The 144,179-nt window shown below is 39.4% G+C and overlaps 1 protein-coding gene across 1 annotated transcript; it reads left to right on the top strand.

Annotated features, from left to right (window-relative positions):
* The first annotated feature begins 24,659 nt into the window (after positions 1-24,659).
* Positions 24,660-136,038, top strand: KLHL14 (kelch like family member 14). The gene is made up of 9 exons (XM_049901257.1): positions 24,660-24,904; positions 26,909-27,892; positions 59,753-59,874; positions 115,436-115,525; positions 123,634-123,712; positions 130,439-130,629; positions 130,711-130,869; positions 131,581-131,738; positions 133,817-136,038. Exons 2-9 carry the CDS (start codon positions 26,952-26,954, stop codon positions 133,955-133,957), a joined length of 1,881 nt encoding a protein of 626 aa, XP_049757214.1. The 5' UTR covers positions 24,660-24,904; positions 26,909-26,951; the 3' UTR covers positions 133,958-136,038.
* The last annotated feature ends 8,141 nt before the right edge of the window (positions 136,039-144,179 follow it).

The following is a 144,179-nucleotide window of genomic DNA, read 5'->3' as shown; positions in this document are numbered from 1 at the left end:
CAGTATTAAAAAAAAAAATCATGCATTAATAGCACCACCAATACCATTAGAAAAGTGTTTAATTCAAGTTAATAGTGGAGAATACAGATTTTCTAAAATTCTATGTCTCACCTGAAAACTCAAATTTTATCATGGACAATAAATACTATCAGTTGTTTTCCTTGAAGTGTCAAGTTCACTTCACACATTGTCCGGAAAAATTCTGCCGAATATTCAACTCTGAATAATGTCAGTCAGTCATTTTTTCAAGTAAAATGATGTTCTATGAAAAAATGGCTAGGTTAGCTTGCAACTCAGACAACTACACTAGTGCTTTCTCCAAGACAACTATTATACTTTAGTATACACAAAGAACTCCCCATTTTGTCATAAAAAGTATTAAATAGATATGTATTCCAGGTTATTATTTAATAAAAATTAACACTTTTATTGCTTCATCAAAGACTTTCTTAAGTGATATTGGATTTTTTTTTTTTTTTTTAACAGATTGCATAGCACTAAAAATACAACGACTACTACTTCAGTTTGGTGCCATTGTTTTGATTCGGGCTAAGGCACCAGCAATTTTATCCATCATTTCTTTTTCATCATCGGTGCAAATCAGAGCTTCAAACCAGTTCTTCCTGGTTTAGTCATGGCCAAGGAAGTGAAACAGGAACAGACCCAAAATTTTTAAAGTTTGAGTGAACTCAGATAATAACCAGAACAGGAAAAATTACAGGTCAAAACCCTGCGAGAAACTTAATCTCACTTAGAAAGCAAGGGCAGCGAACATGTTGCACAGCAACCAAATCTCTTGCCCATCGGATTTTGAGCAGAGAAACAGTGGTGCCCCGTTCAAAGATGATGGCTGACCTCGCCATTTTGAATGTGCTTTGCTGTCCACAGTCCCACCAATAATTCAGTCTCATGCATCAGGCTCCTGGAAGGTCTCGTTACACCTTTCAATTCTCCCATTCTGAGGCTTCACCCTGCAATTTTTCCTGCTCCAATTATCCTTCCAGATCACCCAAATTGTAACAATTTGAGTCTGTTTCTGGTTTCACTTTGTCAGCCATGATTGAACCAGGAAGAACCAGTTCGAAGCCCTGGTACAAATGTCAACACAGTAAAAAAGGCAAATAAAATTTTTGTATTATTATGAAACTTACTTTGACTTCAGGGATCCCCTGAAAGGACTTTGAGCATCCCCAGGCGTTAGTGGACCACATCTAAAGAATCACTATCTTACATAAATAATTTCTTGTGCTTATATCTGTGTGAAAATTGAATACTTTATAGCCATTAGAACTTCTGAATTCTTGCCTTTAAATCTCTGATGGGTTTATCTGTGATATTGTTTAGATGATGTGCAATACTGTGTAGGGTCAGCCCTCTGCATCTATGAGTTCCACACCCACAGATTCAGCCAGCTGTGGATTGTAAATTTTGTGGGGGGGGGGAGGGGGAAGAAACTTCCAAAAAGCAAAACTTGAATTTTCCAAGCACTGAGCATTACACTGAATCCGTATGAATGAAGTGGTGTGTAGGCATACCCGGCTATAGTTAGGGCTATGATGGTTGTGCCTGTACTGAACAGGTACAGACTTTTTTTCCTTATCATTATTCCCTAAATAATACAGTATAACAACTATTTACATATCATTTACACTTTATTAGGTGTCACAAGTAATTTAGAGATGATTTAAAATATATGAGAGGAGCATGTAGGTTATATGCAAATACTACTCCATTTTATATAAGAGACTTGGGCATCCTCAGATTTTAGTCTCCACCGGGGGTCATGGAACCAATACCCTGAGGATACCCAGGAATGACTTTTATATGTTTTCATGAAAGTTCTTCAAGGTGAACATGCTTTAATTAGAGCTTTGCCTGTTGGCTATTTTACTTGCCTGATTTTAGCTTATATTCAACAATTACTCTAGTTCTTAAGATGTCTGTCCTTCTCTTATATCTTGCATATTTGGATTGCTGAACTTTTCCAAAGCAGACACTGTGTCTTATTCATCTTCATCTTTAAAATCCCAGCATGTGACACTTAGTAAGTACTCAGGAAAGGTTAAATTAAAGGATTAAAGGTAATTGTCTTCCAGGATGATACTGGTTTAGCCTTATTTTATTATTATTGCTCCTTTAGGGTAAATGGTAGATAGTGATGGGAAATTATTCAAGAACCTAAAGCAGGATCATTTTTGGATACCATCACCCGCTTTCTTTGTCATCTGTATTTTTCTTTTAAAAAACTCAGTGCCACATTCATGTTGCTAAAGCACATGCAGGCTATCTAAATATGCTTTTCTAATTCCTTGCCTTTTAGGATACACAAATTCAACAGCAGCGTTTATTTTTAACTGCTAGGGGACTGTGTTGGTAGAAGACCTTGATATTTTCTCAGATTTTGTGTGAGTCTTCAGCTGTACTAACTGAATAAAGTCATGTAATCAAATTGGTTTGAGTGACAACCCAACTAATGTTTCGCTTTGTTTCTGGCAAAAACTAATATATCGATCAACATTTATGTAGCCCTTTTACTTTACAAAGTATTGCATGTAGATTCTTATTTTTCATATTAAGAGATCTTATGTATTGGGAGATCTGGTGGTGCAGAGGTTAAGAGCTCAGGCTGCTAACCAAAAGGTTAGCAGTTTGAATCCACCAGCCCCTCCTTGGAAACCCTATGGGGCAATACTACTCTGTCCTATATGGTTGCTATGAGTCAGAATCAGCTCAATTGCAATGGGTTTGGTTTTGGTATTGTGTTTTGAGGATTTTCTATCTGCCAGTCACAAGGTGTCTTAGTTATCTAGTGCTGCTATAATAGAAATACCACAAGTGGATGGCTTTAACAAAGAGAAATTTATTCTTTCACAGCCTAGGAGGCTAGAATTTCATATTCAGGGTGCCAGCTCCAGGGGAAGTTTCTCTCTCTCTGTCGGCTCTAGGGGAAGATCCTTGCCATCAATCTTTCCCTGATCTAGGAGCTTCTCAGTGCAGGGACCCAGTGTCCAAAGAATGTGCTATGCTCCCAGTGCTTCTTCTTGGTGGTATGAAGTCCCTCTCCTCTCTGCTTGATTCTCTTTTTTATATCTCAAAAGAGATTGGCTCAAGATACAACGAATCTTGTAGATTGAGTCCTGCCTCATGACATAACTGCTTCTAACCCTGTCTCATTAACAGCATAGAGGTTAGGATTTATAACACATAGGATAATCACATCAGATCATGAAATGGGGGACAGCTACACAATACTAGGAATATGGCCTAGCTAAGTTGGCACATTTTGGGGGAACACGATTCAGCCTATAACACTAGGATAGACAATCAACAGACATAGTTTCAGTAGGATGCTAACAAAATCTCTGTGATGCAATTATTATCACACCCAATTTACAGGTGAGGAAACTGAGATTTATGGGATAAATAACTTGGCCTTATGGCTAGTAAATTACAGAGGTAGAACCTGAACCCAGCTTTCAAATTCCAAAGCATCAATCTTTTCCACTAAAGCACACTCAAGGAAATTTAATTTTAAGTTATTCTCATTAAAAGTCCTCCAAATTGTTTATCAGAAGTTTGCCTCAAAACACTGTAGTTTGGAATTTGCTGTTTTTGGAGGGCTTACTAAAAGATTAAGAGTCTTAGGATTGAGGTTATTTTTTACAAGTCTCAGAGCTAAGAGAAAATATTATCAAACTCTAAAATATTTGGGCAGAATGTTAATCCTGTAATATTAGTAAAATTACTTGGGTAATGCCCCTAAAAAAAACTTAGCACTTAGCTAGGTGCTAATGTTTTTAGAGATCTTGGCTTTATTTTTTCCCATCTTGTAATACTACTTTTCATTTTTGTTTTTAATATAAATTTTTTAAAATACTGTTTAAGCTATATTTAGTAAAGTAATGGAGCATAATGTTCTAGTTTATATTATAGGTATAAAAATGGATTTAAATCAGTTCCTATATGAGATAGATATATATTTATGTACATATATACACACATACACGCACACATATATTTCTTGCACTTAATCATACACACATATATTATTATCTCATATATTAATAATAATACAAATAAAATATTGGCCTCAACAGTATGACAAAATAGCTATCTCATACTCATATTTTCTGTTCAGATAAAGTCAATATATCAATCTCTGCAGTGAATCTCTAAGTCAGTGAATATTAACCTCTTTTTCAAAGGTCTTGGTGTCAAATTATAGTTAGAAAATGGAAACATTTTTTCATAAAGTTCTCTCTCCCTGTACATGGGTTTGGCCTAAAACTCCATATATGCCCTGCCCAATTCATTAGCAAATCACACTTAAATATCATTCATTTAGGTGTTTATTCATTCAAGTTTATTTTACCAAGTAAAGTTTTAATTCCAGAACTCCAGCAGTATCAGAGACAAAGAAAAGGATAAGACATGGCCTTGCCAAAAAAAATTGTGTTTATTATTCCTTTCCTGCAATTAAAATGTACTGATTCAGATAGTATATTTGAATCAGTTGCATAATCAAATGAGATATTAAATGCATCAACACTTTAATGACTAAAAAAATGCTGCAAAATTTTAGGTATTGTTATTATTGCTACTTGAGCACAAGTAATCTTATTGCCTGGCCCAGTTTTCTGTAGACTGAAGATAGATGAGATAAAAGCAATGTAATTAAACATTCAATAGCCAGCATGTACAAGCCTCTTCAATATTTCAATTGTGTGGGAACATTAGAAATATTAACCTTTAAGCATTCTAAGTGAATCTATTTGAAGATATGACTAGACTTACTGCAGAACAGTGGTTCTCAGTTTGAGTGGGCATCAGATTCACCTGCAAGTCTTGTTAAAATACAAATTGCTGGACTCTATCTCCAAAGTATCTGATTCAGTAGTTCTGGGGTTGGGTCCAACAATTTGCATTTCTAATAAGTTCAGCTTGAATTACACCTTCACATAAAGAAAATAAAAATCCCCACAACTGGAATAATAAGCAACATCATGATACATGGAGAAAAGACTGATGTTGTCAAGAATTTCATTTTACTTGGATCCACAATCAACTCCCACCAAAGCAGCAGTCAGGAAATCAAACAACATATTGCTTTGGGCAAAACCACTACAAAGACCTCTTTAAAATGTTCAAAATCAAGGATGTCACCTTAAGGACTAAGTTGTGCATGACCCAAGCCATGGTATTTTCAATCGCCTCATATGCATGCTAAAACTGGACTATGAAACAGGAAGATCAAAGAAAAATTGATGTGTTTGAATTACGGTGTTGGTGAAGAATATCAAATATACCATAGACTGCCAGAAGAACAAAAAGATCTGCCTTGAAAAAGTACATCACACTACTTAGAAGCAAGGATGGTGAGACTTCATCTCACATACTTTGGCCATGTTATCAGGAGGGATCAGTCCCTGGAGAAGGACATCATGCTGGTAAAGTAGAGGGCCAGCGAAAAAGAGGAAGACCCTCAACAAGATGGACTGACACAGTGGCTGCAACAATGGGCTCAAGCATAACAATGATTGTGAGGATGGCAAAGGACCGGGCAGTGTTTCGTTCTGTTGTACATAGGGTCACTATGAGTTGTAACCACACCTCACAACAACAAGTTCTCAGAGATGCTGATGCTGCTGGTCGATAGACCACATTTTGAGAACCACTTTTCTGATATAAACAGGGTAACACTAGATGTTGGATTGTGAAATTTAATAACAAATTATTTGTGCAAGTAAATCAGTCATCATCCCACTAATCAATGTACCAGTAAAGGTAACTGTGGTAAAGTTTGTAACTGCATTGATCACAGAAGGAAGGAGAAAAGAGAAGAGGTAAAACGCCCCTAATTAATGACTTCAATGATTGAGCAAGTATCAGTGAAGGAAATGGAGACTATCCCTGTGCTTACTGTATTTGCACATCATCTTAAGAGTCATGACAGTAAGAGTTGGAGATCTTATCTCTACACAAAGACAATAACTTGACGGCATCAGATATGGAAAGAGAAGAAATAAAAACAGTAATGGAAGAAAAAGAATACAATTTTTTCTTCCTAAGGTAAATGGAGCACTTTGAGTAAGCTTTGAATATCTTTAAGACACTGCATTTCATCCACATGTAACAGTCCTAGCCTTAAGCCTGATAAAGGTTAACTTCATGGACCATGGAGGACGCCACTAAATGATCAATTGCTCTAACAGGCAATCTAGATTCTTGCATGCACAGCTGTCCTTAGGGCTGCCCCCCTCCCTGGAACCCTCTTGGCCAGTGGGCCACTGCAAAACTATTTTTTTTTTTTTTGTGGACAACAGCCAGAGGCACACATGTGTTTCTGAGATTCTAAGCAAGACCAGAAGTACCCCCATAACACCTGAGCCCACAGGAAATCAACAAAATCACGACTTTCATCCTCACCGTCAGTCGTAACACTCAGGGAAAGCTGAGGTCATCTGAAGTGTGAGGATTTAGCATGAAGTTAAAATATTCACCTTTCTCCTGAATTGAGTCTCTACCAGTTTTTAATCTCATTCAGCTGTGAATTTGAGTGACTCTTCACTCCACTCCCAGTAGTGGATTAAACACACAAGGTTTTATTCTCTCGTGTAAAAAAAAAAAACGTCCAGACGTAGGCAGTCCAGAACCAGTATGGTGGTTTCATGAAATCACCAGGGCCTCAGGCACCCTCAAGCTCTCTGATGCACCAGTCTCAGGTATCAGTATTGTCCTCACGGCCCAGGATATACTACTGGAGCACCAGCTAACATAGGCACATTCTAGGCAGCAGGATGCAGAATGACCCACACTTTAAGGAAGACATTGTAGTCCCAACACATCTATCTCAAAGGGAGGCTGGGAAATGTTAACTGGGCAGCAAGAAGCTCAGGTAAAAATTAGGCTCCATTACAAAAGAGAAAGAGGAATGCTGCTATTGGGTAAACAAAAGGTTATTTCCTGCCATGAGACCCAAGAAAATTAAAATTCCAGCATAGAAAGTGAAAGGGGTAGCACATTAAAACACACCAACCTTACAGCTGAGGGCCTCACACTTCTGGGTACATAAAAACTCCCTGGAGATCTTGTCAAAGTTCGGAATCTGGTACCCATTCCCAAGATTCGAACTTAGCATTCTCAGGTGGTTATTGTGATCAGGTGGTGTCAAGGACCACACTTTGAGAAATACTACTCTACACCTCCATTACTGTTTGTCAGCCATCTGTCTGCTGCTGCTTTGGATATTACTGATCATCCTGTGATAACAAAGGTCGGTGGTTCGAATTCACCAGGCGCTCCTTGGAAACTCTATGGGGCAGTTCTACTCTGTCCTATAGGGTCGCTGTAAGTTGGAATCCACTCAACAGCAAGGGGTTTTTGTTGTTGTTGTTTTTGGTTTTGGATACCAAATTCTACTCTGTTCCTCTTTAGCTTTTTTATTCTTCTTAATTATATTTTGCAAAGAAGTTGGACATATTCCTCAAATGTTTGTTCCATCCGTACGGCAATGTTGGAACAATAATGAAAGATGGGTTAAACAATGTAATAAACCCCTCCTTAATTTTTTTTTTTTTAAAGGCAGGCATGGAGCCCTGGTGGCACAGTTGTTAAAGCGTTTGGCTGCTAAATGAAAGGTCATCAGTTTGAACCCACCAGTGACATCATGGGAGAAAGATGTGGCAGTTGGCTACTGTAAAGATTTACAGCCTTGGAAACCTTGTGGGGGCAGTTCTATTCTGTCATATAGGGTCACTGTGAGTCAGAATTGACTCAGTGGCAATGGGGTTGGTTTGGGGGTTAAAGGCAGGCAGTGGAATGCTTCCCCGGGAGGAGTTAACCTGGGTTCTAGGTGGAGCAGCAGGTCTAGGTGACTCTGATGGCCAGAAGCAGCCAGAGTCAGGCAGCAGTCAACCTAACAGTTAGTGATTAATAGCCAAGGGAATCTCTGGTGCTTTATTCCCCAGCCTCCGTTCTGCCTCCTCTTTAACACTCAGGTAAATATCGAAAATGGACCTAGGGATTATAGCTGACAAGGGGTAAATGCCTTCAAGTTGTCCTCCAAAGGTTAAGGTTTCCCAGACTCAGTTGGAAGTCCCAATCTCCAATAACCATTAATCCACTCTACACTGGTAGGAGTGAGCATATTTATGACTGCAGTCACTAAAGGGTGAAATAAAGATTAGTTTTTAGTTAGGAACGCAAAGCTTTTGAGATCAATACAAACTCACTGCTGAAATCAATCTAAAGTTTGGAATTTTTAAGTAAAGATTTACTGGGCTTCCTTGTACAGTTAATTTTCCAAAGGGAAAATAAACTCAGAAATGCAACATAGTAATCAAATTGAATAAACACTAGTCAGTTTATAAACTGACCTTAGTTATGCACATAGCAAACGAGTGTGTAAAGCAATAAAAATGCCCATAATGTGGATTGTAAATTCACCACTAAACAGGTAAACCCAAAACACACGTATAGATTTACATGATAAAAATATCAGTGGCTACATTTGCTTATTTGAAAACATAAATAATCAATAGACATTAATAATGAAATTATTCATGCATTTCCCTATTACTGTGCATGGTAAGCGTTTCAATTATTTCTACTTAGTTTGATAGATAAATGTATACCCATATTTTATGAAAGCCTTCAAAAAGGGTATAGAATTGTTTTTGAAAATAAAAGCTACTGTTTGGATGAAAGAGCAAGTGGACTGGAAATACAGAGCTTGTTATACTCCTCTGCTGTTCGTGTTTGATGCATGTATACAATTTATTATGCAATTTCTTGAGATTTGACGAAGTAATTGTCTGGCAAACCATAGCTTTAATGATTTTTTTTTTCCCGTTTCATAAGAGAAAACTGTAGGTATTTGGGGAAAATGGTTTAATACATCAGTGTCTATCAGTGCCCTTGCTTGTTCTCCATCTGCATGTTGTGGAGACACAGGGATATTTTCTGAGGAGTGTGATTCCATGTGGCAAATTCATTTTCTTCAGCAGAGTCAGTGCGTGAAAGCTTACAGTAAGTTTATAACTTCGGAACTTATTTAAGCTGCCCGTGGGCCCTTGTAGCAGAGCCGCATATCTTCTCATGGGGTGGGAGAGAAAGTCCCTCCAAGATATAGGGGATGCTGGAAAACAGGCACAGCCTCTGGTTTACTTCTGACTAGACTGTTGTGACAGTGGGTTGGTATTAGATGCAGTGGGTACCCATTGCTATGGAGGTGATTCCATGTAGACCCCACATGTTGCAGAGTAGAACTGGGCTCCATAGGGCTCTCTCGGCTGTAAACCTTAGGGAAGAAGATCACCAGGGCTTTCTTTTGCGGTGCCACTCAGTGAGTTTAAACCGCCAATCTTTCGGTTAATAACCAAGAGCAAACCATTTGTGCCACCCAGGGACCTTAGGAAAATGCTTTAAGCAAATGGGTTTTAGGAACCCATCTCTGGCACCCAGGTAGCAAAGAGTGCCAAATGAATCTGAGCTGCTGAGAATTATCAAGTAACCTCTAGCTAACTGTGCAACCCAGATACCCATTTGCTTAAATACTCCTACCGTTCACTCCACCATTCCGGGTAGGGCTGTATAGGAATTTGGATTCTCAGGATGGGTGTTATCCCGTTTGTAATATTTACAAGGCAGAACAAAATTTTTTAAGTTGCTTAAAATTGCCATCTACCACCTGGTGCCACAGTCTTGGGAAATACGTAAAGAGCCACTGAGCAAACATCTGTATATATTCTTGAGTAGTAAAATCCACATGGATCATAGCAGAGAGGTAATATTTCTTACTCCACTAAAGTTATTACACATGTCCTAAAATAATATTTTGACAGTTCTTACCCTCCAGCGGTAAATTAATTCTTAAGTTTTACAAATAGCACATATACAGTAATTATATATACTATATATGTATTTTTTTATATATATATGTACAGGAAACACTGGTGGCGTAGCGATTAAGTGTTACAGCTGCTAACTAAAAAGTCGGCAGTTCAAATCCACCAGGCGCTCCTTGGAAACTCTATGGGGCAGTTCTACTCTGTCCTATAGGGTCGCTATGAGTTGGAATCAACTCGACGGCAGTGAGTTTTTTTTTTTAATATATATACAAATACATACACATATGTAGATATGTGTGCATGTAAATATGTGTGTACATATGTGGATATGCACACACTTGCACACACATATACATAAATAAATTACCTTGTCTCTATGAAGGGATAAAGATCTTTATCACCTAAATTATTTTTCAGATGTTTTGACCAACAATACATTATTTTCCAAAATAATTTCGCTGTTTTAAAATTATTTTAATAAATTGCAGTGTTAGGAGATACATTTAGCAGATTTACTCAAGGTCTGCCTCAGATTCTGAAATGTGGCTGTTGTAATGAAACTCTTTGGGATGGGGATTGTTGAGTTACTATCATGAATCTGGATGACTTCAAGAAGAGCCAGTTTGGAAGTTATGAAACTGGAAGTTGCCAGGTTTCTTCAGGTTTCAGAATATATTGATAAGTGACAGAGTACCTATATGATCAAATCTTCCAGCAATGCCTGTTCTTCCATTGCACAAAACTCAAAATATTTATTGTAAAAATCGACATATGAGCATAGAAGCCATTTTACATATAATGTTAAATATTTATTGAATGAATGATGAATGCATAGTGAAATCTGTCTTATGTAGACACACGTGGAACAAGCAAGTTCAAGTCTCCTACTCACAGTCGTAATAAGCTAAATCCCTAGGTGGCTTCTAAGTAATAAGTTGGGCCCTTGGGAGCCACAAGATTCTTCTATTTCAGTCTGAGAGGCGTCTGTACAAACAGAATAAAAAACCCACTGCCATCGAGTCAATTCCAACTCATAGCAACCTTATAGGACAGAATAGAACTGCCCCATAGAGTTTCCAAGGAGCACCTAGTGGATTTGAACTGCTGACCTTTTGGTTAGCAGCTGTAGTACTTAACCAATACAGAACCAGAGTTTCCTTACAAACAGAAGGAAGTTCTAATAGCCCAGGACTGTTAGAAGGAGAAGAACTCTAATAACATGACTCTAAGAGCCTTAAATGCTTATTTCACGAGACAGGATTCCTGAAATACAAAGGATCTAAAAGAAACTCCATATTCACTCCTGCATCTTTTTGAATCACAGAAAGCCAGTTACTTGTTACAGGCTTGGGAGGATTCTCAGAGAAGCAAAAGTGGGGAAGATACATGGACAGATACAAGTTCTGTAGGTCCCCAAATTACAAATTCTAAAAAGCTGGTATATACCACAAGCCTCACAAAATCTAGGAAAACAACAATTTTAACTGCTCAACTGCCTGGAACACTTCTATGATACTCTTTTGCCTAAATTTCTTGGCTTCGTACTCTTCAACTGCCTAGTAGCGAAGACCATTTCCTAGAGAAAAAAGTAGAGATTGGTTAGTCTTTCTTCTAACATGATTGATCAAGTGTTTTTTTTTTTTTTAATCAAATTTGAAAAAATCTTTATGTTTCTTTCATATATAAGCTGTAAGACTTGAAGTTCTCCTGTAGAGTGAACAACCTTAAATACCCCCATATACTTCAAGGACTGTTGAAATAGTGCACATTCATATCACAATACAGCTTCCAATCTTACACTTTCATGTTTCCATGCTGGGAGAGTCAACACAATGGGAAGTAAGAATGTTCCTGGAAGTCAATGCCTGCATCAGGACAGCTAGGCACACTCAACTAGACATGGAAGTAATGGTAAACCACTGGGCACTGAACTATTAGCTGGACTATAACTCTAACCACCGCTGTCATAGGAACTTCCATTGGTCATCAGCACAGTGGTCTACTGAAGAAAGATCAAGCTAGACTTAGATGCGTCTTTATAGCCTCCTCCCAGTAAGTCTGTGTTTGAGGTATCCTGCCATGGTTACAACATCATTCCTATTCTATTGAAAAGATTTTGGATTTCAGCTGCGAAGTATCCATTGTCCACATGTTAAAAGGGTTTGGAGTATAAACCTATTAAATAGTGATTCTGAAAAATCTTACTAAAGAATGCATTTTATTTCTTCACTAGATTACTCCTTTACATCCCGTCAAGAGCTCCATATAGCCTAGGGTCTCATCAACCCCAAAGTTTTGCTGTTCTTCCTTCCTCTAATGTGTCACTCACGCAAATTTGTTAAGTTAAAAATGAACTTGGCTGGTAATAGATTAGAGTTGGAGACATCAGCATGAACTCATGTATATCTTAATATAGATACAGGTGGTTACATATAGAAATATGCATAGATATACATAAATCAGTATACACAAATATATTTTTTTGCTCTGCCAGCTAAGAGGGCTTAATAGAAATGACACCACAGTATCAGTAAACACAACTAATGCCCAAACCTTTGCTTCCTACCCAGGAGAAATGGCTGATTCTAAGGCTGGGGTAGGAAATATACAAGATGAATCTGGAGTATCTTATAATGCCAGGGAGTAAGGAACCAGAAAACATACACACACGCACACACAGAGAAAATGATGAGAGTAGGTCAAAAAGGTACAGGTGTCAGCTGAAGGAGTTCCCAGTGGCCAAAGTGGGAACATGGAACAGTTTGAGCAGCAAAGTAAATAAAATAGTATTGGATTATAACTCAAAGTACAAAACATGTACCCATAAGTGCATACTGATACAAATAAATTTTTGAATACATAAATAAATGGCAGAGGGATTGCAGAGATTACTGCCACTATCAATGACTTTATCAATGACTTGAAGGATGCAGGGGTGGGGTGGTGATTCCCACTACATTCTCATTCAACTCACCTATTTGGCCTGTGCAAAAAAGAGACGGATCTTGGAGAATGGCAGTGGATTATCATAAACTTAACCAGGTTGTGACTCCAACTGCAGCTGCTGTTCCAGATGTGGTTTCATCGCTTGAGCAAATTAATATATCTCCTGGCACCTTTTTACCTGGTGTGCAGCTATTGATTTGGCCAATGACTTTTACTAGATTCTGGTTTTGAAGGAACAATAGAATCAGTTTGCTTTTAGTTTGCAAGCGTAGCAATACACCTTCACTGATCTACCTCAGGGGTATATCAGTTCTCCAGCCCTATGTCATAATTTAGTCTACGGGGAACTTGATCGCCTTTCCTTTCCATAAGATGTCACACTGGTCCATTACCTTGATGGAGATTATGTTGATTGGACCTAGTAAAGAAGAAATGTCAAAGACTCTGGACTTACTGATAAAACATTTGCTTGCTAGAAATGGGAAATTAATCTGACAAGTACTCAGGCACCTTCTACCTCATTGAAATTTCTAGGAGTCCAGTGGTGTGGGGTACGTCAAGTTATTCCTTCTAAAGTGAGGGATGAGTTGTTACATCAGGCCCCTCCTACAACTACAAAGGAGGTACAATGCCTGGTGGGTCTCTTTGGATCTTAAAGGCAACATATCTCTCATTTGGTTATGTTACTCCAGTCTCTTTATCAAGTGACTCAAAAATCTGCTAGCTTTGAGTGGGGGCCAGAGCAAGAGAAGTCTCAGTAACAGGTTCAGGCTGCCATGCAAGCCATTCTGTCACTTGGATCATATAATTCAGCTGATCCAGTGTTGCTTGAAGTGCCACTGGCAGATAGAGACACTGTGTGGAGTCTTTGGCAGTCCCCTCTTGGTGAATCATAGCACAGACCCTTAGGATTTGGGAACAAAGCCCTGCCATCCTCTACAGATAACTACTCTCCTTTTGAGAAACAATTTTTGGCTCATTACTGGGCCTTAGTAGAGGCTGAATGCTTAACCATAAGCCTACAAGTCACTATGCCACCTGAATTGTCCATTATGAACTGGATGTTTTCTGACCCACAGAGCCATAAAGTCAGATATGCATAGCAGCACTCCATCATTAAATGGAAGTGGAATATACAAGATTGGGTCCAAGCAGGACCTGAAGGCACAAGTGAGTTGCATGAGGAAGTGACCCAAATGCCTGTGGTCTCTACTCCTGTCACATTATTTGCCCTCTCCCAGTCTGTACTCATGGCCTCATGGGGAGTTCCTTATGATCAGTTGACTGAGGAAGAGAAAACTCATGCCTGGTTTACAGAGGGTTCTGTGCCACTCAAAAATGGACAGTGGCAGCACTATAGCCCCTTTCTGGGACCTCTCTAAATGGCCGTGGTGAAGGAAAATCCTCCTAATGGGCAGAATTTCAAGTAGTTGTGGTACAATGAATTACTTAATATGGCCCTTCTAGCTATGGTCTTTCTGACTCACACACAATGATTGAGTGGAATTATGCAAATAAGGAGCCCTGGTGGAGTAGTGGTTAAGAGCTCAGCTGCTAACCAAAATATTGGCAGATCAAATCCACCAGTCACTCCTTGGAAATCCTATGGGGTAATTCTACTCTGTTCTTTAGGGTCGCTATGAGTAGGAAGTAACTCAACAGTGGCAGGTTTGGTTTTTTTATGCAAATAAGGTGTATGGAACCTGTGATGGTTTGGGTTGTGTGTCAGCTTGGCTGGGCCATGATTCCCAGTATTGCATGGCTGTCTTTCATTTTGTGATTTGATGTAATTACCCTCCATTTGTGTGTTGAAAATCCTAGCCTTTATTTGTTAATGAGGCAGGAAAGCATGACTCAAGTCCCAACCCTACTCAAGTCACATTCTTCCCTGGGGTGTGGCCTGCATACAATGTGTATGTGTGAGTGCTCCGTCAGGGTTCTCCCTCTCCCTCTCTCTGTATCTGTATCCTGCATCTGACTCATCGCTGTCTGACCTCCAGTTCTTGGAACTTGAGCCAGTGACCTGTCATCTGACCTGCTGATTCTGGGATTTGCCAGCTTCTGCAGGCCCATGGGCCAACAGCCTATAGTCTGACCTGATTCACCAGCTTTTTCGGCCTTGTGAGCCAGCAGCCTTGTCATCTGGCCTGCTAATTTGGCTCTTCGGCCCCTGTGGCCATGTGAGTCAGGAAAAGCCTACGCCAGACTAGTGGATTTGGGACTTGCAAGCTGCCACAACTGTGTGAGCCATTTCCATGATATGGTGCATGAGTTTTGTGAGACATTGCAACTAATTATGGAACCAAAGATGAGAAGGAGAGTACTGAGGGGAGGAGGAGTAGTTGATGTTAGTGATGATGGAGTGATACAACAATTTTGAAAAGCTGGACATCTGGGACATCTTTAACCTCCGTCTCATAGGAACCAGGTTTGTGCTGATCCTTATAAAAGAAATTATTCATTCAGCAGTGCACCTGGTTTGTTTGGAAGGAGAAATGGCCAGGTGTGCAATTGTATGCTGATTCATGGGTTATGGTCAATAGTTTGGTTGGATGGTCAGTGACTTGGAAGGAACATGATTGAAAAACTGGTGACAAGGAGATCTGGAGAAGATATGTGAATAGAGTTCTCTGAATGGGCCAAAGAAATGAAGATATTTGTGTCTCTTGTGAGTGCTTATCAAGGAGTAACCTCAGCAGATGAAGATTTTAACAATCAAGTGGATAGGATGATGCATTCTGTGGAAACCAATCATTCTCTTTCCCCAACCACTTCTGTCATTGCCCAATGGGCTGATGAACAAAGTGGCCATGGTGGCAAGGATGGAGATTATACATGGGCTCAGTGACACAGGCTCCCACTCACCAAGGCTGACTTGGCTACAGCCACTGCCAAATGCCCAATCTGCCAGCAGCAGAGACCAACACTGAGCCATCTACATTGTACCATTCCTCAAGGTGATCAGCGAGCAACCTGGTGGCAGGTTGAATACGTTGGACTCCTTCCATTTTGGAAAGGGTAGTGGTTTGTTCTTACTGGAATAGACACTTACTGTGGATACAGATTTGCCTTCCCTGCACACAATGCTGCTGCCCAAACTACCATCTGTGGACTTACAAAATGCCTTATGCACTGTAATGGTATCCCACACAATATTGCCTCAGGTCAAGGGACTCACTTCACAGCAAATGAAGTGCAGCAATTGGTCCATGTTCATGGAGTTCACTGGTCTTACCATGTTCACCATCATCCTAAAGCAGCTGGCTTGATAAAATGATGGAATGGCCTTCTAAAGACAAAATTATGGCACCAAATAGGTGGCAATATCTTGCAGGCTTGGAGCAATGTTGTACAGGAGGCTATATATACTCTAAACCAGTGTCCAATCTAATCAATGATAATTTCAAAAAATAAATGAACATGGCACATACTGACAGCTACTCATACTAAGAAATATTAACTTTGGCAAACAACAAAAAATACATACACATAATTTCACTTTCAAAATTAAATACTGCACGTATTACCTAAATCATTATACTTGATGTCCTTCCACTCCAAACATCTGTAGAGCATGTTCATAAATGGAAAAATACGTATTTACTTGTAAGAATCAACTGAACAAATTTTACTCTCTTCAAAGATGCTATAGAATTTCATGTTAACATATGTACATTTAAACTTTATAAATACTGTTATAACTGAAGGTCTTTCTTAAAGAGGAGAACTCTAAGAATCTGAGTATTACACAATAAGGGTGTTCTTGACATTTTCTCTAGAAGCATTTGGTTTCTTTTGACTACTGTTAGAAAGCCGAGGACATTAATACAGATAACACTAGACCAAATATTCTTGCAGGTGGGATTTAAGTCCTTAAATCAGTCCTTATGTGAGTTTTTACGTTTTACTCTATTTTTGAGGTCAATAATTGTAAAGACAAAATGAAAAGATTCAATTCAGATTTATCATGTCGTACTGGCAGTGGCTACATGTTACTATAGGATATATATTTAAGAAAATACATCCTTTAAAGATTTAAAAACGAAATGAAATACTCAACAGAATTGTCACCTCAATCAGCTTTCAAAAAGTATCTAAACTTTCAGATAACAATTCAACAATATTAATTCATGGAATTATTTGAATGATTTTATTGAAATACTATTAAACATGGTATTATAAAACAAAGTAGGGTGCACTGAGGTGGGATGGAGGAATAAGGAAGATATGGCAAAAGGGATTAGGCAGAGCAAAATTTTAATTCTGAAAATTGAAAATCAGAGAGATTTGGACTAATATCAAAGAATCTAAGAGTAGTACTACATAGATTCTTCAAGGTATAAACAGGTAGCTTATGAGGGGAAATTGAGACCTCAATCAAAGTGATATATCCTTGTAATAACACGCTAGCATTTGATGATTAAGCATTTAGGTATTTGACTATGAAAGTTAAACTATTCCTCTTCATTAATTATAAAAAATATCAATGGACTGGTGAATATTTCAACACAGCAATGCATATCTTCATTTTTAAGAATTTGTAAGAGAAAGAAAAAACTTGTTGCCACAAATAAAAGAAAAAGTTGAGGGTGGAGAAGGTGACTAGAGTAATTTGCAAATTCGGATGGTAACCCTTTATGATAAAGATGCATTGTCTTACCCAGAGAAAGAGCACCTGCCTTTCTTTAATGATCATTCTAGATATGACATTTCTATAGCAAAACAAATTCTTTTCCATAAACTCTAACTCTTTGAGGATTTTTTATGCATGTAAAATAATTTGTGAATGTACATAATATAATTCCTGTCAATGCACTCAACACGCTTCAATGTTTTTATTTGTTGCTTTTATCTGACTACTTCTACAAAAATGACTGGGTAAATACCTTTCGCCCATAACTCTGGGCAGTTTTCAGAAGTGAAAGAATACTTTTTTCCTTCTACTGTCTAAACATTCGTTTTTTCCCACAAGTCCCTGGGACAGTTTCCAACTACACTTTGGGGAATATTCGCTCTAGTCACTTCTCTCAATGCATCCCTATGTTGTTGTTCTTGTTAGTTGCCATCAGGCCGATTCTGACTCATGGAGACTGCATGTGTTACAGAGTAGAACTGCTCCAATAGGGTTTTCTTGGCTGTAATCTTTATGGAAGAAGGTGGCCAGGCCTTTTTTTCCACAGTACCACTGAGTGGGTTCAAACAGCCAACCTTTAGGTTAGCAGTAGAGTACAAATCTAGGGAGCCCATATCCAGATATGGGAAAACTGAGACCAGAAGAAAAGTGAATAGTCCAGAGTCAACAGTAAACGTCAAAGATGGAATCAGAAGGACAGCAAGCATCTCCTTATCTCAGTTATTAGCATGAAGGCCTGTTGCCAAGAAGTTACATTTCACAGTCAGGGACATGTTCTGCAACTTATCATTGTTGTTGTTGTTGTGTGCCATTGAGTCAATTCCAACTCATAGAGACCCTATATGACAGAACAGTGCTGCCACATAGGGCTTCCAAGGAGCGGCTGGTGGATTTTAACCACAGACCTTTTGGTAGCAGCCTGAACTCCTAACCACTACGCCACCAAAGCTCCAACCTACCATTAAACTACTATTAATAATAAATGTCTTTAATTTTTAAAAATCTTAATTACCCAAGGCATGTGCATAAAACATCAGATGTTCCCAAAAGTAAAAGGATGATGGTTTTTAAAACTAAAAGTAAACAAAATGAAGCAATCAAAACATCTAAAAAAGAATGTCAAAATAGTGTATTATTTGTTCAAGTGCCCAGTCTTCTCTTGAATGACATCAAGAATCGTTGCAACACTAAGGAAAGATTTCTTCATTCCCTCTTCCATCTAATATTTCCCAATAATCTCCAGAAAAAGAAAAAATTAAAAAAAAAAACAAGAAGGGAATTATCCAGCTACGTGCGTTTATTCATTTCTTATTTAACAATGTTCACATGGCCCTCACTATGTGTCTGGCACTGTTCTAAGCATCTGACAAATTATTTACAAAAATATAAAGCCCCGATGCTATACTGGTGCTGTAATTATCTCCATTCTCAGATGAGGAAATTGAGCAGAAAGACGTTATTTGCCCAAGATCACCCAGATGAAAAGTGGCAGAACTAGGACTCAAACCCAGGTGGTTTGCTTCCAGAATCCATGCTCTGAACCATGACACTGTGTTACCTTTGTTTAGTAGTTTACTTAGTATTTCCGTAATAGCAACTTCTTTCTCTTCAGATTTTCAGAGCACTTTGCTGGGTAATGTTTACTATAGATGAAAGATTTACAGGAAGCACTCGGTAAGGTCCTGCCAAGCTCTTATCATCTTTGTGCTGGGGGCAGTAAATTGTTTATTCCACAATGTTGTAAAGATTTTATTAAGTTTTAGACAGTAAAGCAGTACGATCAGCAGATTGACCAATACCACTTTAATTCAAATGCCCAACATAATTTCTGATTGTGAAATATGCCTTTGTTCTTTCTGCTGCTGCACTTGACAAATCTGAAAATTTACCTTTAATAGTTTATTAACATATTTATTGAACAACTACTATGGACAAGGTCCTGAGCTATGCACCTTGAAAGATAGCACGAGGCACAAGGCTCTCCCCTAGAAACTTGTAATCTAGGAATGACAAAAGGAATTCCCTAAATAAGCGATTAACAATACTAAGGAGTTAATAATAACTGTCAAGAGTATTACAGATTATAAGGAAGTTAGGGACCTGCTTCTTTCTGTTCCAGTCACCCCTATACATTACCGTATTAGGACAATTAACACATTGGAATTATTAAATGCTGTGTCTAATTTACCTGCCTGTTTCCTCCACATGAATGTTAGCCCCTTGAGAGCAAGGATCCAATTTTGTTCATCTCATCGTTGTATCCTCCATTGTATCCTCCATGTTTCACACATTGTCTGGCATATAATAAATACCTAATATATGTTCAATAAAGGAATAAATGAATGAATGAACGGAAGTTCACAGGAAGCAGCTATCTCTTCTGTGCAGTGTAGAAGAACAGCTAATCTCTGGAGTCGGGCTGTGTTGGTTTGAATCTCAACTCTACCGTTGATGAGCTGTGTGACTCTGAACAAGTTGCCTGATTACTTTGCACTTCATTTTGCTCATCTGTAAAACGATAATAATAGTGCCTTCCTTGGTCATCTAATATTACTATGAATAAGTCACCCAAAAACCTAATGGCTCAACACAACTGCCATCTATGTAGCTCAGGATTCTGTGGGTCAGTAAACTGAGCAGTAAGTGTTGCTCTGTCTCAGCCGGGCTCATTCATATATCTGAGTTCAGTTACTAGGTCAGCTGGGAAATGGCTGATCCATGCAATGGTCTCATCTTCCAACAGGCTAGCCTGGGCTCTTTCACATGGCAACTGGCAGGGTTCCAAGAGGGAGAATGGAAGCATACGAGACCTCTTGAGGCTTAGGTTCTGAATTGGCAAGAAGTCACTTCTGCCACATTCTACTGGTCAAAGCAAACCACAAGGCCATCTCATGCTCAAGGGAAGGGAAGTAAACTACACTCTGGATGGGAGGAGCAACAAAGCCACATTGTAATGGAGTGTGCATAGCAAAAGCAGTGGAGAATTGGGGCAATTTTTGTTATCTACTATACTCTGTCATGGAAACCTTGGTGGTGTAGGGGTTAAGAGCTATGGCTGCTAACCAAAAGGTCGGCAGCTCTAATCCACGAGGAGCTCCTTGGAAACTCTACGGGGCAGTTCTACTCTGTCCTACAGGGTCGCTATGAGTCAGAATCGACTCGACGGCAACCGGTAATGCTCTCTCATAGGATTATTGAGAGGATTAAAAAAAAAATTCGTCTAAAGAATTCAGAACGATGCCCCCCACACAAGAAATGAGCTCAATAAATGTTAGCTATTATTATTATTATTATTATTCTGCTTGTGGTTGACAGGAAAAGTTTAATAATGGAAGGAAATCTGAGTTTAATCTTTAGAGAGGTGGGATTTCTATACGTAGAGAAGCAAGGCCTCTCATGAGGACAAAACCTAAGCATAGGTGCTATAGCAGGAAAGTTAGAACTGGCCAGAGAAAGATTACTAGAGGAGACTGCTCAGAGAACTAGATCCTGGGGACCTGAAGTGCTGGCCAAGGAGGTGGACTTGACCCTGGGGCAACAGTAAACCATTGGCTTTTTACTGAAATTTTAGCCAATAGCACCATTTTTTGTCTTTCACTGTTAATTTCAGACTTTTTTGCTTGTCAGTAAGCTTCTAGATGCTGAAGGCTCTCTGATATCTCTGGCCACGTTTACCCAATATTTAAAATAAAAAGACTAGAAGCTTATGAGTTTTGTCTGGTTTCTGCCACTACCTGGCTTTAATAGTCCTTCTTAGCTCAATTTTATTCCATCTGTAAAATGGAGTAATGTCTCCCTTTATCCATCCATCCCACAATGGTGGCACTCTTAAAGGTCAGGCCTCATAAAAGTAACAAAAAGTAACACAGGAGAGGCCAGGTTCTGATGTTTATATAATTTGGAGATAACGCATACATATCTTAAACAGAAATGTCAAAAGAATTAGGAAAATAAAGTTTCTGTGCAGCTGCCCCTTCGTGTTAGGCAACAAAGCACTTCTAGAACTGCTCTGAAGATAATCTTCATTTCATCCAATCCTTTGAGGTGGTCCTGAACAGCAGTACACCCTGAGCCACTGGGATGCCTGCGTCTCTGCCACCTTGAAGGCTGACTCTATTCATCAGAGGACCTGCAGTGGCAATAGTTTCAGAACGTTTCCACTGTACACAGCTTAAGTGCAGTTTCACTGAGGAATAATTTTGGTAATTCTGTCAATGTATGAAGACTGAATTAGATGACAACATGATTACATACATATATATATTTTTTTTTTTAAGAGAATTCTGGCTTGTCTTATACCACGTGAAATTCATCCTGCTGAGTGCTCTTGACTAGTCACGTTCTTCCTGCCATTTTAAAAACAATAGTGGCAGAGATGCAAGCTGCTGATAGTGCTCAGCAGGACAGATCAAACACACAGAAGCAATTTCTGTACGTTGAACAGTGAAGTAGGATAAAATTCAAATACTTACAATCGCTTACTAGCTGGCATCTGATTGCTGCAAATTGAATCTTTCATAACCGGATTTTTAGCATCTTAGCATTTGTGAGTTCTACAATAATTTCAGTCAAAGTCAGGGCAAGACATTGGAAGTGTGAGGTTTATGTGATATATATGCTAGTCCACACACTGATTATGAAGGGATTTTTATGATAAATATTTGTTTTCAAAAAATGACCTACCAAATGACCATAATTGCCATTTTTTCTCTGAAATTTTAAATATTATCAAATCATGCATGTTTAAAACCCAGAAGAAATCAGCCTTATTTGCTTCAAGAGCTGTTTTAGAATCCTATCTCCTCCCCTCTCCCTTTCCACTGTAGTTGTTAAATAAGTATTAAAATGACAGGTAGTTTAAAAATTTGAAATGTGGCTTTTATATTGTTTGGAAGCAATAAAGATTATAATAATTCTGGCCAATATATCCTATCGATAAAAAAAAATTGAAACTAAGACATTTTGAAGCCTACGAAACATAACTAAAATTTCTTGATGATAAAATGGGAAAATGGCAATAATTTTAAGTAACCAATACTATACTATTCACCTTTGGGTTTATTTAGTTCCAACCACTTAATTGGAACAATAAAAAGATCAACAATCAATGCTGATCAATGTCAAGATCAACATTAAAAGTGTACTATAAAAATTGTACTTGGTAGGTATGTAAGTTGGTGTCACCCCAAGTACTCCATAGCTTTAACTGCTAATGAGGCAACTGAAAAAGGGTGCCTTCGTAGAGTCACACTGTCTTCCTATTCAGGACCTGAACAAGAGAAATTTCAAAAAAACAAAAATAAAATCCAAGCAAAGAGGAGGGTCAGAAGATTCGAACAATCTATTCTCTTTCTTTCCCCTACCTTACAGAAAAATCATGTTCTATTATTTGTCCCCCTGTATTTGGGCTTTTCTATTATGAATAAAACTATGAAAATGAAACATCTCAGCAAGACCTGAATAAAGAAGTCTTAAACTCTCAGCTAAGGAGCTGGGTGGAGAGGGACCTATGTGAGGGATAAATGCTTCCGTTTGATCCTTCTTCATTTTTTTTAGAGTAAATATCTAATGCTACTGTTTATCATTCTAAATGGGGAATTCCCAATCTCTGAACCTCAGAATTTTCAGTTTCTCCCCCTCCCTTAAGCAGGTGTCTTTCCATCTCTCAGAAATCAAAGAGGAAGGTAAAAGAGGACAGACTCTGAGGGGAGCCCTGATGTGAGTCTTAATAAGTATACTAATCAAAAAAAAAAAATTCGAATGAATCATACTCAGACTTCATAGCAAACAATGTAACTGATGTCTGGCTTTCATTCATGTTCACTGTATTCAAGGACATGCCTTCCCTTTTTCTGTTTTTTTTTGTTTTTTTTTTTCTGTTTTTTCTTGGACACCTCCAACCCCACTGACAATGGAAAGGCAGGGCTATAAGTGTAAGGGCACGATGCATCATGAGATAAGTCTGGAGAACACTACCTCCTCCAAATGCACGTGGATCTCTGGTACAGCTAAAATTCCAGAAGCATGCTGGGGTTCCTTTTGCATGCAAAGCAAGGGTCAAAAATGTGAGCTCTGTGTGATTGCCCTTATATATCAAATGAGCCTCAAAGGTGAGAGGTTACATTTGTGAAATTGCAGCTGAGTTTCCTAGTGCTTGGATTCTGACTCCTGATTGAAAGACATATCTGACAATATGCTAATCTCCCAATAAAAAAAAAATATATGACTTCTGAACCTTTATCTGTTGAAGAGCTGACAGAGAAGTTCGGAGATTGTTGTTTCACCAGACAAAATGATAGAGAAAATATATTTTCAAATAAGATCATAAAGCTTGAAAAGTGCAGAGAAAGAAATGTAAAGTGAAGGGCTGCCCCCAGATTCTGTCTACCAGCTTTACTTCCCCTACCCCCAGTTTGTATACTCAGCCTCTCATCTCTTAGGCAAGGGCTAGTGTTCTCCAAGTCAGACCCAAACCCCAAATACCAAGACAGGATAAAAAGTGGCATCTTGGCACACTTTGGAATCAGATGAGTTTGCATTTCATGGTGGGGGGGGTGTGGAGAAGCAGCCTACGGATGTAGTGAAATCTGGAAACAACAGCATATATACAGACACAAAAAAAAGTTTGCATATTGCACAGAGCGCTTGAAGATCATAAATCTATGCATGAGAAAGATGTAGTGGAAATTTTGGGGGGGATTAGAGTTTATTTTTGTCATCTCTGTGAGACAGCTACTCATTCATCCAGATCACAGCTAAGAAAAAAGCTGGTCACAGAAATTAGCAGTTTCAGCTCAGCAGCGAAGTCGCCAGCCTGTGAAGGCAGAGAGAAATTGACTAATTAGCAATGCGCACTAAAACTTGACGGTTCTTTATAGAGAGAGAGAAGAGAGAGGGAGAGAGAGGGAGAGGGAGGAAGGGGGGGCTCGCTTTTTCCCCTTCTTTCTTCCAAAGATGTTTGAAATCGCAGTCATTTACGCTCGACAATTTTTACAATAGCCTTGAGCCATAATTTTGCGAGTCTCTCCAGCATCCATCCCCCTGTATGGTCTCTCTCTACTGGCCAAGCACGACCGTTTCTCTCCCCAACCGTGGATTTCCTATTACTCTCGTTACGACTCACTGAGCCCCAGGCCCAAGGATAATGATGTGTTGTTTCTTGGTAGCATAATTTGTCACACGTACATTTTTTCTTCTTCTTCTCTTGCAGAAAGCTCTGCTCCCTCTCTCTTTCTCCCTCTCTCTCTCCCTCTCTCTTTCTCTCTTTTCTTCCTCTCCTACATTTTCTTGCTGTTGCTAATTCATGGTGATCAAATGATGTACGACAAAATAAATTGTAAAGAGTGACTGCCTGGAGTTGGGAACCAGAAGGTGTTCCCCCCCTCCCAAGGAGAGACCAAACCTTTAAAAAGGAAGGACAATTGATTTTTGGGGGGGAGCTTAAGTGAGCCTTGACTTTGCAGCTGGTTGAGAGCAGGTAAGTTTCTGGCCTTGTGTCTGCCTTGTGTGTATTTGTTCTGCCTTTTTGGGTTGTTGTCGGGGAAGGGACCGGGAGGGAGTCTTTCAGAGGGGTGGGGGGGGTAGTTGTGTGGCAAACGCTTATCAAGAATAAAACTCCTATGGCAAGAAATAAGCAGATGAGGGGGAAAGGCGAAGGAAGAGAACAAGAAGGGAGGGGAACAGGATAAGATGGGGGCGGGGGGGCGGGGAGACAACGAAGCGGGGAGAGCGAGAGAGAGGTATGACCGGGTCCACTGAAAGGGAGAGACTCTGAGATGTTTCAGCAAAGCCAGAGCTTTGGGGGCGTGGGGGGCAGAGTGCCGGGGAGGGAGCACGAGAGAGGCTAGGGTCCACCTGGAACGGGATGGTAAAGTGAGTCCAGAGGAGCCGAGTCCGGTATAAATAGGACGCCGGCGATCCAGGACTGGCGCCAGGCAGGACAGAAGGAGCCGCAGTGGAAGGGGCAGGTCCGGCGGGATCCTGAGAGCCAGGCGGCGGCGGCAGCAGTTCTCCCCGGCCGGCGCGCGGGCGGGCGGGCGGGCGGAATGTGGGCAGAGGGTCCCTTGCTACTTAGCCCTGGAAGGTGCAATTACAGGTTAAGGACCTGATGTATCGATCTTGCTTCGCCTCCCCCACCCCGTCCTTCTCAGCTTAGATACGGGCGGCTCAGACTTTTTACAGAAGTAGTTCCAAGGCCCGCGGAGTGGGGGTGCCCGAGTGGGGTCCTCAGGGGGCTGTACCCAGGGGCTCAGAAGGAAGCTGCGGCGGATGGCGATGAGGCTGGGTGGAACGCAGAAGCCCCTGGCTGGATTCCCGCCACCCCCCCACCCCCAATTGGACAGTCCCATACCCTCCCCCAACACCTGCCTTCTAACTTGAACTTCTCATAGTTACTGGAGTTAAAGTGACTGCGCCTGGTGCCTGGGAGGAAGATTCGGCCACACCAATCCCTCCCGGCCTCCTGGCTCTTGCTCTAAATCCATCCCAGTAGCCCCACTCCCGCCCCCCGCCTCTCTCGCGTCTCCCTCGGTGCCGCCCCGCCGTGGAAGGGGAGATAGATGTCTGAACTTCGGTTCTCAGAAATGCGGGGGGCGGGAGGCAGGGGCGTGGGGGGGGTGGCTAGAGGGATTCTCCTGCCAGGTTGAAAGGCGTCTCTGGAAAATTAACAAAACTGAGTGGTGACGGGGAAGCCAACAGTTTGTGAAGCAGGGAAGCGGGCAGGGCCAGGGTGAGGGAAATGAGCTAGAATTGATAAGGACAGCTCCCGCCTCTGCCGAGTCCACTGAGCTGGTCCTCACCGCGCTCCGCTGCACTTTCCCGGGAGAAGAAAGGGCTTTATCTCCTCCCTCAGACTATTAGCCTAGGAGTTTCTCGGGGCAGCACGGATAATCGAAGGGTTTCCCAGCTTTTGGAAGGCTGAGAAGCGCCCGCCCGCACATTTGTCGGGCCCCCTTTCCTACACCCCTCCCCCAAACTGGGCCAACTGCGAGAAGCAAAGCTTCGGGCACAAGTTGACCTGGAACCTCCGCCGTCGGTCGCCTCTGCACTCTCGGGGCACCCCAGGCTCCCCACTCCCCGGCCTTTCCCTCCATCCGGCCCGGCATGGACACAAGCCCACGAGGTGTCTTGGCCTCAGCCGCCACTTTGCCGTCGCTGCTGCCACCGCTGTCGCTGCCAAGAGCCGAGCCCCGGTGGCTTTAGGAAAGTGGGAGACGAAGTGTGTGAGGGGTGGTGAAAGGAGCAGCAGGGAGGAGAGCGGGCGCCCGGACCCCAGACAGGGCCCTTCTGGTGGCGCTCAAAGATCCAGCGCCTGCAGACCTTCCTCCTAGGGTCGGGGTCCGGAGGTGCGCTAGGCGGGAGCCCAGCTGAGCACTGATTGTTGTTCTTCGCCCTCCCCTCCACACCCTTCCCCACCCCGACCACACCCCACCCCCTCCACCACCCTCTCCCCTCCCTCCCATCCCCCACCCCTGTCTGCCAGGTTGGAGGAGGGTTTAAAGCCAGGTACAACGAGTCAGCTCGCCATGTCCAGATCCGGGGACAGGACCTCCACCTTCGACCCCAGCCACAGCGACAACCTGCTGCACGGCCTCAACCTGCTGTGGAGGAAGCAGCTGTTTTGCGACGTGACCCTGACGGCCCAGGGCCAGCAGTTCCACTGCCACAAGGCCGTGCTGGCCTCCTGTTCGCAGTACTTCCGATCGCTCTTCTCCAGCCACCCTCCTCTCGGGGGAGGGGTCGGCGGCCAGGACGGCCTGGGGGCCCCCAAGGACCAGCAGCAGCCGCAGCAGCAGCCGCCACAGCAGCAGCCGCCGCCTCAGGAAGATCCCGGGACTCCTTCCTCCTCCCCCGACGACAAGCTGCTGACCAGTCCCCGGGCCATCAACAACCTGGTGCTGCAGGGTTGCTCGTCCATCGGGCTGCGCCTGGTGCTCGAGTACCTCTACACTGCCAACGTGACCCTCTCCCTAGACACGGTGGAGGAGGTGCTGTCGGTCAGCAAGATTCTGCACATCCCCCAGGTCACCAAGCTTTGCGTGCAGTTCCTCAACGACCAGATCTCGGTGCAGAACTACAAGCAGGTGTGCAAGATCGCCGCGCTGCACGGCCTGGAGGAGACCAAGAAGCTGGCCAACAAGTACCTGGTGGAGGATGTGCTGCTGCTCAACTTCGAAGAGATGCGCGCCCTGCTGGACTCGCTGCCGCCCCCGGTGGAGTCGGAGCTGGCGCTCTTCCAAATGTCCGTGCTGTGGCTGGAGCACGACCGCGAGACCCGCATGCAGTACGCGCCTGACCTCATGAAGCGCCTCCGTTTCGCACTCATCCCGGCCCCAGAGCTGGTGGAGCGGGTCCAGTCAGTGGATTTCATGCGCACCGACCCGGTCTGCCAGAAGCTGCTCCTGGACGCCATGAACTACCACCTGATGCCCTTCAGGCAGCACTGCAGGCAGAGCCTGGCCAGCAGGTAGGAGACAACAAAGAAGAGGGCGGGGGTGGGGGAGTCCGAGAGGCCGGAGGGAGGGAGGGGGCAGAGAGGAGCGGGAAGAGGGGTGGGCTTGGCAGGAAGACTTCGGCAGGCTGGAAACGCAAACAAACGATTCAGACTGTGTGGGGAAAGTTGATTTCAGGGTTTCTGAAAGGTCAGTAGAGAGCTGGCCTAACGGTACCCCCGGAGAGCTGGAAATTCCAGGTTCTCAATACCCCCAGAGAGGGAAACGATGGAACTGGGGACCCAGGCTGAAATTGACAGGCAAGTGGGGCCAGAGGCCGGGACAGTTAGAAGTCGAGCCTTTGGAAGCGTCTCTAAACCAGCCCTTCCTCCAAATCTCAAGACAGGTTGCTTAAGGAAAAGCATTCTGTCATGAGAAGTTCCCACCCCATCCCTTCCGCTCTCCTGCCTTGAGCGAGCAGAAGCCAGAGATGCTCAGAGAGGAGAGCTTTCATGGTCTTTCTCCTTCTCGTTTTGTTGTTGTTGCTTTTGTTTTTTGGTTTTCCGGGTTTTTTTTTTTTTTTCAAAGGGGGGTCTGCTCCTTTTCGAGGTTAGAGCTCCAGAAGTGCTTTGTCTATCAGGGCCACTGTTGGCAATGCTGACATCATATCCCTGGGCAAACTTTTCAATCTTGTAGAAAGCCTTCCCTTTTCACTTTTAAAGGAGAGAAAAGCACGGGCTTCAGGGCGTCAGAATTAATCTTGAGTAGTGACCCCCTCAGAGGGGAGCGCAGTTGACAGTTGGGAGGTGGGGGAAGAGAGTCATTCAGCTCACCTTAAGTTTGTGCGCCTGCTCGGGAGTAGCAAAGAAGTTAGGGAGTTGTTTGTTGTTGTTATTTAGAATGTGTCTCTGTGTGTGTTGCAAATAGGATTTCATGTCCAAGGAGAGAGAAAAATCATGCCTTTTAAAAATGCTACTGAGATAAAAAGTCTGTAGGAAATGTCAATCGTGTTTTATTGGTTGCAATTTAAAAACCTTTTTTTTTTTAATTAATCGTAGCAGAGGGTTTATTTCTCTTTTCTGAAAAAAAAAGAAACAGTATCTTCTCAGTTTCTCATGATGAAGCATCAGGATTCCAGATACCAGGCTCCCCTAGCGTAATCTACCGAAGTGTTACATAAGACAAAAGTACATGGGCATGGTTTGGCATTTTCCCATCCAGAATGATGTCTAAAGGATGGGATCCACTCTGTGCAGCCAAACAGAATTAAATGTGTGGTTTTTGGTTTTTTGGGTTTTTTGGTCGTGATGTTTCAACCAGACCTAGGTAACTAAAGTTTTAGGAAATGGAAGCGATTCTCAACAGTTGTTTAGGCAGGGCTATTGTTAAGGTGAGGCCCACTGGAGGCAGAATAAGCCTTGAACTTGGAAATCTTGTAAGCTGATATTTCTGATACCTGTGGGAGATGCGTTAATGAGTTCTGGTGTCAAAAGATGACAGTAAGACAATAGCACGAGCCAGAATCCACACCCATGTATGCTTGAGTAGTGAACACAGGAGTCCAAGGGGGTCCAAGAACATGAGCTATATTTTTATTTTGTAAGTTTTTCCTCTGTCTAAAGATCAAAAGGGTAAACTGAGTGTGAAGGCCAAATGTTACCACAGCAATGGACATTAGTAATAATATTCTGGCCTTATTTTAACTTTTATCATTACAAAATGACCTTTAAATGTACTTAATTTGGCATATATCATACATATTCAAGAATCTAGACAACACAGTTATAAGCCTGACCATACATACACTTAATCATATTTTGAAAAAAAGTATGATCTTGTGTAAATTCAGAAACACAGAGATAAGAAAATGAAGATTTAACTTATTCTAAAAGTAATTTTGAATAATAAGCATTAAGAATTTCATCCAGTAAATAATTTCTGAAGCACTCAGTGCACGCCTGTCTAATAAATATGTCCTAGGATTCATGTTAGAAGAGTTGACTTTCAAAATGCAAAATCCATTTCCTACCTTAGTCTGGATTCAGCACGCCAGCTGGGGCCTGCTGGCTCTGTCCTGGTGGATGGCTGAGATACCAGGCTGCCTGGCTGTGTGACGACACCTTCCAGCTCCACTGGGCCATATCATTTGAAGGATATGTAGTGGTGTCTGACCACTGAATGCTTACAAGTGTCATGGATGCTGCAAGCATCTGATACTTCTGCGGTAGGAAGGAAATTGTATTTTCCTTTAAAAGAGCAAGGAACAGAAAAGAAAATAGTTCCTGTAAACCTACTGTTGATCTGAAAATAATATAATTTAAATCTTAATCCATTAGTAGCAACTATATCATTTTAATTTTTAGCGACTAATTCCATTACTAATTTTAATTCACAGAAAGAATAAACAAGATCTTAACTTTAAGGTAGACAAAAATGCTGTAAGTTGCAATCAATAGTATTGAATCAGCCCATTTATTATAGCATCAGCATAATATAAAAATGTTCTCTTGGCCTTATATGTACTTTAACAGGGGGTAAATGTGTTAATTATTTTTTGATTACATCACTTTTATTAAATGGAAGTGCATTATATTTACTATTTCTTGTTCACCTGTAGTTCTTATACTCCAGATAGGAGTTTCTCCAATTCAAAGAGCAAAATGAATAATTAAAGTTGACCAGAGTGTTGGAATAAGTATAAAATACAAACAAACAGAATAAGTTGGAATGAGAATTTACTTGTTTAAGAATATGGGTTATCTGTATAACATGATAGAATAGTATTTTCAATGTGTTTTTAAAGATTATTAAATATTTTTGATTTTTTATTAAGTCTAGAAAAACTAAACTATCAAAGTCTAAAACAATAAATACTCTAATTTTAAATCTTTACTCTAGTTGCTTAGATTTTCTGAATATGCCATCTGTGCTTGGATTCGTATTCTATTTTAACAAACTAAGCATTAAGCATAATAAATAAAATAAGAAATTTGTTACCTTATATTCCAATGTGTAGATAAATAATTTAGGATTGTAGGATCTGAGCAGACAGAAATTTAAATATCTTGAAGGCTTAATTTTGGGGGGATTTTTGTTTGTTTTGCTATTGTTCTATTGCAAGAAATACAAAACTTAGTTCTTTAAAAGGTTTCTGAAAAGGTCACTGTTCAAAGGTCCTAAAGCATGAAAATTTAATTTAATAAAGTGACATGACATGCAGTAGTTAGTACATTAAAAAGTAAAGATCAGAAGACTTACAGTCTAAGTTTGAATTAAGTAACCCAAAAAGTTTTCTTTTATTTGCATTTTTTAATTTAATGCATAATTTAGTAATTATTCCCAAATGAATCAAATTGGACTAGTTTAATTAACTTCTTTTTCTACATTTCCATTGCACCCCACACAATGTAAATGTTAAATAAATGCCTGTTGAAAGTTGAATGGATGAAGTTTATGACATAAGAAAGTCTTTGTGTTGCACTTCACTCGCTGTTCTAGTCCCCAATCTATGTTACTATTTCACATAATGAAAGTCCACTGAACATTCTCCCAGAAAAGCACATGTAATATAGAAGCATTCATGAAAAGAATGATTACTTTTTAAACATTTAACCACCAGCTCTCATAGCCCCATATGTAGTACCTCGCTGGAGTGTACAGTGTAGTTTTCAAAAATTATATTTTATAGAAGAGGCTACTTTACCAAGATTTCACTTTCTACAAAACATAGGTTATTTGAAGAACACGTAAATTAATGTAAAAATGTACTTGAACATCAGGGGTTCTAATTACCTATTTGCTAAAATCACCTGGCAATGATTTAAAAAACATTAGATGTCCTAACGTCCCTACATGACACAGTTTTGATCCCTGGCTTTGGTTCTTAGCGTTTATTTAAATGTAGGACAATATTTTTATTTCTTCTCTTCCTGAGAATTCCATAACAACCTTAACAAAGCAAGCTAATCTTGTATCCATGCATTTGCTAAATTGGTGCTTCCCTTTATATCAATTTGATACCCTCAGATTAGAAGTTGTTAGGTAGTTAGGTAGTATCAGAAGTTACTCAACCATTCACAATACAATTTGTTTATTATCTGAAACAAGACCATTGATTGCAAAATTATGTCATAGGTATGAGAGCCAAACTGTTATATCCTACAATCGAAATGCAATTAGAGTAGACATTAATGTATTGTATTGGCATTGAGGATTTACTGATGAAAGTAGACATTTTCAAATTTTAATCCATGCTTGTATTTTTCTCATATTTATAAATATGTTGAGGTTAATTCATTACCTTAACTAATTTCTAAGTACTTCAATTTTCTTAACATAAAAATACGGTCAAAATATGTTCCCTTATTTACTGTTGTAGTACTACCGTATGTATACATACATACGTGGTACATACCAGGTGATCTAAGCACTTAGCCAACGTTAACTTATTTAATTCTCAAAACAGCGCTAGGTGGAGGGTACCATCATTAACGTGATGGTTTTCAATGGAAAAACTGATGCACAGGGAAGTTAAGCATTTTGCCCAAGGTTGCACAGCTGGTAAGTGGTTGGCCCAAAGTCTGAGCTCAGACAGTGGGCTCTTGAATCTAAGTTCTCTCCTCCACTGCAATGTGCTGCTTCTTACTCTACAGCCCTCTGTATGCTAGGCCATAATTTAGTGGTTGACCTTGGAATTATATGTTAGGCTTAATATTCTCCTATGGAAAATAAACATGTGAGCATTAAATATTAATGTATCTGACTTTAAAAGAAGCTAAGGGGAGTTATCGTGCTAGGCCAAGGGTAGGCAATTTTTTTTTTCCTCTGTAGAAGGTCAAATAGTAAATATTTTCTGCTTTGGAACCACATGGTCTCTGTTGCAACTACTCAAGTCTACCCTTATAGGGCAAAAACACCACCATGAACAACATATAAATGAATGGGCATGTTGGGTACCAATGAAACTCCCTTTATGGACACTGAGATTTCATATAATTTTCACATGTCATGAAATGTTATTCTTCTGATTTTTTTTTTCACCCTTTTAAAAATGTAAAAACCATTCTTAGTTCACGGGCTGTGCAAAAACAGGTGGCAGGTTGGATTTGTTCTGCAGGCCATAGCTTGTCAACTCCTGTTGCAGGTACTTGGGACGTATCAGTGAACAAAACAGACAAAAATGGTTGTCCTTATTCTAGCGAAAAGAATGCCCATTAGTCTTCTTCCTTCCATTAGGAAAATTCAAGTCTAAATAATTCTACCATGCCATGTTAGAATTTCAACTTTACAGAATAAAATTTAAGAATTTAAATAGAAATTCCAGGATGCTAAATGGTGATTAATAACAGTGAGTGAGGTGCTCATTTTTCCAAGCACACTGGATGCAGAACCCTCTGAAGAGGTTGGTCATTATTCAGAAAACATGGAAATCTCATTCATCTGGTATTTTAGTGATTTCCAGTAGGAAATCAGAGTAGGCAAAGACATTTAACACATTGTTTCTGAGACTAATGTGCACATATCCATCAAACCAATCTAGACATATAAGTGAACATGTGAACAATCATTTTTTTTCTAAGTGCCATCCTGTATCTTCAGGTGCTTTAATCAAAGGGCACGTTGTCAGGACTCCTGACTTCAGAGTAAAGCAACTGAATTGAGTTTGTCTGCAGAAACTTCCTGCCTTCTCCAAAGCAAATAACCTCTGGAGGAGCATTCATCCCGTTGTAGGTTTGTCTTATGTGCCTATCTCCCCCACTAAACAGCGACTTCTATGAAGATTTGTAACCAATGCACTTAACTCAGTGCCTGAACTTGATCCAAAAATGTTAGTTCAATAGGAACTGGTATTGGTCTTAAATGGAATCGAGATGGACACAGGATTTGGCTCAGTTTAGTGTAAATTGACAAGGTCAATGTGAAATAAAAATGCAGATAATTTTAAAGATGATTTTATACACATACACACACAAAACTATTCTCTGCCAATAATAATAGGAACTATAATTGAGTGCCTACTGCAGGATAGACATACCATTTACATTGTTGCTAATCCTTTCCCTGTCAACCTTTTTAAATATTAGGCAACAGAGGCTCAGAGAAGATAATTTGTCCAATTATGTGGATAGTCTTGAACTGGGGGACTCCAATCACCTGGAGAATACCCTCTCATTATGAGTGTATGTTGTAGACAAGGCTTCTACAAAAAGCAAACTCAAATGGACACCTTGCTTGCCTTTGCTTTATCAGTAGTGATTTAATGACTCCACAGAAGTGGTTAAAAGTTCCTACTTTCTAACTCTTCAAGCCACGCAACCAATGAAGACAAGTGAGGAGAATGCATTTAGAAAGTCAGAATTCTTTCCTATTGGTCAATGATAGTTAATTATTAGTTCTGAGATTATGAGGCTAAATAATGATGTTCCTAAGATTTGTCACTGTGATACAGGCTTATTAAAAATAGAAATAAATCAATAAAAATAAGAGTTTTCACTTTAACTATGAAAAATAATTACAAAAATAAAACAAACAAAACATACCTTGAAGCTTGAATTCAAGCCAAGAATTGTTTTTTCTGGATTTCTGTGCAATGGGGAACTAGTGTGGTATCAGTTTTGTTTCCATGAGGACAACAGAAAGCTGATAATGTTTGTGATACTTTCTGCTGATAAAAACAACAGTTAGAATCCATAATTATAAAAAAAATTATTATTTTAATAACACAAATAAGATTATTTTAATTGGAAATGTATTCTAATCAATTTCACGTCAAGGGAATCATTTTAACAATCATTGTGCTACCAAGGTTTATGCCTTATGTCATTCATTTAGGATTTCAGAAAACACAGTATATTCATTTCCATGTCCTTTCTATTAACTTCTAAGATAACTGTGATGTGTTAGCTATTAATGATTACCTTCAAAAACAAAAACAAACAAAAAACATTATTTTGCTATGGTCAAGAAGATGCATCAACCAGGGTAAGAACTATCAGTTGTAACATGGATACTACAGTGAGTATGTCCATTTTTGCAGTAAATACTAGCGAGGCTTATCTACTTAGAAATAATGTCAGTGGAAATAGGGTTATTTGTGCCATTAGAAGTAAAGCAGAAAGGTAGAGGGAAAGCTTGCAATTGTGGAGAAATGAAAATAGTGAATATTCAACATAAGAGGAAAAAAGAGAAAGAAAATCAGAGGGAAATGAAAAGGAAGAAAAACAAACAGTAATAAAAATTACAAGGAGATATGGGGAATCAAAAAAAGTATACAGAGATAAACTATAAGACCTGAAAAAGGAAAAAGAAAAGGAACTAGCAACAGAAAAGGATAGGTGAGACATTCTAGAGTTTGGAGAGCAGGTGTTCAATGTTTATGGGACAAACAAACACACAAATCATGAAATACTTAAATTACTACATACCCACCCTTATATAATCACAAAGTTACAAACAGAATTTCTTTAAAAAGAAAAACAGTCCTCAAAAGAAAGAAAAAAAAAAAGTTCCACAAGAAAAAGAGGTCAATTTACCCCCCTATCCTCCTATTCAGTTCAATATTTATATATTTATGATCTGAGTTAATCAAGATATTTAAAAAAAAAAAAAACTGTCCTTGTGCTAGGTAATGCAGTAATTACAGAAGTGTCAAGAGTCCAAAGGGGCCAGCCTGTTATGCCAAAAGGAGACAAAAATATAACTTCTTATTTGCAAAATCATCTTCACCACCAGTGTAATTTGAGCTGGCAGCAGACCTGAGAAGCAAGGGGGCCTTCACAACTTCAGGCAGCTTTTCTGAACTGGTGCCCATGATGGTCCCACATGCACAGTGGGAACTAGAGGCGATGTGTTGCAGCTCACCAATAAGAAAAGGTTCTGCTGAAGAATATCCCCAGAATTTGTACTGAACATATACAGTCAAGCCCTGTGCTAAGTTCTGAGGTCTAGAACAAGACAGACACATTCCTGACTTCGTAAATAATTACACAAATCAGTCATACTGGTAGCACATGCCCTGGATTAGGTGGGAGACCATTTAACAGAATGATGTAACCTCGTCTGAGTGGTCAAAGGCTTTTCCTACAGAAAAGGTTTAAGATGAGCCTTGAAAGATGAGATCGAGGGTAATAGGTTTGGTGGTGGGGAGGGAGGATATGTAATTGGCACAGGCTGAGTGACAGAAAAGAGCTTGGCACCTCCCAGGAACTAAAAGAAGGGGTGTGTGTCTTGAGATGAGGGGTCCTCCAAATTACAGAGAAAGTCATAGCCCTGTTAATACACCCACTATACGGATGAATTCAGTAATGGAAAAATCAGCATGTTTCTAACTGAACTGAGAGGAGATAGCAATACTATAGTGGAAAAAATGCTGCCTTCGAAATCATAGACCTAAATATCTGTCCTAGGTCCACTTTAGCTGAGCCCCACATCAGTAAAATACGTTAATAATTATAATTCTAACAACTTCCCAGCGTTTTTGTACAGATCAGTTGAGATATTAAAAAAAAAAAAACTACACAAACATAAAATGCTATTTAAAATTCACTTATTCTTAATGTTAAAAGATAAATTAAGCAAATTTTACCTAGATATATTCTTGCCTAATGAGACAAACCTGGAACATATTTATGATTTCTGTGATCTCTGATATCTGATATCACAGAAACAGAGAGTGAAGTTGAAGGTACCCGAAGGTGAAGCCAAGGGCATCAGAAGAAAGTGGGAAATAAGAATTTCTGACTGCTTTTAGCAGTTTATATTTAATTCTTCAGAGGGAAAATGATGGCCTTTTTAGGTATAAAAGTCTTTCATATGTGACTTTCATACTGGAGAGTCCCTCTTCTTTTTCATCTCATAGACTCAAGCTCAGCCCTGCTAGGCTCCCAAGCCTCTCTCACAAGTCTGGCTTCTCTGCTCCCACTGTGCCTGCGTGTGGGTGGGTAACTTGCACCTGCGCAGGGACTCAACTTCCCCTGAGCTCAGCTGGGCCACCGTATGGAGACTGGCTCACTGGAGGCTGCAGAGAAGTGAACTGGAGAATTACAGTCAGTTTCACTTCCCTGCCTTATGTGCCTTCAGGTGTCTCTGAAGACAGGCGAGGCCAATGAAATGGAGGGGAGGAGAAAGAAGAGAAAGTAAATACCAGCAAAGAAAGAACCCTTGAAAATGTGGAGGCATTGTTGAAAATGTATATAGATGAGTGTGTGTCTGTGTGTGTGTACACAAAGTGCATATTACTGGGTGTTAGCTCTAAATTCTCTGTACAGCGACCTCTTAGCTGTCTTTTATCAGAGAAAGTTCTGTTTTGTATGTGGGAGTGGGAAGGTGGGATTCACTTTCTGGCACTAAAAAAAAAAAAAAAAAATTTTTTTTTTTTTTTTTTACTCAGTGAGGAATTATTGGGTTGGGAAGGTCAATTTTTCACCAAAAAAGGGGGTCATATTGGTAAGTCTTACCTAGAACAAAGCAGCAGACCACTGTTTGGCTCTGACTTTTCGCACCCCTTCAAACCAATCCCACTAGAGCGTCCTGTGCAAAAGGATTAAAAGAGGTAATGTAACACTTGTGGCTGAGAGAGGGAAACTTTGACGGAGAAACTCTAGTGGTTTCAGATACGTACCAGGACCTTGGCACTTCCTATTTCATAGGCATTAACAGGGGTCCACTGATACTGGGAGGCAATCCCAGTTGGTATCAATGTGTTAGAGAGGAAGAAGTGTGTGCTTAGTAGCACAGTCCACTTGATGGATCGGTTACATACGGCAACTGTACCACCAGTATCAGTGGCCATTCTAGCAATACCCTCTCTTAAGGGAATCACAGCATTTATCCAAAATGACATTTGTAGGTAGGGACTACAAAGTAGACTCAGGCATTATACAGATACTTTGTGTTTCCATAGATTTGTCCGCTCCAGACATTTCATATAAATGGGAGCATAAAATATGTGGTCTTTTGTGATTGGTTTCTTTCATGTAGCATAGTGTTTTCAAGATTAACCGTGTTGCAGCATGTAAGAGTCCTTCATTCCTTTTTATAGCTGAATAATACTCCATTGTTGGATACTTCTCATTTTATTTATCCATTCATCAGTTGATGGACATTTGAGTTGTTTCTACTTTTCGCTATTACAAATAATGTTGTCATGAACATTCACGTACAAATTTTCATATAGATGCATGTTTTCATTTTTTCTTGGGTATGTAGCTGGGGTGGAATTACTAGGTCATTGGAATCGACTGGACAGCAAAGGGTTTGGTTTTTGTTTGTTTGTTTGTTTGTTTATGGTAACTCTATGTGTAACCTTTTGAGGAACTACCAGACTGTTTTTCAAAGTAGCTGCACCATTTTACATTCATACCAACAGTGTATGAAGCTTTCAATTTCTCCACATCTTTGCCAACCCCTGTTATCATTTGCCTTTTTTTATTATATCCATCCTAGAGGCCGTGAAGCGGTATCTCATTGTGGTTCGCATTTCCCTAACAACTGATGATGAGTATCTTTTTATGTACTTACTGTAGAATTGTATGTCTTCTTTGGAGAAATTTCTATTCAAATCTTTCGTCTATTTTTTGGTTGGATTTTTTATCTTTTTGTATTGAGTTGTAAGACGCATTCAAGCATTTTTAGTGGAGCTTCTTGTGATTCCTATATCAGAGCTGGAGCCACTTTCAGCAGGAATCAAGTGTTGTGTTTGACAAAAATGGAAACAAAATGCATGAGGATATAAAGTGGAAAATAACTTAGATACTTTTATATGACAACTATGTCTATTATTAAAAATCTTGGTGTTTGGTGTAGCAGAGAAAAATACCCGTGATCATTTTTAGTTTTTGTTTGTTTTCTTCTTCAGGGGGCTACTTTGGTGTCCTGTTGACCTAGGCCTAGTATTTCTGCATTGGTAGTCTGGATTTGGCCTAGCAAATCTTTTATTCAAAGAAAAAATCCATTACTCAAGTTATTTACTTAAATTTTCTTAGAGGCACTTAAGGAATATTTATCCAAACTATGTTTATATGATAATTATTTTAGGGGAATGAGATGGAATTTTTTGACAGCCAAGACAGTGATAACTCAAAGGAACCACTTCAGAAGAAGAGATATGTTGAAAGAAAATAAAACCAAAAACAGAAGCTGTCAGGGTAATGGTGATGCAAAAGCACTCCTTACGGGAATCAGCAGGAAAGAACATAGTGCAGGATTTTCGGTCATGGCTGAGATTCAGCTGAGGGCTTCACTACACATATCACCAAAGCCGACACTGACATGGAAAAGCTAAATTCATCATTAAGATGACTTATCCTGCTTCATCTTTCGCCACAGTCTCCCTGAAATTTTCCTTAGGGGCCATATATATATGTGTGTGTGTGTGTGTATGTGTATATATATATATATATATATAAAACAAGAAATTGCTGATGGAGGATAAATTGCCGTATAGGATAGAGCAGAACTGCCCCATCAGGTTTCCAAGGAGCACCTAGTGGATTTGAACTGCTGATCTTTTGATTAGCAACTGTAGATCTTAACCACTACACCACCCAGGTTTCCATTCATAGTAGGTTAGGTACTGTTACTTCACCCACTACCGCTTTGAGTATGTAGATATGAAAGAATTCACCAAATTATATCCTAGGCTTAATATGTGTGCTTCTAGATAGAGCATTTTCTCCAATGATTATGAATCTCTTTGAACAATCAGATTCTTGCTTTCTGTTAAAATAGTCACATCTCTATTACATAACAAAGACAACTCTGAGCCACCATCATAGATCTGAGTGTGAAGTGGAAGGAATTTTAACATGGACTTCCTTATCTAGATATTCAAGGGACAAGGAGTATGTGTAGTATATGTATCTTATATACGATGTATAGTATATGCATATAGTAAAACATATAATTTTACAATTTTAAAATGTACTACCAACAGATCCCAAGAAAGCAGATAACCTCTTTAAATTAGCCTTTTTTGTTGTTGTTGTCTTTAGAAGGCATCTTCTTCGCTCAGCAAAAGTCTTAGTCTCACAGAGAAAGCGTTTAATGCTAGGCAATCACTTCAGAACACCTAGAATCTAGACAAACTTCAACTGTCACTCAGGTATATTCCTGGTTCAAATTCTGGAAAGAGAGAAAGCAAAACTGAAATATTTAAACACCACCAATAATGCATGCAAATAAATCCAAGGTTTAGGGTTTCTCCAGGTGTAGGAATAACAAACTAAAGAGGCAGCAACTAGGCTAGATAAAATTCCATTCCAAGGAGGGGGCTTCCCTTATACAGGAAGGAGCCCCTCAAGCTGTCCCTCAGCCTAGTCAATCTTTCTGACCTAGAAAGAAAGACGTCCCTTCAGGAAGATTTTTCTGGAGAACACTTCACATTTTTTTATGGCAAGGAAACTTTAAAGTCTCAGAGCACAAGAAAACATTTTAAATTTCTGAAAGCATGAAGAAATTCACGTCTGTAGATTTATAGACAATTAGAATCTGCCACAAAGGCTTTTAGGTGAATCTATTCTTTACATAAGCTGTATCTATTCTTATCCCTCCTCATTGCCTTTTCCTCCATGCCAACATTGTTATCGATTAACATTTACAGGTTTTGTACAGTATGCTAAGCACCAAACAGAAAAAGATAAGAAGCATGCTTCCCCATAGTCTTCAAATTCTCCATACAAAGAATAGCTGGTAGGTCGCTATAAAGTATAGTTATTGTGTGTGGTAAAATTAGGAAGATCCTGTCTCAAGAAGGTCATGCAGGCTTGATCTTAGAAGGCTCCTTCTCTAGCGTCAATTCCCAAAACTCAGTGTTAGATTCCTTGGCTTGTTTCAGCCCTTTCTTCCTGTTGGCTGGACAGTTCTGCTAAGGAGAGCCAAAAATAGATGGAGGGAATAAGAAGCCATGTTAAGGAAACTAACTGTAATGTTACTTTTCAACTAGTTCTATAAAGGCAGTTATATCGGCAGTTGAGCAATTATCCAAGTCAGCAATGTGTTAATAGCTCTTCTAGTACATAATGCAAAACTAGAAGAGAGAAAAAAAATGTAGGCCATCTCTCCTCAGTCCCAGAAAATCTTACCTAAAGCAATAGTTCTGTTAAGAATCAACCATAAAAAACCAAAAACAAAATCCACTGCTGTTGAGTAGATTCCAACTCATGGTGACCCTAAATGCTCCAGACTAGACCTCTGTTTCATAGAGTTTTCTTGGCTGTAATCTTATGGAAGCAGATTGCCAGGCCTTTCTTCCACAGCACCACTGGGCGGATTAAAAATGCCAACCTTTTAGTTGGCAGCTGAGAACAAACTGTTTGCACCACGCAGGGACCTGAATCAACCATAAACCAAGAAAAACAAACCTGTTGCCATGAAGTCGATTCCAAGTCATAGTGACCCTATAGAGCAGGACAGAACTGCCCCATAGGGTTTCCAAGGAGTGACTGGTGGATTCAAATTGCCAACCTCTTGGTTAGCAGCTGAGCTCTTAACCACTGCACCACATCCATAGAGCTTAAAAAAAAAAAAAAGTCTTCCCCAGCCCTACCCCAGAGATTCTAATTAGGTTGGCCTGGAATGTGGACCCAGGAACCTGCATATCTAGCAAGCATCCCAGGTGGTTTTCCTGCTGGTGGTTTTTGGATCACAATTTGAAAATCGCTGAAATAAACTAATAATTCCTTCTGTTTTCTACTTTGCTACCTATCTGTAGAACATGGAAGAAAATACCATAATGTATTAAAAAATAAGAATTTTGGGCAGAAGTTATTGCAAAATTAAAAGAGATCTGAGTACATGAAAAAAATATATTTGGGAAATGAGTATAGGGAAAGTAAAAAAAAAAATGGTTTTTTTTTTACTGCATTAGAGAATTTGTAGAATAATGCAAGCCACCCAGTAGACTGTCCACAATTCAGCTTCAGAGAATGTGATAAAGCTTCCCCAGAATAATTTGTTTCTGCATGTCAAAGATCATATGGTTAAAAAGGATACTGTCAGAGATTGGCTGACTGAGTGGGTCTCCAAGGCTTCTGGGAGTGCCCTTTCTGGAAGAGGACATCGGAGGGCATCCCAGATATCCCAGAACCCTCCAGCTAGGGTTCACTTTAGCACCATCACCCCTCCAGGGTTGGTGAAGCAGCAAAGAACAGAAAGAACTGGCTCCCTGCAGAGAAGGAGAGGAAAAGAGGAGGAGGGTAAGAGATTCCTATTTCACCCACAGCAGCAGGGTGTCCCTAAGCTGGATCCCACAAGCCACACCTCATTGTCTCCACAGCATACCCAGTGCATATCACTCCCTCGCTGCATAAAAAATCTACCCCAAAATAAGAATAACCTTCTCCATTTATCTTAACCCCAAGAAGATTTCATAGACTTTTTCTTCCCCTACAAATACATTCAGAACCGTTTTAGAAGGTCTCAACTGACCGTTTTTCTTGAAGACGGACACCTATTTGTTGCCAGGCATATGCCCGGGGAAGAGCAGAACAATATATTCGGTTACTGACTAACTTTTCTCACTGTCTGCCTGCTTGGCCACTCCTGCAGTGACTCTCCAACTGGAAAGAGCCTGCTTGGCAGGAGCCTGGCTCCAGTTCTTCACAACGAGCTGCACAGTTTCCCTCTTGAGAAATCTCTCCCTGGAGTTGGAGCAAAGCATAAAATCAGGCTTCAAATCGTGGGATGGGGTCTGGCTATTGTCCCTTTAAGCATCATTTTGAATGGATGAACTCTTGTCTTTGCAATATTATTTGGTTAAAGTATTCCTTTTTGGTCATCATGTCTTTGACTCTCAGAGGCAAATAATTGTAGCAAACCCAAAATGAAACCCGCTGCCGATGAGTCAATTCCGACTCCGAGCAACCCTTTAGGACAGAGTAGAACTGCCCCATAGGGTTTCCAAGGAGCAGCTGATGGATTCAAACTGCCGACCTTTTGGTTAGCAGCTGTGACTTTTAACCACTGCACCACCAGGGCTCCAATAATTGTAGAGAGGTATGTTACATCTGTAGAGAGGTATGTTATATCCTCCTGAATTAGAATTTTCAGCAGTATTCTGTGATCCTCAGCTTTTCTGCACTTTTCCTTGTGTAGCCAGTACCCAAGTTTCCCCAGGTCAGAAAGTAACTCTTATCTCTTCAAAAAGCCGGCCAGATGGGAGAAAAGGAGGCAGAGAGTGGGAGAGAGAGAGAGACATCTCAGTAATGAGATTGGTTCTCAGGAGGCAGCATAGTCTGATAATTGGGCTTTATCAGGAGCTTCCATGGAGGCGTTACTTAGGAGTCCATCACGAGCATGAGAGTGATCCTTTATCTCTTTTTGTCACTAGGCTATACGGAGCTTGAATTGCTCCTTTGTGACAGGCCTCATAGAACCATTTCTCTCTTGAATAAGGAGAAGTGCTTTCTTCTGTCACATGGATATTGGCTGTCCCCACCAGCTTGTTCCGTAGAAAGCAGCAGTGCTAGTGAGCAGGGAGACCCTGTGCCTGCTTGCGGGCAGGAGGATTAGTCTGAGGTAATATTTGCCACACAACTTCCTCACAGGGATGTAGGGAGTGTTAATGAGATGCTATTTCCATTGCAATTTATGCTCTTCAGAAGAAAGGCACTAAGTACTATGTATTAGAATTAGGGATTATGTAGGTAATCAAGCAAAGAATATATTCAACTGCTTCTAGTTACTAAAGGAAGCTTTAATCTGGGGATTGGGGAAGGAGGAAGAAAATGCAATGACTATGAAGTTGGCTGGAAGCTATTGTCTCTCACCAAGCATAGGACCAAGAATAGAGTGTGAAGTGTTTTGTGCAATATAGATTCATCTAGCCCTTAATGCTTATGATCTAAGGTTTGGTGGGTCCTACATTTCAGGGTTTCAGACCTATGGCTTTTTTTTTTTTTTTTTAATCTGCTTGTGCCATGATTAGCCAGTCTACAGGTTTGGTACCTAGAAGAATGTGGCAAAAGCACAAGAAAATGACCCCATGCACATGCTCTGGAAGATAGTAACATTCTGGAATTAGTATGCATCGGGGGGAATCGTTGGAGGACTCCTGTGAGCTATAGGGTCTTGGGTGAGGAGTGAAAGGGTGGGAAGGTGGTTAGTTACAATAGAAATATATAAAGCTACAGCCAATAAAGATGTTGATCTTCTCATGCTCACATATACAGAAAGTACAGAGTTGGAATGTAATTCAGGCTTTCAAATTATAATGCACTCATAGGTTGCCTCAAACTTTTAAGCAGCAATAAGACTTCTGGGACGAAGATTTCACCCAGTGGCATCAACCATTCCCTTGGTGCTACATTCTTCTGATCTCACCTGAACACACAAGATACTCCCAGAGTGTTAGGGCCACTCAGAGCAGGTCCTGCTCGGTGCAGCTTCTCATCAGTAAACGCGTGCTGAGGTGAGGAGGGAGGAAGAATGTTTACTGCAAGCACACAGGCAAGGAGCAAGGAGGTGTATATCTCAAATTAACCTCCCCAAACAAAGGGAAGAAGAACCTTTCATACCGTCTATCACAAGGAAGTATATACAAACATTATGGACTACATAGGTTATCATGGCTCTCAGGCACAGTACTACAAATTGCATTTTTTTCCTTGGCATGTAGGCTAGTAAACTGGGTTTGACTGGCTTGAGCCACACCCAGCACTTTAAGGACAATGGACATGAGGGGACAGGTTCCACTTGGTCTGAGCCGCTACCAATTGGGCCACACCCATCACCATCACTTTGTTTGCTAATGGACAGGAGGAGCAGGTCTTGCTTGACATGGCCTAGCAGCTCCTGGATGCATTGGCTATCATTAGCACATGGAAAGTATTTTTATTACTTACAAAAAAGTAACTTCTGGCACACCAGAACACAAGTGGATCCATTTTTGAGCTGGTTCCCCCTATGATTCAAAAAAGTCATCCAGGCGGAGATGATGACTCTTTTATGCATTCCCCATTTCATACTGTAGGTGAGGGACTCAAAGGGCTTTCCTTCAACCAACCTCCCCTCAATAGGTAGGCTAGTAAGGTGGGCTGGAAACTTTGCTACATAAGTTCCCACCTGGCACCATAGATGAGGGACCTCCAGAACCCCTCCTCCTACCATTTTTATATCCCAAAGCCTATACGGTTCCCCACACAGAGAATAATATAAATTTCCCCACCTGACCACCTGAGGAGCCCTGGTGGCACAGTGGTTAAGAGCTCTTCTGCTAATCAAAGGGTCAGCAGTTCGAATTCACCAGCCACTCCTTGAAAACTGTATGGGGCAGTTCTATTCTTTCCTGTAGAGTCACTATGAGTCAGAATCGACTCTGTGGCAATGGGTTTGATTTGGTTTTTTGTTTTTGTTTTTGGTGGCATGCGAGATAATTTTTGATGGCACAAAGGAACATTTTAAAAATTTATTTTAATAGTTTCAAAAAAGGCAAAACCAAACCTGCTGCCATCAAGTCAATTCTGACTCATAGAGAACCAATAGGACACAGTAGAACTGCCCCATAAGGAATTTAATAGTTAGGGTTTTTTTGTTTGTTTAATGTGTATTTGAAATAAAATACAATTAGCCAGTGACATCCATGATTTCCTAAGGAAAATTGCCCAGAACGATGATTCTCAATACTGGATGCACGTTAGAGTTACTCAGAAAGCTTAAAAACAACAAACAAAAGCACCGATGCTGGGTCCCACCTTAGGTCAATTAAAAATCAGAATCTCTGAGAGGTGACCCACCTTAGATAGTTTACAGAAGCTCTTCCCGGTGATTCTAAAGTGCAGCCAGCATGGAGAACAACTAACATAGGCCACGATTGTGTATTTTTTAAGTGAATAGCTTTAAATAAAATATTGAGTAAATAATATCAGAGATAGTTTCTAGATATGGCAAAAATCAGGAAGGTCCTGTGTTGTGGTAATAACTAAAGCTTGGTAAACACTGCGCTCTGTCATCGGCTCCCATTCTGTGAGACATTGATCCTAAAGAACAAAGAGAGGAGCAGAAATCTAATAAAAATGATGAAATGTGGTGGAGTGACAAGAGCAAAACTTAATTATTTGGGCATGCTCAAGTGGGGATCAAAGACAGAGGAAATTTGGGAGCGTGCATAGGAAAGGTCTCAGGTAAGATCTGGAGGTTGATCAAGAAGACTCTTCTTTCCTCAATGTATCATCCTCTGACTCTTCCACCTAATAGTCTGGACTCTTCCATCTAATAGTCTAGAAATGGGTCTTTTTCTCTTTCCCTCTTGCCTTTTGACCATCCCCCCTCCCACTCCACCCACTGACTGGACCTTGAAACAGATCAAGTATGGGAAAAGAAAGGATGATAAAGGACATATAATGACATGTTCCTGCATGGAGGGACTACTAGTGACTTTTATTTTTCATCCATTCGTTCTTTTATTTATCTCTTCATTCATACGCCAAGCATTTATTGAGCACTGACTATGTACTAGGCCCTTTTTGCTTTTGAGTATAGTCAGATTTTTTTCTCAGTGAACATTAACTGTCTTTATAATATGATAAAGCACATCTTAAAGTCACTTCCATTTGAAGAAAATGAAGTGATGCGTATGGCTAGCCATTCGTGGTCAGCACACAGCCAGAAACATGGTGGAAGGAAGAGTAGCTCCAACGTCAGAAGATGGGATGCTAAGACATTACCTGCCACACCTGAGAGTCACGGAGGACTTGTGTGAGAAAGCCCTGGAGATATTTCCTCTGCAAAATGGAGGAAATAAAACCCATCCTGAGGCACTGGAGAAGGTACCCAAACCCCTTTCCTCTATTATTTCATCTGTTAAATGGGGATAATGATACTCTGTGTTTACCTACCTCAGAGAGGCATTATCAGGTCTATTTAAAGTCTCTTCCAATGAAAGTTGCTGTGTAATTACCAAGAACAGCTATGATAAAGAAACCTAAGTACAACAGCAAATCAGCTGGAACCAATTCTCAAGAGAGTTTACCTCTTTGGAAATTTTTAAAAGAAAGGTACCAGCTCTCCTTTGGGGATTTTTGGGTACCATTCTGCGTGGAAGTTTAAGGAAGGCTAGCTGACTTTCAAAGCCTTCTCCTGGCCAATGACCTGCGATTTACCTCTGCTTACTTATTCCCCATGGTCTAAGCAGTTTCCATCTGAAATTCCTCTCTCAAGTTTTTCCAGATCTTAACTCACAAACTCTTCTATCCCTGAAATGAATTTCAAGCAAGGAATTCACCTGCAAGAAAAAAACAGAGAGACAGACACAGAGAGAAAAGCAAGGTTATAATGTGGGGAAAATGTGTATTTTATAGGTCGTAAGTAATGAGGGATTCTGAGATGGTTAAAATAACTCTAAGATTTGTTTTTTCATATTATAAGGGCAATACAAACTGACTGAGAGGAGAATTGAGGTTAACTGATCCTTAGTGCCAGGTTTGGCTAAAATTCGCCTGGCAAAGTATATAGGGTAGATTGAATGGGAGCGGAAGCACAGAAAACAGGGACGCCACTATTGTGACAGCTCAAGAGAAAGCCGACCCAGCAGAATCAGTTTGGCTAGAATGAACAGGTAGATTTGAGAAACAATTATAGAGTGAGTCTATAGGACTTGGCAGAACATTGAATATAGCAAGAAAATGGAAAGAGTCAAGGATTACCATAAATTTGACTTGTGTACGATAAGGTTTGGTGACTTCCTTAACAGAGAGAGATGGTAGCCAAGAGAGTGAGTAGGATGAATTGATAAATAATATCTCGATCAGTACCTCTATAAGAAGTCTAATAGTTCCATATTTTTATTGAATGTGCTTATGTAGTAAATATTCTGGCTACTTATAAATAGCATAAACTATGGTATCGGGAAGTGTTCTAAGCAATAAAAGAAAACACCAAAATTCCAAAGATTGATTTTCAAATGAGTGTTTTGTAAGGTTAATAATTATGCGAAATAATTATGCTACCATTTATCAGTTGATTACTATGGGAACTACATAAATATTTTTCACATGTAACCCAGGTGTCAGCTGGAGGATTCCCAGATTTAATAAAGATCTGGTAAAACTGTGACAAACCCTTTCAGTCCCATGGCCTGTGGGAATCCAAAGCCAGTTCTTGTTTCTGTGACTCCCTGGGTAGCATGTGTCCTCCTGGTCTGTTCAACCTCCCAGACTACTACCATACATCGCTACTGTACCGCCAGGTGTGAAATTGTTCGTCTACTCCTTTTTATCAAATACTAAGCCATAATGTCTTTAGTTAAGTCTGCTGAAACTGGAAGGTCATAAGGAAGAGTAGTAGCTTCTTTCAACCTTGCCCAGCCTCTCCCTGCTGGATTACATTGGGAGCCTCAATTATTTCGCCCTTCACTATGCAGCGGCATTCATCTTTCAAGGTGCCCTGCTGAACAAGGGCCTTTCATTCGCTGGATGGTCTGGCACTAGAAAGTGGTTTGGGGTATAAGTAAAAACATAAAACCAGTTGCCATTGAGTCAATTCCAATCATGGAGACCCCAGGGTGTGTCAGTGTAGAACTGTGCTCCATTAGGCTTTCTGTGGCTGACTTTTTGGCAGTAGATTGCCAACCCTTTCTTCCAAGGCATCTCTGGGTGGACTCAGTTCACCAAACTTAGGTTAGCAGACCAGCAGGTTAACCATTTACAGGTCCCCTTGGTTTTAAGTAGCAAACATTTGTTTTCCTATTGCACCTAGATGACTTCATTTAACCCTCACAACATCCTTGTAAGAAGACACTATCATTCTCACTTTACGGATAAGGCAATTGAGGCTTAAACAAGTCGAATACCAGTGGAAGAATACAAATGTATGAAATGATAGAGAATTTCAATACAGATCTGGCTGACACCAACTGGAAATTAACTTCGCCTTTGAAGGATAGGGAAGTGATTTTATATCCCAGTTGACTTTGCCATTTCAAAACTGCTTAGTTTTTCCATCAAATCTTCACGTTATGCAAAAAAAAAAAAAAAGCCATATACTCCTGAAGCCATACACCCTATGTGTAGGGAATTGCAGAGTAAAAATCCCAGTGACTTAGGATCATTTCACAGAAAACTAGTTAGAAAAATTAAAATATCTAAACAACTCAAATGCAACAATATTATGTTTAAGTAATTAAACTCGGATGGAGACATAGGTGACCCACTTATCAAACCTCCAGATTACAGAAAGGAATAGCTAATACTACTGATGATGATGATATGACAGTTAGCATTTATTTAGCTGTTGTAAGTGCTTTACATGTATTATTTGTTTTAATCTTGAAAAAAAAAAAATCTATGTCCTGGGTCTATTGTTATCCCTATTGTACAAATAAAGCTAAAGAGGGGCAAAAAGATTAGCCCAAGGTCATACATCTCAGAAAAACTGAATCCAGGTGTCTCCCCCTACCTGTCTTTGAGGCCTACATGCTCTTAATTATGATATTTTCAACAGATGTCCCTATTAGGATGGAAGTAAGTACCCTGAGGAACAGAGACTGTGTTCCTCTTATTTCCACCATTATCTCCAGTGCTTAGAACAGTGCCTGGCATATAGTAGAAACTCAATAATTGCTAAATAAATGAATTGAAACGAAGTGTAAATCAGTAGAGAAAATAAAAAAGTCACAGATTGGTGTTTAAAACATTTAATTAGAAGAAATATTAAAAAAAAAAAAAAAAAAAACTTGTTGCTGTTGAGTCAATTCTGACTCATAGCAACCCTACAGGACAGAGTAGAACTGCTCCATAGGATTTCCAAGGAGCACCTGGCAGATTCAAACTGCTGACCTTTTGGTTAGCAGCCAAGCTCTTAATCACCTCACTTGGCTTTGTTTGGTTTGGTTTGGTTCTAAATCTATTATTTGTCATCAATCAAAAGCAGAACAGGAACCCAACACTGCACTGTGACTGCTGAAAGACAATTGTTAAAGTTAAGAGAGCCCCAACAGGAAAATTAGCCTAGGCCATATTACATTTGTCATATTGTAGACAACTCTGACCTTCACATTATAAAAAGGACAGTGACTGCCTAGAGCATCCTCGAAGGAAGTGACCAGGAGGGTGAGGAATATGGAGACTTTTTCAGAAAGGAATGGGAAATTTCAGCGTGGAGAAGAGAAGATATCTGGCAACTATCTCCCAGTATTTGAGGAGCTGCCATGCCACAGATGGTAGTACTAGCTCTTTTTCTCAGGAAGACCTAGCAGAGTTAAGGTTTTTAGCTCAGCAGAAGGAGAAAAAAATCTAACACTTAGAAAGTTGTCCAACAACTTTCAACAATAGAATATATTTGGAAACATGAAGTCCATTTCATTACGAATTTAAAAGATAAGAATAATTACTTAAAGAAAATAATATTAAAAAAAAGATTTTGGCATTATACAGAAAACTGTATCAGTGGCTCCAAGTCTGGCTGTATATTAGAATCAAGGGGGAGACTGTAAAACATGACTCGTTTTTAAAGCCTTCTCTCATTGAGTCATAATCTCTGGGATCTGGTACCTGAGAATCTATATAGAGAATCTGAATTTTTTAATCTTCCCAGATGATCCTGGTACGTTTCCAGGTTTGGAAATCATTGAACTAGATTTCCTCCAAGTTCCCTTCTAATTCTGTGACTGAATGGTTCTTAGATCATGACAGAATGCTTTCTTTAATAAATAAATGAGAATTATTTATAATCTGTAAAATGAATTTTGTCTAGATGTACATAGGAAACTCTAAAGTGCCAGCAAGCCAGTTGCTACCCTAAAACTCATCTTGCAATCGAGTTAACAAAACTTTTTTCATGTATCATGTAAACGATGACTTTATCTGGCCTGGTTCCCAATTATTAAAGTTCCAAATCACTGAAATATAAATAAATGAGACTTTACCCTACTTAGAACACCAGTATGATGAAAAATTTGTTTACACCGGGAGGTTTTAGGTCATCCTTCAGTCATTCATCCCCGGAACCAAGGTACATGTGCGCACGAGCACACACGCCCACGCACTCACACACACAAATGTGACACATGGTAAATGTCGGGCAATTACTGAGATGGAACAAAGGAGACCTTCAAATTCCGTTGCCTTTCTACCTTATCTTTTTCTGTGCAAGAATCTAAGAAATCAAATCATATGTATTCAGATAATATTATTAATCGTGTTATTCTCGGCTCTTTGTTTAAGTTCTCTAATTTCTTATCTTCTGAATACATTACTTTGGTCTAAGTGGTGCTAAAATGAGGAGTGAAAAGGATTTTTTTTTCTTTTTTTTATTGTACTTTAAATGAAGGTTTACAGAACAAACTAGTTTCTCACTGAACAGTTAGTACACATATTGTTTTATAACATTGGTTAACAACCCACGACACGTCAACACTCCCCCTTCTAGACCTTGGGTTCCCTATTACCGGCTTTCCTTTCCCCTCTTGCCTTCTAGTCCTTACCCCTGGGCTGGTGCACCCCTTTAGTCTCGTTTTGTTTTATGGGCCTGTCTAATCTTTGGCTGAAGGGAGCGATTTCATTACTGAGCTAACAGGGTGTCCAGGGGTAATACTCTCAGGGTTCTTCCACTCTCTGTCAGGCCAGTAATTCTGGTCTTTTTTTGTGAGTTAGAATTTTGTTCTACATTTTTCTCCAGCTCTGTCTAGGACCCTCTATTGTGATGCCTGTCAGAGCAGTCAGTGGTGGTAGCCGGGCACGATCTCACTATACTGGACTGTCTGATGGAGGCTGTGGTCCACTACTCCTTTGGACTAATCTTTCCCTTGTATCTTTAGTTTTCTTCATTCTCCCTTGCTCCTGAAAGGGTGAGACTAGTGGAGCATCTTAGATGGCCGCTCACAGGATTTTAAGACCCCAGACCTGCTCACCAAAGTAGAATGTAAAACATCTTCTTTATGAACTATGTTGTGCCAATTAAGCTAGATGTTCCCCAAGGCCGCAGCCCTCAGCCCAGCAATTCGGTCCCTCAGGGAGTTTGGATGTGTCTATGGAGCTTCTGGAAACCCTGGTGGCTTAGCGCTACAGCTGCTAACCAAGAGGTAGGCAGTTCAGATCCGCGAGGCACTCCTTGGAAACTCTATGGGGCAGTTCTACTTTGTCCTATAGGGTAGCTATGAGTCAGAATTCACTTGACGACAGTGGGTTCGGTTTAGGTTTTTATGGAGTTTCCATGACTTTGTACAAGTTATGCTGGCTTCCCCAGTATTGTGTACTGTCTTGCCCTTCACCAAAGTTACCACTTATCTATTGTCTATTTAGTGTTTTTCCATCCCTACCCCTCTCCTCCCTCGTAACCATCAAAGATTTTTCCTTTGTGTGTAAACCTTTTCATAAGTTTTACAGTAGTGGTCTCATATAATATTTGTCCTTTTGTGATTGACTTGTTTCACTCAGCATAAAGCCCTCGAGATTCATCCATATTATGAGATGCTTCACAGATTCATCGTTGTTCTTTAAAGCTGCGTTAATACTCCATTGCGTGTAGGTACCGTAGTTTGTCTATCCATTCATCTGTTGATGGGCATCTAGGCTGTTTCCATCTTTTTGCTATTGTGAACAATGCTGCAGTGAACATGGGTGTGTGCATGTCTATTCATATGACAAGTCTTGAAAAGGAATATATTTAAAATAACATATATGAAGAGAATTTATTAATTTTGGCTATTGTGGTTCCTTATGGAAAGAGCTTCTAAAATGTATTCCATGTTGCCATATAAAGGAGCTCTAATTATTACAACATTTGTAGATTTTACCTATCTGAAAATTAAACCTATAAAGGTCTGTTGGAATTATTTAGAAAGGAATAAATGAAACTCACTGCAGCACAGCCAGTTCAGATTCTCCTAGTTTTATTTTTCTAATTCACAAAGTATTTTTCTTCATGGTGTTTTCAAATTGGCGTTCACACCCACCAAATAAATAGCATGAAAATTAGGGGTTCAATATCCCAATATACATTCATTACTACCTGTCAATTATTGTCATTGTCACTATTGTAATTACACATTATAAAAAGAATGGAAGCTTTTCCACAGGAATTATGCACATGTCTTACTTTCTAGGAATAATTGAAGAGTTGATAATGCATTTATATCAAAGTAAAATATGTGATGGCATTTTCTCATTTGTATTAATCTTAAGGAATAAGAAATGTAATCTCTATTAGGTCATTTTACTTGGATCCAGAAACAATCTTAGTTTTATATAATGGCCAAATGTCTATTTTCTTCTAACAAGGCTCAAAAAATAGCCAATATAATTGAAGTGATAATTTCCTCAGAACAAATAATTAAAATAACAACTGGGTAGGAAATTGCTCTTAATTATTTTTTATATATGTACATATACATATATATATATGAGCTCAATAAGAATCTCAATAAAAAATATTACTTTTATTTTTCAGTTGTTTCATCAGGTTTGGCATGTTGAAATAAAGCCCGCATTGTATTGTCAATATCTAAAGATTGATAATAATTTACTATAGAGTTTATACAGAACATTTCACTTCCCTGTTTTATGTGATCGTTATGACAATCCTTTGAAGAGGCAGGTCAGATATTATAAGTATATTTAACTATGAGAAAATGTAGTCTCCAGGAGGCCAAGTAATTTATGCAAAGTTACTTGGCTTAATAGCAGAGTCAGCACTAACATCCAGGTTCCCTGGGTCTTAATCAGAGGTTGTTGTACAGTAAAATAATAATAATAATTTTAGAGAATAGAGAATGGGCTCTTGTAGAGTTAGAAGGCCTAGGTCTGAACACTGTTTCTGTCACTTAATGTGACTATAGGAACTTTCTCACCTCTGTAAAACAGAGATTTACACCTACCATATGTGGCTGTTTTGACACTCAAGGGAGACAACGATGAGAAAAAGCCCTCAAGTGTGTTTTAATTCATGTGTTTTTTTTCTGTACGTGTATACTACTTCTCACATGCTTTATCCTATTTATGGTTTCTGTGTGATTCACCTTCATAAGATAGAGTTTTAAGCCTTATTTAAAATTAAATAATTAAATAAAATTAAATAATATTGATATTAGGTTGATGTCTTAGGCTGGGTTCTCTAGAAAAGCAAAAACAAGGAATGGCTCACACAGTTGTAGAGGCTGGCAAGTCCCAAGTCCATGGGTCAGGTATCAGGCTGGAGACTTCTCCTAATTCACATAGCTGCAGAGGCTGATGAACCCAAGACTGGCAGGTGAGACAGCAGGCTGCCGGTTCACAGGCTATAGAGGCTGACGAATCCCAAGATTGTCAGATAAGATGACAGGCTGCTGGTTCACAGGCTGGGGCAGCTAATGAGTCCTGACATCAGCAGACAATATGACAGGTAGCTGGCTCAAGTCCCAAGAACCAGAGGCCAGATGATGACAAGCTGGATGTAGGATCCTAAGCAAGCAAGTAAGCTTTGCCAAAATGTCCATATGTATATATTAGATGCAGGCCACACTTCTGAGGAAACTCCCCTTACAACTGATTGGCTGATCACATCATATCACATCATGGAGGATGACTACATCATTACATAACTGCCAAGCCACATCATTATATACCTGCCAAACCACTGAGAACTATGGCCCAGCCAAGCTGACACACAACCATAACGACCACAGTCCACCCCTTGTCAACTTGTCACTTGTACACATCTCCTTAAACCATACATAGCCTCTAACTAAAGACAATTACACAGTCATACTTGCCCCTAACATGATACAACTAGCATGAGTACAACCGAAAACACACTAGCCCCATTTCCATCTTGTATTTTACAAGTGAAGAAAATAAATATACTTGATGCAGACATACAAGGAAGCAGTAATTATAACAATTAGAGTCCTCATTCTGCAAATGGTCACGTGGTCATAACTAGCATTTAGAACTATCTTCTTCCACCACCCATTCCGTAGTCGCTTTATCCTCAGTAAGAAACTCAGCTGGTTGTGGTTCTTTGCCTGATGGGGTGTCCCAAACTTTCATTCCTGAAGGGTCTGGGCCATTAATAGTTATGTCAGAATTGGGTTTCTGTAGTTTTCCATTGACTTTAATCACAGCGCATGGTAGTACTAAGAGATGCCCTAAGGGATCTCCTGTATTCCAGTCATACACTTCTTTACCTCCATTATGCAACATCAATCTGATTTCCCCTTGGTAGTCAGGGTCAGTCACACCAGCCAATACAGTAAATCTCTTCATTGCTTATTGATCCAGAGGCATGAGGAACACAAAGTAGCCTGGTGGCATTCTTATGGAATGGCATTCAGTGGAATCTGTGTTGTGTCTCCAGGTGGGAGCATTCCTGCCTTTGGAACTAAGACTTCCAGACCCTCAGAGCATAGGGTCATGGGGACAAGCAGACATTTTGTGAGTGGGTCACTAGGGGTAATAGTGAGTGGTGCCACTCTCACCCCCACCCCTTGATTCCTGGAATTGTGAATCCTGGCTATGGGAGAAACAGCACCATATATATATCGGATGCTGGTTTAGAGCATATCCAGCCTCCTGGAGAACATGGCCCCAACCCTGCAAAGTGCTGCCACCTAGATGGTGCTATAATTGTGTCTTTAGAAGACCAATCCATCATCATATCAAGCCAGCTGCTTCCACATGTTGGGGAACATGGTAAGACCAGTGAATTCCATGAGAATGGACCTATTGCCATACTTTGTTTGCTGAGAAATGAGTCCCTTGATCTGAGGCAATGCTGTGTGGGATACCATGACAGTGGATAAGGCATTCTATGAGTCCACGGATGGCAATTTTGGCAGAGGCATTGCGTGCAGAGAAGGCAAATATATATCCAGAGGAAGTATCTATCCCAGGAAGAATAAAACACTGCCCCTTCCATGGTGGAAGCAGTCCAATGTAATCAACCTGCCACCAGGTTGCTGGCTGATCACCTCGTGGAATGGTGCATACTAGAGACTCAGTGTTGGTCTCTGCTGTTGGCAGATCGGGCATTTAGAAGTGGCTATAACCAAGTTGGCCTTGGTGAGTGAAAGTCCATTTACTAAGCCCATGCATAACCTTGCCACTATGGCTACTTTGTTCATGAGGCTGTTGGGCAATGATGGGAGTGGCTGGGGAAAGAGGATGACTGGTTTCCACAGAACATGTTATCCTATCAAACCTAAGACACCATCCCATTGGCCAAAGCCAGTCAGAAGGCTGGGTTCAGAGTCATGGAATAGGACAAACAATCCACCCACAGGCAGAGGACACTGCAAGATTACATGGCCCAGACCTTAGATACAGGGAGTAGTGAAGAATTTGAGTCACTTTTACAATGTACACAATCTACCAGTTAGCAAGCAGCCAAGGACCAGGAACCAGGTGAAGTCAAGTATATCTGGTGAGACTCACAGACTGGGTCTGGCGTAAGACCTTATTTCAGTGTTCTACAGTCACCTCCCTACTCAGCAAGAGTGAACTGGACTGTGTTACTTTCTTGAGGCTCTTTCAAGGCTTTTGTTGGAAGTATCTAGTGGCCCACATCCGATGAGCTACCCATGACTCAGGACCCAGCTAGTGCTACTTCCACCTGATGCTGCTCTTGGTACAAAATATCTTAGGCTGGGTTCTCTAGAAAAGGAAAGCAGTGATGTATATATATAGAGAGAGAGATTTATCTCAAGGAAATGGCTCACACAGTTGAAGAGGCTGGCAAGTTCCAAGTCTGTGGGTCAAGCATCAGGCTGGAGGCTTTTTCTGACGCACATAGCTACAGGGGTTGACAAATCCGAACCTAGCAGATCAGATGGCAAACCACTGGTTCACAAGCTGCAGAAGCCAACAAATCCCCAGATCAGCAGGTAATACAGCAGGCTGCTGGCTTACAGGCTGAGGAGGCTGATGAATCCCAAGATCAGCAGGCACTATGGCAGGCAGCTGGCTCAAGTCAGGTCAGATGATGATGAGGTGGATGCAAGCAAGCAAGCAAGCTTTGCGAGAACATCCGTGTATTTATTAGATGCAGGCCACACTCCCGAGAAAACTCCCCTACAACTGATTGGCTAATCAAATCAGATCACATCATGGAGGATGACTACATCACTACATAACTGTCAAATTACATCATTACATAACTGCAAACTACATCATTACACAACTGCCAAATCACTGAGAACCACGGCCCTGCCAAGCTGACACACAACTTTAACCATCACAGTTGGAAAATCGAATAACATAACTTTAGAGACAAAATATTCCAAGTAAAATGCTATAATAAATTGAGTGTATGATGTATAAATATGACCATGCAAAAGATGTGGAATGTGTCTTCACTCACTAAGGCCACAGATAATGGAGTCAAAGCACTGCTCCTTTGTAGAAAACACATAGCCACTAGGTGTACGTGTAGGCCTTTATGCCCACGTTATATATAATTCTGTAGCCCCTACCCTCTTCATCAGGTGCCCAGAGGAGGCCTGGTTGGCTTAGGGATTCATCTTGGTTATGTGGAATCTTTCTACGCTGCTGTGTTAGCTCTTTGAATCATGTCATTGTTGGCAGGGGCTGGACATTGTTACCATTTGCCAGCTGTTCAGTGGCTTACGTATATGTTGGTGGTCTCAGTCCAGTTCTTAGAGGACAGATGGCAAAGAATGGCTCTTTGGGCAAAGAGGACAATGACTCTAGATCCTCTCTTCATTGGCATAGATGGTCCGTCTAGGTCAGTGTTGAAAATCACCAGTGGGAATGGTTCAGGGAAGCTGGCCTTGCCAACTAATGAACATATATGAGCCATGCATTTATCTCCCTTTTTCATTCATTAAACACATTTTTAAAGCAGTACACGTATTTATATATTAAAACAGGGATTTTAATTATGTTGTTTTTGTCATAATCACCCCTTTAATGAGTCCTTTCATCTATATCTAGCCAGCTGATATGGTCTAGCTGTTGCCACCTGCAGTCTGGCAGCATGTACTCATGTGATGTTAGATACAGAATGGTGACTTTCAGTTGAACAGGTCTATCTACCTGTGGTCACTTACAGCAGCCTAAAAAGATTATTTGCTCTCACCTTTACCTCTATTATACAACAAAGTGGTTGATTATTTGGACTAAAAATTACAGCAAAAAATAATCGTATGTATCAGTTCCGTCACTAAGCATTTAATAAATTACACAGCACATGATTTATAGACGCACTGTGTCCAAATAAAAGAGAGATACTTAGCATACTGATTTTTCTTAACACCTGTGATGACAAATCCACCCCAGTCACTGAAACCCTCAATGCCAGGGTGGAGCTCTTGGCTACTGTATTCTGATTTTGTTTTCCACCTACTAGTCTATAAGGCATGTAGGCACGGTTCAAAAAAGTACTTCAAATTCGAAGAAGCTGGGATTTTTGTTGTTGTGGTTGGTTGGTTTTATCTGTCCCTCCACTATATTCAAAGTGTGGCAAAATTAATACTGCAAGCAGATATTACATTAGGCATTTTTCTATAATTACGGCTTCCTCTATCGATGTTTCTCCAATAGGTATTTTTCCTACTGAGGCATATACAACGCATTCAATGGCACCAGAGTTTCATTACAGGAATTCTCTTGTCCCCTTCCTTCACATGGAAAAGTCATTAACTGTATTAAGTTAACTCTCCGAATGTTAGGTTCTTAACCAACAAACAGTGCTTTTCCACAAGGGTATATTTTGCCAAGCATCCTTGAATCAGAACGGGCTGAGTATATAGTAACAGGTTCAGGACCACACACAGGGGTGGTGATTCTGTTTAGGAAGAACCTTTTTTTATTTATTAACTTTTTCCTTCCATCATGGTTGCTCCATTTCTTCCACTACCTTCAGCCTTTCAGGTAAATGAAAAGTTCAATTGTATGTAAAGCGACTGTTAAATCAGCAGGCCCCTTGTGGGGGTCTGCGCCTCCTCTCCCTGCTTCCCTCACAAGTGTGTTCAATCCATTACTGTTCCTGAGGATTGTACATCCATCAGGTCAAGTGTGCTGGCCAGGGTGCATCTTATAGCTTTTATTGCATATGAGACATTGCAGGCCTGTGCTCAGCAACTGCCAGGCAGACTGGGAATCACAGTCACGGTTAATAGCAGTGAATTGCCAGCTCTTGATGGGTGGGTAGTCACTCCTTTCAGTGGTTGCCCCCTGGGGGAGAAGGTAGAAAAACAGAGGGAGGGAATTAGAGTGACTTTGCACAGTTGAGCAGGTTCATGCCGCTGGATCAGTGGCAAGCATTGGCAGGGCTCCACTCTAGGGAGGCTCACAACAACATCACAGTCTCATTTTTACCAATTGGTGCTGCTGTATCGCCAGTGGTGCGCAAGGGGAGGGCAGAGGGAGGGTGAGCCGGGAGTGGGGAAAAGGGATGTAGGTGGAAGTCTAAGCAAAATTAAACCAACGAAAGGTCATGGGCAAACTGGTTAACCCACCCCAGTTAGCCCTGTGCTACTAATTGTACTAAACTGGTGTTTGAAGTTCCCTGGGTGATTAAAAAGTTGGCTCACAAACTCTCTGCATAACCTTAATTTTTTCAAGGTTCTTTGAGTGGAGAATGGCTTATAATAATGATTTTGACTAATACGATTTTTGACATGCAACTTTAATGCTTAACCTTAGTACAACTCCAGAGCATTTCATGTGTACTCAGCTGTAAAGAGTGATGATTTAAAGGGATAATATAAGAAAAAGGTCGTTCTAGAATGAACCTCTAACAAATTGCATAAAGGGAGCTTATTATTCCATGAGTATGGGGATACGCAGCTCTTCTGATCATTTTTCTGCTTGGTTCAAAAAATTGTTGAGACATGAATGGGAGAAGAAACAGAAAAAAATGAAATAGAAATCTGCAAGCAAGGAACATTCTTTTGATGGTTATGATTTTGTTGCCACTAAAAAGACTCTACAATAATGTGGTTATTCATCTCCTCTTTGTTTTGGGTGAAGAATTCGCTCTAACAAGAAAATGCTGTTGTTGGTTGGAGGGCTGCCTCCTGGACCAGACCGGCTCCCCAGCAATTTGGCTCAGTATTATGATGATGAAAAGAAGACATGGAAAATACTCACAAGTGAGTGGACTTCTTTTTTTATCTATCCACCTATTTATTTCAGGTTAGAGCTGTCTTGATGAATTTGAAAACATGGTTAATCAAATTAGACATTTTATTGATTTGTTACCCTTTGGAGGTTTGTTTTTGTATCACAGGGGATTTAGAATAAAAGAGTAAATTAACATTGCAGAGGTGGCCACATTGGTAGTCGAATAGGCCTAAATTAAAAGTGGCCTAAAATCACTGTACTGGTTTATGTTTCTGTGTGAGCTGGGACAGAGAGGGGCAGAGAGCTTCCAAATGAAATTCTTCAGTTTTTTTCTTTGGTAAATGAAAAGGGAAAGATTGTTTAATAGCACTAGTCAGTTTTCCCACTTTGAATTTTCACATATCAAAATGGCTGTTTAGGACGTTGTCTCTGTAACTAGCATGCATTGTGCCGTTTAGGCATTTTCGCTTATTAATTTTTGGTCTGGAGAACCTGGTCTTTAGAGAAACACCCACTCATACTACTCCACAGCTTGGATGGACAGATATACTCATGACCTATCCCAGCCACATTAAACTGTGCTTGCAAACTTCCACCCAAGATTTCTCCTCCTCCCCTCCTTAAAGGGTGATTGTGTTTTACAGCAAACCTCTTGCCTTGGGCACTGAGATTTGGAACTTATTGTTATATCGGTTATGATTCCCAATATGACTCAGTCACGGAATCAAAAATCATCGCTTCTTGAGTGCAGTAGGCTGTGTGCACCAGTCCCCTTGTGGGCATGGTGGCTGCACTGGTCAATAAAACTAAATTTTAACTGTCAGAATTGCCCAGAGCTGTATAGATAAAATAATAAATGAACAATTTTGATCCATAAATCAAAGCTCTACATTTAAAACCAGCAGAAGTGGAAGTTGGATTTTCTTATTGCACGTGTCTTTTAAGCAGTTATATAGCTTATCAGCTTTTTTTTTAAATCACTCCCTTTCCTCTTCCTGAAAGCCCTTTAGAATAATAGAAACAGGACAACAGTTTGCCCATAAGAGCAGAAGAGGCGCAAAGACATGTGAGGTGGTGCTTGAAATAATACATTTCTGAGCTGGCTTGCCCCAGTGAAACCTGCAGTAGCATTGTCCAAGAACTGCAACGAGAAAGCTCCCTGGATACCTCTTCACTCTGGTTGTAGTAAAGAAGTGTGGTGCAATAGTAGCAGCAAGATTAAGGAGAAGAAAGAAAGAAAGAAAAATAAGTTAGAGATGTCTTCAAATAATTTTTATTCTTTCTTGACAAAAATACCGTGAATAGTGGTTTAAACATCTGAATGAATGACCAAGCTGTATTTTAGAGAGTCCTCAGAACAAAAGCTAAAGGAAAACCAACGAATCCATTTCTGTCATTTGATCAATAAAGAAAGCCTACACAGAATGAGGCATGGAAGTTGGGAGGAGAGACGGAAGAGGAAGACAAGAGAGAAAAAGAGACTAAGGAACAGGGAAATACTAGACCCAACCAGTTAATTTCATTCATAAACTCATCTGTTTTTCCCAAATACACCAGGCTAGGTTCAATTTGTAGCCCTTTGTTAAAGGCAAAGTGATTAATTAAAGCCTTGTAAACAATACCTAAGAAAAGTCTTATGTTCATTTTAAACTTCAGCAGAAATAGGGCTACCATCCAACTAATTGTCCAAACTGAAACACTTTTTTGAGTATAAAAGAGGAGCTATTAACTATGCTAGGATAACAGGTACGGTGGGGAACTTAAGGTTGCCCTACTCAAATTTGTTTACACTGCCTGACTTAACTCTCTACGTGGAGGGATATAGCAAAAAAGCATGACCTTTGAATCAGACAGACCCAGGTTCAGACCCAGATCTAGTAGTACCTTGAAAAAGTCACTTAGACATTCTGAGTCATGGTTTCTTCATTTTGGTGTGGTCTTTCTAATATTTTTCAGATAAAATTATGTTTACAAATTATCTAGCATATAACAAGCACTTAGTAAACTGCAGCTACTCTTGCTATCATTGTAATACCACTACCAATATTAGAACAAGGACGATTCCTTTATACATTAGAGGCATCAGTCAGCACAGGCTCCCCGTGCGCTGGAGAGGCAAATGACACTCAGACAGATACAACACTTCAAGCCACTTTCTCTGGAGGAGGGAGCCTATTTCCATAGTTTTCATACGCTGGATGTAATCATCTACAGACAAAGAAGCAAAGATAAATGAACATCTGTTGACTCAAATTCAAAGAAGTAAAAACACTAATATACAAACAGAAAAATTCTTATAATGGGAATATATTCAAAGAGCTTAAACACTTTTTCTATACTCAGGCATAGTTATAGCTTTGAAAAAAATGTCTACTCTACTTACATTCTTCATTTCACTGGGAACTTCTGCTTTTAAAAATAGAGTTTATCACCATCTAGGCTGGGACTATCTGGCCCCAAATGAAATATTTTTCAGATTTCTTGAAAAATTATTGACAGTTAATTTGGATAATTTCTGCTGTTTGTATTTTTGAATTCAGGCATCTTATTTGGCTACATTGAATAAATAGGTCAGGTAACTGACAGATTTCCACATTATTTGGGCCATGTAATAATAAATGAACAAATGTTTGTCATGGGTTAAGAAATTATCCAAATTCTCCCCAAATCCAACAAAACATTAAGGATTGCAGAATTCCCCACTGTCATTCTTTTGACCTAGAAAACTGCTAAAATAATTGGACAGTCTCCTTTTTGTTTGGGATCTGCTTATATATTGGATGACTGTCTTCAGAAATTAACAAAATAGTTAACAAAAAACCCAAACCTGAGGTTAGCTAGAGCCTCTGAGTCTTGGAATATTTTTCTCACTTGGCTTGAGCAAACATTTCTCAGCATGTTTCAAACACGTTCCCTCCTAGAAAGACAGGCTTACAAACGGAAGCACAAATATTCACTATGGGAACCACACTAATTTATACAAATTATGTAATAAAAGAAGAATCAAAGGAACGGCCAATAATAATTTCCTTTAGGTCTTCTCCTGTTGTGTTATTTATATTCTAGAGACACTATATAAAAGGCACACTTAAATACCAATAAATTGAATGGAGTGGAGGTGAGTGGGAGTGAAGAAAACAAAATCCAAACCAAGTCAGCCAGCGGTGTGGTCTACCCAAAAACAAAGGGCATGATTATTCTCACTGATAAGTCTGTTTGGGTATCATGCTGGCACAACCTGCATTTTTATCCTCATCTTTGGAAAAATCATTTAATATTACATTATAAAAATGGCATTGAGAATAGTAACAGCGCTCCCAGCCTCTATTAGAAAAGTATTGAGAAATACCAAGTAAAAATGACGGTAAAGTCCTTTTGTAAATGTGAAGTGTTAAGTAATAACAATAAAATTGGCATTGTTGTTCTCTTGGCTGTTAATAATAAAAGGGAAGTTGAAATGCACTTTCATCCATTTTTATTTTACAGTCCTGCTTTTCTTGCATTTCTCACTCCTGCACGCAGTCTCCCGTTTCATTCTTAACTTATTAGAAAGCAGTACAGGAGACATGAATACTAAAATGGCCAATGCAAAAAAACATGCCTCCTGCATTTTGCAGGCCCTAAATCCTTGGTGCAAAGATCCGAGAAAATAATTCCCCAGGGCCGCCGTGCACTTTTTGTAACAGATTTCTTACATACCAAAGTTTTTATGAAGTCCACATGTGGACGCTCGCCTATGGCATTTGTAATCTCCTGTAATCTCCATTGACCAATTTCTTTACTGGCGGTAAACGTGTTCCCAGGAAATGACTTCCTTTTTCCAATGTTTCAGAAAAGAGATTCCGTTAATTAGGTGTTCCTTTGTTGCTTTCTGTGGACAATGACAGAAAAAAGGACTTCAAAATATAGATTTATCCTTCCACTTGTCAATGATAATTTTCTTTTAATAACATTAGAAGGAAAATTAGAAGACCTAAGTTAGAAAGGCTGGTTCCTTCTTTTGACCATTCTGACTTCCCTTTGTTAGAGGTAAGAGAAATGCCTTTTTTTCTCTTTCTTTTGGTTGGTTTTCAGCTCTTTTCTCTACTTCGTAGTCCAAGGATTTGGGGGACCCCATTTTTCAGTCATAGAAAATAAAGGAAACCATTGTGCAGAGGTTTCCTAGATTGTCCCCTGTGTTCTGTGGAGAACATTTGACTTGATTCCTCCTACAGAGTAATGGTTCCTAAGGTTGGTTGTCATCAGTTTCTTTTAGGAGAATCATGAAGATCAGAAAGCTGGTCAACTCTTCATACTTTTTAAAATATTCCTTTCATAAAAGTTGAAGGAATAGTACTGAGAAAACAAACATTACCTAAGACAGGGAACTTCAGTACCAAAAGTCAAATATAGGTGTGATCATATTCAATATTCAAACAATGGAGGATAGTTTAATTGCTGATTGTTCAGGGAATAATAAACTTGTATGTGGATTTATGTGATTGGACTTCTCTTCTTGGCCCTTGTGTTTCTTAATTTGGGTTCATTTATTTTCTTTGCGGACATACGGGGGAAAAGTCAATTTAGTCAAAGTTAATAGCCATTTCTAAAAATTATTGTTTTGAAGGAAATAAGTGAGGTTAAGTTGAAGGTTTTTTTTTTTTTCCTGTTGTTCATATCATCATTATAACCAAAAACAAAACCCCATATTTATTTAATCTAATTTCATTCCTATAAAGGTAGGTAGAGCCTGTAGATGATGCATTCCTCATTGTAGGAGAACTTCAGAAAATGGTTAGGTACTTTCAGAATAACTCTGAAAATGCTTGGAAAAAATTTAGACTTGTTTACAGATCTCATTCTCTCACTTAGCAAGTAATTATTGAATACCCACTCTGCTCTGGGTGGTGAGGTGTAACATGAATAAAATAATCTCTCCCCTCAAGAATCTGAGGAGGCAATTACAATACAGGTGCCAAGATATAGGGAAAGCACAGTATACCACACCCAAACCCACCAGTGCCGTCGATAGCACAGGAGCACAAAAAGTCCTTAGGTGGTACAAACAGTTAAGTGTTCAGCTATTAACTGACAGTTTATCGGTTCAGACCCACCCAGAGGAACCCAGGAAGAAAGATCCGATGATCTGTTTTTGAAAGGCCACAACCATGAAAACCTCATAGAGTAGTTGTACTCTGAAACATATGGGGTTCCCATGAGTTCAAATTGACTCAGTGGCAACAAGGTTGATATTTTTTGTTTTTTTGATAATCTAAACATGGGAGAATAGGGAAGCTTTCCTGGAAGTGACCTTCTATAAATCTGAAAAACAGGTAGGAATTATCTAGGCAAAGAAGTGAATGGAAAAGTATTTCAGCAAGATAGCCCAATATTGAGAATGTGTAAAAATAAGAGCCACCACACTACAACATTATTTTGTTGTACTGCTATGACTTGCATGTTGCTGTGTTGTTGGAAGCTATTCACCCAGTATTTCAAATACTAGCAGGGTTAACCATGGTAGACACGTTTCAGCAGAGCTTCCAAACTAAGGCAGGCTAAGGAGAAGGACCTGGCGATTTACTTCTGAAAAAACCTCATGAATAGCAACGGAACATTGTCTGGTATAATGCTGGAAGATGAGCCTCTCAGATTGGAAGGCACTCAAAATATGACTTTGGAAGAGCTGCCCCCTCAAAATACAGTTGGCCTTAATGACATGGTTGGAATCAAGCTTCAGGACCTTCATTTGCTGATGTGTCATGACTCAAAATGAGAAGCAGCAGCTACAAACATCCATTAATAATCTAAACATGGAAAGTACAAAGTGTGAATCTAGGAAAGTTGGAAGCTGTCAAGGGAAAAATGAAATGGAACATAAAAATCGATATCCTAGGCATTAGTGAGCTGAAATAGACTGGTACCGGCCGTTTTGAATCAGACAATCAGATGGTCTACTATGCTGGGAATGACAAGAGGAATGGCGTAACAATCACTGCCAAAAAGAACATTCCAAGATCTACCCTAAAGTATAACACTTTCAGTGATAGGATAATATCTATACACCTACAAGGAAGATCAGTTAATACAACTATTATTCAAAGTTACCCACTAAACACTAATGCCAAAGAGGAAGGAATTGAAGATTTTTACCAACTTCTGCAGTCTGAAACTGATCAAACATGCAATCAAGGTGAATTGATAATTACTGGTGATTGGAATATGAAAGCTAGAAACAGAAGAATTGATAGTTGGAAAATATGACCTTGGTGATAGAAATGACCCCAGAGATCACATGATAGAATTTTGCAAGATCAGTGACTGATTCATTGCAAATACCTTTTTTCAACAACATAAATGGTGACTATACACGTAGATCTCACTGGATGGAACACACAAGAATCAAATAGACTACTCCTGTGGAAAGAGATGATGGATAAGCTCAGTATCATCAGTCAGAACAAGGCCAGGGGCCAATTACAGAACAGACCGTCAATTGCTCATATGTAAGAAGTTCAAGTTGAAGCTGAAGAAAATTAAAATGAGTCCATGAGAGCCAAAGTACAATACTGAGTATGTCCCACCTTAATTTAGAGACTATCATCTCAAGAACAGATTTGACACATGGAGCAATAATGACCAAAGACCAGATGAGTTGTGAAATAACATCAAGGACATCATACGTGAAGAAAGCAAAGGGTCATTAAAAAGACAGACAAGAAAGAAAAGACCAAAATGAAAGTCAGCAGAGACTCTGAAACTTGCTCTTGAACATAGAACGGCTAAAGAAAATGGAAGAACTGATAAAGCAAAAGAACTTAACAGAAAATTTCAAAGGGCAGCTCTGGAAGACAAAATATTCTGAAATGTGCAAAAGATCTGGAGTTAGAAAACCAAAAGGGAAGAACATGCTCAACACTTTTCAAGATGAAAGAACTGAAGATAAAACGCAAGCCTCGAGTTGCAGTACTGAAGGATTCTATGGGCAAAAATATTTAACAACATAGGAAGCATCAAAAGAAGACTGAAGGAATACACAGAATCACTGTAGCAAGAAAGCAGCATATGATCAATAGTCGATGGCACTGAAGGAAGAAGTCCAAGCTTCACTGAAGGCATTAGCAAAAAACAAGGCACCAGGAATTGACCGAATACCAACTGAGATGTTTCAACAAACAGATGCAACACTGGAATCGCTCACTGATCTATGCCAAGAAATTTGGAAGACAGCTTTCTGGCCAACTGACTGGAAGAGATCCATACTTGTGCCCATTCCAAAGAAAAGTGATCCAACAGAATGTGGAAATTATCCAACAACATCATTAGTATCGCACGCAAGTAAACTTTTGCTGAAGATCATTCAAAAACAGTTGCAGCAGTACACCGACAGGAACTGCCAGAAATTCAAGCTGGATGCAGAAGAGGATGTAGAACAATGGATATCACTGCTGATGTCAGATGGATCTTGTCTGAAAGCAGAGAATACCAGAAAGATGTTTATTTGTGTTTTATTGACTATGCAAAGTCATTTGACTGTGGGGATCATAAGAAATTTGGATAACATTGTGGAGAACGGAATTCCAGAACACTTAATTGTGCTCATGTGGAACCTGTACATGGACCAAGAGGCAGTCATTCCAACAGAAGAAGGGGATACTGCATGGTTTAAAATCAGGAAAGGTGTGTGTCAGAGTTGTATTCTTTCAGCATATTTATTCAATTTGTATGCTGAGCAAATAATCCAAAAAGCTGGACTATATGAAGAAGAACATGGCATCAGGATTGGTGGAAGACTCATTAACAACCTGTAATATGAAGATGACACAACCTTGCATGCAGAAAACGAAGAGGACTTGAAGTGCTTACTGATGAAGTTCAAAGGCTACGGTGTGGATTACACCTCAACATAAAAAAAAAAAAAAAAAATTCACACAACTAGACCAATAAGCAACACCAAGATAAGTGGAGAAAATATTGAAGTTGTCAAGGATTTCATTTTACTTGGCTCCACAATCCATGCCCATGGAAATAGCAGTCAAGAAATCAAATGACATATTGCATTGGGCAAACCTGCTGTAAAAGACCTCTTTCAGGTGTTGAAAAGCAAAGATGTCATTCTGAGGACGAAGGTGTGCCTGACCCAAGACATGGTATTTTCAGTCACCTCATATGCATGCGAAAGCTGGACAATGAATGAGGAAGACCAAAGAAAAATTGATGCCTTTGCATTATGGTGTTGGCGAAGAATATTGAATATACCATAGACTGTCAGAACAATGAACAAATCTGTCTTGAAAGAAGTACATCCAGAATGCTCCTTCAAAGCAAGGATGGTGAGACTTTTTCTTGCATACTTTGGACATGTCATCCAGAGGGACCAGTCCCTGGAGAAGGACATCATGCTTTGTAAAGTACAGCGTCAGCAAAAGAGAGAAGACCCTCAATTAGATGGACTGACACAGTGGCTACAATGAGGTGCTCAAGCATACCAACGGTTGTGAGGATGACACAGAAGCAGACAGTGTTTCCTTCTGTTGTACCTAAGGTCACCATGAGTCAGAACCATCTTTATGGCATCTAATGACAAAACGAAGATAAGAGAGAGTAAAATGTTTTCTAGGAACTGAGATAAATGTGTGTATCTATAAGGGTGTCTATCTCTGATGGAGCTGGCGAGTTATCCAAGAACTTATGGGACTATTTCAAGGAATTGTTAAAATAGATTCAAGAATTAGGTATTGAGAGTAATTTCTGTTCTCAGTATTAATGAAATAGTGATCTATGATTTTATACAATATCATGATATTTGATTTCTCTCAACTTGGAACTTATTTCATTTCATGCAGTAATTGTTTCTGACTTTGGACAAAGAAGAAGGAGAGAGAATTTTGTTTTGGGCTTTTTAAATATGCCAGCATCTAATTTTACCTTCAATGAGCTCAATTCTAATTTGAGATACATGGCTGCACATTGCTATATATCTTGAATTATTTGCTCCTGTGTATTCATGCACCAGTGGATTAGTGGATTTTTCATAGATTTTTAAAAATAAGTGTGATGATCACTCCAAATACTGTATTTCATGTACTTTGGGTGCCTAGAAACACCAGTTGACTTTATTTGACCATTTCTTATCTATTTTTGGTTTATACCTCCCTTGAATATAATAATCGCTTTTTCTCCAGAGAACAGCATGTTTACAAATAACTCTGATGCCTTCTTTACACATAAGCTGTGGTATTTGCTACTGAGTCTGGCATGAAGGAGGCGTGAGTCACGTGGGCTGCTTAAATTTGCTCTGTGTCATTACTAGGCAAATTGAAGATTAAGTCTGGCAAACCATGGGATATAAGTGCTGAAAGATTAAGTGATCTTGTTGCCCAACCCTCCCATTTTGCAAGTTCATTTCATTCATTCACCAAATTTAACTGATGTCTTCTATGTAGCAGGAAATGTGCTATGCACAGAGAATGCAACACTGAGCCAAAGCTAATATCATCATGCCCTCATCGAGCTTAGAGTTTAGTAGGGAGACTAGCATGAGTAAATAATCCTAGATAGCAATATATATTAATAATCTGTGATAGTGCTCCAAAGGGAGGGTATAAAATATATAAGATCTTATAATGGAGAGATATGATCTAGTTTAGGATTTATGGAGAATATCACCAAAGAAGTGACACTTGAATTCAGAAATGAAGGATGAGAAGGAGAGTTAGCCAGGTGAATAGGTGAAGATGTGAGAGAAGGTCATCCCAGATAAATTAACAGCAAGTGCAAAGACCCTGAAGAAAGAAGGTATGTGACTGAATTCAAAGAGCGAGGAGGAGAGATGAGATGTGGCTAAAGACGGAGGTAGAAACCAGAAACTTCTATGTCAGTTTAGTAGGTTTCGGTCTTCATTTTAATTGATGCAAAGATAGGAGGTGTCTTACCTAGAGTCACACAACCCATTAGTGTTGGAGTGAGGAACAGAGCACTGGTCCCTCTATTCCCATCAAACAGTGCTGCCTCATGTGCCACACCAATCTGTCTCACCAACAAGTGCCTTTGGTCAAAAGAGTCCAAGCAGATGAAGGAGATTCAGTCTGTGCTAATCCATTTCATCCACGAAAATCCAAATGAATTCAATGTGCTTAGCATAGTACCACATTCATAGAATAGCTGTTGTCGTTGTTGTGAGGTGCTGTTGAGTCAATTTCTAACTCGTAGTGACCTCATTTGACAGAGTAGAACTGCCCCCATAGAGCTTTCTAGGCTTTAAACCTTACAGAAGGGCAGGATCCAACTGCCAACCTTTTGTGTTTTTGTTTTGCTTTGTTTTTTAATTGCACTTTAGGTGAAGGTTTACAGAGCAAATTATTTTCCCATTCAATAGTTTATACACAAATTGTTCCATGACACTGGTTGCAATCCGTGTAATCTGCCAGCACTCTGTTCATTACCACCCTGAGTTCCCCATTTCAATTCATCCACCAACCACCAACCTTTTGGTTAGTAGCCGAACACTTGAGCGTTTAACAGTTTCGCCACCAGAACTCCTAGAATGGAACTAGTATAGGTTACTCGGATGAATATTCTTCCACTAGAGATCATGAGGAATCCCTGGGTGGTGCAAACAGTTAAGCACTCAGCTGCTAACTGAAAGGTTGGAGGATCGAGTCCATCTGGCGTCTACTCAGAAGAAAGTCCCGATGAGCTACTTCTGAAACCCCGTGGAGCCCACCTCTCCTCTGACATGCGTGGGGCCACTGTGAGTCAGAACTGACATGACGGCAACCGGCTTGGTTTTAGAGATCAAGAATATAATCTTGATTTATGAACTAAACTGCAAATTATGATGTTTAAGTGACAAAATTTGCATTAAGATTACTGAAAGCCATAATTCGATGCAGCTTTCTTGACCTTTAACTCTGGGAAGCAGCATAGTGTCAAAAATGAAATTTAAAAACTACACACATACACACATCTGTGTATATAGGTAGACATATGTATATGTGTGTACGCACACACAGAGAAACATCTTTAGGGGCAGACTGATCTAAATTGAAATACACACCCAGGTATTTACTGTGTGACTCTGGGCAAGCTGCTACTCTCTAAGTTTTCTCATTTGAAAATTGAGGATAATTGTATTCACCTTATCCAACCAACCAACCAACCCACTGCCATGGAGTAGATTCCAACTCATAGCAATCTGACAGGACAGAGTAGAACTGCACCATAGGGTTTCCAAGGCTGTAAATCTTTACAGAAGCAGACTCCCACATCTTTCTCCCACAGAGCAGCTGGTGGGTTTGAACTGCCAACCTTTTGGTTAGCAGCCAAGCACTTTAACCGCTGCACTACCAGGGGCTCCCTAATCACCTCACAGTGTTATTATAAGAAATAATATAATACAAATAAAGCTCCACGCTCAGTATCTATTGACTCAATTCACCAGATTTGAAATTCAAGGAAATAAAGACATTATATAAGAAAGCTCTTATAAGGCGAACATATTGAAAGAGCTTAAATCCTTTTTCTGCATTCAGGCATAGCTACAGCTATGAATGGGACACCTATTATTCAGTGTACACTCCTAACTGCAGGTCACTGGGTGGTGCAAACTGTTTGCTCTTGGCTACTAACCAAAAGGTTGGCAGTTTGAACCCACCCAATGGCACTGCAGAAGAAAGATCTGGCAATCTGCTTCCATAAGGATTACATCCAAGAAGACCCTATGGAGCTTAGTTCTACTCTGTAACACAAGGGGTCGCCATGAGTCAGAATTGATTCGACAGCAGTGTGTTTTATTTTCTCCTTACTGTGCTCAAAGTACAGTCCCTCCAAAGGGAGATCACCCAAAAGTCCCTTTGAGTCAAAGCATCAAGCTTAATGTCAAGGATCTCTGGGTGATGGGGTTGTCACAACATCAGGCTTATTTGTGATCCCTCTTGATCCAGAAACAAACTAAAAAGACAAGTTATTTAGTTCCCTCACACATAAGGCATTGTGGTGGAATAGGGACAGGATTACCACTATGAACACTCCCTTTAAGAAAGAACATAGAAATTTACCTGCCTATATTATATCCATGTGGAGGAGCCCTGGAGGCACAGTGGTTAAGAGCTCGGCTGCTGACCAAAAGGTCAGCAGTTCGAATCCACCAGCATGGGGCAGTTATACTCTGTCCTACAGGGTCACTATGAGTCGGAATCAACTCAATGGCAATAGGTTTTTATCCATGTGGCGAGTTGTGTTCCTCCATTAGCACCCTCCCTAATTCTGCTCTGGAGCCCTGGTGGCGCAGTGGTTACATGCTTGGCTGCTATCCAAAAGGTCAGCAGTTGGAATTCTGCTCCTGTTCTTTGTTCTCCATGCCCCTGGCTCCATCCAATGGGAGATTCTTCGTTTCCATTATCCTCTCTGGCAATATCCAAAGTGAGCCTGAGGAATATGCTCTTCCTGGGAGGGAGTTTTCCAAGTAAATTATCTCCCTGTGGACATCCAGGGAACAATGGTCATTTTAAGACTGTAATTGTCACAGCCTCTTTCAGTCCAGGCTGGTAGTTCTTTTGGCAATAAATTCTCTAGAAAGCTTAGTTGTCTTCTTATGTTTCAGTCAGCTCCACGGGGCAGTGACCATGACCACATTTCTTTTCTCCCATACTTCTTAGGTTTTTTTCTCTTTGTTTCCTTGCCCCCATTTCTGTCTCTTTTTCTCTCTCTCACACACACAGACACACACTCATCCTAACTCCAATATTCTCTCTATATATTCATTTACCTATCAAGCTTCAATGGGAAAGCCATCTTTTTACTTCTTTGCCTGAGTTAGAAGGATTTACTGGGTATCTCACCCTTTATTGAAACTTTCTTCTAAGACACTATAACTCAATGAAATTAAGAGTGAAAGCCATACCCTTAATTGTATCTTTGTCACTAAGCTGAGCTTCAATTTGCCTTTTTTTGCTCAAAATTTTTCTGAATTTTATCTTGTACCAGATAAGACTGAAAAGCATTGCTTCTTCCAATGTTGCATACCTCTAAATTTCCAGACTTTTATTTCCTTTCGATTCTAATTATAAATGGGTCAATTCTTTTCCAAGATTATTTCTTTCTGTAGCTCTTGCCAGGTGCAGCCAACAGCAACCAATACACACTATCAACATTCTGTTTTCCAACTTCTTCCCCTAGAGAGAGAAGTTTATTAAATAACTCATTAACCTTCCAAGTAATAACAGGCAACAGTTTTAACAATTATTTTCTACTTTATAACATGGGTTTCCATCTTTCTACCTTCCAATATCTGTTTCCTTGTCATTAGCTGCTAGACCTTCTTGGCACCAATACCTGAATCAGTCAGGTTAGGCAAGGCTAGATTTGGCGGTCATAACAACAGTCCCAAAATCTTAGTGGCTTATATGAGTAAAGATTTATTTTTCATGTCACATGTCTATGGCAGGTTAGCTGGTGGCTCTGCTCCACAGCTTCCCATTCTGGCACTCAGATTGATGGAAACTCCACCATTTTTGGCATGTCAGCGTTGCCATGAGAGGAGAGAGGAAAATGTCTCTTATAGCTTCTGCCCAGAATTAACACATTTCACCAGCCAAATCAAATCACTTGGCCACACTTAATGTCAAAGTGGGTGGAAAAGTATAATCTTCCCTAAGTCTTAAAAGGAGGATAATCAAATGATAGCCTAATGATTACGATAGTGTACCTCTATGTTCAACAAATATTTCACTGTTCTTGTCGTATGCAAAATATGATGACTCCTCTTCTGAGAAATATGTATTAACAGAACAGAGACTATATGCATCTTTCTATCACATCCTGCATCAGTGGGGCTATTATGAGGACTGATATTCATTCCCAGATTAGACACCTCTATATTAAAGGAAATGAGCCCGGTGGCACAATGGTTAAGTACTCAACTGCTAAACCCAAGGTTGTCAGTTCAAACCCACCCAGTGGCTTCATGGGAGAAAGACCTGGTGATCTGTTCCCATAAAGGTTACGGCCTAGAAAACCCTACAGGGCTGTTCTACTCTGTCACATGGGGTGACTATGAGTTGAAATCAACTCAATGGCACCTAGCAACGACAACAACTTGTTAAAGGAAAAAGTTTAAAAATGTATTCCAAATGTTATAATGCATTTGTGGTGGAATTTTTCGAATGTTAACACCCCCAATAGTGTCTGAGTTTATATTATTTTCATTGCTTCTACTGTTATATGTAACATCTATACAATATAGTTATACAAATATATGTAATCTCTATATAATATAGTTATGCAATTATGTATGTGGGTGTATATTATATAAATAAACATAACCCCATAGAACAAAATGATTTTTTTCATTTAGAGATACCACATTTAAAAAAAAAAATTGAAATGACTTTTGAAACTACAACTGTAAAAATTAAAAGATAATTGAGATGAATGACTATTACATGCAAATGTCTCTGTAAAAATAAAGGAGTAATTAAGGCAAATTCTGAACAAGTAAACTTTTTCTTTTCAGATCCACGTGGTGACTCTATGATGGAGTCAGGAACTAAACCTATATTTCATGAATATCCATCCAATCAGGAATTTTGGTTTTGTGTATCATACACAAAATGACTCCGTTATTGGGGAATGATCACTCTACAGCCACATCTTTATTTTCATTAAGTGCTATTGATGACACAAATAGTTGTGCTTCATAGCAGATACTGGAGAACCAAGCCATATTTAGCATTAAAGATGGTTTAGTCTAAGGGGAATGCTGAGCAGACACTTTCCTATCTGTGTGTCTGGGATGTCAGGACAAACTACTGCTCCTTACAGTGTATCTGATTGTAATCCTACTGACCTGCCTTGTTTGGCCGTTGTCTTAGTCATCTAGTGCTGCTATAACAGACATACCACAGGTGAATGGCTTTAACAAAGAGAAATTTATTTTCTCACAGTCTAGTAGGCTAGAAGTCCAAATTCAGGGACTTAACTCCAGGGGAAGGCCTTCTGTCTCTGTCAGCCTTGGAGGAAGGTCCTTCTCATTGATGTTCCCCTGAACTAGGAGCTTCTCCGTGCAGGAACCCCAGGTCCAAAGGACGAGCTCTACTCCTGGTGCCTCTTTCTTAGTGTTATGAGGTTCCCCTCATTTCTGCTCATTTCCCTTTCCTTTCATTTCTTGTAAGATAAATGGTGGTGCAGGTCACACCCCAGGGAAAGCTCCCTTTACATCGAATCAGGGATGTGACCTTAATAAGAGTGTTACAAACCCACCCTAATCCTCTTTAACGTAAAATCGCAATCACAAAATGGAGGACAACCACAGAATACTGGGAATCATGGCCTAACCAAGTCTACACATATTTTGGGGGGACACAATTCAATCCATGACAATCATGAAGTCTTAATTAATTTTTTTTATTAGAGATTAAAATTGAATTCCAGTTATTTAGCTAGAACAATAATCATTGTGAGTTTCAAAGACCAAAATCTTTCCACATTTTTATGTTGAGACCTACAAAGCACTTTCAGAAAACCCTACTGCTAAGGCAATGATGTATCACTTTCACTTTCATTATATGTTTTTAATCAGAGCGTGACTTCACACTAGACAAAGCGATGCTTTATGCATGGTCTCACTTGTTTTTGCTAAAATCTCTTGACATGATTAATTTTACTTTAATGCTTTTGTCTTATTGTAATGGTAAGGATGATGGGTATAAACCAGGCAAAAATACATGCTTTCCCATTATAATGCCTCTGAGCATTAAAAATATCTTCGATGAAAAGGAAAAAAAAAAAATCACAGGAGACTGGTCCGACTGGAATTAAATTTCTTGCTACCTGAACACAGAGTACATGAGATTTTTTAAAAAAATGATTCAGTCATTGTTTTTAGTTTTATTTTTGGTATTTTTATAGCAATTTATTCATCTGTATGATTAGATGTGAAGAGGGAGGAGGGAGATCGTAGCTCACAGATTTTTTGATCTCCTTCGTTGCTTTGCAGCTTTTACCTCCTTCACAGTGTTAAGGGACCCAAATATTAACCAGTTCTCTACAAGGTGTATCTCAGCCAGACCAAAGTAAAGCAGGCTAGACTTTTCCATGGGGATGCCTGGTGTTAAAGATTAGCTAGGTTTCGGCTGCACTAATTTTCAGTCTTAAAGAATTAATACAAGATCCCTTGTCCAAATTACAGAAAAGCAGTGGTGTAGATGACTTAAAGGAGAACAATAGGCCATTCAACAAGTGAGAGACGCCGTATGAGCAGCTGCAGAAGTATCAGAGGCCATAATATTCACTTTTCCTTTTGTCCTTAACAGATTCTGGTGTTGCTTATCCATATTACAAGAGTACGATCCTTCCTTTTTTCTGCAAAGCCTGTCTGCTTGCTTTGCTTGCCTCCTAAATAAATCCTACTACAATAAAAATGTCGTCTAGACGAGCACTGTCTAGTAGAGCTTTCCAGGATGATGAAAATGTTCTGTATCTGTGTTGTCCAGTATGGTAGCCACTCGCCGCAGGTGGCTATTGAGCATGTCAAATGTGGCTGATACCACTGAATTTCTAGTCTTATTTAATTTGAAGGAATTTAAATTTAAATAAGATCCTGTGGTGAGTCTGACAGCATAGTTCTAGAGACCAGGAAGCTACATGATGTGTGCAGTTACACAGGATTGGTGTCTGCCATCCCTACCCTGCTGGGCCAAACCTGTTCTCCTGCAGGCAAGGGGAAAAAAAAGGTGACTTCCATAATATAACTCAAAGAACACCTAAGGAGCCATATGTGTGTCCTATTATAGGTCAGGGATTTCACCTCTAGGCTTCTCATTTTGTCCTCCCACAAGTACCAGTACCAGCTGCCCTTAAGGCAACTCTGACTCATGGCGACACATGTGTGTTAGAGTAGAACTATGCTCCATAGGGTTTTCAATGGCAGATTTTTTGGAAGTAGATAGCCAGGCCTTTCTTCCAAGGAGCCTTTGGGTGGACTCAAACTTCCAATCTTTTATCAGCCATGCACATTAACCATTTATATCACCTAAGGACTCCCCCAGTACAAACCCCCACTCTTTCATCTCTGTTACCTAGCAAATGATATATGTAAGGAAAGAATATAAGCAGGCAGTTACTAGACACTTTGCTGTGTGTTATGCACCCATTCTAGGAGCTTCGCTTGCATTGTATATGCATGTAATTCTCACCACACTCTATGGTAATCCTAAAAAAAAAAACCCCAAACCCATCCTTGTCACGTCAGTTCTGACTCATAGAGACCCTGTAGGGCAGAGTAAACTGCCCCATAGAGTTTCCAAGACTGTAATCCTTCCAGAAGCAGACTGTAACATCTTTCTCCCATGAAGCACAGAGCAGCTGGTGGATTTGAACTGCCGACCTTTTGGCTAGCAGTCGAATGCTTAACCACTAAGCCACCAGGGCTTCTCTATGATAATAGGCACCATTATTATTTCTCTTTCAGATGAGGAAATGGAGGCACAGAGACATTAAGTAATTTGTTCAAGGTCACACAGATGGTAAATGACAGAGCAAAAATGTCTACCCAAATAAGGCTCCAGAGCTTCCCTTCTATCTGTTCCCCACTACTATAGTTCTAATAGAGTGCATGTTGCTAGAAGAGTTAAAGGCAAAGCAGGACTAGAGAGGCTCTTCCAGCATTTTGCTTAGAATAAACCTAAATATTCTTTGCACGGATAGAATATATCAGTAGCTTAAACATGCAGGTTCATTTGTTAAACCTTTCCACTATTCCCTTTGTTATTAATTGAAGGTTGAAGAAAGAATACGGCAATAGATTCTTTTTAGGTGAAAATTATTTTAGAACGAGGTGATCTTCACAACTCCCACCACTGGTTTCTGTGGGTACCTCCTCACTCACAAAAATCCTAATTGTAAGGTCTGTGTGCCAAGATACGATTTTCTGCAGAGGAAAAGATTGCCTGGCTCTTCTTGTACAGTCTGTGGTATATTGGTAAATCTTGGACCTTTGTTTCCTGTTCATTCATAAATTTGTTTGAAGTTCTTCATTGCTGTAATCATTAACTTTACCAAATATCAGTAGCTGCTCTTGGGTGTGCATAAACATTTCCTGGGATTCAATTGTTTCTTCCACTTTGCAGCTTTCATTTCTCAAAAAGTAATAAAGCATCCTTTTTTGTCTTTATTCTTGTCAAAAACCTAAGTCATTTTCCCCACCTGACTGATGATCAAAAGACAGATGTGCTGATGAATTAAGGTGAAGTGTAATGGTTATTTTCTTGCCATTTTATCATTAAATTTGCATCGGTTTGATATTCTATATTGTGTTTGTCACAAATATGTTTCCAGATCTAATTTAGACCACAATCAGCGATGGTTCTCATAACTTGTATGTATCATTAATGTCCATTTCAGTTGCTAATCTCAGCATCAAGCTTTCATCTTCCATGCCTTTTTCCAGCTGGTTCAGTCCTGAACTGAAAAGCTTGAGTAAACATGGGTACAATATTAAACCAGAAGCTGTGGCACTACCAAGCACCTTCGATGGGCTGAATAACCTTTCTTGACCTTTGGAAAAATTTTAACTTTCCCATATCCTGCTTAAAAAAAGAAAAAGAAAATATCTTTTTAAGAAGCACCTTTTGTTCCTTTTAGCAAATGAATGGTAGTTGCTTACAAATACGATCACCGATGCCCGATTCTATCATGGTCTAAGTAAAATTAAAGCCGAGGATGAGGGTTCAAGTCCCTTTACAGCTCGGCTGGCTTCATAAAGAGGGAAATTATTTTTCCAAGCCACGGGCTGCACCCCAACTAGCTCCTTAATAAGCATATGTGACTGTTGATAACACAGATCCATTGAAAGAGAGGATGCAAGAGTGCAAATCCATCAGCACTACTAGAAAATACCAGGACATTTATTCTGCTGGAAGTAGGTTGTAGCATCATATTCAGGCACGTTGCTTCCTTAAGCAGAACTGATGGGGGCAGAGAGAGCACACAGCAGTGCCATCTCAGGTCTTCTTAGTTTTATTTGTTTGCAGTGCATAATATAGCACTTGACAGAATGCAAATGCATGCATATAAACATATTTCCTAGAATAAATAATTCCATGCCAACTATTTGAGAAAAATATGTTAGTAGTAGTCATCTAATCCAGGGGCTAGCAAACTTTGTAAAGGGCCAGGCTGTAAATATTTTTCGCTTTGCAGGCCATAAGGTCTCTGCCATAAATGTTCAACACTGCCGATGTAACACGAAAGCAGTGATAGACAATGTGTAAAAAAAAAAGCATGGCTATGTTCCAATAAAGCTTTACTTATAAAAATTGACAAGGGCCAAATTTGACTTGTGGGCTGTCGTTTGCCAGCTCTGAGAGTGTAATCTAAGGGCATACCTATTTTACTCACAAATCCCACCACTTGGTAGTAAAGCAATGTTTAAAGATGATAAATAGTTATCAAGGTAATAATAATGTCTAACATTTATTAGACTGAGCCTTTTACATGTATTAATTCATTTACTCCTCACAGTTACCCTATAAAGCAGGTTCTATTATTACTCCCATTTAATAGAGGAAGAAATAAAGGCATAAAAAGGTTAAATAACTTGTCCAATGCCACAAGGAAGTAGCCAAGCCAATATTCAAACTCAAGTAGTCTTTCTCTGGAGATCACTCCCTAAGTCACAGCTATGCCAACTCTCTTTGTGAACTTTATCTTTAACTTCAGAGGCAAACATGGTTCTGAATATAAAGAAAACATTTTTTTTTCTGTCAGCAACATGAGGGCCGATAGTATGTCTACCTGTTTGACTAACTTAACTCCCCTGCCTAGCTCACAGGACATACTCCACAGACAGTGGGTAATTATTGAATAAGGGGATCCACTCTCACAGTTTTCCAGGGCCCTAGGCAAATACCCAAAGTAGCCAAACATTGACATGGGGTGCTCCAATAGGGTATATACTGGTTGTGCTGAGACAGCATCAGCCTTTTTCAAAGATCTGTCAAGATTTTAAATGTATGTACTTAGATTTTTCTGCATATCTTAGTTCTGTCTTTGAACCTACAAATATCTTTTATGTAAACTAAGACTCTTTGAGGGTTCCACATACAAAAGAAGTAAGGGGTGCAAAGACGAGGAAGGGGAGCTTTGGTTTTAGCAACACCAAAATGATAATGAATATTTTAATTGAGCACTTATTATATGCCCAGTCTTGTGTTAAATACCTTCCAAACATCTTATATTGTGCTCAGAACATCCCATTTTAAGGCAGTTGTTACTACCTTGATGAAGATGAAAAAACTGAGGTTAGAAAAGTTAATTTGTCCAAACTTACATAGTTAGTAAATGTATAAATTAATATTCCAAGGTATGAGGTTTTTTTACTCAAAATGTTGGATGCTTAGCCACTTCATGACATTGTTTCCACTGAGATGCTCTCTCTCTACCTCATATGGCTTGAGGAGGCTAGCATAGATCAAGAACTTCTTTGTGCAAGACATTGTATCCGTACGTTACATGGAATAGTCATTAAATGCTCAGAGTCACAAATATGAGCCCAAGAGACAGAAAGGGCCACATAAACAAAAGACTACATCAGCCCAAGACCAGAAGAACTAGATGGTGCCCGGCTACCACCGATGACTACCACGACAGGGAACACAACAGAGAATCCCTGATAGAGCAGAAGAACAGTGGGATGCAGACCTCAAATTCTTATAAAAAGATCAGACGTAATGGTCTGACTGAGACTGGAGGGACCCCAGAGGTCATGGCCCCTGGACCCTTTGTTAGCCCAAGGACTGGAACCATTCCTGAAGCCAAGTCTTCAGATAGGGATTGGACTGGACTATAAGACAGAAAATAATGCTGATGAGGAGTGAGCTTCTTGGCTCAAGTAGACACGTGAGACTCTGCGGGCAGCTCCTGTCTGGAGGTGAGATGAGAAGGCAGAGGGGGACAGAAGCTGGTTGAATGGACACAGAGAATACAGGGTGCTGGGGGCAGTGGGTGCAGAGGGGCTGCCCTTGCAGCCTGGCTCCCAGCATCTGCAAGGGCGGCCCCTCTGCACCCACTGCCCCCAGCAACAGGGTAGAGAGGAGGAGTGTGCTGTCATAACTAGGGGGAGAGCAGCTAGGGTTCCATAGCAAGGTGTATATAAGTTTTTGTATGACAGACTGACTTGGTTTGTAAAGTTTCACTTAAAGCACAATAAATAAAAACAAATACTCAAAGTGACAACGTGAGGTCAATACCATTACTCTCCCCATTTTTACTGATGAAGAAAACAAAAGGTCAGGAAATGTGTTCAACCCAATTCATGGTGGAACCAGATTATTAACCCAGGCAGCTGCCTTCAGAGTCTACTTTGCTTTTATCTTGTCTCTATGATTTCCAGAATAAAGGTGGACATATATTGAGAGCACTGTAGGATAAAAGAGTTCTACATGTTTGTTTATCAGATAAATTTTATCCTCTCAGTAATATTATCTCCATTTTAATGATAATATAATTCTATATTTATGTAGTCCCCATAGTTTAAAGCACTTTCAAGTCTACCATTCACTAAATCCTCCATAATAACTCTGAGATAAACAGGTCAGGCATTATTATCACTGTTTGACATATGAGAAAACTGAAGTTCAGAGCGCTTAAGTGACTTGTCAAGGTCACCAAATAATTAATGAATTTGTGACTCAAACCCTTGACTTCTGACCTAATTTAGTTCACTGTTCTTTCTATTAAACCATGTTCTATGAAACCTTTTTAGGAGTTCTTTGACCTGTAACTGACATCGCTTGATCTCTTTCTAACATGGTATTTTTTTTTCCCCCAGTTGGATTATTTAGCACAGTATTTATACATCAGCAGGTTTTCGTTTACTCTAGCCACTTTTGAGTAGAAAGTAATAAACTCTTTGTTTGCAAATAAGGCAGAGGTGAGAACTCATACAATGCCATATTAAAGTTGAGGCATATTTGGTGTATAAATCAGGGCTACAACAGGAAACAGATGACACTGTTTAATAATAAGGGAGCTATTTAGAGAGATGTGTGCAAGAGGTTAGGAAGACCTCAAGGAGAGTAGTATAGCCTCCCCCACCCAGGTGCAAATAACTGTAACACTGGGGCTCTGCTACCACCCCTAGGCCTGAAAGGGGCGGGGGGGAGGGGTGGGGAGAGAAGTTACAAGAACTGAAGACAGAGACAGTGATGTTGAGAGGGACTAATACGACCATTCAAACAAGAAAGACATCTCACACTCACCCAGAAGAAGGAATCCAGGGAGAAAAAGCCCTTGATCTCCCTTCTTCTCTCCCGTCAATCTCCTGAAGCTAAATCCATCCAGAAGCCAGAGGCAAGCACCAGCCCCTGGATGTGGTCAGTACCATCAGTCCAGGAAGAACAGGGCAGGGTCATCAGGGTGGGGAGTGGGACTGGAAGAAAAACTGGAAGATGCCCGGGACCCTTGATTCACTACCCTTAAATGTTGTCCTTTATAAGAGACAAAAGTGAAAATATTGAGATGCGGATACATTTTCAGTCCTTTGGACCTGTAATAGCTACTTTAGCTTACCCAAGCCCCTTAAAACCTTACCTGCTTTATATTTCTTTTGGGGTTCAGCTGGCCCAATACTGGGCCGTGGTTAAGAGCTAGGCTGCTAACCAAAAGGTTGGCAGTTCGAATCCACCAGCTGCTCTTTGGAAACCTTATGGGGGAGTTCTACTCTGCCCTATAGGGTCACTATGACTCTGAATCAACTCGAGGCAGAGTTTTGTTTGTTGGATACCAAGTAAAAAAATTGGGATGGGGGCAGTTAGCAAGGGGGGAGTGACATGATACTGCTGCCTAAAGCCGCCTACCAAGGGAGGGGTAACCAGCATAATCCTAGACCCATCCCCCACAGTAAGAATGACCAGGAATGTTTTGTTTGACTTTTGAAAGATGGATTACTTTTCTTCTTCCCCATGATTTTCTTTGCCAGCAAGAGACATTTTCCATGGTACAGAATTGTGTATTGCACACATTAATGGTTATAAAGTGCAATCAGTGGTTTGGCTCAAGTGGCGTTTGTGGTGAGAGCTGAGACCACACTGTGTTTTCAGCAGTGAAGATCGCTGTTGGGCTCTGGGGTTCTTTATTTGCAGAGCAGAGCTCTGCTCAGTGGATTGCTCCTCTCCACTTTCCCAGGTTCTTTTTGGTTAAGTTTCTCTTTTTGTTGTTCCTATCAAGTTGGACTTAAGGCTGATAAAGAAAAGGCACTGTGTCTGAGGGATGGCGTAGGTGTGAGGTAGGACCTCCTTGTTGTCACTAAATGCAAAAGGAAAACCCTTTGGAGGGTTTGATGAGACAGTTCCATTTCCTGTTTTTAAGGTCAGATGGGTATTTGTGCATTTAGACGGTAAATGAGGCAAGTGGGTCCACCTGTGCTTATGAACGGAAGACAGAGACTGTAGGCAAGGGCTGCTGCAAACTCGTTTACACTGAAGAAGCCAATGTTGTGACATTTTTCACTACATGGTTACTGAGGAAGGCAAGCCTTGTTCAAAAGAAGAGTTTGACTAATTAGCCATTTCAAAAGAATGTGTTCAGGTTGGGGGAGAGGACGCTTCCCTCGTGTGAACGGAAAACAGATATAAATGTAAATTCCATGTGAATTAAACCTGAACAAATGCTTAGTGAGTGTAGATGTCAATAATGAATCATTTTTAATGAGTATTATTAATTTTAATAAAATGGCTCACAGTAGGAGGAGCTTTAACTATTGCCTCTTACCTCCACACGTTCTGTGGTGCAAGACATCAACTGCGCAAAATCTGGTGCACCCACCTCACCCTCTCTGTACAAAGTGCATATTCCTTGGGAGACTACTAACAAATGCCCATGTTTCCTCTCAGCAGGATTGCAAATGTGGATTTTACCACTTTGTTGTACCCGAATTGAGGATCTAGTTGTCATACCTGTTGCCATCAAGTTGACTCCAACTCCTAGCAACCCTGTAGGATAGAGTAGAGCTGCCCCATAGGGTTTCCAAGAAGCGACTGGTGCCTTCAAACTGCTGACCTTTTGGTTAGCAGCCAAGTTCTTAATAACTAGGGCTCCCTACTTGTTATAAACCAAAACCAAACCCAGTACCATCGAGTCAATTCCAACTCATAGCGACCCTAAAGGACACAGTAGAACTGCCCCATAGAGTTTCCAAGGAGCGCCTGGCAGATTCGAACTGCTGACCCTTTGGTTAGCAGCCGTAGCACTAAACCACTACACCACCAGGGTTTCCTAGTTGTTACAGCGGCTCAAAAATTGACAACCTGAGAGCACTAGCACATTCCTGGCCCTATTTGGAGTAAAAAGCCTTCTTTATAGATAGAGAACACACTTTGTCCTACAACTGTACTTTCCATCTTGCCACTTAACTATCTCACCATTCTCCTACATATCCATTTGATAAAACCTATGTGAAGAAGATGACCTTAAAAAAACATGTCCTTCCAGGGAAAGAGAAGGAGAAGAAATTGAGAAAGAGTAATGACCATTATTACTATACCTGGGGAAGCATGGTGGGACTGGTGCTGATATCATAAAGAACACGGAGTATTTTATTTAGCAATGATTTCTGGTCTAGAAAGAATCCATTTTGTACTTCTAGGACTCTAGCATATCCTCCATCTGAATGAAAGCTGTATCTATCTGGTTAAGTCATCTTCTTTCTTCAAAAATGCAGCTTTGCAAGAAATGTACCTTCTCAGATGCCTCCCTTGATGCCTGTTTTTCTAGACAATTTATAAGTACTGTGTTTGGCAAAATGTCATCCTAAACCCTCTTTTCATCTTGAACATTGTCCATGTGCCATGACATCCATAACAGTTGATAACCTGCCTATCTGAGTTTCCTCTTGCCTTCAGACCCATTCTGTCTTCGTTTTTCTCTATTTCAGTAAGTGACATCCTCATCTCCCAACTGCTTAACCTGAAAATTTAAGTGTCATCCCTAACCTCTCCTTGTCCCCCAAGCCCTCCAATCCCCACACCAAGCAGTGTCACTGTCATCTTCTGTATCTATTTGAATCCATTTCTTCACAGAAAATTGTCTCATAGACGATTCCAATTGTTGGTCCCTAGCATAAAATCTTTCAGTAAATCCCTAGAGCCCACAAGATGAAATCCAACTTCTTAGCATGGCATCTAAAGGCCACCTTTACAGATTCACTTTATGCTGCTTCTCCCATTCCACACCGTTTCCTCCAGCTTTTCCAAACTACAGGCAGATCCCCAAAATGCAGTTCTACTGACACCTCGGTCATTACTCATGCCTCATCCTTGGCATGGAATGTTCTTCCACTCTGCTAAGTTCCCCACACCATCTTGCAACACTTGCTCTATTGCAAACTTTGTGCTAGGAATTTGGTATGTATATGAGACAAGGTCCATATTATTAAGATCGCCATAATTTTTTACAGGAAACAAATCAATCAATTCTATGTAAGGAGATAGACAATGATGAAAGTATGCAAAAGGTGCCAAGGGAACACATACTGTTACACGCACCTGGTGATGAGCGTCCTTCCCGCCAAGTACAAAAGAAACTCCCAATCCACCTCTAACAAACTATTGCCACCTCCTCTGTGTTGTCATAATACTCTGCCCTAGAAAATGTATTGCTTTGTGTTTTGTTTATACATCTGGCTTTCTAAACTGAAAGCAAGAATGCTGTACCTTATTTCCCCTTATAGCCACTGTGTCGAGTACACGTAAAAATTATTGGAGAAATGGATGAGCAGTGCCTAAACAACAGCCTTAGCAGTTCTGGCAGTCCGTAAACAGACAGACACCAAAGTCAGCTGACCTTACCATTCTATTTATAGAGGGAGAAATTTGGATGAGCGTTACATCAAATTGTTTGTTACGTAGTGTGTGTGTGTATACATATAACATATATATACACGCTATTATATATATATATTGTTATAGTGGGAAACCCCGGTGGCATAGTGGTTAAGTGCTACCGCTGCTAACCAAAGGGTCGGCAGTTCGAGTCCTCCAGGCGCTCCTTGGAAACTCTATGGGGCAGTTCTACTCTGTCCTATAGGGTTGCTATGAGTCGGAATCAACTCGACGGCAGTGGGTTTGGGTTTTTGGTTTATTATTATAATGATGCTCCAAAACACTTAGTTGGTAAACCCAAATCAGTAGACAGAAGGAAATAACAAATAATAGTGTAGATGGGTGAATTGTAGCTTATATGGATTATATCTTAATAAAGCTGTTAAAAAAAAATAGGTCAGAAATAAATAGGGAATAAATACCAATAGAATAAAAAATACTTGTTCATAATGAAAAAGATATTTATTCCTAAGTCCATCCTGATCTTTGACTAGTGGGCTTATGAAAATCAGTTGGCACCGAGTCAGCTCTGACTCATGGCAACGCCACGTGTGTCAGTAGAACTGTGCTACACAGGGTTTTCAGTGACTGATTTTCCAGAAGTAGATCACCAGGCCTTTCTTTCCAGGCACCTCTAGGTGGATTGGAACCTCCAGCCTTTAGGTTAGCAGCTGAGTACGTTAACCATTTGCACCACCTAGGGCCACCTTTTGAGATACAGACGTATCTTATTTATAGTTCAAGTTCAAAAACTGTGTGTAAACTTTTACAGTGTATTTTTTCCTACAGATTATTTAGTAAGTGCCCACCATAGTTGCACAAAACAGGCACTAGCTAAAAATCTGCTGAAGTGCTGTGCTTCCATCAAATTATAGTCCAGTATATTGTAAACCTTGATGAAACTAGCAGGTATTATTTTTACAAAATGTTCACGAAAGCTAGGCTGTGACCATATTATAAATACATTTCTATCACTCTAGAGATATACAAGGTTATAAAGAGGGTAGAGCTTATCATAATGACTACAATATATTACATTTTTTTTTTTAAACTCAGATTAGTGTTATAGTGTTAGTTCAACAATGGGCTCAACATAGCAATGATTGTGAGCATGGCGCAGGACTGGGCAGTGTTTCCTTCTGTTGTACATGGGATAGTTACAACAACTGAACAGTGTTGTAAGTCCAAAGATACATGAGATTTAAAAATTAACTTTCTGTGTAAAAAGGAGGCCTTAGATAAAATGTATGACGGTGAATATTGATGTAAACCTATATTTCAAGTTCATTTTATCCATTAAGATGCTGCACCTTACTCTAATCTGGTTTTGGTGCTAGTGCCCACCGAGGTTTAGTGTCTGGGCTTTCTTGCAAATCCTAAGGCCCTCGGTAAATCACTTATATGTTCAGAGCCTTGGTTCTCTCAGCTTTAAATTGGGGGAAATGATCCCTGCTTACCTCACAGAAAGTGCATGGGAAAGTCCCTTGTAAACCGGAAAGTGACATACAAATGCGGTGAGTTCTTATTACTCTAGACAGAGAAAAAAAACAACTGAACGAAGCCGAGTGTGGCGTTGTGTTTTAAATTTAGGGAATTGCAGAGAGTAGGGAACTGCAGATAGGTGAGTTGCAACTAGGAGTAAAGGGTCCTATGAAAACCATTTGGATTTTATTCTATAGTCAGTACGGAGTAAACGGAAAACTTTGAGAAGGGAAATAACATAATTAAGTCTGTGTTTTAAAAGCTAATTTAGGGTGAATTGGCAAAGAAGGGATTGGAGGCAGGGTAAACATTTATTGTGTAGCCCAGGCAGGAGATAATGAGGCCTGATTTACAGCAATGGCTATGAAGATGATGAAAGGATGGTAAATTTATAACTCATTTTCATAAAGTTAAACATCACTTGGTAACTGCTGGGCAATAGTGGGTAAGAGAGAGCCTGGCTTGTTTGACCAAATTGAGTCAACGCCTTTAATCAAAAGAGCAATCCAAGATGAAAGTGTAGAAGAGGCTGTAATGAGTTTAGTCTTGAACATGTTAAGTTGAGGTTTCCACTGCATCCAGCCTTGTGCCTGGCACATAGCAAATGTTCAATAAATATCTGGTAAATCAATCAGTGAAGAAAAGAAGGAAAGAAAAAATGAGTGATAGCCAAGTGAAGCTACCCAAAAAGGAATGGACAATATTTGTATAGATAACAAGAGAGATAAGGGTAGAAATACAGGTTTCCAAGCCAGCATATAAGCAAATAGCATCATTGAGACTTCCGAAGTAGAAGAGATGACACAACAGTGGGAAAACACTATTATGTATTTCCAGTTCCTTATATAAAGTTGGAAACCCTTGTCGTGTAGTGGTTAAGAGGTACAACTTCTAACCGAAAGGTTGGCAGTTCAAATCCACCAGGCACTCCTTGGAAATTCTATGTGGCAGCTTTACTCTGTCCTATAGGGTCGCTATAAGTCAGAATAGACTCAGTGGCAATGGGGTAAGGGTTTAAATAGAGTAGGGTTCAATAAATATTTGCTGAATAAATGAATGAGAAATGAATATCAATGTTTCAGGGGTAGATAAAGAAAAAGCAGCTGGAATCTTGCAGTAGCCCTTTCTTTTTTCCGTTTTGTCTGGATCATAGACTAATTCAACATCTAGCAGCCATGAGGTAACGTGAATGATATAGCCTAAATTTCAGGCAACCCATGAGTAATTTTTTCCCTTTGTCCTTCTCACTTCTACATGCTTTCTTTCAGATTCAATTTATTTACTTAAATCCATTATCGAACAGTATACCAAATTACTCCTTCCTTAAAAAAAAAAAAAAAAAATTTTTTTAAGACTACCCACACTACAACAATGACGGGGAATGATAACACTTTTTCATGTACTAAAAGCGGGCTAAATAGAACCAAAATATTTGGTCTATCCATTTTATTTACTGTGGCCCATTTATCCAATCATACTGCATGAGAGGTTTTGGACCTATTGATCCAACACCTTACCCATCATTGGGAAAACAAAACAAAACAAACAAACAACAACAACAAAAATAACCAGCTGTCATCTAGTTGATTTCAACTCATGGCAATCACTTGTGTCACAGAGTAGAACTGTACTCCATAGGGTTTTCAAAGCTGTGATCTTTTGAAGCAGATCTCCAGGCCTTTCTTCCAAGGTGTCTCTGGGTGGGTTCAAATCACCAACGTTTCTCTTAGTAATCAAATGCTTAACCATTTGTACCACCAAGGGACTCCAGTTTTGGAGAGAGAGGACGTTTCAATTTCTATCAGAGTTGACCTTGCTTTATAGGCACAGCTTAGACCAGCAGATGAGGATGACAGAACGGATAAGAACCTGTAAATAATGAGAAATCGAACCTAAACTTTTAGGGGTCCTTTTAATGGAAAAAGTTTATGTCTACAAAAGTTGTATTTGAAAAAAAAATTTTAAATATAACCTAGGTACAAAAATAATGTGAAAAAGTCAATTTCTAATTATCAACTATATGAAGCAAAGGGGCAAAATTAATCTTTAAAATCTAAAAATCTCACAATTTATAATAATTTTAACTCCTCGTCCCATTTCTCACTACAAAAATAGTCAGTTTTTCAGAGGTGATACATAATTTACTTGCATTTTACCACTGTCCTTAGGCTTTGCCCACTCTCTGAAGAATTAAATAACCAAAGGACAGGCTGAAAGGAGGTAAAAGAAGAAATAATAATACTAGAATAACATACAAAGCAGACCATTGGTCATTGAATAATCATGAGTTCACTATATTTCTAAAATATAGTCATAATTTATCATTATAGCCCAGGAAATCTTGTTTCTCAGTTAATAAAAAAAAAATTCCCTTAAAATTACTTTTAAATGTCAGGTGAACGTAATTCGGAGAGTGTGAACATAAAATTAGTGTCTGTTTTCAGAAGCACCATTATCGCCGTTTAGTAAATTCACTGACTTTTTAGATTTTCCAATTGAAGATCCACCTATAGACATTATTTCATCTCATTCCGTAACGGAAATGTACTTCGAGCAGCAGTCAGCTCAGAGGCCCTGATTGGTTTGAATACTATTTCTCCACAAAGGAAGAATATTGAATATACCATGGACTACCAGAAGAAGGAACAAACCTGTCTTTGAAGAAGTACAACCAGAATGCCCTTTAGAAGCAAGAATGGCGAGACTGCGCCTTACATACTTTGGACATGTTGTCAGGAGGGATCAGTCTCTGGAGAAGGACGTCATGCTCGGTAAAGTACAGGGTCTGCAGAAAAGAGGCAGACCCTCAAAGAGGTGGATTGACACAGTGGCTGTAACAATGCGCTCAAGCATAACAACGATTGTAAGGATGGCACAGGACCGGGCAGTGTTTTGTTCTGTTGTGCATAGGGTCGCTATGAGTTGGAACCGACTCGACAGCACCTGACAACAACAACAAAGGATGATCACACTGAATTGCTACAGTCATCTTTGACTATTAAGGATTCAGAATGTTAACTGCTCCTTGGGACGAAACCCACTGCCATGGAGTGGATTCCGACTCATAACAACCCTGTAGGACAGTGTAGAACTGCCCCGTACAGTTTCCAAGGAGCGCCTGGCAGATTCGAACTGCCAACCTCTTGGTTAGCAGCCGTAGCACTGAACCACTACGCCACCAGGGTTTCCAGCGTGGGATGAGCAGCTGAAATTCACAAAGGATCTAGGTTAAGATGACAAGAAAGAGTAGAAGATACGCTGAAGCTGCTTAATGAAAAAAAAAAAGATCATCCATAGTTAAACGCCCGTGTATTTGTAAAAATCTCAAAGAGCATTTTAAAGTAGAGGACTTCTTTCTTTTCCTTTAACTTCTTCCCTAATATATTTGCTTCTGAATTTAAAGCAATTTATCATTAAAAAAAAAAAAAATTTAACGATGCTTGACTCTTGCATGGCATTAGTCCCTAAAAAGTGAAACAAACAAAAATACCGTTTTCTCAATCGTGTATACATCAGAAATAGAAATGCAAGTTCAAGTTCATGTTGATGCATAATCAAAGTTGCTTATAGATTGAAAGGCAGCAGTGAATTCTAGTTTGTTACATCTCTGCCACATAAACACCACAAGATTGACCTGCAGGTTCTTCGAGATACTGGGAAATCTGGCCTATTTAAAATATCTATCTTTAACAATGTTAGTATAGAATATCCTGGCTAAATATTTGTTTAAAGGAGCAAATAAGCCATCTTATATTGGCTCCAGGATTGAAGTATGAAGTTCAAAAGTAGGTTGCTATGAATAGCTAGAGAATCAGAGATGTTTGTCCAGCTCAAATGTTTAAATTACTTCGAAAGAGTGAAATAAAGAAAATAATATTGATATTATTCTACTCAGATCAATCTCCATAAAAAAATGAAAATCAAGGTTTCAGAGAGATACCCTTAACATTTATATAACTGTTGTAGTTTTCCTCCCTGTTTGTTAGCCCTGGAGCCCCCACGTCTGAGTTCTTGATGATTTTTCTGGGGGGGAAGCAAAGAACAGTGTACACCATCTAGTGGCTCAGTTGAGAATTGCAGCAGCTGAAGAGAGGCGAGTTTGAACAGGATGCAGCAATGGGTGTCTGCAGCCATAGCAATTAATACCCATAGTTCTTCCTTCAGCATTTCTCTAAGTGCCTGAGGAATGCTGAAGTGGTTGTCATGAATTCCAGAGGGAAACCCTCACAGCACAAAAGGGTTCAATCTAGGAAGTTAATTTAAATAGCCCACAGTTAAAATCCCACTTTATTCTGGCTGTGTATCTATAATTACTCTGCTTTAATGAGAAGTTTTTACTTGCTTGTTTAGTACCAGAATTAATATTACTACTGTAACACTTTGTTATATCATGAAGTGAGTAACTTGGGTAAAAAAGGAAATAGGTTCCATTTGTGATCATATGCTAAGTGAATTGCTTCTTTAAATCATCATCAACCAAAGCCATGGTTGCCAGTCTGTGAATTTCTGGAGAACCATGTAGCTAATACAGAGGTCCTCGAATCCACAGTCACAAGGCACATTGTCTGTAAATCAAATACATAATGTCTTCTACATACACTGGATTCCCCACTGCAATTCAAATGTAAGCAGTAAAACAACATTACTAACCTATCAGTAATTTCTGTTATGCATTTTCATCAATAAATATTAGTATATCACTCTCATCTGGAAGCCTGGAAAAATGTATTTATTTATAAATTATATGTAAGCTAGGTAAAATATAGATTAAAGAAAAATTAAATGGTCCTGATTTCAGCAGTCTCGCCTCTGGGAATTTGTTCTGAAGAAATAATCATTCACATGTTCGAGATAAAAGTTACTCATTTCAGTGTTGTTTATAATAACAATAAATTGGAATTAAGCTTAAGTGTTTGGCAATCAGGGATTGTTGAATAAATTTGAGTTTATCCATACCAAAAAATAGCATACTGCTATTAAAAATTGCTAATGCAGATCTAAATTTATCAAAATGAAAATCGTTTACCATATACTTACTGGTGAAAAGAGCAGATTAAAAAAAGAATATGTATTGTAATTCATTTTTATGTGCTTGCAAGTATGCAGAGAAAAAATCTCAAGGAATATATTTTATCCCAAGAGTAATGAATATGGTTTTTTACCAATCAGAATATAAGAGAAAGAGAAGAGTCAAAGATGAGTCCAAGGTTTTTGGCCTGAACAACTAAGAGTAGTGTTAGCACTGACTCAAGTGGCAAGGAGCGTGTCTGGAGTGGAAAGCCTGGGGTCTGTTTAGGAGCATGCCGAGTTGGGAAGCTTAATTTAATACCCAAGTGGAGTGGTATCAATGCTTCTAAGGATGTGTGACTTGAGAAGATCCCCAAGGTAGTGGGCGTGGAGAAAGGTGAGGAAAGATTTAAAAGGACAAGCCCTGGAGCATGTAAAGTTTACAGATTGAGGAGGTAGCAACCAGCAAAGGAATCTGAACCAGGGAACAACCAATCAGGTAGAAGGAGAATCCCAGAGAGAATGCTGTCTCAGAAGACTGTGTTTGACGCAGAGTGATCTGTTATGTCAAATGCTGCAGATAGATCACACAGGGTGAGATCTAAGAAGTGACATTGGATTTGGCAACACAGAGGTTAATTTAACAGCAGCTATTTCAGTGGAATGATGAAGCTAAAATTTAATTTGGAAAAGGTGTAAGTAGAAATGGGAGGAGAAAGCTTGGAAACTTTGAATAAAGACAACTCTTTCGAGAATTAGCGATGGAAAGGGAAAAAGAAATAGAAGAGGTAAGAGTAGGATACTGGTTCAAAAAAGGTTTTTTTTTTCTAAAGGTGGGCAATATAACAGCATGTTTTTCTGCTGATAGAAAAGACCTGATAAAGAAGGAACAATTAATGATGACCAAATTGTTGGAAAAAACATCCTTGAGTAGTTGAGAGGGAATGGGACCTAGTACACAAATGGAGGTTTGATTTTAGAAATAAGTATGAATGGTCCGTCCATAATAACAAAAGGAAAGGCAGAGAGTCTACGTATACCGGTGCAGATAATTTGGTAACTATAATGCTGGAAGATTATGGGAGTTCTTTTCTAATTTTTTCTATTTTCTTAAAGAAATAGAAAACAAAGTCATCAGCTAAAAGTAAACCAGAGAATAGCTGTTAGAGAGTTGAGGACAGAGAACAAGATGTGAAATAGTCACTTAAGACAAGAGTCAGCCAACTTTTTCTGCAAACAGCAATATAGCAAATATTTAGAATTTGCAGGCCATTAGATCTCTGTCACAACTACTCAAGCCTACCATTGTAGCCCCAAAGTAGCCATAGACTATAAACAGATGGATGTGGCTATGTTACAGTAAAATTTTATTTACAAAAACACACAACGGGCAAGATCTGGTCCATGAGCCATAGTTTATTGATCCTTGATATAGGAGAATGGGATAGTAATGGTCTAGAAAAACGTAGTAGGAATTTGAGGCAAAGACAGCATGAAATTAAAAAATGAGGTCCATTTACATAGTGGTATGGATCTCTCCAGACACATTCAGGTATGTGGGTGCTGGCATGGAAATGGGAAGGAGCTGGAGATAAGCAAGATTTGGTTTTGCTAGGCAAGCATGAGGAGTGGAGAAAGGGGAAAGACAATTGAGCATGTATGCCAGGAAATGATTACAGAGATAAGCTATGGACTTCAGTCTGAGGCAGGAGAGAAGAAAGGACAGGAAGAGTATGACGGACAGTGAAGTGAAGTGTAGGCAGGCTTAGCAGATTATAGGCCTTCATATTAGCCTTCGATGCTCAGATCCTTTTCCTAAGGGAGGACAGTTCATTGGCTAGTTTATTGAAGAGCAAGAGCTAAATTGTGATTAAACGTTGTTGGGTGGCAATGCATAGAGGTACCATCATTCTGTGCGGTAGATGCAATGTTACCCCATTTTATCAATGGGAAGGGAAGGAGAGTCCAGGTGGAGCAGTCTTATTTGAATGGCTGTCTTGATTACAATAATTGTTGTTCATAGGTGCCTTTGAGTCAATTTTTGACTCATAACGACCTAATGTGACAGAGTAGAACTGTCCCATAGGATTTTCTAGGCTGTAATTTTTAATCTTTACAGAAGAAGACCTCCAGATCTTTCTCCCATAAATCAACTGGCAGGTTTGAACCACCAACTTTTGGGTTAGCAGCTGAGAGCTTAACCATTGTGCCACATGGTTCACTGATTACAATAGTAACATTTTCCTATTTATTAGGATTACTCTCTTTCTTCTTCTCCTTTGTTAAGTGAAGATTTACTTCCATGTGTTTTGTTTCCCCAGATATTACATGTACCATTGTTATGTTTTAGTTTATGGGGTATTTTTTTTTTTTTTCAATCTGGGGTCCCATTGTCCCATCTTCCTTGCCTCTTAGCCTTTCCACGTGGCTTTGTTTTGCTTTTTCTGGTCAACGCTTGAAGATTTTTATACTCTTCTCTCTCTCTCTTTTTTCCCCTATAAAACTTTCTCTCTTTCATTGAGTTTCTGCACTTTAAAATGGTGGAGTTTTTTGTATTTTAGCAGAAGCATACTCAGGTGATGAAAGAACATTAGCAAAATCTAAGGACACGACCTACTTATGGTTCACGCTGTTCAAGCTTTACTCCCCACCGTAAACCCTTCAAGGCCCTTCTATTGAGAATAGTAGATGTTTTGGTATTCTGGTGTCTCCATGGCCTTATCTCTCCCTACTTTCCAACTTTACATCCTATTGCTCCTCAAAACTCACTTTACACTCCAGTCCCACTTAGCTGCCTGACAGGTACCCAGCCACCACACCTTTGTGCACACAGATGGCATTGCCTGGAATTCCCAGAGCCCCTCTCCATCTGTCCATTCCCCATCCTTCCTGCAAGGGTCCAATGCAGATGTACCTGTAGCTACCATTTTCCAAGATCAGCTAAAAAATAAAATTACTCTTCTCTTGCCTTAGCTTTCTCTGTATCTTGGACCTCTATCATATTACTAAATACAACCTGTGTTAAATTTATATGTGCATGTAAATTTTTCCTCTTAGTAGTCAGAGACTATGCTTGTATTCCCTTTTTATTTCAAACACAGTACATAGCTGCTGTCTGATATATGTTAATTATAATTAAATGAAATCTCTTAGCCTTCTCATGCAACAAGAGTTGTCAGAAAGTGTGTTCAAGCCATTTAAACATCACCATCTGACTCTTGAAAACTTGGGGACCTGTGTCACTTCATCCTATTCTCATATTCAGATGTGATCATCTGCCCCAAAAAGTCGACACTATATGATGATTCAGTTCTACATTAAATCTATGTTTTAACAATTTCATGCTTTTATTAATAAGTTAATGTTACAAGTGAACAACAAATAAGAAGACCGAAGAAGAATTGATGCCTTTGAATTATGGTGTTGCCAAAGAACATTGACTATACCATGGACTGCCAGAAGAATGCACAAATCTGTCTCGGAAGAAGTACAGCCAGGTTGTTCCTTAGAAGCCAGGATGGCAAGACTTCATCTCACGCACTTAGAAGTGTTATCAGGAGTGATGAGTTCGGGAGAAGGACACAGAGGTAAAGTAGAGGGTCAGTGAAAAAGAGGAAGACCCTCAATGAGATGGATTGATACAGTTGCAACAAGGGGCTCAAACATAGCAATGATTGTGAGGAAGGCGCAGGACGGGGCAGTGTTTTGTTCTGTTAGGGTCACTGTGTCAAAACCAACTGGATGGCACCTAACAACAACAACAACAAGTAAAGGAACATTCTTGTTTGGAAACGTTTTGTCATTTGCAAAGTTAAACGATATAAGAATATTTGGTGGAGGAATTAGGGAAAGGGAACAATAAAGGAATTAACTTTTATAGTTTGTCTATAATGGTTTTGGTTCTTTACATAAATTATCCAGTTTAATTGAATTCTCACAATAGCCCTGTAAGGTAGACATTATAACCCACATTTTCCTGATGAAGAAAATCAGAACTCCTAAACTCACACAGTTAAGTGATATCAAACCCAGATCTGTGTGATACTACACTGTCTCCCATTTTAAAAGGCAAATTGTACATAAACCTTCAATATTGAACCAAGTAGCTAAAGCTACATGCTTATTAAGTTACTATTCCACCTTAACTACGCTGTTTTACTTTCTCTATTTGAAATGTAAAAGTATAGGATGCTTTGGTTGCAAGTAAGACGAATTCAATTCAATATAAATTAATTACTTTGTCATTAATTTACCAAACATTTATTGGGCACCTACTACAAGCAAGCCATTTTTCTAGACAGTCAGTGGTGGTCAACAGTCCTTGTCTTCCCTATGCAGTTAATATTCTAGTTGTTGTTGTTAGTTGCTGTCAAGTCAATTCCAAGTCATGGCGACCCCATGCGTGCAGAGTAAAATCGCTCCACAGGGTTTTCAAGGCTGTTACCTTTCAGAGGCAGATTGCCAGGCCTGTCTTCAGAGGTGCTTCTGGGTGGGTTCCATTTGCTAATCGTTTGTCTAGTAGTCGAGTGCTTAATCGTTTGCACCACTCAGACCTCCTAATATTGTAGTACAGAAATAGACTATAAATAAATAAACAAACACTATATAATGTTAGGCATTTTCAAGTACTACTAAGAAGACTAATAGCCAGGCACAAGAGTGCAGTGACAGGAAAGGTCTTTATACATGGGATTGCCAGGGAAGGCCTCTCCAGCAGACACTTGAATGAAGTGATGAGCAAGCCATGAGAATACATGAAAGCAGGAACACAAACAGGTATCTGTACACTAGTGTTCATTGCAGCACTCTTCACAATAGCCAGAAGGTGAAGACTTCAATTACCATCAGCAGGTGAATGGATAAACAAAATGTGGTATATACATACAATAGAATATTACTTAGCCATAAGGAGAAATGAAGTCCTGATACATGCTACGACATGGATGAACCTTGAAAACATTATGTTGAGTGAACTAAGTCAGTCATAAAAGGCCAAATATTATATGATCCCATTTATATAAAATATCTATAGATATTTTGTATAGAGGCCCCCCAAAATATGTATAGAGACCAAAGTATATTAGTGGTTACCTGGAGTGAAAGGGAGGAAGAAAGAGGAACTCATTTCTTCTGGGGCACTCAGCTTCTCTTAAGGGTGATGGAAAAATTTGGAAACAGATAGTGGTGTTGGTTGCATGACACACAAAAATAATTAATGTCACCGGATTGTACATGTAAAAAAGGTTGAAATGGCACAATTTTTTGCTATCTATATACACGTGCTACAATAAAATTTAAGAAAAAAAAAAGAATGCATGGGTCTGAGAGAATAGCAAGTGCAAAGTCCTTGAAACAGGAACATGTTTGGGGTGCTGGAGAAATGGCAAGGAAGCCAGTATGGCTGAAGCACCATTAGTAAGGGGAAGAGTAGTTGGAAAGGTAGTCATAAAAAAAAAAAAAAAAGTATGGTCCTTGTAAGCTATTGTGAAATTAATTCTAAGGATAACGATGAGTGAGGGAAGGACCAAATGGGAGTGAATGCCATGATCTGACTTTGCTTTAGAAAGCTCATTCTGACTGCTTGTGAAGAACAAGCCAAAGGGAGCAAGAAAGGAAGCAGAAAGACCTATTAGGAGGCTATTGCAAAGGGGATTTATGGAGACACATAACCAGGAGTGCAGGCTGACTTTAGGGATGAAGTCCTCCCTTCCATGTGGGAGACCGGGGTTTGATTCCTAGCCAGTGCACCTCGTATGCAGTCACCACCCTTCTGTCACTGGATGCTTATCTGTTGCTATGATGCTGAACAGATCTCAGTGGAACTTCCAGACTAAGCTGGACTAGGAAGAAAGGCCTGGTGATCCACTTCTGAAAAACCAGCCAATGGAAACCTTTAGATCATAACAGTCTAATCCTGTTGTACATGGAGTCACCATGAATCAGAGGCCAACTCAACAGCAGCTAACAACAAAGAAACAAAATTTGAAGACCCTGTCAGGATATTCTCTGTAGGTGTCATGTCACCTTACTACATGAGCTTCTTTGCTCCGACCTGCTTGTTTTGGGATACAGGCAGCTCCAGGATCTGTGGTCAGAAAAGAAAGGGTTCTTCCCACCAGCTTTGTAGGAAAAGCCCCTTTGAAGGGCATAGTTGGGGTTATATGACCATTAGACCAATCACTCATTGTGCCCAGTGCTGTGACTGTGGACCCAGCTTTGAGGGCCAGATATTGGGATGCTCCAATGGTAGCTAGAAAAGACAGCAGGATCAAAAAAGGATCATTTTCTTTTGTATTTTAAAGCTAAGGCAAAGTACCCTGTGACGAGAGCAGAGGGACATAATGGCTAGGGAAAGATTGAAGATGGCACATCAGTGCCTGAGTAGGCCAAGCCCCAGTGACTTTGTCCTTATTTAGATTTCATTGACATGAAACTCCCACACCGCGGTATTATTTCTTCCAAATGGTCTCAGATATTTGCATCAATGTCTTAACTAGATTGCAAATTTCCTGAGGAAATAAAAAGGGGTCATAGCATCAATTTCTCTGGTAAACCCTCTAGCACCTCTGATTGGACAATGTCGGGTATTAGTGAATTCTCGGGAAAAATGTGCACATTGATTCCAGCCAGAGGAAATCTGGCGGCCAGTCTTCATCGGCTAAAATGTAAGGAAGTCTCAGGAGTTTAAACAACCCTTACAGATTGAGACGTATTAGTCCTCTCATAAAGACATACATCCATACTCAGTTTATTGAACAAGCTTCATATATGGGGCCAACTGAAAACAACTTGATCTTTTTCCAACCACTGACTTTTCAAACCCTCTCTGTTGGATATCTCTCTGGGCTATACCTCAGGAGTTTCTCACAGCTGCCCCAGACATTTTTGGATATTAAATCAAAACGTTATTCTTTAAATATATTTGTTGTTTCTCTGTGTCCTATTGTGTCAGGGGTCTCCAAGGCCCCTGATGACTCGTTAGGAGGATTCATAGGACTCAGCACTCAGCAAACAGTTGTACTAACAGCTATGATTTATTACAGCAAAATGATAGATAGCAAACCAGCAAAGGGAAAAGGAGCATGGGGCTAAGTCTGGAGAAGACCAGGCGCAAGCTTCCAAGAGTGTCCTCCCAGTGGAGTCACACAGGATGCACTTATTTCCTCAACAATGAGTTGTGACAACACGTGTAAAATGTTGTCTGGGGCAGCTCAGTACAGATCAGTGCCCAGGGTTTTTACTGGGGCTGGTCACTTAGGCTCCCTCTGCCTTACACATACCAAAATTCCCAATACCCAGACAGAAAGCAATTATTTAGCATAAGACAGATTATTGGTACAGTTTAGGCACAGTGACCCAAGGCGCGCCGGACCCAAGCCATGGTATTTTCAACCGCGTCATATGCGTGTGAAAGCTGGACAATGAATAAGGAAGACAGAAGAAGAGTTGACGCCTTTGAATTGTGGTGTTGGCGAAGAATATTGAATATACCATGGACTGCCAAGAGAACGAACACATCTGTCTTAGAAGAAGTAAAACCAGAATGCTCCTTAGAAGCAAGGTTGGCGAGACTGCGTCTTACATACTTTGGACATGTTGTCAGGAGGGATCAGTCCGCGGAGAAGGACATCATGCTTGGCAGAGTACAGGGTCTGCAGAAAAGAGGAAGACCCTCAATGAGGTCGATTGACACAGTGGCTGCAACAATGAGCTCAAGCATAACGATTGTTAGGATGGTGCAGGACCGGGCAGTGTTTCCTTCTGTTGTGCATAGGATCGCTATGAGTCGGAACCAACTCGACGGCACCTAACCACAACAACAGGCACAGTGAGTCACTCTTATCAGTCTGGCAATGGTGGGAACCCTCCCAGAATCCAAGGCCTCAGGCCTGATATTTTAACTTTTTTATCCACACCTGTGTTGACATGAGGGCGTGCAAGGCTGACCCGCCCTGTATAGTCTACCAGGAACAGGGTTGGGGTAGAATGGGGATAAAGGGAGAAAAGCCCTTAACTGCCCGGTGTTTTTACAACCTGGTGTTTCTGTTCTTCAGTAGGCAAATGCTGTCAAGCTGACTTTGTTTTCTGATGAGCTGCTTTTATGGGTTCTGTGATGAGCCTCTCTCTGAAGATGTCTCATTTATCATGGGCTATCACCACATACCTCCTATTAGGGTCACTTTGACCTACCAATTAATCCTCTTGTGTGTGTGGAGGAGGGGAGGTTCCTTTCAGGACATCTCCAACCAAGCAAGCTTCCACAGTATCAGCTTAGACCTCAGGGAGGCACTGGCTACCTTGGGCCCCACCAAATCCAGAAATGCAGAACACTCCCCACCAGCTCTCTCCCTGAAACTCCAGTCAGAGACAGCTCCCATCAAATTCTTGCCCTGGGACTTCTCCTTGTGCCTACCAAATCCCAGGAGGCACAGGAAGAGCTAACCCAAGAATTCTTCCACTGCTCTTTACTTTGGGTCCCTGGAGATGACATCATTTGCCTTGTAGGGGGGCGGGGGGAAGGGAGCATTCTTTTCTCTTCCAGTGGATGGAAAATGCATAGTATTCCCATAAACGCCTACAGCCACTCTCTTAAAAAAAAAATCCTGCTCACTAATTGTGTTCCTCATCACTCTATAGGCTGAATGTATGTATAAGTGTGTATGTGTATGCATGTGGGTGTGTGTGAACCAGTCAAAACCAGAACCAGTTTGGGGGCCACTTTGCAAGTCCTGCAAAAATGGCCTGGCATATGTCTTTAGATTAGCTTCAGCATTAGAACCTCAGCCTAAACCTCAAGACAGGAAAAGTGCCAAATATTCACACACATTCAAAAACACATTCATAAGTAAATATTCTTTAACATTTAATAAATGTCTAGTTTTTCCAGTTAAAAAAAAAAAAACTACACCAAAAAGGAGAAAAGGGATCTTCAGTATTCATCTTATAGCCCTACATATTTGCCTCTAGTGACCTGCTCAGCTCCAGTTCTTCAATTTCTCCCAGCAATATAAATTTCAGAACTTTCTTGAAAGGCAGTGATAAGCACCCCTTTATGGTCCTGACCACCTACCTTGGACTCATCTCCTATGATCATGGACCGCACGTGAATTCTCATTGTGTGCTATAAGCTGCTGACTCGGTATAATCTTGATTGCCTGGCCTAACTGTCTAGTTCCTACTGGATATAACACACACACACACACACACACACACACACAAGCATTTGTGTGAGCATGCACACATCATGAAATGGCCATGGGAGGAATGTAGAACAAATCCTTCTGAATCCTTGCAGTGAAATATCCTTTAAGTTCAAGAAGAGCAATGGTTCCACTAACAGACTGAAGCATCAAGAGCAAATGGAGTGAGGGGGTGATAGAAAAGGACCAAGTATTGCTCACAGTTCTAATGATGCCACCAACTCCCTCCAGGACTACCCAAACCCAGTACCCAATGTCAGGAGAGATTTAATTAGAGCAGAGGTCACTACCGCTGTATTGTCCAAGGAGAAGATGGTCAAGAGGGAATTTGACTGGGATAGTTGCCTAAAAGGACAGTGTAGATAAGAGTCCATCACTTTTATTTGTACCCACATTCACCAAACTCATTCTTTATGGCCTCCATGCTTCAATAAAACAGTTGATATTGTAATAATACCATCAATAGTATGAGGACATTTTAGAAACTAATTTTATACATTTTTAGAAAATAATGTAATTAAAATAAAAATTATATCTCCAGGATTTAGTCCAAGGCCCATGTATTTCACATAATAGGGGCTCAGTAAACATTTGCTGAATGAATGTTTCTTTTACCAATAGTGATTTTTGCTGCTGGACTGACTGGAAAATCCCTTTTCATCCTTATGATTTAGCTTAAGCCTCACTTTCTCACTGCAGTTTTAGTCATTTCCTCCCTGGTGTTTCTATTGCTCTTCTCTAGGAGTTCTCGGTATCCTATTTATCTGTCTACATGTTCTCTCTCTCCCTGTGAATGCTGGAATACAGGAATGGTGTCCAGTTAATCTTTATATGCTGAGAGTTTAGCACAATAACTAATAGTTATTCAATGCATATTTTTGAGTGAAATGAATGATTGAGCTGATAAAAAAAAAATGATTCTTAACTGGCACTACAATGAAAACCCATGAAAAGCTTTACACATGAAAAAGAAACAATCTTTGATGGTTATGACAGAGGGGAGGGATGGGGATGGAAAAACATTAAATAGACAACAGATAAGTGATAACTTTGGTGAAGGGTAAGACAGTACACAATACTGGGGAAGCCAGCACAACTTGTACAAGACAAGGTCACGGAAGCTCCATTGACGAATCCAAACTCCCTGAGGGACCAAATTACTGGGCTGAGGGCTGTGAGGACCATGTCTCAGGGAACATCTAGCTCAATTGGCATAACACAGTTTATAAAGAAAATGTTCTACATTCTACTTTGGTGAGTAGTATCTGGGGTCTTAAAAGCCTGGGAGCGGCCATCTAGGATACTCCACTGGTCTCACCCCTTTGGGAGCAAGGAATAATGAAGAAAACTAAAGATACAAAGAAAACATCAGTCCAAAGGACTTATGGACCACAGATAACATAGCCTCCACCAGACTGAGTCCAGTACAACTAGATGGTGCCCAGCTACCACCAATGACTGCTCTGACAGGGATCACAATAGAGGGTCCTGGACAGAGCTGGAGAAAAATGTAAAACAAAATTCTAACTCACAAAAAAAGACCAGAATTACTGACCTGACAGAGACTGGAGAGACCCTGAGAATATGGCCCCCGGACACCCTTATAGCCCAGTAATGAAGTCACTCCTGAGCGTCACCCTTCAGCCAAAGATTAGACAGGCCCATAAAACAAAACAAGACTAAAGGGCCACACCAGCCAAGAGGCAAGTACTAGAAGGCAGGAGGGGACAGGAAAGCTCGTAATAGGAAACCCAAGGTCAAGAAGGAAGAGTGTTGACATGTCGTGGGGTTGTTAACCAATGTCATAACACAATATGTGTACTAACTGTTAAATGAGAATCTAGCTTGTTCTGTAAACCTTCATCTAAACTACAATTTTTTAAAAAGTATGTTAAAGAAAATGATTCTTAACAGGACTTTTTTATACCTCATATATTTTAAAGTAAACCACTAGAATTTTAAATTACCTCCAGAGATAACCCTTCCTAATATTTAGTACAGGCAGTCCTCAGGGGTTACGAACAAGATCCCTCCCTAATTGTGTCTTTAAGACAGATTTCAGGTAAGTCCAAAAAGGTGCATATGGCTCTTTAGTGCAAGAGGAGGCTTGGAAACTTTTCAGTGATTTTAAAGCTGTACGTACAGCAAGTGAAGGTGGTTGTGATGAAGAGTTTGTTGGGAGTGGGGGTTGGTTCAGTAGTTTCAAAGTGGGGGCAAATTTACATAATGTTAAAGGGCAAGTACAAGTTGTCTGTAAATTGGAAAATCGGACATTTGTTACCCAGGGGACTGCCTATATATGTGATCCTCATTAGAAAGCACTTTCTTACTCTTAAAAGTTTGTGAGTGGCCATCTAAGATATTCCACTGGTCCCACCTTGTCTGGAGTAAGGGAGAATGAAGAAAATCAAAAACACAAGGGAAAAATTAGTCCAGAGGACTTATGGACCACGACTACCACAGCCTCCACCAGACTGAGTCCAACACAACCAGATGGTATCCGGCTACCACCACCAACCGCTCTGATAGGGATCACAATAGAGGGTCCTGGACAGAGGTGGAAAAAAATGTAGAACAAAATTCTAGGTCACAAAAAAAGGCCAGACTTACTGGCCTGACAGAGACTGGAGAAGCTCCGAGAGTATGACCCCTGAACACTCTTTCAGCTCACTAAAAAAGTCACTCCTTGAGGTTCATCCTTCATCCAAAGATTGGACAGGTCCATAAAACAAAACGAAACTAAACGGGCACACCAGCCCAGGGGCAAGGACAAGAAGTCAGGAGGGGACAGGAAAACTGATAACTGGGAACCCAAGGTCGAGAAAGGGAGAGTGTTGACATGTTGTAGGACTGGCAAACAATGTTACAAAACAGTATGTGTATTAATTGTTTAATGAGAAACTGCTTTGCTCTGTAAACCTTCATCTAAAGCAAAATTTAAAAAAAACTTATAATTCTCATTATAAGGAATTATATCACATTACTTATTTATACACATTACATATTTATACCTCATTATAAAGATTTATATCACACTTATTTCTTCTCTTCCCCCCCAAAAAAGGGGTGACAATTATGGGGCCACTAAGAGAATTTTTGGGGGGGGTTAAGAGAATTTAAACTCTTCAGTGATCAATTTTATTATCGAGCTGCCATATCATCCACAGTATAAATAGTCCTGGTTCGCTTGACTTTTCTTCAAGGATCTTATTTTCAAAAATTTAAAATAGTATGTGTTTAATTTAATTAATTTATTTATTTTACTAAACTTTATTTTTTAGAAATTTTTGATTTACATAAAAATTCTGAAGATATTACAGAGATTCCAATGTACCCAACACTCAGTTTCCCCTATTATTAGTAACTTGCATTCAAATGGTAGGTGTGGAACAATGAAAAGTGCTATGCCTCACTCCTCCAGAAGAATATGATGAGAAGACATTGTGTCTCACTTGTGAAAGGGCAAACATCAAAGCACTAACATGTTTCATCAATTTGTCTCTGAAAGCAGCTGTAAGAAATACACAACATTTTATGAAACAGGAAAGGATTAGTCTTTGAAAGGCATTTCTGTTTTCATTCCCAAAGATTTTTACTTTACAAAAATGAAAACAAAACTACATTTATATTCTGACCAACAAGCTAGGGAGAAAACAACATAACAAACTAGTTGATATTGTAATAACACAATTATAATAAGGTAACATTTTAGTGAAAATACTCTAATTAAAGTTAAAACAGGACTTTGAACATTAGTTTTGCTTAAATAACTAATAAAACCAAAAACCAAACCCATTGCCACTGAGTCGACTACGACACACAGCAACCCTAAAGGACAGAGTCGAACTGCTGCATAGCGTTTCCAAGGACCATGTGGTGGATCTGAATTTGCGACCTTTTTGGTTAGCAGCCGTAGCTCTTAACCACCATGCCACCAGGGTTTCCAAATAACTAATAGATGCCCTATTTTAGGTCACTTTAGTCTTCCTGATTATTAGCACTTTCCCCAAAGTTAAGTGTTCAGAGCTTAAGCTGTAAATCAACAAGGATATGTTGAAAACCATTAAGTGTTGTGATAGTTCCTGAAGAAATGTCTCAGTTCTTGAAAAGCTTACAAACCTCCTTCCTATATGTGTTGCACATAGAGCAGCATCTGTCCTGGGCACCACAGAATCATAATTGAGGATGCATTTTTTCTTTCTTTCTGCCTCCTTCTTCTTTCACTGCCTTCCTCCTCATATTTTCTTATACCTATTGTATTTTTTACACCTTCCGAAGAAGTAAAATCCACAGCCTTTCTTAGCAAGTATTCACTAAGTCTTGCTACTGACATTTATTGATTCATTAATTTTTGCTAATTACTATATTAGGCATAAAAGCTATAATGATGGCACAGTCTGAGACCCATTACTATGTTTTATGCACTGTGCTAGCCATAAAGCTATAGAAATGACAAAGTATAGCTCACTATTGTGTACTGGGCACAATGTGCTAGGTATAAAATTATAGTAATGACACAGTCTGACCCACAACTATGTGCTGGGCACCAGGGTAGGCATAATGCTATAGACATGACATAGTCTGCCCTCAAGGAACTCATAGGTCCTTTGGGGGGTGACAAAAAAACAAAAAAGGCAATTTTAATACACGGTATCACTTGGCAAGGGTGGTAAAAGGGTAAAGGCATGTACTTAGTGCAATAGTTGTACAGAGGAGGGAATGATAAAGCAATCCTCATGGTCAGGAAAACTCTCCATTACTTACAGTTTTGAACTATGAAAGAGAAACAAGCTCTCCTGGGTCTTTCACAGCCTCCAAAACCTGACATATGTGCTTTATTTTTTTAAGATGCATACATCTTGAATGCACTTAAATAACTTCCTCCCCAATGACTATGGAAATTTGGCTGAGTGTGAGTAGAACAAGTCAAGTGTGAGAAAGTTTTGACAACCTTTGGATTAATTCAGGACCTCGACCGACTCATCGATAGATTCAGGCCATACATATTTCTTAGGGGGCTTAATTTTCCAGACTGTCTATAGTGATCAAAGCCAAAAAACCAAACCAAATCTGTTGGTGTTGAATCGATTCCAACTCATAGTGACCCTATAGGACAGAGTAGAACTGCCCCATAGAGTTTCCAAAGAGCACCTGGTAGATTTGAAGTGCTGACCTTTTGGTTAGCAGCTGCAGCACTTAACTACTATGCCACGAGGGTTTCTATAGTAATCAAAGTATCCCCAAATCTGTAAAATGTTTGCATTTGTTTGCAATTTGCAGGTACACCAAAAAAAAAAAAAAAAAACCCATTGCCATCGAGTCGATTCCATCACATAGCAACCCTATAGGACAGAGTAGAACTGCCTCATAAGGTTTCCAAGGAGCAGCTGGTGGATTTGAACTGCCAACCTTTTGGTTAGCAACCATAGCTTTTAACCACTGCACTACCAGCACTCCATTTGCACGTATTTAAAGAAAAAAAAAAAAAAAACTCTTTGCCATCGAGTTAATTCCAACTCATAGCAACCCTACAGGACAGAGTAGAACTGCCCCATCATGTTCCCAAGGAGCAGCTGGTGGATTTGAATTGCCAACCTTTGGGTTAGGAGCTGAGCTCTTAACCACTACGCTACCAGGGCTCCTTTGCAGGTATAATACATTTCAAATATAACAGAAAATAAGTAAGAGTCTTTTTCATGTCGACTTGACAACAACAGGTTTGGTTTAGTCTGTTTTTAGGTTCCCAGGGCTGCTGTAACAAAATACCACAAAGTGGGTGGCTTTAAAGAACAGAAACTTACTATCTTACAGTTATAAAGGCTAGAAGTCCAAATCAAGGTATGGGCCATGTTGATTGCTTCTGAAAACTGTGACAGAAAAATTGTTCCACGCCTCTCTCCTAGCTTCTAGTGGATACCAGCAATCCTTGACATGCCTTGGCTTTCATCTGTCACTATAGTCACATGGTTGTCCTTCTGTATAAGCCTCTGTGTCTGTTGTCCTCTTTTACAAAATATCACTCAGATGAGCTAGAACCCACCCTACTCTGATATGACCTCATGTTAACTGATAACATCTTCAAAGGTTCTATTTCAAAACAAGGTCATTGTTCACAGGAACCAGGGGTTAGGACTTCAACATATCTTTTTGAAGGACACAGTTCAATCCGTAACACTTGGGTTATTTATTCAATAAATGTCCATTAAGCACCTACTGTGGGTAAGGCATTTTACTACATATCTGCTCCATCTCCAAAGACGCAATGGCCAAGTTGCTACATCTTTGCAGAAAGACTGGATGATAGGATTAAACGAACTAGTGCATTTTAAAACATTTATGTTTCTCAATTGCACTACTGTAAAACAAGAAATTGTAAAAACCCTCTATGATTCCATAGCAAGGAATACTCATTCGATACTATTAAAGTAAACCTTTTTTTTTCAGGTTATATTTGTTTTCAACAGCAGTAATTACTATTCAAATTCGCTTCAATGAGTAAATATTTCATGAATATATAGTCTAGCAATATCATGTTTCCAAAACAGCAGCATTTATTTATCCAGTTTAGAAAGCTCCAAAGAATATAAACAGAAATCACATAAAATATATATATATAAAAAAATATATGTAACATAAATTATGATATCAAGAAATCAAAACTCAGCTGAAAAAATGTGTAAAGTACAAATGGATTTTAAGCATATGAAAAGACGCCCAACCTCTATCAGAATTAAATAAATGCAGGTTTAAATTTTAAATAGATAAATTTTCATATAACACACTGGCAAAGATACAAATGTAAAAAGGGGTACAACTTGTCAATATCCATCAAAATGTAAAGGGAAGCTATTCTTTGGCCCAGAAATTTCACTTGGAGGAATTAATCCTACAGATAAGCTCCTGTGTAAGTGTTGTGTGCACAGAAGAAAGCATAACACAGCACTGTTTGTAATAGCAGCAACCTTTAACACATATCTGAGTCCCATCCCCTTCTCTCCATCCCTACAAAAAAAAAAAAAAAAAACAGTTCCCTAGTGCCACCCTTTTGGTTAGGATTCTATCACTTCACATCTAGACCAAGGAAGGAGCCACCTACCTGATCACCCAGCTTTTCTTCTGTACTCCTACAACATCAATAGTAGCCAGAGTGACCTTTCTAAACCATAAATCAGATTATATCATTCTGTTGCTTAAAACCTTTGCAATGCCTTTCCATCATCCTTAGAATAAAATCCACACCACTCATACTAGTTTGGAAAGACTCGTATGACTCAGCTTCTGCCTGCCTCCTGACCTCATCCGATTTGGCCCTTACTCTCCTTGCTCTAGACCCAGAGGCCATCTCTCTGATTCTCAGGCACTTTTCTAACAGCTGGCTCCTTCTGGTCCTTCAAATCCTACCTTAAATGTCACACTACAGAGAGGCCTTACCAGACTACCCTATCTACAATATTAACCAGGCACTTAAAGTATGTGATCCTATTTTATTTCTTTTTATATCATCTACCTATAGGGTCGCTATGAGTCCGAATCGACTCAACGGCACTGGGGGGGGGGGGGGGGGATCATCAAATGGTACTATTCCTATTCATTATTTATTTCTTTGTGTTCTTTTTACTCCCTATAATGTAAGCTCTCTGAGAGCAGAGACCTTGTCTGATGAGTTCACTGCCATATTATCAGCACCCAGAAAGCTGGCACATAATGAGGGCTCGATAAATGCTTATTGAATAAATTAATAAATGGCCATCAGAAGGGAATGAAATAAAATAAAGGACATCCATTAAGTGAAACACCATACAGTTGTTAAAAAGAGCACAGAGGAAGACAATCCAAGTGCTATCTTCTGACCACACTCGCAACATTGCACCCAGTCTACCCTCTGCCTCCATCTTAAGCCTCATCCCAGATCCCTCTATTCCAGGGCTTCTCGCTGTTCTTAACACATTTCAAGCTTGTGCCTCAGTGCCTTTGCACCTACACTCTGCACTCATTTCTCTTCTCCCAAGTCATCTAGGCAGAAAAGCCTTCCCTGGCCACCACCAGCACTCCCCATCCTTGTCACTCCCTCTCCCCGACCCTGCTTCACTTTTCTTAATTTTACTTGCCGTTCAAAATGAAAAGTGTGTATTTATTTGTGTACATGTTGACTGTGTGCTTCCCCTGACTAGAACATTCCTTGATGCTGTTCACCATGACCTCCCCCACAAGTAGAACATTGCCTGGCAAAGAGTAGCAGCTCAACAAATATTCGGTCAATGTGGAATGAAGGAATGAATGTATTATTAAGCAGGAAAAAGCAATGTACAGCACAGTGTGTCTATAGTGTGCTGCTGCCATTTGCGTTAAAGAAAAGAATTCATATACACACAAAGTCTCTCTGGAAGGGAAATACAAGAGCATGGTAACAGTGGTAGCCTCCATGGTAGGGAATGGAAAGGCTAGGGGTCAGGGATGGAAGAGAAACTTACTGGTTCTGTTTATCTTTTCTTTTTTTTAAGTTATACTTTTACTGTAGGCGTCAATTACCTTTTCAAAAGAATAAGGGGTATGTCATATTTGAGAGTTTTCCGAATTTATGTATTTGAGGCTGAAAGGAAATCAGGGCCCTCATAAATGTGCTAATTAAATGATAAATAGCCATTTATTTAGCAATCCTGTATTCTTGGCACAGCCCCATGCAATCTCTTCCTAGATGTTCATGAAAATTTGTGGGTTGCAAAGAATGCCTACATTTTTCTGCTGGAAGAGGTAGCGTTGTTAGCTGCCATCGAATCCACTCCAACTCATGGAACTTTTATACAGTAGAAAAAAATGCTGCCCAGTCCCACAACATCCTCACAATCGCCAGCATGTTCAAGTCCATCATTGCAGCTGTTGTGCCAGTCCATCTCAACTGAGGATCTCCCATACCCTCGCTGGCCCTCTACTGCACAGTGATTGATCCCTCCTGATGACAGGTCCCAAACAAGCAAGTTGGACAGTGTTTTGCTGAGATCCATAAGATTTTCGTTGGCTACTTTTTAGAAGTAGATCACCAGGCGTTTCTTCCTAGTCTGTCTTAGTCTGGAAGCACCACTGATACCTTCCCTTATGGGTGATCCTGCTGGTATTTGAAATACCAGTGGCATAGCTTCCAGCAACACGCAAACCACCACAGTACAACAAATCAAAAGATGGGTGGTGGGGAAGAGGTATACATTCCTTAGATATAAAATATGGGGGAGAATAAGAGTAACATGAATCTGTAGCAGAATAAAGCCTTCATAAATACATTCTCACTGGAAGTTTTTATATGCCAAGAAAAGGGCCTCTGTGCCCAAGATATTTTGAACTTGCCTGAAAGGTTGAAATAAGTCCTTAAAAACTACATATATATATATGTATATTAATAGACTACCCATCCTTAACTGGCTGATTTTCTCAGTGTTTGTATGGCTTCAACAAGCAAATGTACTTTGCTTTAAGAAAACATCTGAATTTCCAGGTTTATAGAAAAAATATTTAAAGGAGGGTCTACTTGCTTTATTTAAGAATTCCTTTAAATATCAAACTAATAAACACCTTTAAAATATGATTCAATATAAAAATTATACACAATTTTCAAGAACACCATCATTGAACACACAGGTACTCAGTAATTACTTGCTGGTTGGATGAACATACCTATTGAAAATCAGTAGAGTGAAATGGATAAGAGCGTGGTTTGGGATCCAGATATCCCCGTGTTTGGAGTCTATCTCTGCCATTTACCAGCTGAATATGACCTTCAACAAGTTCGTTAGCCTCTCCAGGCCTCAGTGTTTGTTATAGAAATAAAATGGATGAGTAAACGCCTCACTTGTAGTTAGTTATGATATTAATGAAATATAGAGGTAGAGCCCTTACAAAGTATCTGTAACACACTCAGTGTTTGGTAAATGGCGGTTATTATTGTGAAAAGTAACTCGAAATACTCTGAGGGTGTGACTCTCCGTTTTCCTATCCACAAAGACAAATTTTGTGCATAACATTCCATGGCATTTATTGCACTGCTACAGGGAAGGGTATAAGATTTTGTGTAACTGAGATTTTGATGGTCTTCAAATTATGGGGAAACAATTAACAGGCATGTTTTTTGAAGTTCACTGTGGCAGTGACTCAGCTTACAATACTGATGGCTCTTTAGTGTGTGATGATGAATTCCGTTCTGCAGAGGAAATACTGTGACTTAATATCCTCTCCCAGTTTGTTTTACAGTATTGCCCACTGCCTACTTTCTTAATTAAAAATATTAAGTGTAAATGTTCATCTGATTTCCCTGACTAGAATAGAATTTTGGGGGCAATGAGAGTGGGAAAGGCCCAAATCAGCACAAATTGCTTCAAATTTAGAGACTGAATGAAATGTGTTTACTTGGATGACCAAAGGTTTCTTCTTTTTCTACTTTTCTGGCTTTTTTCTTTTTTTTTCCATTTTCTAGCACTGTCAGTTTGTTTAATAAAGTTGAGAATTCTTGCAAAGGGCCTTATAAAAAACACGTGTTATTGGGTTTTAAATCTGATTTGAAAGTGCCTCTCTCCTACTTCCTCTGAGTAAAGTGACCTTTTTAAATGGAGGGAAGTGGGTTTAGATGACAGTCATGATAAATGCGGTCATGTTCACTCAATAAAATAAGGCCCAGTGCATTTGAGGATAAATCAGTGAAATGTACAGCCCCACCTGTCTGTCTCCATCATTCATTTCCACTGTCACTTTCACAGTGGCTGATGGATCACAGTTGCTGTAAAATTAGACAGCCTTTAATCTCATTTCATCCTGATTAGCTTCTCTTTACCCTTTCCCTCTAACTCACTGACTGACACGCTAAAAACTCACACTGGGCTGTATATGAACATAGAGTACAAACTTCTCCTCAAATACCTTCTTGAGAGGGCGAGGCAATTGTTTGTTCACCTCTGGAGAAATCTGGAAAGGACCAGGCATGTGTTCGTTGTTATTTAAAAGACCATCAATAAGCACAATTCCCAGTGCCATTTTAAACAAGTTGGTTACTTCTGTTCACGGCCCTATTTATTTGACTTCCCTTCAGATTTTATCAGAAGTCAAAGAAATGAGGTCTTCTGTAAAATTCAGACATTGATTTACTATAGTTTTTTTCCTAATAAATTTGAGAGCATTCTACATTCAGAATAATTTCTGAGTTATTTGTGTATGTTCATAGCCTCTCAATTACAGTAATAATTCAGAAATAAGAATACTGAAATTGCCAAAAAATATAGCATGCAAGGTTTTGAAACAAAAGTAAAAAATGTACAGATAAATGAGAGTATTTTCAGGTAGTCTTTATTTTAGGGCTTTAAAACACCTCCTTTTCTCTTATTTGGAAGGGTTCAATAGTTAGCTTATGTGCCATGGTTTCATTTGCATTAAGCATAACAATAGGGGTAATCAAATGAGAAAGAGGCTTAAAAATCACATATTATTTCCTTCACTTAATTTCTGCTTGCCTGAACGGGAGCAAATGAATAGTTAAGAACAAAATACAAGTGTTGTTATATTTTTAGAAGACTGTGCTTCTGGTTAAAAGTAGGAAATACAATACGGATTTGTAAGATTTAGGCTTTGAACTGACCAAAAGTTTAAAATAAATATTCAAAGACTGGCAGTCATAAAGTAAGTTAGTTATAGTTGATGGTATCTGTCCCTACACTCATGATGTCTCATGGTGAATGGACAGATTTGGGGTAAAAACTGATGCTGAATAACCTTACATGGGCCATATGCCATTACAATGAACTAGAATAGCACCAGGCTGTTCACAATATAACATGGGCAGCCTAATTTGAGTTTTGGTATTTTGGGACTAGCATCATAATCTAAACAATGGTGAGCTAATTTTTTTTTTTAATATGCTCCAGAGCCCCTGATGGTGTAAACAGTTAAGCATTCAACTACTAGCCAAAAGTTGGCAGTTTGAACCCACCCAAAGGCACCTTGGAAGGTAGGCCTGACCATCTGCTTCCAAGAGGTCACAGCCTTGAAAACCCAATAACCCGAAACCTGATGCCATCAAGTCAATTTCAACTCATAGCGAACCTATAGGACAGAGTAGAACTGCCACATAGAGTTTCCAAGGAGCACCTGGAGGATTTGAACTGCCAACCTTTTGGTTAGCAGCCATAGCACTTAACCACTATACCACCAGGGTTTCCTGAAAACACTATGGAGTAGTTCTACTCTACACACACGGGGTCGCCATGAGTCGATATCGACTTGGAGGCAACTAACAGCAACAAGGGAGACCAAGGTGCAGGAGACAGAACCAAAGGGGTTGCTTCAGAATGTTCCACTGGAAAAAAAGATGTTTAAAGCATGTTCAACCTTAGGTGTTCAATGAACCTAACATATACTCTCCCCCAATGGATTCTGAGTAGCCAAGCCTGCAGGACCGATAGGTTAAAAGGATTCTCCAAAGCAAAAAACTCAGAGTTGAGGAATGTAAAGGATAGTCCAGCAATGACTTTCTAAGTCAGCTGACCTAACTGATGAGGGCACAAATCCACCCTGCACCCAATTTCTACATAATCCCCCAAAATCCAGAGTTTGCATACCAGTGCCTTTTCCCTTGCGGTTATAAGTTCAAAAACAAGGAGCATTCCCAGTCAAAATAAATAACTACAATAAAACTCCTAAAACCCTTTAGTAAGAAGCTTAAGTGATCTGATTTGCTCTGTCAGAAGCAGGCCTAGGTTTCAACACTATGCGTGTTTCTTAATATTTTTATTTACATATCATAGCCTGCCTAAGTGCATTCTGAAAAAAATAAAAGAGAATAAAAACAAAATTAAAAGAAATATATATCACCCAGAATTATGGAGATAGGCTCTCTCTCTCCACCCTCTTCTTTCTCTCTCGGCACTGGCAAAAGAGCACAAAGTAAGAGCTGGCCCTGACTCATATTGATTTCCCACTGCACTGGTTTCTTAAGTGCTCTGTTGATCCGTGTCAAGCAATAAGTTCCCTGCCTGAACATGCACATCACCTCCCCATTTGTCCTCACCTAGATTTAAGGTGCCCATATGATGAGCTGAACAAGGACATCATTTTTCCTACTGGTGTCACTGGGCTCAAACCACTGCATGTGATATGATAACTAATGCTGTGTAAGTTTACATTTACCATATGACATTGTAATAGCAGAGGCTAACACAGCACAGCACACAGGGTGACAGGGGAAGCCTACTCTGGGGCTGTGTGTCTCCCAAAAGGAAACAGCAATGGGAAGAAATATGAAGAACTCTGGCTTTAGTGGTTTTCTGAATAAAGCCCCCACCTCACAGCCACCACACTTGGGCAGGGAGAAGGGAAAGGCCAGGAGAATGGAAATTTGTGATGTGCCTGGCAGTTTTTATCTTTGCTACAGAAGAGCTCCTAAGCGGATAGATAGAAAATGTGCGATTGTGCTGCTAATGACATTGTACAGGAAATTAAGCGTATACATTTGGAGAAGGCATTAAATCAGCAGGACCTTAATTTAAAAACTTAAAACTGTATGGAAATTCAGCTTGCTCATGGCTGTGGAATAGAAAGCGCTCAAGCTCTCCGTTTCTGGAAAGGTTGCCAGCCAAACAAGTTGGGGCAGAGCATCTTAATGGCTCAGAGTGTATTCAAGGTAACTTCTTCCAAGAAGTAACCCCAGCCCTGACCATATGGGAGTGTCAGTCATTGTTTCAGAATGCCGTCTATATCATCAGGCAGGTGAGGAGAACAGAAGAACCGAAAGCAGCATGACAGGTTGTTCTTGACTAGTTTGTGGAATAACATTATGTAAAATTAATCAAAAGGGGTTGGGTTTGAAGCTGCTGTGAAGACACCACTGAGCCACGGTGTAGGGCTTTCTGGATTGGTGGGCGCCCTGCTCGACTGCCTAGGCTCCCTTCTTCCTCCTGACTTTGTATCACGTTTTAGACACTTCGCTGAAAGCAGTTAACTAGCAAGCCAACATATCATGCTCTAAGGTAGAAAATTTCATGTATCTTCTTTTTTTCTTCTTCTTTTTCCAGTTATGCCATACAACAGTGCCCACCACTGTGTTGTGGAGGTAGAAAACTTCTTGTTCGTGTTGGGTGGAGAGGACCAGTGGAACCCCAATGGTAACTATTGAATGACTGCATTCTAGGTGCTCAACCAGTAAGTCTGTAACAGAAGTCCCTAGTAGCAGGCCATTTTGTAGTTACTCTGGAAAATACATGCCTGTGAAGCTGGGACACATGATACAATGACAGTGAATTGGGCTGACAATTGGAGGGAGGGTCAATCATTGAGCTAGCAGAGGACATATGCAGCAGAGCATTCGCTTATTGACTGTCTGGGGATTTGGCTTGGCAATGACGCCCCAGCCCCTCTCCTTATCCATCCCCTGAGAAATGCCACACACATAAGCACGAGCTCCCTAGAGGAAGGTATCAAGCTGCTGCCATTAAGAATTCTAACCACTCTCTCCACTTTTCTCCCATTTTATCAATATAATAATGTGATTGCAATAAATAAGCATTGTCTCCAGTCGGGCTGTACATGGTTTTAGCTGAAGCTATTTTGCAGCATTTATTACTTGAGACCCATTCTATTTGCTGTATCCTTTGCAAACGCTTCTTCTGCAGATTATCCATTACTGGCCCCATTGATGGGATCACTTCCATAAATTTCTCACAAAGAGAAATTTTAACACACTTCCCAAGCCAAACACAAGGAGAAAACTGGGCCTTGCAAAATACGTAAAATTATCAAGATATTTTTGGAAAGCTTGCACAGGAAGGAGGAGTTGCGGTTGTAGCCTTCTGTGTAACAGAGATAATTATGATTGAGAAACCATAAAACAGCTTGCAGGTACACATTTTTACTTTAAAACCCCAGAACATCCAGCTGAAATTACATATACTGCATATATTTTATGGTCAATGTTCTCTTTCAGCATCTGCACCAAGGCAAATTATAGAAAATTGTTACATCTGTTCATTCTGGAAAATCTTAAAGGAAAACAACCCAGGCCACCCTCTAAGAACATTTCTTTTAAGAGAGGGGGACCTGCAGCTTTGTTGTTCCCTATCTTTCGGTGTAGGCAAGGAGATGGTTCTTGCGCTTCCTGAGAAACAGATTTGGAACAGGCCAAGAGTGATATTTAATATCGCTCCTTGAACTTATCTTTGCAACGATGGGTGTGATGTGTTGCCGGAAAACCCTGACATATGTACAATCCACTGTAAACTCTCCATTTACTGTTTAACTTATCCTTCCTCAGAAGTGATTTGAACTGAATAGAGCACATGTAAGTAAAGACACGACGGGAAGCTATCGTGTAAATCTAAACAAAAAATCTGCAGAACATTCTTTTTGAAGGCCAGATTACAAATACAGCATGACCAAAATAAATTAGAAAGTCCTGGCTCTGATGACAGTGCTCCCTCAGCCCACCTCTGGTGCAGTGTGGAGTAGGTCTCTGTTGGACTACCTGTCTTGGTTGATAACTCAATGTTCACAAAACACTATGAACCTCCCATTCCTGTGAGTTAGATTGTCATCAGCAGCCCAGAAAACCTGCCCGCTAGGCTTGTGCCCATACAGTAAATCCCTGGGTTATGAAAAAAGAATGTCAGACTTAGGACAACTTCACCTTGCCCTTTAATGTTATGTAAACCTGCCCTCACTTTGGAACGATTGAACCAATCCCTTCTCACAACAAATTCTTCATCACAATCACCTTTACTTGCTGCCCCTGCAGCTTCTGAATAATGGAAAAGGCTTAGAGCTTTTTCTTGCACCAAAGTTAAGGCTAAATGAGAGCCACGTGCGCCTGTTCCGACTTACCTACAAATTTAACCTAAAAGCAGACTCAGGGACAGATCTCTTCATAACCCAGGGACAGATCTCTTCATAAGCTAGGGACTGCCTGTATGTTGTTGTTGTTGTTATATATCAAAAAATACAGTGAGAGAATTGTGTGGGGAGGAGGGTAGAGGAGAATGTAAAGGAAATTTCTAATGTCAACTTTTGGTCTTGTGATCAAGATTATCAATAAATAAAATTGTCTGTGTTTTCATTTCTTTAGTCTAGATTTTAGCTTTGAATTAATTCAGACCCCCATAAAGCTGTGCATTTGAACCATACTGATTTGCCTTCCCCCTTCCCTGGGAGGAGCAGCAATTTAATATAAAGCCCTCAGCAAATATGCTCTGAGAAGACTGTATAAAACACAGTATTGCACTTCCTGTCAGATGTCACTGAGGACACCTCTCATTATCTCACTATTACCACTCAATATACTTCGTATGAAGACCCACATGACAGATTCTTGTCAGACCAAAGTCATAAAGCATTGTGTGCTTTCTAAAATTATTACCAACACTAACCATGTGACCTGCTATGTCTCTTCTCTTTGCTTTGGCCACCAGGAAGCTCAGAATTGAATTTCACTGAAACTTTACTGTATTTTAACGTTCCTTTTAGTGTCCATATAGGCCTGGCAGCTAATGGTGCCCTGTAGATTCCTGCCATGTGGAAGGCTGAATCATTCTGCCCCTGTGAAGTCATTTAGAATAGATCTAGGTAATTACTGGTGAATGATTGGCATGGCTCTCCAAAACGAAGGAGAACTGGTTACATTTTGAGGCAAGCAGGCCAGCCTTTTGACCCCATGTCAATCAGCCAGTCCTTGGCTGAGGTCTTTCGCCAGGTAGGAGTGGGGTGAGTGGGCAGCAAGGCAGCCTGTTCAGCTGAGGGAGATTCTCCAGAGACAGGGCAGCTATGACCATGAGCAAGCAACACTGGGGAGAGGCGATGGCCACCAGTCTGGCAAATGGAACCTGAGCCGGATACCAAGAGCATCCACCATAATTCCTTAAACGTTTTCCTTGCGGCTTCATATTTCCATCCATCTAAGTAACCATAATTGGCTTTTTCTTAGTATTAGTAATAATATTTATTGCATAATCACTATTTTCCAGGAACTTTGCTAAGCACTGACCTGCACCATTTCACTTCATCCTCACAACCACCCTGTGAGGCATGTTCTGTCACGGCTTTGGTTTTACTATAAGGAGACTGAGCCTATAGAGGTTAAATTATCTGCCAGGACACACAGATTGCAAGAAGCTGAGCTGCTTCCATTGCAGGTCTGTCCAATTCCAGAGCCTTAGTCTTTAACCACTCTAAACTATAGCACAATTCACATAAATGTATGTATTTGGATAGTTATGTATCAAAAATCACATTTTGCCCTTTAGCTTGTGAAATTAAATCAGTATTGCATCACAAGGGAAAGTGGCTCCCACTCACAAAGAACTCTTCATTTCCCATTTAGAAAACAGTGAAGGTACTCACTCATCTCAGTACCAAAATTTATAAAGAATAACAATCCTATAATAGTATATAACTTGCTTTAACTTCATTGCTGGCAAGGAGAAAAATTAAAAATCTAAGGGTTCTACTGTTATGTATCCTTTCCAAATATGAAATCTTAAGTTAAACTGTAGTTCTTATGAAAATGGTGTCTGAGATGAACTTCCTTAAATGAAATACAAAGTTGTAAATTTCAATACATATTAATATACATATTTTTAAAACACAATCTTATTTATTAATGATCTTATTTACAAGACTAAAAGTTGAAATCAGAAAACACATTAGTTACTGGGAATATAAGCAGAATCCCTATATCAGTTTTTCTTCTCAGCTATAAACTCCCTTCATGTCATTCATAATAGGAATGCATTATAGTATTTTAAGGTATATGCATATATGCTCTGTTAGTGCTCCTACTTAAGAGACCCAATTAACATTTGTCACTTATTGACAACTGAACTCAAAACAACTGCCCATGAGGGATTTCCTTTCCTTCTCACTTTCTTCCCCTCTACTAATGGCTGGAAATTGCCACCCCTAGCCCCATTTCTCACATCACCCAAGTGCTAGTCAACAAAGGTGTCTGCTGTCACAGCATCACAAGAAAAGCGAAGAAGTGGGGGGAGAGTCTGAAAGAAAATGAAAAGGGCAAGAAGAAACTGGAGTGGAGAGTAATATAAAACTCCATTGCCAATGACCTTCGTGCTCAAGCTCCTGGAACAGTCTCAATAGAAGCTACAAGGAAGGAAAGAATAACTCTCATTTTATCTCACCTTCCTGACTTCACCATACTCACTCCTTCTGAGGTTCATTATCCCTTCTGCACTTCCTTCACCACCTCCAGAACTCCTTCCTTCTTTTTATCCCCCCAGTTCTTAGTCATTACCCCTATTTCACACCATTGACCCTGTTTCTCCAAACCTTTTCCTCATACCCATCTCGCCGCAGTCCCTGCTTAGCCTTTTCTCTGAGCCAAGTCCATTCGCATTATGACCAGAAATTAACATTGCTAGCTTCTGCCACCACTGCTCAGCATGTGAAGGCACTTACTGCCCGACTGCCAAGAAGAGACAGACGTCTTCTTCCAAATGGAAATTCTAAATCAAATTTCATAGAGAAATATTCTTAAACATGGTGGGTAGGTTATATTCTCCTATTAAGAACACTGATCTTCAGATGTATTTGAGAATTAACCTTGGAGCCTGACTATCAAGAATAATATTGTTTCTATGGGTAAATGATTACAGATTTTACAAAAACTCACTTATAAACCCATACCAGACATAAATCCTTCCTTTAGTTGGATCCTGCTCACTGGGTCATCCCCATCACTGGCACTATTATCCTTTCTGTACATCCCCAAATAAGACTTAATTTATCATCCAACTCTAGCCCTCCAATATGATCCCTGGAACTCATGATCTCACATCAACAAAATCCCTAAAATCTTTAAATTCTCCTCTGAGTTGTCCCTTCAGCTTCTTTTCTAATTGGAACCTGGTTATCCTCTGAGAGGACTGCTTCCCCAGCACCCTTCCTAGGGGGAGCTATTTTTTCCCTTCCCACACTTTACATACCACAGCATCGGAAGCAGGTGGCCTTTCTCCTTCTTCTTCATTGCTGCTTCCAAACACTTAAATCCCAAGTCACTTTAAAGGACATCTTCGGATTCCACCACCAGCTGCCCCTTTATATGGAGGTGTCCACTGTTTTCCTGATAATACCACCTCCTTCACTGAGGTTTGAGCACCTGATCATGGCCGTTCTCTCTACTATAATACCTGTCGTCTTGCTGATCACACAAGTCATCCAACACACTAAACTCTCCATTCTTCCACTTCACTTCAGCCCCCATTCCCAGTCATACCTGAAGTGTTGTCATTCCCAATTATTGAACCACCTGCCAAATCTCAAATTTGATCATTTGTACTGACCAACACCTCCAATATTTCTAACCCTTTTCCTGTAGTCCCTCTCCAACAAATTTTCTACCTTACCTGAATCCCCAGTTCATGGACCCTAGCATATTTTCACTTCCATCTCTCCCTGTATCCTTGCATCTCCTTACTGTGTTTAGATTCTATGGCCCATGCCAACAGTCACTCTAGTGCACACACCTGCCGAGCCTGCCCCTCCTCACACTGTACTTGCTTAGCAAAGCCCTGTCCTAGATAGATCCAACTCTCTTTCACCTCTTCCTTGCCCTTGAGCAACTAAATGTAGATGTGTAAGACCACACATCAACCCTGTTAAATTCCCCTAGTCAATGCCCTCTCCCACCTTGGGGATAGCTATTTCACACTTTCCTATTTCACACTCTCCTATTTCACACTCTCCGTCTCCTCAAGTGCTTCCTTCTCCAAAACTACCATCCTTAATTTCAACTGATGGCCTTGCTTCTCTCAGTCCAATAAGAACAGAAGTAACCAGAAGGTAAAGTCTTCATCTGGTTACTACCAAATCTATTCACTTAGCTCCGTCACTACCTGTATATTCTATCTTCCCTCTTATTGCTGTTTCTACTCTAACATAAGGCCTATTCCTCATTTCCCTCTTGCCTATTTAAGGACTTTGCAGTATTTCCCAACTTAAAAAAACAAACAAGCAAACAAAATCTTCCCTTGATGCTGCATCTTCCAACTATAATCTGCTTCTTTTTATAGCAAAATTCCCACATAGCATTGCCTATCCTCTCACCTCCGCTCTTACATCTTAGTCTCTCCTGAATAGTCAGTCTCCTCTCAGGCTTTCATCCCTACCAGTCAACTGAAGAAACACTTGTGCAGGCCACAAACAACATTGATGTTGCTAAATTCTACGATCAAATCTCAGTTGCTCACTCCCTACTTTTTGAAACACTTTCTGACTTGGCTTTTAGGATACCACACTTTTCTAGTTTTCCTCTTTAACTGTTCCTTTTCATTAATGTTTTTTCCTCTTCTTCCCCAGGGCTCGTTCCCAGGATCCATGATATTCCATTTCCATACCCTCTTCCCAGATTGTTTCATCAGTCCTATGGTTTTAAACAATATCTCTGAGATAATGACTCCCGAATTTCCAGCTTCAGGCTCATTTAGCCTACTGCCTACCAGACACTTCCACTTTGAGATCCTACAGGCCTCTCAAGGTGAAGTCCAAAACAGAGCTCATGATTTCTCTTCCAACCTCCAACATACGCCTCCCTGGTCTTCCCCACCTCAGAAGACTGCATGACCTTCAATTCAGTTACTTAGTCTAAAATACTGGCAGCCATCCTTAATTACTCTCTTTTTCTCATACCAATACTCAATCCATCAGAAAATTTTATTGTCTGTGCCTGTACACTAGATCCCAAACCTGACTGTATCTCACCATCTTTACCTTCTTCGTTCAAGCCACCGTCATCTCTTGCCTTAACAGTTGCAGTAGCTTCCTGACAGTTCTCCTGCTTCCACAGTGGCCCCTCTATAGTCTATTTTTCACACACCAGCCAGAGTGATCATTTTAAGAGATAAATTAGACCTTTTCCCTCACTCGCTCAAAACCCTCCAATGGCTTCCTGTTGCTTTTATAACAAATGCAAAACTCTACATCGGCCTACAAGGCACCCTGTATTCTGACTTTGAAACCTCTCTCACCTCTGTCCTGGTCACCCCAGCACTCTTGCAATTCTTGAATATGCCAAATTCATCACCAACCCAGGGACTTTATACGTGCCTGTTCTACTGCCTGAGAGGTTCATTCTCAGGTATTTGCATGACTTGCAGTCGACATCATTGAGAAGGTGACCATCCTATTTAAACTGGCCTACCCTCTGTCCCTCTGTCCATCCCTACTTTATTTTTCTTTAAACATTTATCTCTACCTAATATTACATGTTTGTTTATGCATTTACAGAGACAGGGGCTTTGTCTTTCTTGTTTACCAATACATTCCCAGAGCCTAGAAGACATCAAACATATAGTTGGTGCTCAATATATACTTATGTATACATGCCTGTGTGAGCATGCATAGACACAACCATATGGGTTTACCCCTGTGGTAAAGTTTGGTGCCTGTATTTCAATGTTTAATTACATGTATATGAACAAAAGCAGATTTTTAGAGCTGAGGCCTCAGGTGCTTTGGATGATTGTCATCTCAGGTGCTACAAGCAAAAATGTAATACACTCTTTTGCTTCCATTTCTCGCTTTGATGTCAATCTGTATGTAAAATAAGATTCTTTCTAATACCTTGGAGGCATTATTGTGCTTCTTAGGCTCAGAGAGGATAAGGTGGTTACCCAGCTCCAAGGACTCATGTTTCCCATTTCAGCAAATGAGCTTGCGATACGTCACAGCAACTGTGCTTCCCCAAATACACGCCCAGTGCTTAAGTGACATGCATAAAACAAAACTCATTTCCTACCTCAGAGTCTTATTGTAGTGACTGCTGTCATTTCCATGGGGAGAGAACAGACTTTACTGCTGCTAGAGTTCCCGGATCATTAATAAGAGGCTCTATCCAGAAAAACGACACAAGACTGTCCCTGGAACTGATAATTTATAGACGATAACTTCATGTTTTTAAAACATAAAAACCTCAAAACCCAGAAATTTTTACCCTACCACTGTGATAAAAACCAGTTTGGTAAATATACTTGCTTGTATTACTATGGTTGATTTCTTTTTATCTCAACTTATTTAAAAGCAAACAAGGTGGGGGAGGGAAGAAAAGGATAAACATTTGAGTTAACACATTTATTCTTCTTTTGATTTATGGAGGTATTCCCTCTGTTTAATTTGTCTGTTAACCCCAAGAACAGAGATGTCTTATAAAATGCTATTAAATGTGCAAAACAATAAAGATAGCCAAGTTTTAAGTGTGTCAAATGTATTTTTCCAGGAAAACACAGTACAAATTTTGTCAGTCGATATGATCCCCGATTTAATAGCTGGATTCAACTTCCGCCCATGCAAGAAAGGTAAGTGTTTGATTTTTGTGCTTGAAACGTTTGTGGCTGCTTTACATACAGGAAGCACGAGGCTGAGTGGTTTTCCATGATAAGGGATGCTAGACAGAGTCAACGAAAGACATATGAGGCAGAACAGGAAGCTTGGCCTAGCCAATTTAGATTAACTGCCTTGTTAACTCAATGGCGAAAACTAGTCAAATAACTCCATTTTTTGTCCTCATATTGGAAGAAGGGATGGCTTGTCTTCTTTTACTACATTGCATCGGTATTTTGTAAGCAGAACGAAAATATCACTGGCTACCCTACTATTCTCGGTGATGATATATTTAAATCCTAGAGTTGAAATATAGGACACAGTCTCACAAGGATATGCATTTAAATGCAGAAATTTCAATATCAAATATTTCAAGTCTCACTGACTCAAATTGTTTACATTTGCCTCCCCAAATGTCTTTCCAGCAGATATTTAACAACTGGTCATTTGTTTTTGGTTTGGTTTTGCTTTGTTTTCAATACTTTTGAACATGTCATCTCTTTTACGCACAGTGTTAATGTCACCTAAGTTTCCTAGCTACAAAAGGACAAGATGGCTACTCTGTGTATTATACACATTTTGTCTTTCCTGGCTGTTAACCTAGGTATCAGCCAATGTCTTAATATGCACGTGCAAATTCACATGCCAAAATTTGAACCCTTGGTCCTTTTCAAATAATGTCGGGATATGAATATCCTCTTGAACAAATTCTCCAATATGATAGTGACAATAAGCTACAACCTACTTCCTCTCCCCAACTGAGTCATGTAAAGAATCCACAGCATTCATCTTCTTTCCTAGCTCCTTTACGACTCCCCACCTTAACATATCCATTTTAACTTCAAGTAGATTACATGAAGATCAAATTAGATCCTTAATCATAATTGCAAGTTAAAAGAAAATTTTCAGATGATACTATTCATTCAAAAATGTACGTTTTTGTACAAAATATACTACAGCATGACAGTGTGAATTTATGCCATAAAGAAACTCAATGCTTAACTTTTTACTCCATATATATATAAATTTCCTTTTAGGAGACTAAAAGCTATACCCTGAAAATGAGGAAGGTGCAATATGAGATGTAAAGACCACAGACACTTTTAGGAATATCTGGGTAGTGCAAACATACCCCCCAAAATAATTCTAAATCAATTAATATTCTGACCAGCTTCAGTGAACCAGAAGCCTCCTGATGTCTTCTTCCATTGTACCCTCTGTCTGTCTTTTTGGGGTTATTTCCTGGTTGCTGTTTTTGCAGCTGCATCACTTTGCCCTTTAATTAAAACCACTCAAAGAAAGTTTTATTTAAAAAAATTTTTAAAGAAAATAAGTATCAATAATATGTTTGAAATGTCAGCATCTCATCACAATGGTCCCCTTTGCTGGGGGCTGTACACCATGATAATTAACCTTCACGCCTTCAGCTTGGGAGGCATAACTCACGTCGCGGTCAATTATCTCACTGTAGAGCCCCTAAGGATGGGAAGTATTGCTGCAAAACCTAATTAGTAATTTTTTTTTAAATGTGTATTGTTTACTTGATAGTCTGTAATGACTTCCTCTGAGGCACTATGGCCTATCATGGCAGGGTCCTACTTAGACAATTTTTAGCAGCTCATTGACCTGATAAAAAGACCTGCCATGGTCTGTCGGCGCCCGGCAGCCACCGTTGACAGGATGGACTGTTTAACGTTTCTTTCTAAGTCATTATGGTATATCATGTCAGGTCCCTAGTAAAAGAAGGTTTTTTTTAGATTTAGAACAATCAACTCGATAGACCAAATAAAGAGCTCCTTACAGAGCTGAGTGGGAAAAAGCAGATCTCACAAATGCCCAGTCAATCTTCTAGCTCGGATCTCCTATGGGTTGGTTGACCCAGGCAGCAATCCATAACATGAAATGAAATTTTTCTGTCATTGCAATGCTTCCATTCAAAACAGCAAGTTACATCGGTTATGAGTGTGGACTAATTGGTGGTTAAAAAAAAAAGCCCTAAAATATAGGAGACATTCTTTAGATCTGAAAAGTTTCTCGAAACATTTATTTGAGCTAATTTTGCATTGTGTAATTCACTAATCAAACTCACTACAAACTCCCCACCAACCCCCTTCCATTTTGCAGACACCAAAATGCTAAGTTACAATTATGCTGAGAAGTCACCAAATCGATTTAAAATAACAAACAAGTTTAAGTTTCCAAGGGGACATAATAAAAGTACATAATAAAAGACACCCCCCCCACCACCGCCCATTTCAGCAGGGAATGTGCAAATGGCCTCTACAGTTACCAAACCATGGAGTCAGTTCATGAATGGCATGCTTGCTTACTATGAATTTTACTAACAAGTGATTAAACAAATTTAAATGTAATGGTAGTGAATTGTTTTGGTCCCAGGTTTAGGATTTGATTTTTCATTACAAGGGAGAGGATAAAAATGAAAACTCGGATCAATAGAAATGTTTTGGTGACTTTAAATTTTTCCTCAATAAAAACAGGCATTTTATGATACTGGTGAAGAGTGAGCTTCTTGAATCAAGTAGACACATGAGACTATGTGGGCAGCTCCTGTCTGGAGGGGAGATGAGAGGGCAGAGGGGGTCAGAAGCTGGCCAAACGGACACGAAAATAGAGAGTAGAAGGAAGGAGTGTGCTGTCTCATTAGAGGGAGAGCAACTAGGAGTATATAAAACAAGCAAGGTGTATATAAGTTTTTGTATGAGAGACTGACTTGATTTGTAAACTTTCACTTAAAGCACAATAAATTTTTTTTTAAAGGCATCTTAGGCTTTATTCCTATGTAGATCTTACCGTAGCTAATTAAAAAAAAAAAAAAAAAAAGGTGAGGGGAAGCAGTTTTGGACAGTAAGAACAAGAAAGCCTCTTTCCTCTTCACAAAGTGGAAGACTAGAAGAAAATACATTTTCAAATGTTTCCAAATTTAAATATTTTTTGTCTCTAGCAATCTTATGAGAAACAATGGAAGACAATATTCTGTCTGAAAAATCAGTTGCTGTGGTTAGTGCTGGTGGTGGTATTGTTGTTAATTAAATGATGAAAGTTAAAAATGCAAGCTGAGATAAAGTGATAGTAACTCAGTCTCATGCTTCAGGGCATAAACCTACCACCCTAAAGGTCAGGAAGATTTGTACGCTAGGCAGGGTTCAAAGTACGTTTGTAGGAATAATTGTTAGTGGTTTTTAAATTTACCTCAGAAGCGTTGAATATTGCCCCTGGCTGGGGGTGGAGCAAGGGAAGATGAACAATTTCAAATATAAATAGCATAATGCCATTAGTATCTTTAATAATCTTGAACTTTTCCAAACTTAAAATAGCCTAAATGAGGTGAGCTCTTTATGAGGTGGGGGTGGGGAGGGCCAGGGACCACTGTCTAGTAAAACTGTAGCCTCAGGCAAGTGGTCACAGCTGCTGACAAACCATTAACTATCCAGTGTTTCCATAATGCATTTCATGAATTCTCACTTTGGGAACACAAGGGAGTAAGTCAGAGCCTTGAAATCTTCGCTACTGGAATTTCCACATAAAAAGCACTTTTAGTCAGAAAGGGAAACCTACTGATTTTTTTTTTTTTTTTTTCATTTAGATCCTAACAGTGACACTGTGTGGATAAAGCTAGGAGTACACACAGAGCATCAAATTAAGAAGGCCTTGGCTACACAGAGCAAGCTCTGACAGGCTGACTCAGTGTCACAGTGGGGATGGAGCCAGATAGGAAAAGTGAGAAAATTGAAATTCGGACAAGATAAAAGCCATCCACACTATCCAAGGGAGATCACTCTCTTATTCTTCACAGTCTAAACTTAATTAAGTAGAGGCCTTTCATACTTGGCATGACTAACAGCCATTTTCTCTCCTAGACTAGTACTGCATAGAACTCTCCATTAGCACCTTCCTGCCCACAGAGTCCAAGTTATTTAAAGAGCGCTCATTGGTAAAATAAGGAAATTAGTTATTCTGGAAGCTCCAAGACCTGTCATAGAATCATATAAGAGAGGGAGACTGCCCTACCCTTGTGTCAACAGTGTAAAGAAATATCCGTGTTACTTTAAGACAGACTTTTTTAGACACTTGTCAGCCTTTTCAATGAAACATTTTATCTCAAGAAGATCAAAACACTGGTAAAAATAACTTTGACCTACCATATTCAGTGAGAGAGCAAATGGAATCTGGTTAGAGAAATGCAAAGAACCAGTAGTCTATTCATATTCACTTAATTTTGCAGCTAGTTTTAAACCGAATATTATTATTTAAATTAGTTCCTTTTTTTAGTCCTGTATGCCAAGAATTCCCAAATTTTTTATGTCATAGATCCCTTTGACTATTAGATTAAAAACTATGATGCCCCCCATGTATATATGCATAAGCATATGATATTTATAATCTAGAACTTAGTTTTCTAAAATAAAAAAAAAATACATTTTATTATAATTTCAGAGCTTCATGGACCCTTCAGAAGCCATAGACCCAGGTTAACAACTACTACTTTATGAATCTGACTCGCCTTCTCTTTGTTTTCCTTCCATCCCCTTTTCCATTATACTTGTTATTCTTCATCCTTCCGGATCTTTCACAGCACACATTTCTTTCAAAGGCATCAAGGAAATCTAGAAAAAGTAAACATAGCTGATATATTATTTTAAAAATATCAATAATGGCTAACAATTCCTGGGCTACAAAAAAAAGAATGGCTCACCATCTATAATAGATACTATATCTCTAAGATAATAAATCATCTAAACAAACACAAAAGAATTTAGTCATTCAAATGTTATTAGGAAAAGTTTACATGCAAATGTCTTTATGCTTGATTTTTTTCAATATTTCTTGTTCTTCTTGAGCGTTCACAAAATGCTGGATAGTAGGACAAACACTTTACACACTGATTCACAAATAACTCTGTGAGGAAGGTGCCTTTATTATCCCCATGTTACAGATGAGCAACCTCAGGCCAAGAGGGGTTAAGGAACGTGTTAAAGGCTACACACCTACTAAATGGTATAGCCAGGCAATTGGACTCTAGAGACTAAAATGTTAATCGAGATGCTATATACATAGGTTTACGTGGTAAAAAACTTCCAGCACTCCTCTTCTTGCTATTGACATTACATAAGAGTCTTGGTGTCAACATTTTGGAAACCATTAACTCAGCAAACATGAATTATGTTCTCTGAGGGGCTTGCTGCTTAATTATATTATACTTTTTCAGTATGGGGCCACATGTTAACCTTGTGAAGTATATTATTCCAGTGGCAACAATGAGAAAACAATGCAAAGGATCAAGGACATGCTTAAAGTTACAAATCATCCTACCTCCAAATTATTGAGTGCTCTTTGAACTTTTATTCTCCCTCAGCTCCCGTATCTTATTAGTTACCAAGTTGTACGTGTTCCTTGAAAAATAACTTTGGCACCTCTCCTTTCCATTTCTTCTACTGACACCCTAATTCAGGTCCTCAATATCTCACACCTAGATTTTTGGTCTAGTTCAGAATTGGTCTCCCTCTCCCCAAGCCTTTCACACAGCTTACATCTTTTGCCTTTGAAGGCATACTATTCAAGTCCAGAGCCTGTCATGAAAATGGACTCAAAAAGTATCCTATAGCCTTGAAGAATCAGCACCAAAAGCTGCTTAAATGAAATTCCTATCATTGGTTATTTAAAAAAAAACCATGGCCATCTAGTCGATTCTGACTCATAGCGACCCCATAGGACAGAGTAGAACTGTCCCACAGAGTTTCCAAAGAGCACCTGGAGATTTGAACTGCCGACCTTTTGGTTAGCAGCCATAGCACTTAACCACTATGCCACCAGGGTTTCCATAATTGGTTATATAAGAGCAAAATTTGAACCTTATATACAATTCACAAAAGTTGTTCTATTTGCAGTAGTACTGGGGGGGAAAAAAGAAAAAAATTATAATTGAAGAAAATTTTTGATTATGTAGTTCTCTTTTTGTTCTTATAAATTGGGAACAATGACCCTTGAAGGACCATAAAGAAAGTGAATGTCAAGATAATTTATTATTATTGTTACATTATCTACCTCATTTTTCACTTTGTCTTACTGAGCTGTGCTATCCTTACTAGGTACCAAACATCCCAAACATTAATCAACATTTTAACAGTGTATAAAAGGCAAGATAAAAAGAGCTGAAACAAAGAGTTGGTGAATTTCTTCTTTACTATTGCTTTAATACCAAAATTGTTAGCCATAATGGGCAATACATAAGATTACTGTGTATGGTCTCAGATTTTCCTGGCAGCTATGTGTATAGATTCTAAATGTTTGCAACCCTTTCTAAAGCACAATATACCTCCTTTCCCTGATTAACTGAGTGGCCTTTATCCTATTTCATAGTTCCTTTTGTGATTTACTCACAGTGACCTTACAGGACAGAGTAGAACTGCCCCATAGAAGTTCCAAGGAGCACCCGGTGGATTTGAACTGCTGACCTTTTGTTTAGCAGCCATAGCACTTAACCACTGCACCACCAGGGTTCCCATAGGGTTGCTGTGAGTGACAACCGCAACAGGTTTCGTTTTGTTGTTTTTTTGTTTTTGTTTGTGTGTGTGTGTGATTTACTGAGCATTGTTTCTTTGTGTGTGTGTGTGTGATTTACTGAGCATTTTTCTTTCTTTTTGTGTGTGTGTGATTCACTGAGCATTGTTGTTTCATTGTAGAAGAGCCAGTTTCTATGCATGTCGGTTGGACAAACACTTATACGTGATTGGTGGAAGGAATGAAACCGGCTACTTGTCCAGCGTGGAGTGCTATAACCTAGAAACAAACGAATGGCGTTATGTGTCCTCATTGCCACAGCCCCTGGCAGCTCATGCAGGAGCAGTGCACAATGGGAAAATATACATTTCAGGCAAGTCATTTCTCCACTTTCTGTTTCAAAGTTCAGTTCCAAGGCACTTTTTTGACTTGTATGTATATGTTTAATTCGCAGGGGGTGTTCACAATGGGGAATATGTCCCATGGCTATACTGTTACGACCCTGTAATGGATGTCTGGGCTCGAAAACAAGATATGAACACAAAACGTGCAATCCACACTCTGGCTGTAATGAATGATCGCTTGTATGCAATCGGAGGAAATCATTTGAAAGGTCTTTTTTTTCTTTTTCCTTTCTTTCTAATCACAATAACATTTGCATCTCATGTCTCTTGCTAAGGGGGTTTCTCGTTAGATCATCATAGTTAACCAAGTAAAAAACGTGTTGACTAAATAAAATCTACTCTGTGTAAATTAGCAGTACTCTTGGGCAAGCATTTATTTTGGCTTTCCTGCAGATAAGATTATTCTTAAGTTTCCACATGCATTAAAGAAATGAATAATGAAGTCTACAGAAAAGAAAAAACAGAAGCATTAATAACTGAAAAGCACAATTTGTCGTAACAATGAATTCAGTGAAATAAATTATCCCTTATCACCAAAGTGGTGGTAATGGATTTCTTCTCAGAAAAATGTTTTTTAGGAGTAATCATAAAGAACTTTAATCATAGCTGCACAAGGAAGCTACTTTGGGATTTTTCTTAAAGAAAACATTGAGTAGAACTTTATCTAAATTTAGAATTCTTTCTTTTAAGACTCAAATATCAAACCATCTATGATTCTCAAATTCCTTCTATTTGGTTTTTTTAAAGAAAGCTTATTTAATGCACAGCATTTTTTAATTTATACAATTATGAGTCCTCAAATACACAATGATATGCTTGCTGGCTCTAAACTTTTTTTTTTTTTTTTAAGAAGCCCTAGCCTTGAATCGGGACCCAGAAAATTTATTCTCATGAGGTTGCATTTTGCTTGTGTCACTCAGGTTTCTCCCACCTTGATGTCATGCTTGTGGAATGCTATGACCCAAAAGGTGACCAGTGGAACATTCTCCAGACCCCCATTTTAGAGGGCCGAAGTGGTCCTGGCTGTGCAGTGCTTGATGACAGCATTTACCTTGTCGGGGGCTACAGCTGGAGTATGGTGGGTGCCCGCATTGACCTCACTGACCTACTTGTGTTTGTGCTTACTTTTTCTGCTTGTCTCCCTCCAAATGTGTCACTGCTCACATATTTATCTTTTAAGAGTATTGTGCTCCTGGGCAAGCGGTAAGTTACTTGAAGTAGTAAAATGGAGTCAGTTAGTTTGCCCTGGAGCTAACTTACTGCCTGTTCAACTGTAACACAGGACAGGATAGGTCTCTGGCCCGTGCCTACCCTCACGCTTTTTTTATTCTGGCTTTCCTAGTAGAGGTCAAACTGAAGTGATTCTATAAGCATTCTGTTGCATTTGTTTGAATAGGAGAATCTGAACCGTTTCTTAACAGTATGGGATGAGAAATGGAAATTAGTTAGTGTCTATGAATCCTGTTTAGGATGTGTAATTTGCCATCGTTTTTTTCCTTTTATCATGAAAATTTTCAAACATAGACAAAATTGAGACTGCAAGAGTGCTTCTTTAACCCCACATCCATCTTTAACATCCATCAACAGTTTGCCATACTTACTTCATCTATCCCTCCTTTTAAAATGTTTTACTAAAACAGCTTGAAGCAAATCCTAGACATATTATTTCACCTTTAATGCTTAGTATGCATCTTAAAAAAAAAAAAATCAGTCTCTTACATAAGCACACTATCAATATCACCCCTAACGAAATGAACAATAATTCCATTACTTCCAGTGCATATTCACATTTTTTCCTATTGACTTGGAAAAAAAATGTACTTTTCAAGTTGGTATGTTCAGATCAGACTCCAACAAGTTCCACTCATTTTGGTTATTATGTCTCTTTAAGTAAAGTAACTTAAAGTCATAAGTTATTATGTCTAGTGAAAACAGTACCCCTGCCCCACTTTTTTTTTTTTTTCCATTCCACTGTCTTGCTGAAAAACAGGGTTCGTTGTCATACGGAATATCCCACATTCTGGAATGGCCTAATGGCTTCTCTGTAGTGTCATTTAAAATAAAACTGTCTGCATATTTCTGATAGACTGGAATTAGAGCTCAGGTCTTATGGTTCAGCTTTTTTCTCTTTTTCTTTTTTATTTCTTTTGTCATTTTTTTTTCCTTTGTTGGCAAGAATACCTGAGGAGGTGAACGTGCAATTCAAACCACATCGCATCAGGAGGCACATGGCGTCTAATTGTCTAGCTACGAACTTTTAAAATGATGGCTGTCTTTATATTTTCCTATTTATACATGTTAGTTTTATAAGGTTAATTTGGGGTTCTAATATCAATTATTTTTATTTCTTTTGCATCAAACAAGGCGGTGATAAAAAGTTTGGGAGGAGTTTTAAAAAGTTATTAGTTATATGGAAGAAAATATGTATTGACACATAACCAGATAGCCATATGTGTGCTTATTTATTGGTGTAAATTGCTAGCTGCAGAAAGGTATATATGTTTAGGAGCCAGACATCAGAAACATGCTTTCAGAAAATGATTATTAGGTTGGTTGTTTGTTGCCTGCAATGCAAACAAAGTCTTTGGTTTGGGAGAGGGACATGTTATACAAGTACTAGCCCCTGAGGCTGACAAAGAAGATTAAAAACAGTCTCTGTTTCTTGTGTGGCCTCTTAAAAATAAGTGAATCAATGTGTGATCAGTAGGCAACCCTTCATATCCAGTTTACTTAAAACTGGTTTTGAATCCCAGCTCTGATTCTCTACAGTAACAAAATAAAATGAAGTGAAGCCACAATCAATCCAGTTTGCTTCAATTATTTGAATCTTGAAGGTGAATTTGGCTTTTTTCTTTAACTTAAACCAGGTAGATAATTTCAGTTTTTGATCAATTATTTCAAAGGATTTGTTGACCATCTAGAATGTTCTAGATACTTGACTTTTGCTATTAGTTACACAAACGCACAAAAAAGATTTTGGAAATCTTGTTTCAAATTGTTCCTTAGAGTAAAACAACCAAAGTTCATGGCTTTCATTTAAATTTTTTAGCAAGAGCAGGGAAGGTATCTTCATTCCAGGGTAAATGTGGTAAATAACGCTGCCACTGTACTTCTCTGAACATCCTTCTCTATGTGCTCCGTGCTCTACCATTACAGGGGGCCTACAAGTCATCTACAATATGCTATTGTCCAGAGAAAGGAACCTGGACAGAACTCGAAGGTGATGTAGCAGAACCACTCGCAGGCCCTGCCTGTGCCACAGTCATCCTGCCTGCCTGTGTACCGTACAACAAATAACACCAGGAAGCCCTGGAATGAACAGTATCACATTCTGGGAAGCAATGACAAGTGACATCACCATTATAATTGGAACAATGCATTCTAATGATCCAAATGCCGAAACCCACCCTTGGTTTCTGATGAACGATTTACAAGTAATCACAAATGAAAGTGACCTGTTCTTGAACAGATACGGAGTCCGTAACTCAGATCACACCGAACTTCCCATGGTGACAAACTCTTCCATTTCAGACTGGTTTTAACTTGTCCCAGCTTTGCAAAAACTTCTCATGTGGATTTTAACTTTCAAGAGGAGAAAGATAAAATACTGAAGACTTCCCCCAGAGAAACCTGAGATCAGTATTGTGCATTGTAGTCCTCCTGCATGTGACCTATGTTGAAGTTTTGGGGATATTGTGCTCATGAATGATCCAAAATTTGACCCAACTAAAGACATACACAGCATTACAGAAATTGTCACTTGATTCTGTATTCCTAACCTTTGGCTACTTCACAGACTCCGTAAGCAACACAGTTCTAGAAAACAGTGTAAGATTAAAGAGGGGCATTTTCGTTTCTATACAGCTTCATTTTTACATACCTTCTGCCCTTACAGCACCTCACGGGACCAGAGAAGAAAAGATATCGTCTACTGTAGCAACTGCTTTCTGCCCTGTGGGTTCTAGGTTAGCCAGAGCCATAATTGTTTTGTCCTCAATCTTATCCAAAAGATTAAAACAAAATACACTATATCACTCTTCAGTTCATGGAGGCTTGTGCTTTCTGGTTTTCTGAAGTACCTAAGTAGTGAACATATTGGTTATTTGCCTGACAAATTTAGTCATACAATTTTGACGAGGTTCTGTTGGTTAACACATCTGACCCAAACTTAACTAACCATTAAAAAACTGGAAAATTCCTTTAAGAAATTTAGCAACAAAAAGAACGAATAACTTTTTATGTACAACCCAAGTTGGCTGTCTGTCCCTAAAAAACACAACACAACGTTACTTAAAAGAATGCTCAGGAAAAGCACATGACTTACCATCAATATTCCTCCAATTCATCATATTTTCTTTACTACCACCAGCGATGCCTGAACCCAGTTAAGTAAGCAATTGCTATATTGTCATTAGGACTACAAGGATTTTAGGAGCAGAAGGATCCAAGACTGTGAGATAGTCTCCATTAGGCAAATCAAATGGGCAAAACTGGCAGGAACATGAATTTGATTTTCAAACTCTTAAGAGATTAAACCCTAGTGGTGTAGTGGCTAGGAACTATGGCTGCTAACCAAAAGGTCGGTAGTTCAAATCCACCAGGCGCTCCTTGGAAACCCTATGGGGCAGTTCTACTCTGTCCTACAGGGTCACTATGAGTCGAAATCAACTCTGTGGCAACGAGTTTTGTTTTGTTTTTTGGTTAAGATATAAACAACGACAGTTAGGAGTAAAGAAAAGCATAAAATACTTTTTTTTAATACTCAGAGATATTGCTGATCCCTCAACAAATGTGCCATTCAAAACAACAATACGGGAAAGCCACAGATTAAAATGCCTTGAGGATAAGCTTTCATTGTGGAGCACGTCAAGATGAAGTGGGTATACTGGAATCCAATGCCGTTTCTACAGTAAAGTGCAATCTTCATTGTTTTTGTATTTATTTGTATGTTCAGATCCAAAGGATCCATTGTAAGATATATATGTATAAATATATATATATGCGGTGCAATCAACTTTCATTTCTTTTTCCTTGAAACCATATGAAATATATAGAAAAAACATTACAGTACTCTGTGGAAAAACCCCAGCTGATATCATAAAGAGAACAAGGTCTGATTAGAACATTTTATCGTCAACTGTCACCATTTCTTCTGAAAGTCACAGTTTATATGAGAATATTTGCTTTCCTTATACTGGTTCTTCATTTTATTTTTTATTTTTAGCCAAAAAAAAAAAAAATCATTTATGAGAACTATAAGTAAAGCTTATAGTTTTTCAGAAAGACACAACCTATTAGAAAGTGAAAAGTGAGTAAATAAGTCACAGAGAATGTAAATTTTGTACAGTATTAGAATGTGTAAATGAAGCTTGCTTGGAAGGGGAAAACTTTAAATAAAAACTTTATGTACTAATTCAGCTGTCTCTCTTATTCCTACTTATAAAGCATATGTATAAATCTCAAAGTTAAATTCTTTTGAAGGGTTGTAATATGTAAATCCCTAAATATTTGTATTCTTCAGATATGCTTCGCAAGTTTATTTTGCTTCCTAGCAATAGGTAAATGTATATAGTATGGCCAATGCTAAAATTTATGGAATACTTGTGGAAAAATGTTGTGAGTGAAAAGTCAAATGAATTGAATCTGATTTGTTACAATAAGGAGGAATTCATCCAGGCTCTAATAGCAAGATACTTATAGAAATTACTATCAGCACTATATCAGCACTATATGTACTAAATAATACTTGCATACTCTCCAAAGAATATGTGAATTAAATCAATTATCTAAACACATACTATTTAATTTTATTCTCTTTTTAAAAAAATCTCAGAAAATTTGTGCAGGACAAGGAGAGAGGAAGGAGCCCTGGCGGCACAACCATGAAGCACTTGGCTGCTAACTGAAAGGCTGGTGCTGCAAACGCACCCAGTGGCTCCGCAGAAGAAGGACTCGGCAACGTGCTGCCATAAAGATTACAGCCTAGAAAACCCTATGCGGCAGTTCCACTCTGTTGCATGGGTTCACTGTGACCCGAAATCGACTCAATGGCACCTAACAACAGCAACAGCAAGGAGAGAAGCTTGCAAGCTAGGGAGAATTTAATGCTTCCTGGCCAAATCTATCATTATTGATGGTTATGCTCACAATTTAATGATTTTTTTATCCTCCCTGGTAATCCATGAAGTGGGGCCCTGGTAGTACAGTGGTTAAGAGCTCAGGCTGCTAACCAAAGGGTCAGCAGTTCAAACCCTTGGAAGCCCTGTGGAACAGTTCTACTCCGTCTTATAGGATCTATAGGATCGCTATGAGTCGGAATTGACTCGACGGCAAGGAGTTTGGTTTTTTGGTTTCAGCAGTCCATGAAAGCAAGAGCGACAGGATTGCTTTCTTCCTCCACTGGACCTTCACCTCTCCAGGCTAAGGCAGCACACCAGAAAAAGCCCTCTTGAGGTAACCTCCAATTAGCACCTTCTCCTGAGTCAAACTCTCATTGCTGCAGAGCTTCTTCCAACTACCCTGAATTCCCAAAATTCTAGTGCTGACCAGATATCACGAGTGCTTAAAGAAATATGCTCATCTTTTCCGAATCCCAAGGAAGCATCTACTTTAAGCTATGGCTAAACTGTATATTTCATGTCTTGTATTTAGTTGGTTAATACTTGAAGGAATTTAAGGTGGCAATAAAAGATATTTTTCTGAAAATATGCCTTAAAGCTGGCTGATACCAGGGAGAGGAAGCATAAACTTCAATTTAATACATGCATCTTCTTCTCCATAAATTCTTCCAAACTTATTTTCCAGCTATTTGTTACTTACACCATTTAACAAATTGGCCTCATTATCAACATTGTAAGTATCATGGAAATATAGTTTTCACCATCAGCTAAAAATAACTATGACTGAAGTAGGAAATATCGCTATATCGGTTTTTTGAAATAACTGCACCAAACCCAAATATAAGTTGTTTGAGAGAATTCTTGCTCTCTTATCCTGGCACTTACCAAGCTGACAGAGTTCAGGAGTCCCTGGGTGGCACAAACAATGAAGCACTCAGCTACTAATGAAAAGTTTAGTGGTTCAAATCCACCCAGAGGCACCTTGGAAGAAAGCCCTGGAGATTCATTTCCAAAAGATCACAGCCATGGAAAATCCTATACACAGTTCTACTCTGACACACGAGGTCACCATGAGTTGGAATCAACTCATCGACAATTAGGCTGGACCAAACTGCAGTCTCTTCTTTAAAACATTATTGTGAGGATCAGATGTAAAGGATATGAAAACGTGTTGCACCTTTTAAATGCTGAAGTAAAATACACATATTAGCTACTAAGATGCAATGGCTGAAGAACCAAGTCCAACTTTAGGCCTAGCTACAGAAGACCTTAAAATATGGCCTCAACCTCACTTTCAAGACGCATTTTCCTTTACACTTTCCTTCATATTTTCCTTTACAAAGTGAACCTTGCTGTTTCACAAACATAGCCTATGCACTTCCATCTTTTCTTTTTTGCTTATGCATAAAGAATGCCTTTTTATGCTCAACACAGTCTATTAAAATCCTGTCCTTCCAGGTTCAGTTCAAACTCCACCTTCTCCACCACTAAGCCTTCAACAGTCTTGTGTGAATGTTTTTCATCTGAATCCCTGTGGCTCTCTCTGACTTTACCTATTCAATACTATTTGTAAAATTTCATATGTCTTACATTCTTATAGATTCAGGATTCCTTGAGGGTAGAAATAATATGTAACATGTCTCTGAATCCACCGTAAAGTCTCATTAGGAAACCATGAAATATTTGTTGAATAAAGGTACTGTTTTAAAAAAAATTATTAACTTAATGTAATAGTTGTGAAAACTAGAAAAAGAAAATAGTCTTTAGTCCACCATGCAACACAACTTTTGTCTTTTGGTAGTCTGAACTCTTCCTGGTCTTTGTCATTTGCACTTTTTCCATGTGTACAATTAAATTTACATCTTGATATTTTAAATGTCTAGTATTTCACAAGCATGTTTCCATGTTACTAAATCCCCTTCTAGTTTTTAATAATTGCATAGTATGCTGAGCAAACATTGGCAAATTTTGATTTATATACTGGTGTCAGAGACAGCCCTCAGACAGAATTCTTATATGTTCTTTCTGATTCCCTCCCATCAGTTTTATTCCACAGCTCAGGTTCTGCCTAACTAGTAATATTGTTTTACCAGAATATTTAGAAATGCATAAAAGCTCTGGCTCTCCAGAGATACTGCTTATTCAGTTCATCTTTAATCCTTTTCCACATTTGACATTTCTGATGAGAAATGTTGCAACACCCTCCACCCCCAGACTCTTCCAGAATAGTTGTGGTAAACTGTACTTTCCTTGTAAATGGAGTTGGACCACCAAGATTCCACTTCAAGCCAGATGGCATTCATAGAGTGTGGCAGGAAGTTCTTTATTTGCCTTACAAGTTTTTCCTAAAAGGAATTCAGACAATTAAAACCAGCTGAGATGGGATGGCATATTAAATTTATTTATTTTTCTTCTAGCATGATTGGCCATGTTAATTCAATTTGCAAGACAGAAAGAGAAGAGAAAGAAGGAAGAAAGGAAGGCAGAAAGGAAGGGAGGAAAGAAGGATCATTAAAGTCCAAGTCTCTTGAGGCTACATATCTGGGAGTGGTCATTATCTCCTCTAAATTTCTAGAATATTAATTACCTGTACTGTTCATATAGCATCTACAACGTATTTTCTAATATGTTTATGCTTTGATTCAACTAAGTCTGCTGGTATAGAATGGCCAGTGCCTGAAAATGCTGTTTCCCCACAATGCCTTCATTATATTGGTGCTCAATTAATGGATAGTGGTTAATTTTAGGAAACCCTGGTGGTGTAGTGGCTAAGTGCTACAGCTGTTAACCAAAAGGTCGGCAGTTCGAATCCACTAGGCGCTCCTTGGAAGCTCTATGGGACAGTTCTACTCTGTCCTATAGGGTCGCTATGAGTCGGAATTGACTCGATGGCAATAGGTTTGGTTTTTGGTTTGGTAATGACAATCAGTTTCATGTGCAATTGTGCTAGATAGGAGATATTATTATAATCATCTCCAGATTATCAAATTGTGGTATAAGTGATGAAAAAAGTGTGAGAACAAGGACTTTCATCTCCAGATGGAGTGTAGTAGACCACAGCAGGCCAAGACTTTCACCCTTACAACTAAAAAAAATAATAATTTTCTAAATGTTTTTAAAGGCATTCGAGAACTATGATTCAAGAACTATGAAAGCAATTAGGACTAGATGAACTAATTCAAAGAGGAGAAAAGTGTTCTCAGGTGATTTGATTATGGCCAGTTTTTTTTTTTCCTGGGGGCATTTTCCAGTTTGGGGCATGAGTTGATGATCAAGGTTCACCCACGCAGAGATCCTATGTGGTGGGAAAGAGAAACCATCACAGGTTTTAGTTGTCACACAGAAATAGTGTGACAAAATGAAACCCTAAAGAACCCTAAACAAGCAACGAGTCTTACCCAGAGGAACAGTTTTAGAGTTCTGTTATTACACAGGAATATAGGAAGCTAGGTAAAAACTTCCAAAAAATAGGGGGAAGGTTCCCATGATCTTGCAACGCTTAGGAAATAAAGACTTGCCGAGTGAAGGAAACTGCCTCAAATGTATGACTACTGGTCATCTCCTCAAGACACCTGCAAATTTTGAAGTTGCATAAGTTAGGAATATAAAGGGTTAAGCTGAAATCCTCTGTAGAGAAGAATTGAATTTCCTACAGTCTTCAGGGCTCAGGAGACAAAGGACAGACTCTGTGCCAAAAGTCTGGAAGGGCTTGCCCTAGGAATAGAGGCAAACCAAAGGTAGACTGAGTCTTACTGAAACGAGCATCAACCAAACTCAATCTCTGATTGAATTGAGATGATCAGCTCCTCATTCTCTCTGGGTAACAATATAAAGGAGAAACTCTCTGGTGGAAGATAAAATTATATGGAACCAGCACAGTTCTTTTATACCAAAAGAATTGCATTCAGTCAATATGAGAAAAATTCAAGACTATGGTTTATAATCAACAGAATAAAACACAGAATAAAAATAGACCCAGTAATGACCCAAATTTTTGAGTTAGCAAGCAAATAAATATGATCAATAATGTTAAATAAAATATAGGAAAAGTGGGAAAAATAAACAAAAGGATGGGGGAATTTCACCAAAGAAATAAAATCTTTTTTTTTTTTTTTAAAGAATCAAATGGTTATTCTAGAAATAAAAAATATAATATCTTAAACTAAAAACTCAATGGATGGACTTAGCAGCATACTACATATAGAAAAACACAGGATTGGTACACTGGAAGACAGATTAGTAGAAAAATACCCAAAATGAAGCAACGAGAGAAAAACATAGAACAAAATATTAAAGTTAAAGAGGCTTCTGGGACATGCTCAAAATGTCTAACATATGTTTCATTAGAATTCCAGAGGAATTCCATACAGATTCAAGAAACTCAACAAATCCCAAACAGAATAAAGACAAAGAAAACCACACCTAAGTATATTATAGTAAAACTGCTAAACAATAAAGACAAAGAAACTTAAAATAGCTAGAGAAAAAAGTCATATTACCTTTAAAGGAGCAATGATGAGCCTTTCAGTTTAGTTCTCAGTAGGAATTATGAAAGCCAGAGAACAATAGAATGACATTTTTAAAGTGCTAAAAGAAAATAAAAGCCAACCCAGAATTCCACATCCAGCGAAAATATCTTTTTCATAACTGAAAATAAACAAAAAGCAATTTCAGTCAAACGAAAATGGAGGGACTCCATTAACAGTAGGTCTGTACTAAGGAAAATACCAGGGGGAGATTCTCAGGCAAAAGGAAATTTACCACAGATGGAAACGGGGGGAGGGGGGGAACAGGAGGAAGCAGAACACAGGAAAGGATAAATATGTGGGTACCTATAAATGAATTTTTACCCTACAAAAAATAATGATAAACTTCTGTGGAATTTAAATTATATAGACAACTAAAACATATAACAATAATTCAAAGGGCAGTAGAGGGTAAATGTAGTTAAAAGGTTCTAGTTTTCTACCATAATTTGGGAATGAGTTAAAAGTAACGATTTGTAATAAGTCAAGTGGTTTCTAGGTTAACCACCAAAATAATAATTTTTTTAAATGTAAGATTAATAAGGAGGAAAATGAGATAACAAAAATACTTGACTAAGCCAAAGTAAGAAATGAGAGAAAAGAAAATATAAAACAGACCAAATAGAAAGCAAATAGTATGATGACAGATGTGAAATAAAATGTATCAGTAATTTCATTAAAAATAAATGGATTAAACACTCCAGGTAAAAGACTAGGATTGTCAGACCTGTTAAAAAAAAAAAAAAAAAAAACTCATGATACTTACAGGACTCATAATTTAAACATAAGGATACACCGAAAGACAGCTGGTATAGCTATAATACCATTAGACATAGTATGAAGTCACAGCAAAGAAAGTCGATCAAAATGGGCATGACTTCTTTTTACATTGAGGACTTAGTATCTCTGGTTTGACTTTTTTAACTACCTCATGACACTGAATACATAGGGACATATGTTGTTGTGTGCTGTCGAGTTGATTCCAACTCATAACAACCCTAAAGGACAGGATAGAACTGTCCCATAGGATTTCCTAAGCTATAGTCTTTATGGGAGCAAATCACCAGGTCTTTTCTCCTATGGAGCAGGTGGTGGGTCCAAACTGCTGATCTTTCGGATAGCAGCCGAGCACTTACCATTGTGCCATCAGGGCTCCTTAGGGATCTAATAGGAGTATGCTATTACTCTTTGGAAACGTAATTTTTGACATATTAAATACTGTTTTACGTACTGTGAGTTAACTATATCTAATCAATGTTTAAGAAATAAATTTTACAAAACTTATTTGACATAGATGATAGATACATAGTTAGATGATTTTAGATATTTATAAAATCTCCCAGGATTTAAATAAGTGACTTAAATTTCTAATATGATCCTTTGAGCTCTAGGCCATTCCCTATAGTATTGTTTCCTTAACAAGGCTCATGTTCTTCAGGACTGGTCCATGCACTCCTATATATACCCCCAAACAAACATGCGACCCTCTCAGCAATTTTTAGAGGAAAAGTGACACCATAGACCAAAGAGCCCTAAAACTTGGGAGGGGAACATATAAAGTAATGTTGGCGACAGTATGATATATTCTGAAAATAAAAGGACAAAGGCTTTTTCTGTATTAAAACCCAAACCAAACCAAACCCATTGCCATCAAGTCAATTCCAACTCATAGCAACTCTACAGGACAGAGCAGAACTGCTCCATAAGGTTTCCAAGGAGCGCCTGGTGTATTTGAACAGCTGACCTTTTGGTTAGCAGCCAAACTCTTAACCACTACACCACCAGCGTTTCCTTTCTGTATGAAGAAAACATAAAAAGGAAGTATGTGTTCATTCCAAAACAAAAAACAGCCCTTGTTGTGAGGTTAAAAGTCAAAGAATATATCTGGTGTATATTACCTCAGATATCAATTAGACTCTCAGATTCAGGTTTGACTCTTCAAAATGCCAGCAAAGGCAGATCAAGTGGATTGCGTGAGAAATAAGTAGTTAATGGAAGAGGCAGGGTTAATAAACTCCAAAGAGCTCGTTCCATCAGGAAATATTTCACTAATCTGCAGAAGCCTAACTCACAGGACCTCATAAAACACATTCTGTTAGAGTCAGTGTTCCACACCAATTACAGATTTCTGAAGGACCATCAGAGCAAAACTATACCCTTAATATGTAAGCCGACAGTGCTGTGACTAAGAGTGCAATTGGACTGGGACAAATCTCTATGATCTTGATATATGAAAATCCAAATAGATGGTTTCCATAGAAATGAATAAAAACATTTCCAAATTACTTATTCAGGATTAATCCACTGCAGCTCTACAGCAAATACATTTGATGAGGCTCAGTAAAGCAGCCAATGAAAAATAAACTGAAATTGTCCAATAAGATGATTCCCTTCACTAACAACAAATCCATGTACAGTTAAAATATGGATTTAGACAAAGTGTCATTTTAATTCCAAGTGTATAAAATGATAAAATTAAGAGCTGAAAACACCTTAAAGATTCCTTGAGGTAATTTTAATAGAAGAAAAAACGAAGACTTTTTAGCTATTGACGCTTCTCTTCACATCTTAGCTCTACTGCTTTCTAGGAGGGTTAACCTGGGCAAGTTAAATTCTTCTCTGGCAACCTTAGTTTCCTCATCTGAACAATGGGATTAATAATACTTTTCTCTTGGGCATAATGAAGGAACTTTATATTTCTCGGATGAAGAATGTGGAAGACAGAGATGAAGGGATGTATCCAAGGCCATTGTTAGTCAAGAGCTATGAGTTGAATTGTGTCCCCCAAAAAGATATGTTCAAGTCCCAACCCCCGTTACCTATGAATGTGATCTTATTTGGAAATAGTGTCTTGGAATATGTAATTAGTAGTTA

Source organism: Elephas maximus, chromosome 11 (genome assembly GCF_024166365.1).
Source record: "Elephas maximus indicus isolate mEleMax1 chromosome 11, mEleMax1 primary haplotype, whole genome shotgun sequence".
NCBI lineage: Eukaryota > Metazoa > Chordata > Mammalia > Proboscidea > Elephantidae > Elephas > Elephas maximus.
This window is presented reverse-complemented; position numbering and strand designations above follow the sequence as displayed.

Bases quoted from the DNA above. Each gene is read 5' to 3' on its own strand.
- KLHL14 (XM_049901257.1), top strand. From the start codon at position 26,952: ATGTCCAGATCCGGGGACAGGACCTCCACCTTCGACCCCAGCCACAGC. The intron at 59,875-115,435 runs GTGAGTGGACTT...TTCTTTTTCCAG, and splicing joins GACATGGAAAATACTCACAA to TTATGCCATACAACAGTGCC. The intron at 131,739-133,816 runs GTGGGTGCCCGC...CTACCATTACAG, and splicing joins GGGGCTACAGCTGGAGTATG to GGGGCCTACAAGTCATCTAC.